General features: G+C 42.2%; 5 protein-coding genes, 2 long non-coding RNA genes and 2 other non-coding genes across 13 annotated transcripts in view; 3 read left to right on the top strand and 6 right to left on the bottom strand.

Annotated features, from left to right (window-relative positions):
* Positions 1 to 14,968, bottom strand: part of CDK7 (cyclin dependent kinase 7) — a 47,851-nt gene extending 32,883 nt beyond the window's left edge. For all 3 annotated transcript variants that reach the window (XM_031666200.1, XM_031666201.1, XM_031666202.1), the window contains exons 1-2: positions 13,945 to 14,968; positions 13,533 to 13,592 (exon numbers count right to left, since the gene is read on the bottom strand). In XM_031666200.1, coding sequence (XP_031522060.1) covers positions 13,533 to 13,592; positions 13,945 to 14,010 — 126 coding nt within the window. In that variant the 5' untranslated portion in view covers positions 14,011 to 14,968. The remainder of the gene's footprint in view (positions 1 to 13,532; positions 13,593 to 13,944) is intronic.
* Positions 14,969 to 19,209: 4,241 nt separating this feature from the next.
* On the bottom strand, positions 19,210 to 32,908 carry MRPS36 (mitochondrial ribosomal protein S36). Its single transcript, XM_003899762.5, has 4 exons — positions 32,776 to 32,908; positions 23,587 to 23,650; positions 21,587 to 21,774; positions 19,210 to 20,166 (listed from the first exon to the last, which is right to left on the bottom strand). The coding sequence occupies exons 1-4, from the start codon at positions 32,815 to 32,817 to the stop codon at positions 20,149 to 20,151; spliced, it is 312 nt and encodes a 103-aa protein (XP_003899811.2). The 5' UTR covers positions 32,818 to 32,908; the 3' UTR covers positions 19,210 to 20,148.
* A 7,273-nt stretch (positions 32,909 to 40,181) lies between these two features.
* On the bottom strand, positions 40,182 to 61,146 carry CENPH (centromere protein H). Its single transcript, XM_003899760.5, has 9 exons — positions 60,919 to 61,146; positions 58,512 to 58,567; positions 55,102 to 55,150; positions 54,023 to 54,097; positions 52,723 to 52,779; positions 47,639 to 47,702; positions 47,236 to 47,287; positions 41,946 to 42,109; positions 40,182 to 40,986 (listed from the first exon to the last, which is right to left on the bottom strand). Exons 1-9 carry the CDS (start codon positions 61,050 to 61,052, stop codon positions 40,894 to 40,896), a joined length of 744 nt encoding a protein of 247 aa, XP_003899809.2. The 5' UTR covers positions 61,053 to 61,146; the 3' UTR covers positions 40,182 to 40,893.
* A 7,001-nt stretch (positions 61,147 to 68,147) lies between these two features.
* Positions 68,148 to 78,878, bottom strand: CCNB1 (cyclin B1). The gene is made up of 9 exons (XM_003899759.4): positions 78,610 to 78,878; positions 77,813 to 77,983; positions 77,548 to 77,718; positions 74,482 to 74,664; positions 71,262 to 71,420; positions 70,549 to 70,785; positions 70,126 to 70,266; positions 68,549 to 68,659; positions 68,148 to 68,379 (listed from the first exon to the last, which is right to left on the bottom strand). The coding sequence occupies exons 1-9, from the start codon at positions 78,628 to 78,630 to the stop codon at positions 68,272 to 68,274; spliced, it is 1,302 nt and encodes a 433-aa protein (XP_003899808.1). The 5' UTR covers positions 78,631 to 78,878; the 3' UTR covers positions 68,148 to 68,271.
* LOC116275165 lies at positions 69,729 to 69,830 on the top strand. The gene has a single exon (XR_004184122.1). It is a non-coding gene; the product is annotated as a small nucleolar RNA U13 (small nucleolar RNA).
* Positions 78,879 to 112,913, top strand: LOC116274906. The gene is made up of 3 exons (XR_004183731.1): positions 78,879 to 79,963; positions 110,134 to 110,239; positions 112,779 to 112,913. It is a non-coding gene; the product is annotated as an uncharacterized LOC116274906 (long non-coding RNA).
* On the bottom strand, positions 84,101 to 84,231 carry LOC116275151. The gene has a single exon (XR_004184108.1). It is a non-coding gene; the product is annotated as a small nucleolar RNA SNORA76 (small nucleolar RNA).
* On the bottom strand, positions 104,246 to 136,747 carry SLC30A5 (solute carrier family 30 member 5). 3 transcript variants are annotated; one of them, XM_031666197.1, is made up of 13 exons: positions 135,165 to 135,239; positions 131,181 to 131,268; positions 125,801 to 125,888; positions 124,529 to 124,605; positions 123,643 to 123,813; positions 122,837 to 123,125; positions 122,448 to 122,656; positions 121,650 to 121,807; positions 120,420 to 120,549; positions 117,108 to 117,309; positions 114,674 to 114,900; positions 112,755 to 112,883; positions 104,246 to 104,624 (listed from the first exon to the last, which is right to left on the bottom strand). In XM_031666197.1, exons 1-13 carry the CDS (start codon positions 135,224 to 135,226, stop codon positions 104,352 to 104,354), a joined length of 2,103 nt encoding a protein of 700 aa, XP_031522057.1. In that variant the 5' UTR covers positions 135,227 to 135,239; the 3' UTR covers positions 104,246 to 104,351. The 3 variants fall into 3 exon arrangements, with proteins under 3 accessions (XP_031522057.1, XP_031522059.1, XP_031522058.1); XM_031666199.1 differs by lacking the exon at positions 135,165 to 135,239 and adding an exon at positions 136,728 to 136,747 and having other exon boundaries at positions 104,251 to 104,624; XM_031666198.1 differs by lacking the exon at positions 104,246 to 104,624 and adding an exon at positions 110,312 to 111,124.
* LOC108586316 lies at positions 123,729 to 125,916 on the top strand. The gene is made up of 2 exons (XR_002522582.1): positions 123,729 to 123,815; positions 125,747 to 125,916. It is a non-coding gene; the product is annotated as an uncharacterized LOC108586316 (long non-coding RNA).
* Positions 136,748 to 143,482: the final 6,735 nt, after the last annotated feature.

Raw genomic sequence — 143,482 nt, 5'->3', positions numbered from 1 at the left:
AAAAAAAATAAAAAAGAAATGAGGCATGCCTACAAGATCTAGAAGACAGGCTCAAAAGGGCAAATCTAAGCGTTTTTGGCCTTAAAAAGGAGGTAGAGAGGAGAGGCAAGGTAGAAAGTTAATTCAAAGGGATAACAGGAAACTTCCAAGACGCAGAAATAGGTACCAATATTCAAGTACAAGAAAGTTATGGAACATGGGGCTCGGGATGGTGGCTCACGCCAGTAATCCCAGCTACTCAGGAGGCTAAGGCAGGAGAATTGCTTGAACCTGGGAGACAGAGGTTGCAGTGAGCCAAGACTGTGCCACTGCATTCCAGCCTGGGCAAGAAAAATGAGACTCCATCTCCAAAAAAAAAAAAAAAGTTGCAGAATACCAAGCAGGTTTAACCCAAAGAAGACTACCTCAACACATTTAATAATCAAACTCTCAAAGTCAAGGAATAAGAAAGGATCCTAGGCCAGGCACTGTGGCTCACGCCTGTAATTGAGCACTTTGGGAGGCTGAGGAGGGTGGGTCACCTGAGGTCAAGAAGTCGAGACCAGCCTGACCAACATGGAGAAACCCTGTCTCTACCAAAAATACAAAATTAGCCGGGCATGGTGGCACATGCCTGTAATCCCAGCTACTCGAGAAGGCTGAGGCAGGACAATCGCTTGAACCCGGGAGGAGGAGGTTGTGGTGAGCCAAGATCGCACCATTGCACTCCAGCCTGGGCAACAAGAGCGAAACTCCGTCTCAAAAAAAAAGAAAAAGAAAGAATCCTAAAAGCAGCAAGAAGAGAAAAGAAACAAATAACATATAATGGAGCCCCCAATATGTCTGGCAGCAGACTTTTCAGTAGAAACTTTACAGGATAGGAGAGAGTGTCAGAATATATTTGAAGTGCTGAAAGAAAGTAACTTTCAACCTAGAATAGCATATTCAGCAAAAATATCCTTCAAACAGGAAGGAGAAATAAAGACTTTCCCAGACAAACAAAAGCTGAGGAATTTCATAAACACCAGACCTGTCCTACAAGAAATGCTAAAGGGAGTTCTTCAATCAGAAAGAAAAGATGTTAATGAGCAATATGAAATCATCTAAAGGTACAAAACTCACTGGTAATAGTAAGTATACAGAAAAACACATAATATTATAACACTGTAATTGTGGTATGTAAACTACTCATATCCAGCAGAAAGACAAAAACATGAAACAATCAAAAACAATAACAATTGTTCAAGACATAGTACAACAAAGTGGGGAGACAAAGTTAAAATGTAGAGTTTTTATTAGTTTTATTTTTGCTTGTTGGTTTGTTTATGTAATCAGTGTTGTCATCAGTTTAAAATAATGGGTTATATTATTTGCAAGCCTGATGTAACCTCGAATCTAAAAACATACAATAGATACACAAAAAATAAAAATTAAGAAATTAAAACGTGCCACCAGAGAAAATCACCTTTACTACTAGCAACACAGGAAGGAAGGAAAGAAGGAAGAAAAGACCATAAAACAACCAGAAAACAAATAACAAAATGGTAGGAATAAAAGTTCTTACTTATCAATAATATCACTGAATATAAATGGGCTAAACTCTTCAATCAAAAGGCACAGAGTGACTGGATTAAAAAAAAAAAAAAAAGAAGAAGAAGCCCCAATGATCTGCTGCCTACAAGAAACACTTTAACTATAAAGACACACACAGACTGAAAATAAAGAGATGGAAAAAGATATTCACTGCCAATGGAAACCAAAAAAGAACAGGAGTAGTTATATTAAATAAAACACATTTCAAGCAAAAACTATAAAATGAGACAAAGTCACTATATAATGATAAAGGTGTCAATTCAGTAAGAGGATATAAAAATTGAATATATGCATCCAACAATGCGGCACTCAGATATATAAAATATTTTTAGCATCAAAGAGAGAGGCAAACCCCATATAATAATAGCTGGAGGCTTCAACACCCCACTTTCACTACTGGACAGATCAATGCAGAAAATCAACAAAGACACACTGGACTTAATCCACACCACAGACCACATGGACCTAATAGATATAGAGAATGTCATCCAATGGTTGCAGATTAAACATTCTTCTCCTCAGCAAATGAATGATTCTCAAGGACAGACCATATGTTAGGCCACAAAACAAATCTTAAAACATTGCAAAAAACCGAAATCTGATTCAAGTATCTTTTCTGACCACACTGGGATAAAACCAGAAATCAATAACAAGAGGAATTTTAGAAACTATGTAGTACATGAAAATTAAGCAATACACTCCTGAATGACCAGTGGGTCAATGAATAGATGAAGAAGAAAATTGAAAAATTTCTTGAAAGAAATGATAATGGAAACACAACATACCAAAACCGTGGGATACAGGGAAAGCAGTACTCAGAGGAAAGTTTATAGTTATAACTGCCTACATGAAAAAAAAAAAAACTTTCAAATAAACAATGATGCATCTCAAAGAACTAAAAAAGCAAGAGCAAACCAATCCCAAAGTTAGAAGACAATAATAAAAATCAGAGCAGAAATAAATGAAATTGAAACAAAAAAAATATACAAAAGATCAACAAAATAACAAGTTGGTGTTTGGAAAAGACCATCAAAATTGGACACATGTTCTTCAAGTTGCCCACTTGGATCTCTCCCAAGTGCACTTTTGTTTCTTTCCTACTCTAAAGCTTTTTAATAAACTTCCTGCCCGCACAGTGGCTCACACCTGTAACCCCAGCACTTTGGGAGGCCGAGACGGGTGGATCACGAGGTCAGGAGATCGAGACCATCCTGGCTAACACGGTGAAACCCCGTCTCTACTAAAAAAATACAAAAAACTAGCCGGGCGATGTGGCGGACGCCTGTAATCCCAGCTACTCGGGAGGCTGAGGCAGGAGAATGGCATGAACCCGGGAGGCGGAGCTTGCAGTGAGCTGAGATCCGGCCACTGCATCCCAGCCTGGGTGACAGAGCGAGACTCCGTCTCAAAAAAAAAAAAAAAAAAAAAATACAAAAGTTAGCCAGGCCTGGTGGTGTGCGCCTGTAATCCCAGCTACTCAGGAGGCTGAGGCAGGAGACTCACTTGAACCTGGGAGGTGGAGTTTGCAGTGAGCCGAGATCACGCCAGTGCACTACACCCTAGCGTCAGAGTGAGACTCCATCTCAAAAAATAAATAAACAAACAAACTTCCACTCCTGCTCTAGGAAAAACAAAAATCTCTCCTGCCACCATAAGAAGAGGTGCCTTGCTTCCACCATGATTTGAGTATGGATTTTTGGTACATGCTAGGCAGAAAATGCCGGCATGACCAGTCCCAATAAAAATCCTGACCACTAAAAACCTTACCCAACCTTTAGACTAAAAGAAAAGGAGAGAAGATGCAAATAAATAAAATCAGATGTGAAAAAAGGGGACATTACAACCAATACCGCAGAAATCCAAAGGATCATTAGTGGCTACTATGAGTAACTATACACCAAGAAACTGGAAAACCTAGAAGAAATAGATACATTCCCAGACACATACAACTTACCAAGATCGAACCATGAAGAAACTGAAAACCTAAACAGGCCATTAACAAGTAATAAGATTGACGCCATAATAAAAAATCTCCCAGCAAAAAGCCCAAGACCTGATGGCTTCAATGCTAAATTTTACCGAACATTTGAAGAAGGGCTAGGCTGGACACAATGGTTATCCCAGCACTTTGGGAGGACAAGGCAGGCAGATCACTTGAGGTCAGGAGTTTGAGACCAGCCTGGGCAACATGGTGAAACCCCATCTCTACTAAAAATATAAAAAGCAGCCAGGCGTGGTGGTGCATGCCTGTAATCCCAGCAACTTGGGAGGCTGAGGCAGGAGAATCACTTGAACCCACGAGGTGGAGGTTGCAATGAGCTGAGATCACGCCACTGCACTCCAGGTCTGGGTGGGCAATAGAGAGAGACAAAAGAAAAAAAAAAGAGAAGAGGGGAGGGGAGGGGAGGGGAAGGAGAGGGGAAGGGAAAAGGGAAGAGGAGGGGGAGGAGGGGAGGTGGCTAATACCAATACTACTCAAACTATTCCAAAAAGCAGAAAAGAAGTAAATACTTCCAAACTCATTCTATGGGGCCAGTATTACCCTGATACCAAAATCAGACAAAGACACATCAAAATAAGAAAACTACAGGCCAATATCCCTGATGTACATTGATGTAAAAATCCTCAAAAAAATACTAGCAAACTGAATTCAACAATACATAAAAACATCATTCATCATGACCAAGTGGGATTTATCCTGGGGATGCAAGGATGGTTCAACATATGCTAATCAATCAAAGTGATATATCATATCAACAAATGAAGGACAGAAACTATATAATCATTTCAATTGATGCTGAAAAAGCATTTGATAAAATCCAACATCACTTCATGACAAAAACTCTTAAAAAACTGGGTATAGAAAGAACATACCTCAACATAATAAAAGCCGTATACTACAGACCCACAGCCAGTATACTGAATGGGGGAAAACTGATTTCCTTTAAGAGCTGAAGTACACCAAGGATGCCCACTTTCACCACTGTTATTCAATATAGCACTGGAAGTCCTAGCTAGAGCAAGCAGACAAGAGAAAGAAATAATGGGCATTCAAATTGGAAAGGAAGAAGTCAAATTCTTCTTGTTTGCAGACGATATGATCTCATATTTGGGAAAAACCTAAAGACTCCACCAAAAAATGACTAGAACTGATAATTCACAAAAGTTGCAGCATACAAAAATCAACACACAAAAATCAATAAGCCTGCTATATGCCCACAGTGAACAATCTGAAAAAGAAATCAAGAAAGTAATCCCCTTCACAACAGCTACAAATAAAATTAAATATCTAGGAATTAACCAAATTAAGTGAAAGTTCTCTAAAATAAAAACTATTGGCCAGGTGCGGTGGCTCTCACCTGTAATCCCAGCACTTTGGGAGGCCAAAGCGGGTGGATCATGAGGTCAGGAGTTTGAGACTAGTCTGGCCAACATAGTGAAACCCTGTCTCTACTAAAAATACAAAAAATTAGCTGGGTGTGGTGGAGGGTGCCTGTAATCCCATCTACTCAGGAGGCTGAAGCAGGAGAATGGCGTGAACCCGGGGGGCGGAGGTTGCAGTGAGCTGAGATCACACCATTGCACTATAGCCTAGGCAACAGTGTGAGACTCTGTCGTGGGAAAACAAAACAAAACAAAACAAAAAACCATCATTGGTGAAAGACACTGAAGATAACACACCAAAAAAATGGAGAGATAATTCATATTCATGGATTGGAAGAATCAATATTGTTAAAATGCCCATACAACCTAAAGCAATCTACAGATTCAATGTAATGTCTATCAATATACCAATGACATTCCTCATGGAAATAGGAAAAACAATCCTAAAATTTGTGTAGAACGACAAAGACCCAGAATAGCCAAAGTTATCCTAAGAAAAAAGAACAAAAGGGAGGAATCGCATTACCCAACTTCATACAACAAAGCTATAATAACCAAAACAGCATGATATTGGCATAAAAACACACACACAGACCAGTGGAACAGAATAGAGAACCCAGAAAAAAATCCATACATCTACAGCAAACTCATTTTCAACAATGGTGCCAACAACATACAATGAGGCAAAGACATTTTCTTCAATAAATGGTGCTGTGCCTTAAGCAGAGGTTAGGTTTGCTGTACAGATTTAAGTTGATGCCTTCTGCATTAATAGTCTCTAGAGATTTAGTCTTTCTTCTCTTCCTGGTGAAGAGGAGATGCCCTGTCAAAGAGATACTCCTTTATAAACGTACAATTCCCTTAAAAAAGGGCAGCTTTTCAGATCTACTCCTGTATCTGCAGTTTCTCAGGATAACCAGCTCACAATAATCAACATGCCAAAGAGGCATATTTTTGAAACCACCTTTGCAAAAATTACAACAGTGAGCAAAACCTGACATAGGTGACTCCATCTTTGCTTTTTTTTTTTTTTTGAGACAGAGTTTTTGCTCTTGTTGCCCAGGCTGGAGTGCAAAGGTGCAAGCTCAGCTTACCGCAACCTCCGCCTCCTGGGTTCAAGCAATTCTCCTGCCTCAGCCTCCCGGGTAGCTGGAATTACAGGCGTGGCCACCGCGCCAGGCTAATTTTGTATTTTTAGTAGAGATGGGGTTTCTCCATGTTGGTCAAGCTGGTCTGGAACTCCCGACCTCAGGTGATCCACCTGCCTCAGCCTCCCAAAGTGCTGGGATTACAGACGTGAGCCACTGCGCCTAGCCCTATCTTTGCTTTTAACCTCACAAGCTTTTTGCTCATTCCTGAGTGTTGGCAATGCTAACTATGGGAGAAATTCAGGGTAGAGTTTAACTGTGAAACAAAGATGATAACAGTCCTTTCCCAAAATTAACCCACTCCTTGCTCAGAGACTAAAAGCATCTTTGTAAAATTACACGAGGTTAAAATTATTGTTCAGGAGTTATGTAGCCAAAGGTAACAAGAATTTTGTAACCTCCACAATTGCTCCTATAGATAACATCACTACCGTAAAACATAAAACTGGTAGGTGGGGTATCTTTCAGACCTTGCATTTTGATGGACCAATTGGTGCCACTTGGACCAGGAGCCCGTATGAAGAAACTGACTCAACCGGTTCTGTGACCCCTACTCAGGAACTGAGTCAGCGCAAGAAGACAGGGCAACTCCCTACGATTTTATCCAAGACCCAACCAATCAGCATTCCCCATTCCCTAGCCCACTGCCTACCAAACTACCCTTGAAAAACCCTCACCTCCGAATTCTCAGGGAGGCAGATTTGAGAATTATCTACTGTCTTCCTCACTTGGTTGGCCCTGTGACAATTAAACTCTTTCTTTGCTGCAAACAAAATAAATAAGTGGTGCTGGGAAAACTGGATATCCATATGCAGAAGAATGAAACTAGACCCGTATCAATCATCATATACAAAAATCAAATCAAAATGGATTAAAGACTTAAATTGAAGACTTCAAACTATGAAATTACTAAAAGAAAACACTGGAAAGCCTCTCCAGGACATTGAACTGGACAGAGTTCTTGAGTAATACCCCACAAGCACAGGCAACCAACGCAAAAGTGGACAAATGGGATCACATCAAGTTAAGATGCTTCTGCAGAAAAAAGGAAACAACACAGTGAAGAGAAAACCCACAGAATGACAGAAAATATTTGCAAACTATCCATCTGATAAGGGATTAATATCCAGAATATATAAGGAGCTCAAACAACTCTATATGAAAAAAATCTGATAATCCAATTTAAAAATGGGCAAAAGATCTGAATAGATATTTCTCAAAAGAAGACATACAGATGGCAAACAGCATATGAAAAGGTGGTCAACATCACTGAGCATCAGAAAAACGCAAATGAAAACTACAATGAGGGCTGGGGCCGCTGGCTCATGTCTGTAATCCCGGCACTTTGGGAGGCTGAGGCGGGTGGATCACGTGGTCAGGAGTTCGAGACCAGCCTGGCCAACATGGTGAAACCACGTCTCCACTAAAAACACAAAAATTAGCTGGGTGTGGTGGTGTGGTGCGCACCTGTAACCCCAGCTACTCAGGAGGCTGAGGCAGGAGAATTGCTTGACCCCGGGAGGCGGAGGTTGCAGTAAGCCGAGATTGTGCCACTGAACTCCAGCCTGGGTGACAGAGTGAGACTGTCTCAAAAACAAAAACAACAAAACCTACAATGAGAGATCATCTCACCTAAGTTTAAATGGCTTTTATCCAAAAGATAAGGATGAATCCTGGTGAGGATGTGGAGAAAAGGGAACCCTAGGTACACTGTTGGTGGGAATGTAAATTAGTGTAACTGCTACGGAGGACAGTTTAGATGTTCCTCAAAAAACTAAAAATAGAGCTATCATATGATCCAGCAATTCCATTACTATGTATATATGCCAACAGATTCAGTATGTCCAAGAGATATCTTAACTCCCATGTTTATTGCAGCACTATTCACAATAGCCAAGATTTAGAGGCAATCTATGCGTCTGTCAAACAAATGAATGAATAAAGAAAATGTGGTACATGCACACAAGGAGTACTACTCAAAAATAAAAAAGAGGCCAGGCACTGTGGCTCACATCTGTAATCCAAGCACTCTGGGAGGCCAAGGTGGGCAGATCACTTGGGGTCAGGAGATACAGACCATCCTGGCCAACATGGTGAAACCCTGTCTCTACTAAAAATACAAAAAATTAGCTGGGCATGGTGGCACGTGTCTGTAATCCCAGCTACTTGGAAGGCTAAGGCAGGAGAATTGCTTGAACCTGGGAGGCAGAGGTTGCAGAGAGCCAAGATTGCACCATTGCACTCCAGCCTGGCAACAGAGGGCGACTCCGTCTCAAACAAAAAAAAAGAAAGAAAGAAAAGGAAGGAGCTAAGAACAGTTGATTTTAAAATTCTTACATTTTCCACACATAATAAAAAATAGAGTAATTTCATAAAACCCTCTACTCCATTACCTAGATTCAACAGTGACCAATATTTTGCCACACTTACTTCATTCATCCAACCTGTCCTTTTTGTTGGCTAAAGTATTTTAAAACCCCAGGCTTCATGTCATTTCACTCCAATATACTTAGGTAAGCATCTCTAAAATACGGACATTCTTACATAACTATGCCATTTTGACATCTAACAAAATTAACAATAATGCTACAGTAGCATCTAATATCTAGTTCCTATTCAAATTTTCCTGATTCAGATTTCCCAACTGTCTCATAGAGTAGCCAAAACAATTCTGAAGAAGAAAAACGAGGTGTATGGGAGTTAACAGATTTCAAGACTTATTAAAGACATTTCATTAAAGTATTTCATTAAAGTATTTCAGCAGCAATGGGAAAAACAAAGCAAAACAAAAAATAAACTCACTACTGGAACAGAATAGTGTGCCCAGAAATTGGACCCAAGTTCCAACACTGGAACTTGGTATGGCAAGGGTATGGGGAATTTGGCATAACAACTCATTGGGAAAATGACAGACTATTAATAGTACTGGGACAACTGGAGAAAAAATACTCAATCTTAGCCAGGCCCAGTGGCTCATGCCTGTAATCCAAGCACTTTGGGAGGCTAAGGCAGGAGGATGGCTTGAGGCCAGGAATTCAAGACCAGCCTGGCCAACACAGAAAGACCCTGTCTCTATTGAAAAAAAAAAAAAAAAGAGAAAAAATACTGGATCCTCATATCATACAACAAAGAAAAAACTTGTTGGTGAAATAAAGATCTAAGTATTAAAATCAATATTTTAAAAATTTTAGAAGAAAATACAGGAAAATTCTTTGTAATCCAGAAACAGGAAAGCACATAAAAAGGAAGCCTTTGAAGGTTTGAAAAAAGTTAACAAATTCAATCATATTAAAATTTTAACTTTCAGTACCTCAAAGATACCATAAATAAACTAAAAGTCTTGCCAAAGACTGGGAGATGATATATAAAGAATTCTGGCTGCTTGCTGTGGCTCACACCTGTAATCCCAGTTCTTTGGGAGGCTGATGCTGGAGGATTGGTTAAGGCCAGGAGTTTGACAAAAGCCTGGATAACAAAGTGAAACCTTGTCTTTATTAAAAAAAAAAAAACCAAAAAGTATGAATAAGAATAAGTCCAATAAATCAATAGGACAAAAAAAAAGTAAGTAATCCAACAGAAAAACAGGAGAAAATCTAAGAAGCCAGTAAGTGTAAGAAAAGATGATGAACTTTACCAGTAATCAGAAAAATGTTAATTGGAACATAAGTACATATCATTTTCAATCTATGTAATTGACAAATGTTTTAAAGTCTGACAATGCAAATGATGTTGAGAATGTGGTGGGACAGTGAACTGGTCCAATCATTCTGGAGAACAATTTGACCATATCTGGTGAAGATGATGGTTGTGATACTCTGAAGCAACAATTCATAATTTGTTTCAATTACAGATACATTCTCTAGAGAAACTCAAACCTGCATACAAGATGACTCACAGATGACTACCCAGAGAAGGAATGTATTAGAGGAAAACATTAAAAAGTAGCCTAAATGTTTATCAACGGGAGTTTGGATAGAAAATTTCAGTGTAGACATATAATGGAAACTAATACTCAATAAGCATGAATCAATTGGTCTACATGTATCATATGATACAGAGGATTTCGGAAATAATGTTGACTCAGAATAACAAGTTGCAGGCTGGGTGTGGTGGCTCACGCCTGTAATCCCAGAACTTTGGGAGGCCAAGGTGGGCGGATCACCTGAGGTCAGCAGTTGAGAGGCTGTGGCAGGAGATCTGCTTGAGCCTGGGAGGTGGAGGTTGCAGTGAGCCAAGATCACGCTACTGCATTCCAGCCTGTGTGACAGAGCAGGACCCCATCTCAAAAACTAAATAAATAAAAATAAAAATAAATAACAAAGTGCAGAAGAATATACCAAACATACATATATAGCTTAAAGTATGCAATACTGGCTGAGTACAGTGGCTCACACCTGTAATCTCAGCACTCTGGGAGACTAAGGTGGAAGGATCACTTGAGCCCAGGAGTTGAAGACCAGCCTAGTCAGCTTAGTGAGACCCTGTCTTTACAAAAAAAGGAAAAATTTAGTGGGGCATGGTGGCATGCACCTGTACTCCTAGCTGGTTGGGAAGCTGAGGCAGACAGAATGCTTGAGACCAGGAGGTCAAGGCTTCAGTGAGTTATGATTGTGCCACTACACTCCAGCCAGGGAAACACACAGCAAGTTGCTGTCTCAAAAATAAAAAAGAAAAAGGGGAAAAAAAGCATGCAATACTACATATTGTTTTGAGATACACAGATTTGAGACACACACTGAAAAATGAGATATAACCCCAAAGGCCATCAATAGGGGATTGGTTAAATAAATTAGGAAACAAATTCCACATAATCTTTTTAAAAGGGTGAGATAATCAGTATTTCTAAAGTCCAAGACACAACAGGTGAATGAGTACAGAGTAGCTTATTTAATGATTCCTTCCCTTTTTATAAAATTAAACACATGCTAGCAAATGAATGGGAGTAGAAATTATGAGTGTTGGAATAAGGTCTACAACACCAAATCCTCAATGTTCATAGTAGAAAGTATATACAACGTCTAAAACTGGGGGAAAGAAACACCTCAAGAAATAGGCCAGGTATAGTAACTCACAGGTGTAATCTCAGCAATTAGGGAGGCCTAGGCAGGACAATCACTTGAGGCCAGGAGACTAGCAGGGGTACCATGCCTGGCTAATTTTTGTATTTTAGTAGAGACAGGGGTTTCACCATGTTGACCAGGCTGGTCTCGAACTCCTGATCTCAGGTGGTCTGCCTGCCTTGAGCTCCCAAAGTGCTGGTATTACAAACATGAGCCACCGCGCCCAGCCGAAAGGCCAATACATTTTTAACAGTGTCTACAAATGCACTAGCCATAGCCCTAGGTACAGTGTGAATGGAATTAAACAGACAATAAACTCATAGATAGGAGGATTTCAAATTTCGACAAATGCCACATCGATGACAGAACTGTAGCAAAGCATAGGGAAGGAGAGAGGCATATCTGTTTTAGCTGGAATGAACAAAGAAGGCCTCTATGGAGGAGACATTTGAGTGAAACCTGGATAAGGAATCAGCCATGCCATGTTCTAGAGGGAAAATATACCAACCAAGAAGCCAGACCAAATGCAATGACCCTGTGATTCTGGGACTGGAATGAATTTAATTTGTACAGGGACAGAAAAGTCAGTGTGGCTATGATATAGTGAACCAGAGACAGAATTAAAAAGATGACTAAGCCAGGCTTGGTGACATGTGTCCTTAGTTCCAGCTACCTTGAAGGCTGGGGTGGGAGGGTTACTTTAGTCTACGAGTTCGTGGCTGCAGTGAGCTATGGCTGTGCCACTTCCAACACTTCCACCTGGGCGACAGAGAGAGCCCTCCCCCCGCCCCCACAAAAGAAAGAGGAGGAAAGATTCTTCTGAATTAAGGGTTTCACAAGGGAGAGGCTGTAGTGGTGGATCATAAAACATAAAGTAGGACATGACAAAAGTAAAAAAGTGGAAAAAAAAAAAATGGCCAGGCACGGTGGCTCACACCTGTAATCCCAGCACTTTGGGAGGCCGAGGTGGGTGGATCAACTGAGGTCAGGAGTTAGAGATCAGCCTGGCCGACATGGCGAAACCCTGTCTCTACTAAAAATATAAAAATTAGCCGGGCATAGTGGCAGGTGCCTGTAGTCCCAGCTACTCGAGAGGTTGAGACAGGAGAAGCGCTTGAACCCGGGAGGCAGAGGTTGCAGTGAGCTGAGATCGCACCGTTGCACTCCAGCCTGGGCGACAAGAGCGAAACTCTGTCTCAAAAATAATAACAACAACAGTAATAATGGCAAGAATAATTGAGAAGAAGAGTCAGTCAGGTTTTAAATGAATGCAAGAGGGTGCCTGGAGGCTGGAAGATGACCAAAAAAGGGGGCAATTAATGTTAAATATGAATGACTTCCAAGGAGTTAGGGTTTTTGAAGGAGGAGAAGCAGATTCAAAGTAGCAACGGTAACAAAAGCAACATCAGGACACCTGGATTTAAATCCTAGCTTCGGCAATTACTAGCTGTGTGATCTTGACAAATCACCTAATCTCTCAGCCTCAGGTACCTCAAGTATAAAATAGGATTACTTTTAACCACTTTACAGATTGTTTTGAAGGTTAAATGAAACAATGTAGGTGAACGTGAGTTACGTAATTATGACCCAAGTCTGTCTGTCTTTCTTTTTTTTTTTTTTAAATTTTTTAAGATGGAGTCTCGCTCCCTCACGAGGCTGTAACACAGTGGCGCCATCTCGGCACAATGCAACCTCCACCTCCCAGCTTCAAGCGATTCTCCTGCCTCAGCCTCCCGAGTAGCTGGGACTACAGGCGCGCGCCACCACGCCCAGCTAATTTTGGTATTTTTAGTGGAGACAGGGTTTCACCATGTTGGCCAGGATGGTCTCCATCTCTTGACCTCAAGTGATCCGCCCACCTCGGCCTTCCAAAGTGCTGGGATTTCAGGCGTGAGCCACCGCGGCTGGCCGACCCAAGTCTTTTGAATGAATATAAGAAGCTACTGAACTCATTTTAGACTTCACATCAATGTTGTTAATGCTAGCGAAAATCTTTCATGGTAAATCTGTACACAGAAAATACAGATACGACACACTGAGTGGATGCAGATGTGGCAGAAACAGTGACCTGGAAAGATCGCGGTATCAAATAGTTCTGAAGACCGAAAAGATGGCATACTTACCCCCAACATATGAGTTTATGCAGTGAAAATAACATACAGCTTCTTCATTTCAACAGAAATTAAAACGGGTTCAACCCTAGAGTTCCGTTTGGGAACACAAAGTACTAATTATTTTGTCTCTGAACATGACATGAGTAACTCATTATCAGAGTATGGTCAAGACTAATAAAATGGCTATCAGTCAATTCATAATACAGACATCTTCAAGGAAACTTGAAGAAACACGACACAAAAAGGTAACTCACTTTCTTAATGGCGACAATTTTGTTGGTATTCTTATCTCTGGCCTTGTAAACCGTGGCAAACTAGAAAGAAAAATAGGAATAACGTAAGTTTATGGGAGTTTCTGTGTTTGCCTTTTTGCATTTTTACATTTCGCGAAGCAGAGAGCCCAGAGTTCCTTAGCGGACTCGCGGCGGCTGGAAACGTGGCGGGTCAGTCTCCGTCCAGCTCCAGGCTACTCTTTAGCAAGGAGAGGCCGCTCAGGGATTCACCCCCAGGATGTAAAGAAGGGGCAGCAAGTGCGTCTGGGAGGTTTCCCCCAAAGAGAATGAGCAGCCAAGCCAGACCTCTGGCCTCCACGGGAAAACCGGCAAAGGTGGAGGCGGCGCGAGGCTGTCCGCTCGGGGCCTTCCCTGTCCCTCCAGAGAGCCTCACCTGTCCCTCTCCAAGGAAGTCCAGCTTCTCATAACGCTTTGCCCGAGACTTCACGTCCAGAGCCATCCGGCGCCGCAAAGCCCGACTCCAGGCGAAAGGGGCGAACTCCCAGGACAGCACGAATTTAAAGCTACCTTAAAGCCTCCAACAGCCACTTCCGTCCACCCGGGTCCGCCGCATTAGTATCCCCGCCCCACTTCCGTGGTGGGCGGAGGAAGCTGCGCTAGGCCCGGGCGGTGGGCGTTCCCCACCCGTCACGTGACGCCTGTCGGTGCCTTAAGTGGAGCATCTTCAATGGCTGCTGTGTCACTCTGTTACCGTTTTAACTTGGGTATTTTCTACATTACCAGGCACTAGTCAGCGTTCTAATTTGGTGTTCTATGCTCGGGATTTGGTAGGTGTCTGTGAATGTAGAAGGTTTGGCCTTGTACCTGTTCTCGCTTTTTGGCTCTCGCTTGAGCGCGTCCTGTCGCCATGGTTGCTATGGACGCCAAACCCTGCTATCTCAGATTACTGAGACGAGTGCCAAGTTCTTACGGGCTGGTCAAGAGTATTCTTAGTCCAGTCCCTTTATGAAGAGGCAGGCCCAGGGAAACAAAATCCAACTCAACTGAAACGTGCTGTGGGAATCGGCTTCTAGTCCTCAGTTTTCTACTCGGTAAAATGGAAAAAATAAGGAACTACATCACAGGTGGTTGTGGGTATTAAATGAAACATGCAGAAAGCTTAGACATTAACTCAATTAATTGAGACAATGCTCAATTAACTGTTAGCAGTGATGAGTACCCAACCCCTTGATTATCATAAATTGCCATAACACACTAATTCATTTATTCAAAAAAATATATTGAGTGCTTTTCCTTTTTCATTTTTCCCTCTCTTACGCTGCTGATACTGAGTGTTTTCTATGTGCCAAGCACCATTGTAGAATCTGAGGTAACAGCAGGGAACAAAGATGCCTGCCTTCCAATGGGAGCAGATAAAAAACAAGTCAAATATGTGTTATGATACGTAGGTGATAAGCGCTATGGAGATAATAAAGCAGATAAAGGATAACAAATAAGGGCAGGAGCAGGGATGGAGGTTTTTAATAGGGTGGTACAAGAAAGGCATCACTAAAAACCCACTGGAGGGATTGGAGCAGACAAGTGATATGGCCTGACTCACTTTTAAAAGGTACACTCTGATGGGAGACTATATTATAGATTTCGAGGGACAAGGAAAAGAAAGAAGGCCTATTAGAGAACTATTGCAGTAATCCAGATGGCTCTACTAATGGATAATTACAAGGTTCTGAGCCAGAGCAGCTGTCAACCTAGAAATGTTCCCCTGCACCACCAGCCCCCCTGCCTTTTTTTCTTTTTCTTTCCTTTTTTTTTTTTTTTTTTTTTTTGAGACGGAGTCTTGCTGTGTCCCCCAGGCTGGAGTGCAGTGGCGCGATCTCGGCTCACTGCAAGCTCCGCCTCCCGGATTCACGCCATTCTCCTGCCTCAGCCTCCTGAGTAGCTGGGACTACAGGCGCCCACTACCGCGCCCGGCTAATTTTTTGTATTTTTTTTTTTAGTAGAGACGGTGTTTCACCGTGGTCTCGATCTCCTGACCTTGTGATCCGCCCGCCTCGGCCTCCCAAAGTGCTAGGATTACAGGCGTGAGCCACCGCGCCCGGCCTCCTTTTTTTTTTTTTTGAGACAAAGTCTAGCTCTGTTGCTCAGGCTGGAGTACACTGGCACAATCTGAGCTTACTGCAACCTCTGCCTCCAGGGTTCAAGCGATTCTCCTGCCTCAGCTTCCCGATTTGCTGGGATTACTGGCCCACTCCACCACACCCAGCTAATTTTTGTTATTTTTTAGTAGAGACGGGGTTTCACCATGTTGGCCAGGCTGGTCTCAAACTCCTGATCTCAGGTGATCCTCCCTCCTTGTCCTCCCAAAGTGCTGGTATTACAAGCATAAGCCCTGCGCCCAGCCTACATTTGATATTTCTAAGAGTTGAAAATCCTAAGTTTCAGAGATGTTTAAGAAAGTAGCAAAATACCAAGGCCAATAATTTAGTCATTTTTTTTTTAACTCTGTAATCAGACTGCCTGCATTTGATGGTGGCCCTATCAGTATTCAGCCACTAGATACAACTAGAGTAAATTACTTTGTTTCCAGTTTCTTCTTCTGTCATAGGATCTACTCAGAGGACTGCTCCAAGGCTTAAATGACCTCACACCTGCAAAGCCCTTAGAATAGTGTTTGACAACTAAGTATTTACTATATGTTAGCCATTATCTTTCAGTCCCTTGTCATTACTTGGGTCTAGGCAAAACTCACACGTTGCAGAAAACACACCATCTCTCTTGAGGCAAGTCATACCTAGTGGTGCTGTTGTCACAGTTTCTTCTGATAGATATCACTGAAATAGTAATTTAACCTCACTTGTAGAAATAAGCTAGTGAGCAGCTGGGTGCAGTGGCTCATGCCTGTAATCCAGCACTTTGGGAGGCCAAGGCAGGTGGATCACCTGAAGTCAGGAGCTTGAAACCAGCCTGGCCAACATGGTGAAACCCCGTCTCTACTAAAAATACAAAAATTAGCTGGGTGTGGTGGTGGGCACCTGTAATCGCAGCTACTAGGGAGGCTGAGGCAGGAGAATTGCTTGAACCCGCGAGGCGGAGGTTGCAGTGAGCCAAGATCGCACCATTGGACTCCAGCCTGGGTGACAAGAGTGAAAACTCCGTCTCAAAAAAAAAAAAAAAAAAGGTAGTGAGCTAAATTTGATGAAACTTGTGAGAATTGAGGTCCCCAAGTGTGCCATGGCATATGAGTTGGTAATCAGTATATTACAGCATGCTGCTGACAAGTAAATTCCCATTTTGGGACACTTAGGATAATGAAGACAGCATTTAGATGATATTCTGGGACAGTGAGATACTGTATATATAAACTATCATTTGAGCACTTTGAACCAAAGGAAAAAAAAAAAAAAAGAAAGTAGCATTACACATTTGCAAAGCATTTTTCAGTTTAAAAGCACTTCCACACGTCTGTATTTGCCAGCTTGTAAGATGGCCATGATGATCCTTGCCTTCTGGTATTAATCTTGTTGCGTAGTCTTCTCCCACAATGAAACAGGCCGTTCTGTGTGACCAATAAAATATGGCTGAAGTGTGATTTATGAGGCTAGAACATAAAAGGATGCTGTTGACTTGCATGCTTGGATTATTTGCTCTGGTGAAAGCCAGTCATGTCATGAATTCACTCAGGCAACCATGTGGAGAGAAACTAAGGCCTCCTGCCAACAGCCAGCATCGGCTTGTCAGCTATGTGAGTGAGCCATCTTGGAGGTGGATCAGCCAGCTTCAGCCAAGCCTTCAGATGACTGTAGCCTCAAGTGATTTCTAATTGCAACCGCATTAGGCACTGAGTCAAAACTGCCCAGTGAAGCTGCTTCTGAATTCCTGACCCAGAGAAACCAGACAAATTAAGAGTTTAGCCACTTAATTTTGGGGTCATTTGTTACAAAGTAATAGATAATACACTAATTTGATCCTGCCTATCACACTGTGTAGTACTGGAAAGAAAAACAGAAACTCGGACAAATTAAGCAATTTGCTGATTACGTATATTTAAGTGCCTAACCTCTAAATGAAAACACAGGCTATTTGACTGTAAGCCTCACCAGAAGTCTGTAATACTCTCCTTGGGAGCTCATCCTGTGACAGCAATTCCCACGGCATACTTTTTGCCATACCTATACTCACAAATTCTGTAACGGTGACAGATATTTTTCATTCTGACTTTCATGGCAGCAGCTATAGTAAAGGTTGCCTTCAGATATACATCCACAGTTCGACATTAGGATTTCTAACTGTTGGCTCACAGTATTACTCATACCACTCATCACTACCTGAATCCAAATTTATTTCTGAAAGCAAAATAATGGCCCTGGGTTTTTTGTTTTTTTTTTTTGAGATGGAGTTTTTCTCTTGTTGCCCAGGCTGGAGAGGCTGGCGTGCAATGGCGTGATCTCGGCTCACTGCAACCTCCGCCTCCCAGGTTCAAGCAATTCTCCTGTCTCAGCCTCCTGAGTAGCTGGGATTACAGGGATTACAGTCGTCCGCCACCACGCCCAGCTAACTTTTTGTATTTTTAGTAGAGACAAGGTTTCACCATGTTGGCTAGGCTGGTCTTGAACTCCTGATCTCAGGTGATCTGCCCGCCTCGGCCTCCCAAAGTGCTGGGATTAGAGACATGAGCCACCATGCCTGACCCGGCCCTGGGCTTTCTTTTGCTGAAATAAGAAAACTAAGGGATGGCAGCAGCACAGGAGCAAAGAACAGTGGTTGTTCTAAAGTAATTTTCCCAAATAATTTTTTTTTTTTTTTTAAGACAGAATCTCGCTCTGTCGCCTAGGCTGGAGTGCAGTTGTGTGACCTCCACTCACTGCAACCTCCGCCTCCTGGGTTCAAGCAATTCTCCTGCCTCAGCCTCCTGAGTAGCTGGGATTACAGGCACCTGCCACCACGCCCAGCTAATTTTTGTATTTTTAGTAGAGACGGGGTTTCACCATGTTGGCTAGGCTCGTCTTGAACTCCTGACATCAGGTGATCCGCCTGCCTCAGCCTTCCAAAGTGCTGGAATTACAGGTGTGAGCCACCACACCCAGCAATAAATTTTTAAATAATAAAAAAAAGAAATGAATCATGTTTTTCTTTTTTTTTTTCATGGAGTCTCACTCTGTCGAACAGGCTGGAATGCAGTGGCGCAATGTCGGCTCACTGCAACCTCTGCCTCCCGGGTTCAAGTGATTCGCTGGCCTCAGCTTCCCTGTAGCTGAGATTACAGGTGCGTATCACCATGCCTGGCTAATTTTTATGTTTTTAGTAGAGATGGGGTTTCACCATGTCTCCCAGGCTGGTCTTGAACTCCTGACCTCAGGTGATCAACCTGCCTTGGCCCCCCAAAGTGCTGGTATTACAAAGCGTGAGCCACTGCACCTGGCCTGAATCATGTTTTTCAATGAGTCACCAGAACAGCTTATTGCTAGCATCAAACCCCAATCCCTATCTCATATTTGTGCTGAACAACATGTACACTAAGCTACAGCAAAAAATTTATAAGAGAAGTAGATCAACTCTGTGTAGTAGTAGAAATAAGTAAAAATTAACCCACAGGTAACTGAGTAAATACAGAAACATACTCAAAACCAATTCTATTTCTTGCTCATGAGTTACCGTTAACTCTCAGGGACCACTTCTTTAAAGCATATTCTGGAAATCATTAAAGGTATGGAAGAGAATTTATTTAGCTTTGTGAGGTTTTACTTCATAATACACATACCCTTGGCACAGGAGGGGCCCCATTCAAGTTTCATAAACTGCTTAATAAGTAAATATTTATGTTGATTTTATGAGGCTTTGAGACATTAAGTTTGAGAAAGTTAATGGTTATCAGGATTTGCATACAAGATCACAAAACAGTAAAATAAACCAAAGAACAAGACTTCCTTACAACCTCCGAAACATAATAAATTGCAATTTCTAGTGAAATCTTTATTCCTATGCTATATTCATTTTGGTCTCTTATTTTCCATTTTATACTCTTTGACTTTCTTGGAACCTTTTGTATAATCTCCTCTATCTTAATAGTATAGTCACCTATTTTAGCTTGACTATATTTTTATCATTCAGAGTAGGATACACTTACTAAGCCAGTTATACTCCAGTAAACTTGTGAATGAAAAAACATTAGAGAACAGAGAATTAAGAACAAGTAATAGAGTCATTATTTCACTGATCCTCACCTAATTTCAGGAAAATCATGTACCTAAAACAGCAGTTCTGACTGATAAATTTTTCCATGTCTAAACAGAAAGAAAAGTGAAATTATAAGAATCCTATGATAGTTTACTATACGTTATGTGCTTTTAATAGTTCAACACTGGTAATGTTTGAAAATCAAGAGTAAATTAATAGGCTAACATTTAAAAATGTATACTTTAATAAGTATAAAGTGTATAAATAATTAGGTAAGCTTGTGGAGAAGCTGACCAAGATACATAAATTAGGAAATACAAGTGTCCATCTAAATTTTCTATATTTCATTTTTTTCATAGTATTTATTAAAGGTGTTTAATATACAGTTTCTCATCTGTCATTTTGGAAGTCCTTTATTGTACAGACAATTCTATTGTCTGATGACAAACAGCAGCCACCATGGTTATTCAGGACCTCCACGCTGAAAAGGGAAAAATAAAGCAGTAAGATTAGATGTTAAATTGACCCAGGAAATGTTTTGATGGTAACTTTACAAATTTATACAATCTTCAGCAAGTAATCTTTGGTGGTTTTTTTTTGTTTGTTTTTTTTTTTTTTTTTTTTTTTTGAGACGGAGTCTCGCTACAGTCACCCAGGTTGGAGGCGTAGGAGCTGATCTCGCTCACACTGCAGTTCGGCCCCAGGTTCACGCCATTCTCCTGCCTCAGCCTCCGAGTAGCTGGGACTACAGTCGCCCGCCACCACGCCCGGCTAGTTTTTTGTATTTTTAGTAGAGACGGGGTTTCACCATGTTAGCCAGGATGGTCTCGATCTCCTGACCTCGTGATCCACCCGCCTCGGCCTCCCAAAGTGCTGGGATTACAGTGTTTGTTTGTTTTTGAGACGGACTCTCACTCTGTCGCCCAGGCTGGAGTGCAGTGGCCGGATCTCAGCTCACTGCAAGCTCCGCCTCCCGGGTTTACGCCATTCTCCTGCCTCAGCCTCCCAAGTAGCTGGGACTACAGGCGCCCGCCACCTCGCCCGGCTAGTTTTTTGTATTTTTTTAGTAGAGATGGGGTTTCACCATGTTAGCCAGGATGGTCTCGATCTCCTGACCTCGTGATCTGCCCATCTTGGCCTCTCAAAGTGCTGGGATTACAGGCTTGAGCCACCGCGCCCGGCCAATCTTTGGTTTTTAAAAAATAGTTTTGAATTAGTCAAAACTTTAGGGTACTCATATCAATTCTTTTTTTTTTTGAGACAGAGTTTCCAGAGTTTCACTCTTGCTGCCCAAGCTAGAGTGCAGTGGTGCCATTTTGGCTCACTGCAACCTCCGCCTCCTGGGTTCAAGAGATTCTCCTGCCTCAGCCTCCCAAGTAGCTGGGATTACAGGCACCCGCCACCACATCCAGCTAATTTTTGTATTTTTAGTAGAGACAGGGTTTCACCATATTGGCCAGGCTGGTCTCCAACTCCTGACCTCAGGTGATCCACCTGCTTTGGCCTCCCAAAGTGCTGGGATTACAGGCGTGAGCCACCATGCCCAGCCCTCTTATCAATTCTTATAAACATAATGTCAGACCTGGAAGGGACTCAAGGTTGACCTGTCCTTAAATTTCTTGGTATCAAGAGCTCTTTACACTCTGAAAAATTATTGAGGACCCCAAAGAACTGTTTTTTTATGTGATTATATCTATTGACATTGATATACCACGCATATTTACAGAGGGATTTGACTATGGTGTGTTTCTCGTAGTCTTGGCCTACCTGACCATCCTGTCTTAGCTCTGACCACACTCTGACATGACAATAGGAGTAGCATGTAAATCAGCAAATGAAATCCCCAAAGCCCAAATGTTATGGTGTTTTGCATAGCCTTGGGACAAAGAGCAACGACTTACTTGGATAAATTCAATTTCTTCTTGAGACACAAGTTTCCTTCTGTATTTCTGAGGTAATGTTTTTATTATTTCTGCAGTATCTGGTGGACCCTGATACATCAACAAATCTGGTGATTTACTTCCCTTAGAATGTTGTGAAATTACAGAAGAGTGAGATGGTAGCCCTGCTGATCTCAAAGCTTCCGATACTGAAATTAAAAAAAAAAAAAAAAAAGACCGTATTAGAGAAATTGTTCAGATGTCAAAATACTGAGTCTTAAAATACTATCAAATAATCAAGTCATTCTTGAAATGAAGTCATTCTTCAAATAAATCTTGAAGTACTATAATTCCAAAAGGTAAATATTGTAGGGTAACTCAGTTGGCTATACATATTTCATAAAGGTTTCTAAAAACAAATAAGGGGGTAGCTTTAAAATTTTTATATATTTATTGTTTAGAGATGGGGTCTTACTTTGTTGTCCAGGCTGATCTTGAACTCCTGGGCCCAAGCAAGCATCCTGCCTCAGCCTCCTGCTATCCCACCTCAGCCTGTGAGTAGTTAGGACTATAGGCATGTGCCATTGCACCCAGCAAAGGAGCAGTTTTAAGTAAATGAATTACAAAAATGTAAAATAATGAAATTTCTAGTTAGTGGAATTCGACCCTTTAGGGGAACCTACACTACTTAAGCTTATCTCACATAACCACTCATAGGCCAACACATGGTGGAGTTTACAGGTAATATCTTACAACAAGGAATAAGAAAGTCAGTAAATGTAAATGAGGGTAGTTTTCTCAGTATCTTCACACTTGTTTATCTTAATTCTTCAATAGTTATAATAAGTTAAAAATATACCTATAAAATGTGTTGAAATTGCCTGAATTAAAGCAAGAGAAGCACAGAGGATCTGGTTTAAAAAAAAAAAAGGGTGGGAATCAGAGAAAAACAGAACCCTTTCAGAATCTTCTCCCATTAATTTCAAATAAATGCTAAGGATTAAGGCAATCCAAAAAATATTTACTGACTAGATGAATAGATAAATGAATGAATGAAAGAAAAGATGGTTGATGAGGAAAGAAACATAGGAAGGGTTATTATTTTCACAGTCTCTGCAAATGGAAGCATGGGAGAATCTTCTAAAGGATAGGAGACAATAAAGGTAGGACAAAATTTAGCCCATATAAACTCACTAGAAATTCAGAGACATCTTCTGTTGAGTCACTACCCTTTAAAATAGGGGTAATAAAGGCCAGGTGTGTGGCTCATGCCTGTAATCCCAGCACTTTGGAAAGCCAAGGCAGGCAGATCACCTGAGATCAGGAGTTCCAGACCACCCTACGCAACATGGCGAAACCCTGTCTCTACTAAAAATACAAAAATGAGTCAGGCGTGCTGGTGTATGCCTGTAATCCCAGCTACTAAGGAGGTTGAAGCACAAGAATTGCTTGAACCTGGGAGGGGGAGGCTGCAGTGTGCCAAGATAGCACCACTGTACTCCAGCCTGGGAGACAGAGCAAGACCCTGTCTCAAAAAGTAAAATAAAATAGAGGTAATAATTTTTTTTTTTTTTGAAACAAAGTCTTGCCCTGTCACCCAGGCTGGAGTGCAGTGGCATGATCTCGGCTCACTGCAACCTCCGCCTCCTGGGTTCAAGCAGTTCTCCGCCTCAGCCTCCCGAGTAGCTGGGACTATAGGAGCCCACCACCATGCCTGGCTAATATTTTTGTATTTTTTAGTAGAGACAGGGTTTCACCATGTTGGCCTGGCTGGTCTCGAACTCCTGACCTCAGGTTATCCGCCTGCCTCCGCCTCCCAAAGTGCTGGGATTACAGGTGTGAGCCACTGCGCCTGGCCATAAGTTAATTTCTACTTGCATGCTACATAGGGCACTACTTTGATCGAAGGTCCAATAGTCTTAACTGATTTTTAAATGAGAAATATTGCCTATAATAAAATACTCATTTATAAATATTCACGTACACAATTTTAAAAGAAATCTAAATAAAATACAACTTACCATTGGGTTTAGGATTGTCTCTTCTGTCAGGAAACCTTATTAATGGAGTGTGTGGTTTGACTACCTAAAGGAAAAATAATATGCATGAAAAACAATCTCATTAACTAAAAGAAATGATCTACTAAACCTCATAAATAGATACTTTTGTTAAACTTACTATTTGACAGCAACTTTAAATTATACTCTTCCCCAACCAGGAAAGCTGGTCTATGAATTATTAACTTGTCTATCTGGTAAACACAACTTTGTACTTTATATATAATCACAAGACTTTCATTGTACTATCGAAGGTGTACTTCAAAGCAACCCAATGGAGGAGATGATGTGGATTTTATGTTGCATGACTTATAGATTGGTAAGAATTGAAAGCTGGCTGAGCACAGTGGCTTATGCCTGTAATCCCAACACTTTGAGAGGCCCAGGCGGGCAGACTGCATGAGGTCACGAATTCAAGACCAGCCTAGCCAAGATGGCGAAACCCCATCTCTACTAAAAAAATAAAAAAAATTAGCAGGGTGTGGTGGTGGGCGCCTGTAATCCCAGCTACTCAGGAGGCTGAAGCAGAGAATTGCTTGAACCCGGGAGGTGGAAGTTGCTGTGAGCCAAGATCGAGCCACTGCACTCCAGCCTGGGCGACAGAGTGAGGCTCTGTCTCAAAACAAACAAACAAACAAATACTTCTCTATTAGCTGTTTCTTCACTTTCATAGCCAAGCTTCTTAAGAGAATGTTCTATCTGTCCTATTGTCACTCCCCTATTTAAAAGTTTGAAAACTGGCTGGGATCGGTGGCTCATGCCTGTAATCCCAGCACTTTGGGAGGCTGAGGCAGGAGGATGGCTTGAGCCCAGGAGTTTGAGACCAGCCTGGGCAAGAAGGTGAGACTCCCTCTCCACAACTTAAAATAAAAAAAAAAGAAGTTTGAAAAATGTTCCACAGCTTTCACGATAAAGTTCAAACTCTTATTTGGCACTCACAACACCCATCGTGATCTGGCCTCTCCTTACTTTGCCAGCCTTTCTCCCCAACTCTCTTATGTACCTGTTGCTCCAGGTATTCTGAAGTACTTTTCCTTTCCCCAATTCATCCTGCTATTTATCCCCATTCCATCTAGAGCTTATGTCCTCTGCCATGAAATCTCCCTCCCTCCCATCCCATTCCACTTCCATGCCTATCCTTCTGACTGCTTATCCTTTACAACAGCTCACATGTCACTCTTCTCTAAGAACTTTTCCCAAATTCCAAAGTCTGAGTTAAAAACTCCTCCTTATATTTTCAGAGGACAGGTAAGTTAGCCAATGATTATAGGAGAGTGCTAAGCTCCAGGACAGTCAGAGACAGAAAATTAAGCACTTCTGCAGCAGCATTCCTGTTACATGGTAAATGTCCAAGAAACAGTTGCCAAATAAGTGAATAAACCTTTTGTAAGTTAGGTCTAACTGTATAGGCATGTAAATATGTATTATATACTTATACAAATGTACATACACTGCAGAGAAAGAATCATTTGCAACACTGCTTTTATATACTTAAAAACATGATTTAATATGGCCTTATAGGCCAGGCACGGTGTCTCACACCTGTAATCCTAGCACTTTGGAAGGCCGAAGCAGGCGGATCACTTGAGGTCAGGAGTTCAAGACCAACCTGGTCAACATGGTGAAACCCTGTCTCTACTAAAAATACAAAAATTAGCTGGGTTTGATGGTGCACGCTTGTAATCCCAGCTACTCAGGATGCTGGGGCATGAGAAATCACTTGAACCCAGGAGGTGGAGGTTGCAGTGAGCCAAGATTGTGCCACTGCACTCCAGCCTGGGCGACAGAGCAAGACTTCATCTCAAAGAAAAATAACAACAATAATAATAATATGGTCTTATAAATTAAATTCCCACTCTGTTTGGTATCTCTACTTTTTAACAACAAAAAAAAATTATTTTGAGATAGGGTCTTGCTCTGTCACCCAGGCTGGAGTGCAGTGGTGTGATCACAGCTCATTACAGCCTCAACCTCCCAGGCCCAAGTGATCCTCCCACCTCAGCCTCCAAAGTAACTGGGACTATAAGTGTGCCCCACCACGCCTGGCTAATTTTTAACATTTTTTGTGGAGATGGGGTCTCCCTATGTTCCTTACGTGGGTCTTGAACTCCTGGACTTAAGCGATCCTCCTGCCTTGGCCGCCTAAAGTATGGGGATTACAGGCATGAGCCACTGCACCCAGCCCTACAAAGTGTTTTAAATGCAAAAAAGTAGAATGGCATAAGATAAACCCTGATATATTTATCACACAACTTTAACAATAATATATTCAACCTTATTTCATCATCCCTTCCCTGATTAAACAAATCCTATACATTTAATCCCATCTCATCTGTTAATACCTTCCACACATTACTGACAAACAGAATTTTTGTTAAATCATAACCCCAATACTTTTTTTTTTTTTTCCAATTTGAAAGCAGTGAAGCCAGGCTCAGTGGCTCATGCATGTAATCCCAGCACTTTGAGAGGCTGAGGCAGGAGGATCACTTGAGCCCAGGAGTTCGAGACCAGCCTGGGCAATATAGTGAGACCCTGTCTCTACCAAAAATCTAAAAAGTTAGCTGGGCAGGTGGCGTGGGCCTGTCGTGCCAGTTACTTGGGAGGCTTAGTTGGGAAGATCACTTGAGCCCGAGAGGTTGAGATACAGTAAACCAGACAAGATCATGCTACTGCACTGCAGCCTGGGCAACAGCAAGATCCTGTCTCAAAAAAAAAAGTCACTCTTTATTAACTAACCAGATTACAAATATAATCATGGTAGACACCTTAGTTCACCCTAGTTTTTGTTCAAGTGGGCCCCAATACTTTTGCCACACTTAACAATAATTCCTAGGCCGGGCGCGGTGGCTCAAGCCTGTAATCCCAGCACTTTGGGAGGCCGAGGTGGGCGGATCACGAGGTCAGGAGATTGAGACCATCCTGGCTAACACGGTGAAAACCCGTCTCTACTAAAAATACAAAATAACTATCCGGGTGTGGCGGCCTGCATTCCCAGCTACTCAGGAGGCTGAGGCAGGAGATTGGCGGGAACCCGGGAGGCGGCGCTTGCAGTGAGCCGAGATCGCGCCACTGCACTCGAGCCTGGGCGACAGAGTCAGACTCCGTCTCAAAAAAAAAAAAAAACCAGTAATTCCTACTATCATCTGATATTCAGCTTATGCTCTCATTTCCCCTTCTTGATTGGGTGTGGTGACTCACATCTGTAATCTCAGCACTTTGGGAGTCTGAGGCAGGTGGATTTCTTGAGCTCAGGAGTTTGAAACCAGCCTGGGCAACATGGCGAAACCCTGTCTCTACAAAAAATACCAAAAAATTAGCTGCGAGTGGTGTTGCACACCTTTAGTCCCAGCTATTTCAGGGAATGAGGCAGGAGGATCCACTTGAACCTCGGGAGGTCAAGGCTGCAGTGAGCCATTATCGCGCCACTACACTCCAGCCTGTGTGACAAAGTGAGACTCTCTCAAACAAAACAAAACAAAAATTTCCTTCTCAATTGTCTTTTTACATTCTAAATACAAATATGACAAACAAAGAACTCCAACTGCATATTAGTTGGATAACTAAGAAGCCAATCTGAAAAGGCTCCCACTGCAACCATATGACATTCTAGAAAAGGTCAAACTATCCATCTAAGATTTTTTTCTTTTTTTTCTGAGACGGAGTCTCGCTCTGTCGCCCAGGCTGGAGTGCAATGGTGCGATCTCAGCTCAATGCAATCTCCACACAGGTTCAAGTGATTCTCCTGCCTCAGCCTCCTGAGTAGCTGGGACTACAGGTAAGTGCCGCCATGTCCAACTAATTTTTGTATTTTTAGTAGAGATGGAGATTCTCCATGTTGGCCAGGATGGTCTCAATCTCTTGACCTCGTGATCTGCCCACCTCGGCCTCCCAAAGTGTTGGGATTTCAGGCGTGAGCCACAGTGCTCGGCCCCATCTAAGATTTATTCATGCCTTTTCATGGCTTGATAGCTCATTTCTTTTTAGTGCTGAATAATATTTCAATATCTGGATGTACCACAGTTTATCAATTCACCTACTGAAGGATATCTTGTTTGCTTCTAAATTTTGGTAATTATGAATAAAGCTGCTATAAACATCTGTGTGAAGCTTTTATGTGGACATAAGTTTTCAACTCACTTGGGTAGATACTATGGAGTGTAATGGCTAGATCGTACGGTAAGATTATGTTTCCTTTTGTATGAAATTGCCAAACTGGGATCAGTGCCGTGGCTGACGCCTGTAATCCCAACACTTCAGGAGGTCAAGGCAGGTGGAGCTCTTGAGTCCACGAGTTCAAGACCAGCCTGGGCAACATAGTGAAACCCTGACTCTACAAAAAATACAAAAATTAGGCATAGTGGCATGTGCCTAAAAAAGAAAGAAATTGCCAAACCGTCTTCCAAAGTGGCTGTACCATTTTGCATTCCCACCAGCAATGAATGAGAGTTCCTGTTAGGTGGGACAGTAATAAGAATTCACATCTTTGTCAACATTAAGTGTTGTCAAGTGTTTCGGATTCTGGCCATTCTGATAGGTGTGTAATGGTTGTCTTAAATTGAAATTCTCTAATAACATATGATGTTGAGTATCTTCTCTTTTTTTGAGACAGAGTCTCACTCTGTCTCCCAGGCTGGAGTACAATGGCGCGATCTCGGCTCACTGCAACCTCCGCCTCCCAGGTTTAAGCAATTCTCCTGCCTCAGCCTCCCAAGTAGCTGGGATTACAGGTGCACACCACCACACCTGGCTAATTTTTGTACTTTTAGTAGAGATGGGGTTTTGCCATATTGGCCAGGCTGGTCTCAAACTCCTGACCTCAGGTGATCCATCCACCTAGGCCTCCCAAAGTGCTGGGATTATAGGCGTGAGCCACTGTGCCTGGCTGAGTATCTTTTCATTAGACCTATTTGTCATTTGTATATCTTTTTTTTTTTTCTTTTGAGACAGGGTTATGCTCTGTTGCCCAGGCTGGAGTACAGTGGTGTGATCTCAGCTCAGTGCAACCTCAACCTCCCGGGCTCAAGCAATCCTCCCACTTAAACTGATCCTCCCACTTCAGCCTCCCAAGTAGCTGGGACTACAGGTGTGCACCACCACACCCAGTTAACTTTTTTTTTTTTTTTTTTGAGACGGAGTCTCGCGCTGTCGCCCAGGCTGGAGTGCAGTGGCCGGATCTCAGCTCACTGCAAGCTCCGCCTCCCGGGTTCACGCCATTCTCCGGCCTCAGCCTCCCGAGTAGCTGGGATTATAGGCGCTGCCACCTCGCCCGGCTATTTTTTGTATTTCTTAGTAGAGACGGGGTTTCACCGTGTTAGCCAGGATGGTCTCGATCTCCTGACCTCGTGATCCGCCCATCTCGGCCTCCCAAAGTGCTGGGATTACAGGCTTGAGCCACCGCGCCCGGCCCCCAGTTAACTTTTGTATTTTTTGTAGAGACAGGCTTTCACCATGTTGGCCAGGCTGGTCTTGAACTCCAGGGCTCAAGCGATCCACCCAGTTCAGCCTCCCAAAGTGTGTATATTTTCTTTGATGAGGTGTCTGTTCAGCTGTTTTGCCCATTTTAAAATTCAGTCATTTATTTTTATTTATTTTCTTGTTGTTGAGTTCTTCTGTTTCCTTTTTTCTTTTTTTTCTGAGACGGAGTCTCGCTGCAACCTCCGTCTCCCAGGTTCAAGCAATTCTCCTGCCTCGGCCTCCTGAGTAGCTTGGATTACAGGCGCCCGCTACCACACCCAGATAATTTTTGTACTTTTAGTAGAGATGGGGTTTTGCCATGTTGGCCAGGCTGGTCTCAAACTCCTGAACTCAGGTGATCTGCCCGCCTTGGTCTCCCAAAGTGCTGGGATGACAGGCATGAGTCACCATGTCCGACCTTATGTTTTCTATAGTAGTCTTTTATCAGATATGCCTTTTGAAAGTATTTTCTCCCAATATGTGGCTTGCCTTTTTTTGACAGTGTCTCACAGAGCAGAAGTTTTTTAATGAAGTCCAGCTTATCAATTAATTTTTTTATGGGTCATGCCTTTGGTGTTATATCTAAAAAGTCATTGCTAAACCTAAGGTTAGTTTTATTTTCTCCTATAAGGATTGATTTTATAGATTTGCATTTTGCATTTAGGTCTAGGATCCATTTTGACTTAATTTTTGTGAAGGACATGAGGTCTGATGGATCTCCAATTTTTTCAGCACCATGTTGAAAGACTATTTTGTCTCCATTGTATTCCCTTTGCTTCTTTTGTCAAAGATCAGTTGACTATCTCTTTATTTTTACCTTTTCAAATCTCAGTTTTAGCTATGCCTCTTATAAATAGTATAGCACTGGATTTTCATTTGTTAGCCAGTCTGAAAATGTTTTACTTTATTATTTATTTTTTGAGACCAGCTCTTGCTTTGTTACACAGGCTGGGGTGCAGTGGAGTGATCGTGGTTCACTGCAGCGTCAAACTCCTGGGCTCAAGTGATCTTTCCACCTCAGCCTCCTGAGTAGCTAGGACTACAGGTACACATCACACACCACCCCTCCTGCCTGGCTAATTTTTATAGAGACAGGGTCTTGCTATGTTGCCTAGGCTAATCTTGAACTCCTGGCTTAAGCAGTCTTCCCACCTTGGCTTCCCAAAGTGTTGGGATTACAGGTGTGAGCCACCGTGCCCAGCCAGCTTTGTCTTTACTTAATGTTCTGAGACCATGCTACGTGACTTCCTATCAGTTTGTGCCAATCAGTCTTTTGGCACTCTTCTCTTCCTTCAAGATATGGATCAACAACCAAATTCTAAGCTCTACGTTTTTTTTTTTGAGTCAGGGTCTAGCTCTGTTGTCCAGACTGGAATGCAGAGGCATGATTATGGCTCACTGTAGCCTTGATCACCCGGGCTCAATCTTCCCACATCAGCCTCCTGAGTAGCTGGAACCACAGGTGCACGTCACCATGCTCAGCTAATTTTTTACAATTTTTATAGAGATGGGGTCTTGCTATGTTGCCCAGGCTGGTCTTGAACTCCTGGGCTCAAGCCATCCTCCTGCCTCAAACTGTTGGGATTACAGGCATACACCAGTGAGCCAAAGTGTTGGGATTACAGGCATACACCAGTGAGCCTGGCCTAAACTCTATCTCTTACTGGCACTGTAGTCCTAATAGGCTTGTCACAGAGATACTCAATACATTTTGCTAATGTTATATGTAATTATTACATAATATTAGCACATACTTTGTTATTTATTTTTTGAGACCAGGTCTTGCTCTGTTAGCCTGTTACACAGGCTGGGGTGCAGTGGGGTGATTGTGGTTCACTGCAGCATCAAACTCCTAGGCTTAAGTGATATTATGTTAGCATATTGGTAGTATTCTTTTCCTTTTTTTTTTTTTTTAAGAGTGCAGTCACGAACCTGGTATGAATTCTAAATATGTGAGTACAGGTCTTTGTTCCTATGTTAGAAGGGCACAGACCATTCCTTACTGTATATCTCACGGTTTCTTCATTTGTTTGCATGTATCAGCTGTTAGTATTGCTTTGGACTCTACCATTTTAACCAACTACCACAATTTGTTTATGCAAAAGACAGACATATAGATTGTTTCTGGTTTGGGGGCTAACAGAAACAGAGCCAGGGACCCCAAGGCAGCATGTACAGTACCTACCTGCTGAGATGCCACACTCCTGCTGCTAGGCTGGAATCCCTCAGCTCTGGACCCCAGTTCTTTGCTAGTAACTCTTTTTTCTCTATGAACATTTTGGTACAGAGACTATGTGCATTCACTTCTCTTGAGCAGTAAACTTATGAGTAGAATTGCTGGGTCATAGGGTAGATACATGCTTAACTATTAGAGACTGACAGCTTTCCAAAGTGGCTGTAACATTTTATATTCCCACCAGCACTACTGAGGGTTTCAGAGGCTTCACATTCTTATCAACACTGACATCTAAATTTTAGTCATTTTGGTGGATGTGTAGGACCTCATGGTTTTAATTTTTATTTTCCTGGCAAGTAATGATATTGAGCCCCTTTAAAAATGTTCATTGCTCATTTGGGTATCTTTTGTGCAACACCAAGTCTTTTACCCATTTTTAAATTGTTATATGTTATTGATACATATGGTTATATATTATGGATAACAGACCTTTGTCAGATAGTCTCTCAGTCCTTACAGAATCTTTAACTAGTTAATGCTCAATAACTACCCACTGAATAAGTGAGGATCATTCACTGCAATGGGACCAAAAACTGGGATCTAGGATTATCATTCAGACAACAACTTCAGGAATTTAGAAAAAGGTCTTTTAAGAGATGTACTTATATAAAGCGAAATATACTTCTCATATCAAAGATAAAAGTCAATCATAAAATAAAACACTTTCAGGGTTCAAAGACTATGTAAACCAACCACAAAAGCGGAGGTTGTGTCCCACTTATATAATAATTTTACCTAAGTTAGAACCGCAGCTGGAGAAACAAATAAAAAGGCTATCAGGAGTTAGTAGCTGATAGGTGGATTAACGAAGTTACTTTAGCTGTCTATCTAAACCAAGTGAAAACAGGCTTGTGAAACCAACGCTTATACACACACACACACTAATTAAGCTTAAATAACATTTTTCTATTCCCCTCATCTGGCGTGTAGCCAGACACTTGGAGAGGCTGGGGAGCACCCGCTCTGGCGAGGGCGCAGTACGCGGCGCCAGTTGCCCGACCATTCCCAAGACCTTGAAGGGACACTGGGTCAGATCCAGGGTTCACTTCCTTCCACGCCCCGCTACCGCCTTCCTTCCGATTGGCTGATCGGGGGGCACCACCGCCAATCCTAGACGGTGATTGGCCAGGCTACCGCCAGGGCCGCCTCACCCACAGACGCCTAAGACTAACAAGGTCCTGGCGGAGGAGCCGGGCACCCCGGCAGTAGGTACAGGACCTACCTGCGAAGATGCTGCACGCTTCGCCAGGCTGGAACCCTCGGCGCCGGACCCACCTCACTGCCCGGCCCTAGAGGCTCAAAGTCCCATCCTGACACACACACGCGGGCGCCGCCGCTGGCCCTCCGCAGAGGCGCGGTCACCGCGCAGATTCTGCCCACCGCCTTTCCTCCCCGACGCCGTCGCTATAGTCAGCACCGTCCTACCGGCCAAGGTGCGGAAACGCGACAAATTGCTTTACCTGAACGACCCTACTGGCAGACGCCATCTTGCTGCCCATCATGACCCCTAGAAGGGGCAGTTTCCGGGGCGCGAGCTAGCCGCGGCGATCACCGAAGTCCCGGGCGGCTGGGGGCGGTGCTTCTCGGGACGTCGCGGAGGCGGAGACCGGACTGGGCCCGCCTCCGCCGTGGGGCTGGCCCCGCCCCCTGTGCCTAACCACCCCCCCCACCACCACCCCACCCCCTTCTCCCTCCTAAGATCGACCCACGTGTGTTCTATTGTTTCGTTTTGAGGACAAAGTTTTGTTACGGTGGGTCTCTTTTGCTCATATGCCTATAAATTGTCTAGGACCATTTCCTTTCCAGAAAGCAAGTTTATAATTTCGAAACAGTTCAAAATTTTATCTGGAACCAAATAAATAATATAACCTTCTGATCTGCCAGTTCTTGCAAAGATTTAAAAAATTAAAGAAAAACAAAAACCCTGCGGTTTCCTAAAATGAATAATTTTGTTAAAACGGTAGTGGCAGGCTCACAAGAGTTTACTCTGGCTTAAAAAGGGTCATGTCACCGTCTTTTGCTGATTGGCATTGCTTGATTGTAATTTGGTTTCTGTTTTCTTTACCGTTTATTACTCCTGATATTGAATTGCTGGGCCTTTGCTTCAAGTTGAGATAACTCAAAAATTCACAAATATTTGAAACGTAAGCCACCCATATCTTTTCCCCAAAGTTACATTATGAGCGGGGCGCTATGACTCACGCCTGTAATCCCAGCACTTCGGGAGGCTGAGGCGGGCGGATCACTTGAGGTCAGGAGACTAGACTGGCCAACATAGTAAAACCTGTCTCTACTAAAAATACAAAAATTAGCCGGGCGTGGTGGCGGGCACCTGTAGTCCCAGCTACTCAGGAGGTGAGGCAGGAGAATTGCTTGAACCTAGAAGGCAGAGGTTGCAGTAAGCCGAGATTGCGCCACTGCACTCCAGCCTGAGCGACAGAGGGAGACTCTGTCTCACACACACACACAAAAGTTACATTACATTCTGTGATAAATAATGCTTAGGTTATATATAGTATTGTAAGCTTGACCAATGTGTTTGATGATATACATCAGTGATTCTAAGTCTTGGGATCTTTTTAGAAATATAAATTACTGAACCCAAATATGGTCTATTCGGATTCAGTGTCCCTAGAGAGGCCATTAACCCGTTTTTTTTGTTTTGTTTTGTTTTTTTTGAGATGGAGTCTTGCTCTGTTGCCCAGCCTGGACTGCTGTGGCGTGGCGTGATCTCGGCTCGCTGCAACTTTTGCCTACTGGACTCAAGCAATTCTCCAGCCTCAGCCTCCCGGCGCCCGCCACCACGCCTGGTTAATTTTTGTATTTTTAGTAGAGACAGAGTTTCACCATATTGGCCAGACTAATCTCCAACTCCTGGCCTCAAGTGACCCACCCATCTCGGCCTCCCTAAGTGCTGGTATTACAGGTGTGAGCCACTGCGCCTGGCCCCATTTTAATTATTTTCTTTTTTTCTTTTTTTTTTTTTTTTGAGACTGATTATCAGCTCAGGCTGGAGTGCAGTGGCGCCCATCTGCACTAGCTCAAGGAGACTCCGTCTCAAAAAAAAAAAAAAGCTTTAACCTTTTAACCCCGTCTCTACTAAAAATACAAAATTATTTTCAAATGTGCAGTTCAGTCACATTAAGTACATTCACATTGTTGGGCAATTGTTACCATCTTCAGAAACTGTACCCATTAAACAAAAACTTATTCCTCCTTTCCTCAAACTCTGAAAACTATCATTTTACTTTCTGTCTCTATGAATTTGACTACTGTAGGTACTTCATGTAAGTGGAAACATAACCGTATTTGTCCTTTTGTAATTAGCTTTTTTCACTTAGCATGTCTTCAAAGTTCATTCATGTTGTAGAATTTATCAGAATTTCCTTCTTTTTTAAGGCTGAAAAATATTCCATTATATGTGTATACCACATTTTGCTTATCCATTCATCTGTGAATTTTTTTTTTTTTTTTTTTTGAGACGGAGTCTTGCTCTGTCACCCAGGCTGGAGTGCAGTGGTACGATCTCGGCTCACTGCAAGCTCCGCCTCCCGGGTTAGCGGCAGGAGAATGGCGTGGCGGCAGGAGAATGGGCAGCCTCCCAAGTAGCTGGGACTACAGGTGCCGCCACCACGCCAGGCTAATTTTTTTGTATTTTTAGTAGAGACGGGGTTTCACCTTGTTAGCCAGGATGGTCTAGATCTCCTGACCTCGTGATCCACCCTCCTTGGCCTCCCAAAGTGCTGGGATTAAAGGCACGAGCCACCACACCCAGCAGATTCTTCTTTTTTTTTTTGGAGACAGAGTCTCACAGTGACACACCCAGGCTGGATGCCATGGCATGATCTCAGCTCACTGCAACCTCTGCCTCCTTGGTTCAAGTGATTCTCCTGCCTCATCCTCCCGAGTAGCTGGGATTACAGGTACCCACCACCACACCCAGCTAATTTCTGTATTTTTAGTAGAGATGGGGTTTCTCCATGTTGGCCAGGCTGATCTCGAACTCCCGACCTCAGGTGATCCGCCCGCCTTGGCCTCCCAAAGTGCTGGGATTACAAGTGTGAGCCACTGCACCTGGCCTGGTTCAATGCTTTTTAAAAAAATTTCATTTGAGACTCCTTTGACCTATGCCTCATTTAAAAGTATGTTCAGTTTCCAAGTGTTTGGAAATTTTCCTGTTATTCGACTGTTACTGATTCCTCATTTAATTCCATTGTAGTCAGAACACAGTCTATAATTTCAATTCTTTTATATTTGTGAAATTTATTTATTTATTCATTTATTTATTTTGAGATGGAGGCTTGCTCTGTCGCCCAGGCTGGAGTGCAGTGACACCATCTAGGCTTACTGCAAGCTCCGCCTCCCAGGTTATGCCATTCTCCCACCTCAGCCTTCTGAGTGGTTGGCACTACAGGCGCCCACCACCACACCCAGCTAATTTTTTGTATTTTTAGTAGAGACGGGGTTTCACCGTGTTAGTCAGGATGGTCTCGATTTCCTGACCTCATGATCCGCCCCCCTTGGCCTCCCAAAGTGTTGGGATTACCGGCATGAGCCACCCCATTATTTTGTCATCCAGGATATGGTCTGTTCTACAAGCACTTGAAAAGAAAGTGTTCTACTGTTGTTTGGTGGAGTATTCCATGAATGTTGATTAGCTCCTGTTACTCCATATGTGCTATTATGACAAAATACCTTAGTTTGGGTAATTTATAACAACAGAAATTTACTTCTCATGTTCAGGAGGCTCAAAAGTCTAAGATCAAAGTACCAGCAGTTTCAGTGTTTGGTGAGGGCTCAGTCTCTTCTTCCAAGATGGTACTTTGAATGCTACTTCATCTGAGGGGTTTAACACTGTATCCTCACATGGCAGAAGGGCAGAAGGAACCCACTCCCTCAAACCTGTTTTTTTTTTTTTGGGACAGAGTCTTATTCTGTCACCCAGGCTGGAGTGCAGTGGCACAATCTCGGCTCACTGCAACCTCTACCTCCTGGGTTCAAGCCATTCTCCCGTTTCAGCCTCCCAATTAGCTGGGATTACAGGCGCCCACCACCACGCCCAGCTAATTTTTGTATTTTTAGTAGAGACGAGGGTTTGCCATGTTGGCCAGGCTGGCTTCAAACTCCTGACCTCAGGTGATCGGCCCACTTTGGCCTCCCAAAGTGCTGGGATTACAGGCATGTGCCATTGTGCCTGGCCCTCAAACCTTTTTTAAGGGCCTTAATCTCATTCATGATGGCTCTGTACTCATGATTTAATCATTTCCTAGAGGCCCTACCTTTTAGTATTGTCACATTGGCAATTTTCAACAGATGAATTTTGAAGGACACAGTCAGACCATAGCTTACCGCCTTTGGCCCCCAAAATTTATGTCCTACTCTCATGCAAAATACATTTATCAGATGCAGTTGCTCACGCTTGTAATCCCAGCACTCTGGGAGGCTGAGGCAAATGGATCACTTGAGGTCACAAATTCCATGCCAGCCTGGCCAACACAGTGAAACCCTGTCTCTACTAAAAATAAAAAAATTAGCTGAGTGTGGTGGTGTATGCCTATAATCCCAGCTACTTGGAAGCTGAGGCACGAGAATTGCTTGAACCTGGGAGGTGGAAGTTGTTGACAGTGAGCCAAGATCGTACCACTGCACTTCAGCCTGGACAACAAAGGGAGGCACTGTATCAAAAGACAAAAAACAAAAATACATTTATCCATCCCAAAAGTCTCAACTCATTCCAGCACCAACCCAAAACTATAAAGCTCAGAGTCTCACCTAAATCAGATATGGATGAGACTCAAGGCATGACTCATCCTGAGGCAAATTCTCCTCCAACTGTGAGCCTGTGAAATCAAACAGATGTGCTTCCAAAACACGATGGGCCAGGAATAGGATTGACATTCTCATCCCAAGAGGGAGAAACAGGCAAGAAAAAAGGAGTAATAGGTCCCAAGTAAGTTAAAAACCCAACAAGGCAAACATTAACTCTTGAAGCTTGAGAATAATTCTTGACTCAGTATCTTGACTTCTGGATGCACTGGGATGGGGGTTGGACCCCAAATCCCCAGGGCAGCCCTACCCCATGGCTTTGCTGGGCACAGCCAACCCAGCAGCTCTCAGGAGTTGAAGAGAGGTACCTGGACTCTCTCAGGCAGGTATTGCATGCTGATGGTTCTACAGGTCTGAAGTCTCAGGGATGGCCCTGCCCATATAGCTCTGTAACAGCCTTTTATTGTTAGCCTTAGATAGCAGATAACTACCACTGAGGTTTTGTTTTTTGAGATGGAGTCTCGTTCTGTCACCCAGGCTAGAGTGCAGTGGCGCGATCTCGGCTCACTGCAAGCTGTGCCTCCTGGGTTCACGCCATTCTCCTGCCTCAGCCTCCCGAGTAGCTGGGACTACAGGCACCTGCCACCATGCCTGGCTAATTTTTTGTATTTTTAGTAAGAGACGGGGTTTCACCATATTAGCCTGGATGGTTTCGATCTCCTGACCTCCTGATCTGCCCACCTCAGCCTCCCAAAGTGCTGGGATTACAGGCGTGAGCCACGGCACCCAGTTTTCGTTTTTTTTTTTTTGAGACAGGGACTCACTCTGTCATCCAGGCTGGAGTGCACTTGGCACCATTATGGCTCATTACAGCCTCAAACTCCCTGGTTCAAGCAGTCTTTCTGCCCCAGCCTCCTGAGCAGCTGGGACTACAGGCATGTACCACCACACCCAGATCACTGAGTTGGTTAGTGATACGATGTCATCTTAGCAGGTTAGTTCTTCTGCCCTTTTTGTAGAACATAATCCATGGGTAGGTTTTCTGGCCTTAGAAAATATATCTACTCCATATAAAGAAAAAAAACCCAAATAGGTAATGTATCTACTGCAAGCCTGGGCACACTGGCTCATGCCTGTAATCTCAGCACGTTGGGAGGCCGAGGCAGGCAGATCACTTGAGATCAGGAGTTTGAGACCAGCCTGGCCAACACGCTAAAATCTCATTTCTACTAAAAATGCAAAACAATTGGCTGGGCGTGGTGGCTCACGCCTGTAATCCCAGCACTTTGGAAGGCCGAGGTGGGCGGATCACAAAGTCAGGAGATCGAGACCATGGTGAAACCCCGTCTCTACTAAAAATAGAAAAAATTAGCTGGGCGCAGTGGCGGGCGCCTGTAGTCCCAGCTACTCGGGAGGCTGAGGCAGGAGAATGGCGTGAACCCGGGAGGCGGAGCTTGCAGTGAGCCGAGATCACGCCACTGCACTCCAGCCTGGGCGACAGAGCGAGACTCCGTCTAAAAAAAAAAAAAAAAAAAAAAAAAGAACCTCATCAATGTCACTATCCCCTAGTAAGGGGAATCTCCTATCATTTGCCAAGTAATACTTAAGATTTTGGCTGGGTGTGCTGGCTTACACCTGTAATTCCAGCACCACAGGAGGCTGAGGTGGGTAGATGGCTTTAACCCAGGAGTTCAAGACCGGCCAGGGCAACAAAGTGAGACCCTGTCTCTACCACAAAAAATAAAAAAAAAAAAAAAAGGAAAAAATTGCTACAGACTGCAGACCTATTCCACTATTGCTTGCTGGATATGTGAGGTGATATAATTTGTCTTTTCAGTTCACAGGTCTCTAGATGAAGGGCCACATCTGGACCTGATAAAAAAGACCGAACTTTGAAAAAAGTGTAACAATTGGATGACACTATTAGCTTATCTCTTATCTTCCTTGGGAAGTGTCTTTTGCATGCAGAATGCAGAAAGGAAGTTAATATTTATGGTCAAGATAGCTGAGTTTAATAGATTGTATTCTTTCAGTAAAATACCCACTTTTTTTCTCCAACTCTGAAATCCACCACTCCCCTGCCATGGGAGAAGTATACTTTCCTGCCTCAATCATGTCGGGTTTCATCAATGTCAGCCCCTTTCAAACAGAAACTTTAATCATACTGGTATAATTGGACTTGACATCATAAGCTCCTGCCCTGTGCCATGAGAATGTTTCAGATTGTGGCTGTTCCCTCAGCCCGAGTCCTAGAATTATGAGCTGAAGGACAGACCCAAAAGAGAAATGTCTGTTATAAGCTACTGAGATTTGGGGTTATTATTCAGCATGATTTTAGGAAAAGCTAATATAATTTCTCTCTCAGAATTGATCCTTAAGAAGGAACTTGGCCAGGTGCGGTGGCTCACACCACCACTTTGGGAAGCCAAGATGGGTGGCCTTGAGCTCAGAAGTTCACTTTCCAGCAGTTTGGGAGGCCAAGATGGGTGGCCTTGAGCTCAGGAGTTTGAGACCAGCCTGGGCAACACGGCAAAATCCCATCTCTACCAAAAACACAAAATTAGCCAGGCGTGGTGGCACGTGCCTGTGGTCCCAGCTACTAGGGAGGCTGAGGCAGGATCACTGCTTTAACCCAGGAGGCAGAGGTTGCAGTGAGCTGAGATCGTGCCACACTGCCCTCTAAACTGGGCAAAAGAGGCAGACTCCGTCTCAAAAAAAAAAAAAAAGAAAAGAAAACAAATGCTAACATAATTTCAAGTTTCACGTCCTTCTAAAAAGAATGTGGAGGCCAGGTGCAGTGGCTCATGCCTGTAATCCCAGCAGTCTGGGAGGCCAAGGCAGGCAGATAATTTGAGGTCAGGAGCTCAAGACCAGCCTGACCAACATGGTGAAACCACTGTCTCAACTGAAAATACAAAAAATTAGCTGGGCATGGTGGCCCACACCTGTAATCTCAGCTACTCAGGAGGCTTAGGCATGAGAATTGCTTGAACCCAGGAGGCGTAGGTTGCAGTGAGCTGAAATCGCACTAGTGCATTCCAGCATGAGTGACAAAGCGAGCCTGTCTCAAGGAAAAACAAAAAACAAACAAACAAAAAAACAATGTTGAAAATACTACATTAGCTGTAAAAATGTTCAACAGCTCCAAATTAATAAAGTGCTCAAATTAAGAGTTTTTCAAAAATGGACTGCAATGCTATAAAAAGTGACAAGTCGATTTTGTAATTACTAAGATAGAGTACTATTAAAGGCCGCCAATTAAAAAAAATAAGATAGAGTAACATTAATTCCTTTTATTTCTTAACTTATAAAACTGATAGGAAAAAAATGCAAACTAGGCCAGGTTCAGGGGCTTACGCCTGTAATCCTAGCACTTTGGTAGGCCGAGGCGGCAGATTGCCTGAGCTCAGGAGTTCCGAGACCAGCCTGGGCAACACAGTGAAACCCCATCTCTGCTAAAATACAAAAAATTAGCCGGGCATGGCGGTGTGCACCTTTAGTCCCAGCTATTCAGGAGAACTGCTTAAACCCGGGAGGCAGAGGTTGCAATGAGCTGAGATCGCACCACTGCACTCCAGTCGGGGTGACAGAGTGAGACTCCGTCTCAAAAAAAAAAAGCAAACTAAATATAGAAATATAAAAAGAAAAAAATTACTTTCAATCCCACTAAAAATAACTAACCACAACTGTACAACTGTAAATGTTATGGATATGCTTTTCTAAAATTATGGTGGACAAACAAATGCACAGAAATATTCCAAGTAAGAGTTGGGATTGCCAAAAATGTAAAATATGTCAGAAATGAATTCTTATTACATCATGTCGACATTTTTCTCAAGCTGCAGAACAATTTCCTTAAGGGCAGGATCCTCTGCCCAGTTGACTTTACTCCCCAAAATAAGGTTCTGTAAAGAAAAAAAATTGTTTTAAATTAAAGTTACAAGTACTTTAAAAATTTAACAAGATTTTAGAATATCATTTTTCACTAATCTTACCAAATAATTAACATTTACTACATGTGTAGCTCTGTGATAAGAAAAAAATGATAATACATTCTTCCTTTTTTTTTGAGTCGGAGTCTTGTTCTGTCACCCAGGCTGGAGTGCAATGGTGTGAACTTTGGCTCACTGCAACCTCCACCTCCCGGGCAGAGGATCACCTGAGGTCGGAGTTTGAGACCAGCCTGGTCAACATGGCGAAACCCTATCTCTACCAAAAATATAAAAATTAGCCAGGTGTGGTGGCAGATGCCTATAATCCCAGCTACTCAGGAGGCTGAGGCAGGAGAATTGCTTGAACCCAGGAGGAGGTTGCAGTGGGCCGAGATCACGCCACTGCACTCCAGCCTGGGCTACAGAGTGAGACTCCGTCTGAAAAAAGAAAAAAGGAAAATCAAGACCTTAAGCATTAGGTATACACACATTCCAAATATATACAAACAGACCAATATTAAACATTGAATTATTTCATCAAGATCAAAAACTAGCTGAAAGTTAAGTCAATACTGTATAATAGCATCATCAAATAGTTGGCCAGGTGCAGTGGCTCATGCCTGTAATCCCAGCAATTTGGGAGGCTAAAGTAGATGGATCACCTAAAGGTGAGGGGTTTGAGACCAGCCTAGCCAACATAGTGAAAACCTGTCTCTACTAAAAATTAAAAAATTAGCCGGGTGTGGTGGTGGGCGCCTGTAATCCCAGCTACTCAGGAGGCTGAGACAAGGGAATTGCTTGAACCAGGAGGCACAGGTTGCAGTGAGCTGAGATTGAGTCATTTCACTCCACCTTGGGCAACAAGAGTGAAACTCCATCTCAAAAAACAAAAAAAGTACTTTACTTTTCTTGCTAGTTTATATAAATGTTACCTGGAACACATGTTGAATAACGGTAGTAATTTTTATCTCCATCTGTAGGTTTTGTCGTATGATCTTTATCCCGTCTGAGTTTTCCATACTGTCCAAATCAATCTTCTGTTTGTTCTTTTCAGTCTGTATTTCTAAAAGCTTACTTTCTGAAGCTTGTTTTAATTCTGTTAGGTTAAAAATAAAATAATATACCATATATAATACCTCTACAAAGTAGGATCTTGAAAAATTATGAAGTAGATCACTTCTTGGTTATTTTAGTCAAGAGAAAAATGTTAATGAGCAGCATTTTAGGTTGCAATTTTATTATGATCTGAAAATGACTTCCCTGGTGCAAAATAACAATATTTTAATTTTGTACTTAGCAATGCCCTTAGTGAAATGTTCCAGGTATTTCTGTATGACAATAACAGCTGTCTACAGATATTTCAAGTGGTATCATGTATCAAGGGCTTATTTTGGGTTGCCAAAACAGGTAGGAAATACATATATCTTTTTCTTCTTTAATTACAAAAATGAAACATAGAAACATTTATTTTATTATTATTATTTTTGAGATGAAGTCTTACTCTGTCACCTAGGCTGGAGTGCAGTGGTGCGATCTCGGCTCACTGCAGCCTCTGCCTCCCAGGAGTTCAAGTGATTCTCCTGCCTCAGTGTCCTGAGTAGCTGAGATTACAGGTACCCGCCACCACACCTGGCTAATGTTTGTGTTTTTAGTATAGATGGGGGTTTTGCCACGTTGGCTGGGCTGGTCTCCAACTTCTGATCTCAAGTGATCCACCCACCTTGGCCTCCCAAAGTGCTGGGATTATAGGCATGAGCCACCATGCCCAACAAAATAAGATTAATTTTAAATGAAAAGTAAGCTTCCTTGGCCGAGCTCACGCCTGTAATCCCAGCACTTTGGGAGGCTGAGGTGGGCGGATCACCTGAGGTCAGGAGTTTTGAGACCAGCCCAGCCAACATGATGAAACCCCATCTCCATGATAAATACAAAAATTAGCTGGGCATGGTGGCACGTGCCTATAATCCCAGCTACTCAGGAAGCTGAGGCAGGAGAATCACTTGAACCCAGAGGCAGAGGTTGCAGTAAGCCGAGATTGCACCACTGCACTCTAGCCTGGGCAACAAGAGTGAAACTCTGTCTCAGGAAAAATAAAGTAAGATTCCCCTCTCCAGGGATAAACATCATCAACCATTTTTTGTATTACTGGAAATAGTCTAAGAATTAAACTACTTGGAAATATAAATGGATGTATTTCAGGGGCCTGTTCTTCAACATTAATGTATTAAATGAGGTTGGAATACAGTGGAAAAAATGAATCATCAAAAGGGTATAGCCTGAGCATGGGTGGCTCATTCTTATAATCCCAACACTTTGGAAGGCAGAGGCAGGAGAATCGCTATAAGTTCGAGACCACCCTGGGCAACATAGGAAGACCAAGATTCTACTTAAAAAAACGTGGGGGGAATAAACAAGATGACCAATACTACTACTGACCCTGAGATTATCTGCTAACAGGCAAATCTATATAATGTTTACAAATGACAAATCTGAGCAGGCTGCAGTGACTCACACCTGTAATCAGCACTGTGGGAGGCTGAGGAGGGTGGATCACCGGAGGTCAAGAGTTGGAGACCAATCTGGCCAACATGGTGAAACCCGTCTCTACTAAAATAGAAATTAGCAGGGCATGGTGGCAGGTGCCTGTAATCCTCGCTACTCAGGAGGCTGAGGCAGAAGAACTGCTTGAACCCGGGAGGCGGGGGTTGCAGTGAGCCGAGATCGCACCATTGCACTCCAGCCTGGGTGGCAAGAGCGAAACTCCATCTCAAAACAAAACAAAACAAAACAAAAAAAACACCACCAGCTAGGCGCAGCGCTCATGCCTGTAATCTCAGCACTTTGGGAAGCTGAGGTGGGTGGATCACCTGAGGTAGGGAGTTCGAGACCAGCCTAACCAACATGGAGAAGCCCCATCTCTACTAAAAAGACAAAATCAGCTGGGAGTGATGGCGGGTGCCTGTAATCCCAGCTACTCAGGAGGCTGAGGCAGAATTGCTGGAACCTGGCAGGTAGAGGTTGCAGTGAGCCAAGATCATGCCATTGCACTCCAGCCTGGGCAACAAGAAATTCTGTATCCAAAAAAAAAAAAAAACAAAAACAACCAACAAATCTGGCTGGGCACAGTGGATCGATCGATCACGTCTGTAATTCCAGCACTCTGGGAGGCCAAGGTGGGCAGATTACTTGAGCCCAGGAGTTTTTTTTTTTTTTTTGAGACAGAGTCTCACTCTGTCACCCAGGCTGGAGTGCAGTGCAGTGGTACGATCTCACTTACTGCAAGCTCTGCCTCCTGGGTTCACGCCATTCTCCTGCCCCAGCCTCCCATGTAGCTGGGACTACAGGCGCCCGCCACCTCGCCCAGCCAATTTTTTTGTATTTTTAGTAGAGACGGGGTTTCACCATGTTAGCCAGGATGGTCTCGATCTCCTGACCTCGTGATCCATCCGTCTCGGCCTCCCAAAGTGCTGGGATTACAGGCGTGAGCCACCGCACCCGGCTGAGCCCAGGAGTTCTATGCCAGCCTGTGTAACATGGTGAACCCTGTCTCTAGAGAAAAATAAATTTAAGAAATCTACAGAAAAAAAAACCAATTAGCCAGGCATGGTGGCATGCACCTGTAGTCCTATCTATCAGGGATCCTGAGGTGAAAGCATAGCCTGAGTCCAGGAAGTCGAGGCTGTAGCGCGCCATGAGCATGCCTCCAGCCTGAGTAACAGAACAAGACCCTGTCTCAAAAAACAAAGAAAGAGGCCAGTCACAGTGGCTTACGCCTATAATCCCAGCACTGTGGGAGGTGGAGGCGGGCAGCACACCTGAGGTGAGGAGTTCTGCCGAGACCAGCCTGGACAACATGGTGAAACCCTGTCTCTACTAAAAATACAAAAATTAGCCAGGTGTGGTAGCATGCCTGTAATCCCAGCTACTTGGGAGGCTGAGGCAGAAGAATGGCTTGAATCCAGGAGACAGAGGTTGCAGTGAGCCAAGATCACGCCACTGCACTCCAGCTTGGACAGCAAAGCGAGACTATTTCAAAACAAAAACAAACAAAGGCTGGGTGTGGTGGCTCATGCCTGTAATCCCAACACTCTGGGAGGCAGAGGTGGGTGAATCACAAGATCAGGAGTTCAAGACCAGCCTGGCCAAGATGGTGAAACCCCGTCTCTACTAAAAATACAAAAAATTAGCCAGGCATGCTGGTTGGCGCCTGTAATCCCAGCTACTCGGGAAGCTGAGGCAGAGAATTTCTTGAATCCAGGAGGCAGAGGTTGCAGTGAGCCAAGACTGCACCACGGCACTCCAGCCTGGGTGACAGAGCGAGACAGCATCTCACAAAAAAAAAAAAGAAAAAAAAAAAAAGAAATACAGGCCAGGTGCAGTAGCTCATGCCTGTAATCCTAGCACTTTGGGAGGCCAAGGCATGAGCATCACTGAGAGCAGAAGTTCAAGAAAAACCTGGGTAACACAGCAAGATTCTATGTCAACAAAAGACAAAAAAGTTAGCTGGGCATGGTGGAGTACACTTGTATTCCCAGCTATTTGCGAGCTGAGGTGGGAGGACGGCTTGAGCCCAGGAGGTCAAAGCTGCAATGACCTGCAATGAACTATGATCACGCCACTGCACTCCAGCCTGGGTGACACAGCAAGACCCTTTCTCACCAAAAAAAGAAGAAAGAAAAGAAAAGAAAAAAAGCTTTGAAGGCTGATTATCTTTTGATGGAAAATTTAAAAATTTAACTTTTCCTTTGCATACCTTTGTTTCCAAATGTTCTACAGTGTGCATTGCCTTTGATATAAACATTTCAACAGTTTCAATGCAAAAAACCATCTCATGTCATGATAAATTAAGTGAAAAGGCTGTAGATCCATACATATCATCTTATTTAGAAATTATATATGTGTGTGTGTGTATATATATACATAAAATGTTTACATGGATATGGAAAAGTCTAGAATGATAAATACCAAACTGTGGTCACACAGAAAACAGGCATGACTTTTGTGTTATAATTTACCACATCATTTTATTTTTCCCCTTCTGAGAATGTACTAATTTTGTGATTTAAAGTTCTAAAATAATGAGGCACAGCACAGTGGCTCATGCCTGTAATCCCAGCACTTTGGGAGGCCGAGGCAGGTGGATCACGTGAGATCAGGAGTTCGAGACCAGCCTGACCAACATGGTGAAACCCTGTGCCTACTAAAAATACAAAAATTTGACCAGGTGCAGTGGCTCATGCCTGTAACCAGCACTTTGAGAGGCTGACGCAGGCGGATCATCTGAGGTTCGGAGTTCAAGACCAGCCTAGCCAACATGGTGAAATCCCATCTCTACTAAAAAAATACAAAAACTAGCCAGGTGTGGTGGGACACACCTGTAATCTCAGTTACTCTGGAGGCTGAGGCACAAGAATCACTTGAACCCAGGAGGCAGAGGATACAGTGAGCCGAGATTGTACCACTGCATTCCAGCATGGGTGACAGAGTGAGATTCTTTCTCCAAAAAAAAATACCATATTAAAGAATTAAAAAAATAAAAAAATAAAAAAAAAAGGGCCTGGCGCGGTGGCTCAAGCCTGTAATCCCAGCACGTTGGGAGGCCGAGACGGGCAGATCATGAGGTCAGGAGATCGAGACCATCCTGGCTAACATGGTGAAACCCCGTCTCTACTAAAAAAATACAAAAAACTAGCCGGGCGAGGTGGCGGGCGCTTGTAGTCCCAGCTACTCGGGAGGCTGAGGCAGGAGAATGGCGTAAACCTGGGAGGCGGAGCTTGCAGTGAGCCAAAATCGCGCCACTGCACTCCAGCCTGGGTGACAGAGTGAGACTCCGTCTCAAAAAAAAAAAAAAAAGCAAAAATTAGCTGGGCGTGGTGGTGGGTGCCTGTAGTCCCAGCTACACAGGAGGCTGAGGCAGGGGAATCACTTGAATTCGGGAAGCAGAGGTTACAGTGAGCCAAGATAGTTCATTGCACTCCACCTGGGTGATAGAGCAAGACTCTGTCTCAAAAAAAACCAACAACAAACGAAAATAAAGTTCTAAAACAATGAGAATAAATAGAACAAAATGTACTTTATATCACTTTTTAAGCTGCCATGTCAAAAATTTAAAGAAATTTTGAAAGTCAGAAATTATGAAATTTCTCGGTGGCTAAGAGATCTGGCCTTATCAATCTATAAAGTAAGAAAAATGTGTTCTGCCAAAAAAAGTGTTTTACATACGCAATCTCTTCTTTCTAATATCAAGCAGTTTTTCCTCTAAATCCCAAGATTCCTGTTATTAAAAATAAAAAAGTTAAAGCACATCACTGTAGGTAAGGACAAACCTGTAATACTTAAATCACTGAGTTTTATCTACTAGCCTTAGTTATCTAAAGTTTCAGTTTTCAGTTCCTCTATTTCCACACAACAAAAGGAAGACAGTAAATTAACTTTTAAGTAGATAATGTTCAACATTAGTCAGAAATAATAGAATTTTGAAAAAAAGACAGAACTTAAGGACAGCGAATTCCAATCATAGCATTCCCTTTGGACAATCCTATTTAATCATATACATTACAGTTACCAGCAAGAAGTTGAGAGTAAAATCATGAGAATGCATAATCAGCCTAATGTGTAAGTTTACCTGCTGTGATTTCATTATTAATTTATTTAGCTCTACTAGGTGTTTCATGTTATCCATGAGCACACTGAAAAGGAAACAAAAAGATGATTTATTAAGGTTATTTGTAACTTAATTAAAAATACCTGTCATTAATGAAGGAATCAATGACTGAAAACTTACTTTCATTAAATCTACCATACACTTGGATAAAAAGTCAGTTTAACAAAATAAATCGGCCGGGCGCGGTGGCTCAAGCCTGTAATCCCAGCACTTTGGGAGGCCGAGATGGGCGGATCACGAGGTCAGGAGATCGAGACCATCCTGGCTAACACGGTGAAACCCCGTCTCTACTAAGAAATACAAAAAATAGCCGGGCGAGGTGGCGGGCGCCTGTAGTCCCAGCTACTCGGGAGGCTGAGGCCGGAGAATGGCGTGAACCCGGGAGGCGGAGCTTGCAGTGAGCTGAGATCCGGCCACTGCACTCCAGCCTGGGCGACAGAGCGAGACTCCGTCTCAAAAACAAAAACAAAAACAAAAACAAAATAAATCTGGAAAAGTTTGATGTAATCCAAATTTCTGTTGAAACTAGAGATGCATTTCCCTAGAAAAATGTTTGGTCACAGATATTGAAGAATACCAAATTTTAAAATGTGGGAACATTTCTAAAAATTTCATATTTAGAGAGGAAACACCCTGATAACTTCCTAACAAGCTGCTTTTGCTTTGAATTTATTTTTTAGAGCAATTTTAGTTTTTGTTTTGAATTTATTTTTTAGAGTAATTTTAGTTTCACAGCAAAACTGAGTGGAAGGTACAGAGATTTCTCATATACACCCTGCCCCCAACACATGCACAGCCTCTCCCATTATCAACATCCCCTACCAAAGTGGCACATTTATTACAATCAACAAACCTATATCGACACATCATTTTTACCCAAAGTCCAGATTTTACATCAAGGTGCACTCTTGCTTGTGTATATTCTATGGGTTTGTTCTTGTGACAGGGTCTTGCTCTGCCACCCAGGCTGGAGTGCAGTGGCACAATCACAACCTCAACTTCCTGGGCTTAAGCGATCATCCTGCCTCAGCCTCTGAAGCAGCTGGGATTATAGGCATACACTACCATGTCCCACTAATTTTTTAATTTTTTGTAGACACGAGGTCTCCCTATATTGCCCAGACTGGTCTGGAACTCCAGGGTTGAAGCAATCCTCCCTCTTCAGCCTCCCAAAGTGGTAGGATTATAGACATAAGCTACTGAGGTCCCGCCCATTCTCTGGGTTTTGACATATGTATAATTACATGTATCCACCATTATTGCAGCATGTAGAATAGTTTCAAGGAATAAACTGCTTTTTACCTTTACTTTGACAAATATTTTTGAGTACTTACTACATGCTTTCAAGAACTACGCCAGGTGCCAGGAATGTAAAATAAAATAAAACACAGTATCTGTTTTCAAAGAGGAAAGAATCTAGTGGAGGAGAAAAATAAAACCACAATCATACTGTAGTGCAGTAACAAACATGAACCAAAGTTATGCACAAAGTGGAATAAGGACATAAAATAATTACCTAGATCAAGTAGTTTGGTATGGTGGGAGTAAAAGGGTGTGGAATAAGACTGGGCAAAGCAGTGGCTCTCATACTTCAGAGTGCCACAGTCACATGGGAGTCTTGTTAAGTGAGGATTCCTAGTCCCCAAACTTCAGATATGCTGATTCAAGGCCCGGTTCTATGGCTCATACCTGTAATCCCGGCACGTTGGGAGGCTGAGGCAGGAGGACTGCTTGAGTTCAGGAGTTTGAGACCTGGGCAATATAGCAAGACTACATCTCTATTTAAAAAAAAAAAAAAAAGCCAGGTACAGTGGATCCCTTGAAGTCAGGATTTGCCTGGCCAACATGGCAAAATCCCATCTCTACTAAAAATACAAAAATTAGCCAGGTGTGATGGTGTGTGCCTGTAATCCCATCTACTCAGGAGACCGAGGTAGGAGAATCGCTTGAACCCGGGAGGCAGAGGTTGCAGTAAGTCAAGATCATGCCACTGCACTCCAGCCTGGATGACAGAGCAAGATTCCGTCTAAAAAAAAAAAAAAAAAAGATATGCTGATTCAGAAAGTTTGGGATAGGACCAACAATGTGATCATTATAATAGACATTATTCTGATAATCAGCCAGGTGTGAAAAACACTATAGAAGCAACTAACTGAGAAGGCCAAAAGGGGGAATCTGCATAAACCTGGGAGAGCTGAACTCATTTTTTTCTACTATTTACAGCTATATTTGGTTGTCTTAAAAGATAAATTTAGGCATATTAAAATGTAACAACTTTATTTTACCAGACAATTCATGCATCTGGCAGCACAGGATTGTAAGCTGTTTAGTGCTCTACTGTGGGAGTTGAGTGAGGAAGCTTTTATAAGGTGTTCATAGAAGAAAGACAGAAAATATAATTGGTTGGTTTAAGTGGAACATCTCTAGGTAGAGATTAGTTGGCAGTTTCTCATTGGGTAAGCTTAAGCTCCATTTTACTGTTAATAACAGGCTTACATAGGAACCCCAAGGTGCTGGAGCTTAAGGCTAAAGATGGTTCAGCCTAATGGCATTCTAGTTGTATCCCAATTAATTTTTTTTCTTAACAGTTGTAAACTTTAAAATGTGCTAATAAAACACTGCCTTAGCCTATTTGACCTTTCTGGTTTTTTTTTTTTTTTCTTTTTTTTTTGAGACAGAGTCTCACTCTGTTGCCCAGGCAGGAGTGCAGTGGTGCAATCTCAGCTCACTGCAACCTCTGCCTCCTGGGTTCAAGAGATTTTCCTGCCTTAGCCTCCCAGGTAGCTGGGATTACAGGCACCTGCCACCACGCCCGGCTAATTTTTGCATTTTTAGTAGAGATGGGGTTTTACCATGTTGGCCAGGCTGGTCTCGAACTTCTGACCTCAGAAGATCCGCCTGCCTCAGCCTCCCAAAGTGCTGGGATTATAGGCGTGAGCCACCGTGCCAGGTCTGACCCTTCTGTTGTTTTTTGGTGTCAACAGTGAAACTGGCCCAATTGTCCCACAGAACTGATGTTTATGATTTCTTTTGAATAAAGAGAAACCGACCCTCCCTGTATTAAAATTGAGAAAGTTACAATTGTCTTATCTGAGTTCCTTTCTCAGGAAACCAACCATCAGGCCTCCCAGATAGTATCAAAGAACTGAAACTTACAAGATCACACCCTCTGGACAATAAGAATCAGACCCCTCACCCATCAGGACCGCCTAACCAATTACCTGCTTCCTATTGACTAACTCCTCTTCCTTACCCCTCCCTAATTCCTGTTTTCCCATACATGGTTACATATCTTCCCTGCTATAAAAACCCTTAATTTGGCAGAGTGTGGTGGTTCATGCCTGTAATCTCAGCACTTTGGAAGGCCAACGCAGGTGGATCACTTTGAGCTCAGGAGTTCGCGACCAGCCTGGGCAACAAGGCAAAACTCCATCTCTACAAAAAATACAAAAATTAGCCAGGCACGGTGGGGTGCACCTGTAGTCCCACCTACTTGGGAGGCTGAAGTGGATTGCTTGAACCTGGCAGGTCGAGGCTGCAGTGAGCCAGGATCACGCCACTGCACTCCAGCCTGAGCAACAGAGTGAGGCCCTGTCTCAACAAAACAAGACAAAACAAAACACCCTAGATGGATTTAATTTTAGTCCATCTAGGAGATGAGACTGATCTCCCCTCTCCTTGGCTATAGTACTCAAAGCCTTCTTCCTGACAATACTCATGTCAGTGATTACATTTCTGTGCAGCAAGCAACAGAACCTAGACCAAATCCCTGACATTTCAGTAACAATATGATGAATCTGTCCTGATGTCCTGCACCCCACACCTTAAGCTCAATAATGTTCTTTTTTTTTTTTTGTCCTGAGATGGGGTCTCACTATTGCCCAGGCTAAGGTGCTGTGGCAAGATCACAGCTTACTGCAGCCCGATGACCTCCTAGAATCAAGGCAGGAGGCTGATCCTCTCCCCTCAACCTCTGGAGTAGCTAGGACTACTGGTGGCTCCACCACGCCTGGCTAATTTTTAAAAATTTTTTGTTGAGCTGAGGCCTCCCTATGTTGCCCAGGCTGATCTCAAATGCCTGGGCTCAATCTATACTCCTGCCTCAGGCTCCCAAAGTGTTGGGATTATAGGCATAAGCCTCTGTACCCAGGCTAAACTCTCCTTTTATGGGAGAGAAAAAGTTATGAGTGTTCAAATTCAGATTTTTGGATTTATGTAATCCTGGATTTAGCTGGAATATGGGGAAAACGTGTATCAGTGTGGGCTAAGATACTCAAGATAAAAGTGCCTAGATCCAGACCAGCCTGGCCAACATAGTAAAACCCCGTCTCTACGAAAAATACAAAAATTACCCAGGTGTTGTGGCAGGTACCTGTAATCCCAGCTATTCAGGAGGCTGAGGCATGAGAATCGCTTGAACCCGAGAGGTGGAGGTTGGAGTGACCTGCACTCCAGCCTGAGTGACAGAGCAAGACTCCATCTCCAAAAAAAAAAAAAAAAAAAAAAGTGCTTAAACCCATCTTAGAATTTTTCTGGTGCTCAAGGGAAGAAGGGGCTATTTTATCACAAGAGCTTTGAGAGATAAGACCTCTGAGGCCAGATATCAGGATACAGAAGACCTGACCTGCTAGTCTTTACATTACATCCCTTGGGAAATTGTTTGATCCGAACACGCTCATTTCTACCAATAAAAAATGAGGAGTACATTTCCTATCTCATTGGGTTTTGGATGGATTAAATGAGATAGCCCTGTTCCTAATTTATAGTAAATACTGAAAAAAAATGAACTTTTAAAGCTTTCCTTTAAATTTTTCCAATCTTCTGGATAAACTCTTCTGCTTCTTACAGTTACGATCCATATAGAACAAAATATCATTAGAACTATAGAAGTTGCTGTAATTTTGGGGAGGGCCTACAAAAATTTCATCACTTTCCTTATTCCCCAGATAAAGGTAGTTCGCAGTAATAATTTTTTAAAATTCACAAAACTAAAGTCACTATGCAAATCCCATCCTTACTGAATCCAGAGAAAAAGAAAATCATACCTAGACTGGGTGCTAATTTTCTCCAGGTTTTTTTTAAGTGCAGCTGAAAGTCTCATCCTATGAGAGGGAAAAAGCTTGCATTATAAAACATGGATAACATTTGTGGTACATTAAAAAAATTCCAAACATGACAAAGATTGATTTCCCTTCAAATATACATAAAACAGAAGTAGGTTTTAAAATATTATTACATGAGAAATACTTTGAGAAATAAAACATAGAAATATGAAATAACACCAAGATGGATAGGGCTGTTGCATGTGGGTATACACTGCCAGAATGAGGGGCCAGGTAAATCTGAAACCTGGCCTGAGCTGAATGAGTTCTCTGAACCATCTACTTTCAGTGGAAGGATTAAGCCACTAAAAAGATCAGGATGGGCCTGAAATAAAGGACTTAGGGAATACAAAACCATATACGACTATAAACTTTAAAACATTTTTTTTTTTGAGAGGCAGTCTTGCTCTGTCGCCCAGGATGGAGTACATAGTGGCGTGATCTCGGCTCACTGCAATCTCTGCCTCCCAGGTTTAAGTGATTCTCCTGCCTCAGCCTCCCTAGCAGCTGGGATTATAGGCTATACGCCACCACACCCGGCTAATTTTTGTATTTTTAGTAGAGACAGGGTTTTGCCACGTTGGCCAGGCTGGTCTTGAACTCCTGACCTCAGGTGATCCACACGCCTTGGCCTCCCGAAGTGCTGGGATTACAGGCGTGTGCCACTGCACCCAGCCATGTTAGGTGTATTAAACGCATTTTTCACTTACCATATTTTCAATTTACAATGGGTTTATCAGGACCTAATCCCATTGCAAATTGAGAAGCATCTGTAATGCAAATTTTCTCCCAGGGCTCAAAATTTGTGTGACCAGGCTGGGTTTGTGTAATCCCAGCATTTTGGGAAGGCTGAGGCGAGAAGATTGCTTGAGCCTAGGAGTTCAAGACCAGCCTGGGCACAGTGAGACCCCCTCTCTATAAAAAATTTTAAAAATTAGCCAAGCGTGATTGTGCATGCCTGTAGTCCCAGCTGCTCCAGAGGCTGAGGCAGGAGGACTACTTGAGCCTGGGAGGTTAAGGCTACAGTGAGCAGTGATAATGTTGCTGTACTCCAGCGTGGGCAAGAGTGAGACCGTGTCAAATTAAAAAATAGTAATAATAATAAAATTTTCGTGTGACCATTATCTAATCATCACTGTGCTTGACTAATTCATCCAGCCCAGTTAAAAGATTCCCTCCACTTTGCCCTCATACCCATTTTGCATTCAGTTCACAATGCTTATATTTAAAATGTAATAATTACCTGTCTAATGCAAGCTTTTTTATCTCAAAAGAAATTTTCACCTCTTCAATTTCATTTTCCAGGTCTTCAATTTTACTATCAAAGAAACATGAGCAAAAGAGTATCAGCAATATCAGAAAAAGACATTATTGAAATAAATGTATGAAGTAAGCCCTTAAAAAAGTAAAACACCTCTATCTAAATAAAAGTGTTCTACAGGCTCAATATACCAATGTGTATTTACACATTTAGCAAACTAATGCCCCTGAGCTACTTCACTCAGTATCTTATAAAAAGGGAGGCCAGAAAGTTATAACGTGATCACTTGTGTACATATAAATCTCCATCCCAAATTAACAACTTCCCAATATATGCATCACAAGTTATCTGGAAAAATAAACGAAAGGAAAAAGAAAAACAATGTTATAGCATAAAAAATGAGATTATGACCAGGCTCAGTGGCTCTTGCCTACAATCCCAGAACTCTGGGAGGCCAAGGTGGAGGATTACTTGAGGCCAGGAATTTGAGAACAGCCTGGGCAACAAAGTGAGGCCCCATCTCTACAAAAATTTTTTTTTTTTGAGGTGGAGTTTCGCTCTTGTTGCCCAGGCTGGAGTGCAATGGTGTGATCTCGGCTCACCGCAAACTCTGCCTCCTGGATTCAAGCAATTCTCCTGCCTCAGCCTCCTGAGTAGCTGGGATTACAGGCATGTGCCACCACACCCAGTTAATTTTGTATTTCTAGTAGAGACGGGGTTTCTCCATGTTGGTCAGGCTGGTCTTGAATTCCCGACCTCAGGTGATCCACCCACCTAGGCCTCCCAAAGCGCTGGGATTACAGGCATGAGTCACCGTGCCCGGCCCCAAAATATTTTTTAAAAAGTCAGGTTTGGTACAATGAGCCTGTAGTTCCAGCTACTCAGGAGGCTGAGGCCAGTGGATCCCTTGAACCCAGGAGGTCGTGGCTTCAGTGAACTATGATCACATCACCATACTCCAGCCTGCGTGATAGTGAGACTCCATCTCTAACAACAAGATAATAGAAAATATGATTAAATCTTAGTAAAGACCATAAACAAAATTTTTAAATATAACATACGCTTCGATTTGCTTTTCTTGCATAATTTGTTCTGGAGTTTTTTCTTCATCTGCAAATAAACAATTTTTTGAAGTTACTAACATTTTAGAAAGGTGCTGTCCAAAAGGAATATAATATAAGCCACAAGGGCAAAATACATCATTTAAAATGTCATTTCCACATTACAGAAAAGAAACAGTGAAATTTAATTTTAATATACTTATTTAACCCAATAGATCAAAAATATTATTTCTTTTTTTTTTTTTTTTTTTTGACACGGAGTCTCGCTCTGTCGCCCAGGCTGGAGTGCAGTGGCCGGATCTCAGCTCACTGCAAGCTCCACCTCCTGGGTTCACGCCATTCTCCCGCCTCAGCCTCCCGAGTAGCTGGGACCACAGGCGCCCGCCACCTCGCCCGGCTAATTTTTTGTATTTTTTAGTAGAGACGGGGTTTCACCGTGTTAGCCAGCATGGTCTCGATCTCCTGACCTCGTGATCCACCCATCTCGGCCTCCCAAAGTGCTGGGATTACAGGCTTGAGCCACCGCGCCCGGCCCAAAAATATTATTTCAATGTGCAGTCAGTTTAACATTACTAATGACATATTTCACATTATTCTGTCTGTATTTTACATTTACAGCCCATCTCAATGATGACTAACCACATTGCTTGAGTCCAGGAGTTTGAGACCAGCCTGGGAGACATAGCGAAACTCTGTCTCTACTGAAAATTAGCCAGGCACGATAGTGCATGCCTGTAGTCCCAGCTACTCGGGAGGCTGAGGTGGGAGGATCGATTGAGCCCACGAGGTAGGGGTTGCAGTGAGCCAAAATCTTACTAGCTACACTCCAGCCTGGGTCGCTGAGCAAGATCATCTCACTATGATGATGGAAATGTTTCATATCTATGCTACCCCATAAGTTAGCCACTGGTCACATGTGGCAACTAAGCATTTGATATACACTTAATTTTAAATTTTATTTCATTTTAATTAGCTTTAAAAAGCCACATGTGTGGCCAGCAGTGGTGGCTCACACCTGTAATCCCAGTACTTTGGGAGGCCGAGGCAGGTGGATCACCTGAGGTCAGGAGTTAAGAGACCAGCCTGGCCACCATGGTGAAACCCCGTCTCTACTAAAAATACAAAAAATTAGCCAGGCGTGGTGGCAGGTGCCTGTTTTCCCAGCTACCTGGGAGGCTGAAGCAAGAGAATCCCTTGAACCCAGGAGGTGGAGGTTGCACAGAGCCGAGATCGAGTCATTGCACTCCAGCATGGGGGACAAGAGCAAGACTCCATCTCAAAAAAAAAAAAAAAAAAAAGTCACTTGTGGCTAGTGGTTACCCCATCAGACAATACAACTCTAGAAGACAATTCCATAGTAACAAAAATCAAATTGGTGGTTGCTGGAGGAAAGGGTGGGGACTGACTGTGAAGCGGCACGTGGGATTATTTTGGTATGAAAATGTTCTGGCTGGGCACAGTGGCTCACGCCTGTAATCCCAACACTTTGGGAGGCCGAGGTGGGTGAATCATGAGGTCAGGAGTTCAAGATCCGCCTGGCCAAGGTGGTGAAACCCTGTCTCTACTAAAAATACAAAAATTAGCTGGCCATGGTGGCAGGCGTCTGTAATCCCAGCTACTTGACAGGCTGAGGCGGTGAACCCGGGAGGCGGAGGTTGCAGTAAGCCGAGATCTTGCCACTGCACTCCAAGACTCCATCCAAAAAAAAGAAAAAAGAAAAAAAGAAAATGTTCTGTATCTTTTTTTTTTTTTTGGGAGACAGGGTCTCCTTCTTTTACTGAGGCTGGAATGCAGTGGTGTGATCTTGGCTCACTGCAGCCTTGATATTCCAGGCTCAAGCAATCCTCCTACCCCAGCTGGGTGGGACTACAGGCACATGGTACCACATCTGGCCAATTTGATTTTTTAGAGATGGGGTCTCACTATGTTTCCCAGGCTGGTTGTCCTGGGCTCAAGCAATCATCTCGTGTTGGACCCTCAAAGTGCTGGGATTACAGATTGATCCACCACGCTCAGCCGAAAATGTTCTGTATCTTGATTGTGGTAGTGATTATACAGATTTAGAAATTTGTCAAAACTCATCAAATTGTACCCTTAAAATAGATCCCTTTATTGTAAAAAACAATCCTTTAACCAATAAAGTCTCAGTTATATATATATATATATATATATTTTTTTTTTTTTTGAGACAGAGTTTTGCTCTTGTTGCCCAGGCCAGAGTGCAGTGGCGCAATCTCGGGTCACTGCAACCTCTGCCTCCCGGGTTCAAGCGATTCTCCTGCCTCAGTCTCCCAAGTAGCTGGGATTATAGGCATGCACCACCACGCCCGGCTAATTTTGTATCTTTAGTAGAGATGGGGTTTCTCCATGTTAGTGAGGCTGATCTCGAACTCCTGACCTCAGCTGATCCACCTGCCTCGGCCTCCCAAAGTGTTGGGATTACAGGCGTGAGCTACCATGCCTGGCCATATATATATTTTTTAAACAGTAAAAGAATCAATACTTATTTCTCTATTGATTGCTTGACAGTCTCACTCTATTGCCCAGTGGAGTGAAGTACAGTACAGTGATTCAATCACTTGAGCCCAGTGAGTCCCAGCTGGGACTACAGGTATGTATCACCATATCCGGTTAAGTTTTTTCATTTTTGTAGGGACGAAGTCTCACTTTGTTGCCCAGGCCAATCTCAAACTCTTAGCTTCAAGTGATCTTCCTATCTTGGCCTCTAAAAGATCAGATAGTCAATTTTAGATAAACATCTTCTTTCAAAGGCTACAACTAAACTTCCTGTGACCTGCCTTACATCTGTCTTCTCCTAGGTACAGAAATTCTACAATGTTAACTAAATCTAGGTTTTGGATGTCATAATCCCTTAAAAATGGTACTAGCTATACAGAGAACAAAAAGACTACTGGAATGTAAACTCTTCTCATTTGGATCTGAGCTCTAAAATTATCTTCTTAGAGAAGCCATCCCTATGAAAAGAAGCCCCTCCCTCTTATCATGCCTTGTTTCCTTCACCATACTTACCATACTTCATAAATATCTTGCATGTTTACCAGTTTTGCTACACTAGAACATATATAAACAATTTTTGGTAAAGTTAATTTTATTTTTCCTCGAGAACTGTTAATCATCAAATTCACAAAATCTTATTTGAGGCCAGGTGTGGTGGCAAAACCCTGTTTCTACAAAAAAATACAGAAAATTAGTCAGGCGTGGTAGCATGTGCCTGTGGTCCCAGTTACTTGGGAGGCTGAGGTGGGAGGACTGCTGGAGCCCAGGAGGCTGAGGCTGCAGTAAACCGGAGACTGCGCCACTGCATTCCAGCCTGGGTGACAGCAAGATCCTGTCTCAAAAAAACAAACAAACAAACAACAAAACCCTAATTTGAAAATGAAAATACTTACTTGCATCAATCATTGATTTATATTCTAAGAGCTGTTGTTTTGTCTGTGCTCTCAGCCTGAAAACAGATAAAGAGAATATAAAGTCACATATTTATTAAGGTTTTACTCATTACCGTATGACGAACCAACTCATTCTTTTTCGGAAGCTGATATCACAAAATACATACAAATAATTAAACTCATAATTACAAACTTCTAATTTGGCCCCATTTTATTTAAAATGGGTATAAAGAATTTCAAGGCCTCAGAGGAAGACACAAAATGGAATACACTGGGAAAACAGCATCTGTAAGGAAAAGTTAAAAAATTGGCATTTAAGATTATTTTTAATAGGCCAGACTGAACTAAGGATGCAATACAAAGAAGAGACCAAACTGATTAAACCCCAAACCACTGTAATTATTTACAAATACAGATGTTATCAGGAGATACAGAAAAATAACAAAGATACTAATCCTTGGATTCACTTAGTTTTTCAATTGTTCTATAAATCCAAAAATCATACATAAGTAGAAAAACAGGCCGGGCGCGGTGGCTCAAGCCTGTAATCCCAGCACTTTGGGAGGCTGAGACGGGCGGATCACGAGGTCAGGAGATCGAGACCATCCTGGCTAACACGGTGAAACCCCGTCTCTACTAAAAAAATACAAAAAACTAGCTGGGCGAGGTGGTGGGCGCCTGTACTCCCAGCTACTCGGGAGGCTGAGGCAGGAGAATGGCGTGAACCCGGGAGGCAGAGCTTGCAGTGAGCCGAGATCGCGCCACTGCACTCCAGCCTGGACGACAGAGCGAGACTCCGTCTCAAAAAAAAAAAAAAGAAAAAAGAAAAACAATGAGTAAATGGTAATTTAAGATGACAGCAAGGGTAAGGAGGAAAAAGCAATAAAAAAGAAATAGGTATGTTTTCATTATCCAAAACATTTAAAAAAGAAAAAAAGGTAATTAATTTTTTTTTTTTGAGTCAAGAGTCTTGCTCTGTTGCCCAGGCTGGAGTGCAATGGCACAATCTTCGGCTCACTGCAACCTCTGCCTCCCGGGTTCAACCAATTCTCTTGCCTCAGCCTCCTGAGTAGCTGGGATTACAGGAGCCTGCCACCACGCCCAGCTAATTGTTGTATTTTTAGTAGAGACGGGGTTTCACCATACTGGCCAGGCTGGTCTCGAACTCCCTACCTCGTGATCTGCCCACCTCAGCCTCCCAAATAAATTATATTTACAAAATAGTTCACACTTGCATGACAGTTTCATAATTCTGAAACTTTTGCCTTTATTTTCTTATTTATTTATATTTCCTGAGACAGAGTCTTGCTCTGTCACTCAGGCTGGAGTGCAGTGGCACGATCTCGGCTCAATGCAACCTCTGCCTCCTGGGTTCAAGTGATTCTCCTGCCTCAGTCTCTCAAGTAGTTAGGATTACAGGTGAGCGCCACCACACCCAGCTAATTTTTGTATTTTTAGTAGAGAGGGGGTTTCACCATGTTGGCCAGGCTGGTCTGAACTCCTGACTTCAGGTGATCCATCCGCCTGGGCCTCCCAAAGTGTTGAGATTACAGGCGTGACCCACCGCGCCCGACCCATAACGATTTTTTTAAAACTACCTTTATGATATAGAACAGAGGACCGCACATTTTTTTCTGTAAAGGACCTGATGGCAATTTTTTTAGGGTTTGTGAGTCACATGGTCTCTGTTTTAGCTACTCAATTCCACCCTTGTGCAGGAAAGTTGTATTCCAATAAAACTATTTATGGAAACTGAAATTTTAATTTCTGATAGAGTTCAAGTATTATGAAATATTTTTATTATCTTTTCCCTGCAACCACATAAACATAAAAACTACGCTTAGCTTGAGTGGTCACACAAAAATAGGCAGTTAGGCAGATTTGGCCCAGGACCTTCTCCTGCTCACTGGTTTGGAAGACGGATGTCCCTTCTCATCGAATCTTCCCCAGCAACCGCTTAGTGGAAAAGTATAAACATCATCCGCTTAGTAGAATATATAACATATAAAGCTTCTGGGTTACGAAGGGGTCGTAGTTCTAAAAGAAAAGGTAGGGACACCTTCCTTTCAATTTAGGTCTGGTATTCAACTTGCCTGTAAACCGGGGGCGCAGGGGGGAAACAGGAGGAGAAATTACAGCTTCTAAGGACTTTCCAAGGGCCCGGGACACTGTGCTCAACACTTTCCTAGACTGTCTCATTTAACCCTTATAACCTGTCTACCAGGGGGTCATTTTTCTCTCCTTTTCGCTGATGAAGAAAGAACTTCAAGAGTTTAAGTGAATGAGGCTGTCACGGAGACATGACGTGACCGAGCGTGAATTCGAACCCTAGCCCTTCTGAGCAAAGGGCGGAGTTCCGGGCCACAACACCCACTTGGCCCCGGCTGAGGCGGCCAAAGGGAACAACCTGAGGAGCAGGGTCATGCGGTCCTCGCTGGGCGCCGCCTGGGCGCCGGCGACCTGCGGCGGCCCGCCTGCCCCGCCTTCCTCTCCGGAGTCCGCGGGCTCGTCGGTGGCTTGCATCTGGGGCTGTTCCTCCATTGCTGGTTGAGGGGAAAGGCTACCACTCAGCAGGAAAACTCCGTTCAGAAGACGTCGCTTTTCCCGCCACTAAATTGACGCCGGGAAAAGGCCCGAGAGCCCCGCCTCTTCCGCCCAGGGCCCCACCCTTTCCGCCTGGGCTTTCGGTTGCCGCGGCTGCTTCTCGCTCCTTTTTCATCCGGGCTCTGCTGGTGAAAATAACTGCAGACCACTGGTAAAAAGTTGGAATAGCTTTCGTTAAGCGTCAGATGTGTAGAGTTTTGAGCTAGGGGCTGGACTAGAGACGTTGGGACACCTCCCGGGAACAGCAGCCTCGGGGGGAAAATCTCCTGACCTAAGTGGTCATTCGGCCTTGGTGCTGGGACACGTGAGTGCGGCCACAGCTGTGTGTCCACCCATCTTGGCACTTCTTTTCCGTCCGCTGCCTTTGAAGATGGGTGTGCCCGGCAGGCTGTGAAAGATAAACATTAGAGGGTTGCTTAGAAGACTTTTTTGACCTGAACCCATGAGGTGCATACCTTTCGTTTGGCGGGGAAACCAGTGGCTTCTGAAGTTCAGGGATATCCACGGGCCACAAGTGCGAGGCATTGCAGACATTTCGAACCCAGACTTCCAGCCTGGAGACATCCACACGCTTTAAATTTCTTGCACTGATACTTCATTCTGTCATTATGACTGGCACCACTCGTAACTGAGAGTTGGGTGCCCTCAAGTTTTCAGTGTCTGCAGGGTACCTTTGAGCTTTCTTAGCTGTGTAGTGAGTGGGGGGAATGGAGAAAATGAAGGACAAATGACTGATTTGTAGTTTTTCGTTAGAGTCGGCCGTGTAAGGGACACAGCCCTTCCCGCACAAGCACAGCAGCTTGAACCTCTTTGAACAAGAGAGTCGAGAGTTCTTTTACAGCTAATTACTCCCTAGTTAATCTTGATCATACTGTGCTGTTTTCTTCCTCTGCATTATTAATGTAATACGACTCCTGATAAAAGTTAAATTCGCCGGGCGTGGTGGCTCACCCCTGCAATCCCAGCACTTTGGGGGCTGAGGCGGGTGGATCACCTGAAGTCAGGAGTTCGAGACCAGCCAGGCTAACATGGTGAAACCCCATCTCTACTAAAAATGCAAAAAAGACTGTCTCAAAAATTTTTTTATAAAAATAATAATGCAGTGGTTATCCAACGTGAGAATTCGGAGGAGACCTTGTTAAAACACATTTCTGGGTGTCCCTAGGGTTCTGATTTGCATTTGTAGCAAGTTCCCAGGTAAAGTTGCTGTTGCTTATTGATGAGGACACTTTGAGAACCACCACCATAAAGGGTCATAAAACGCAATTAAAAAAAAAAAAAACCACAGTAAAACAAAAACGGTGGGTATAAGGCCTGGCACGGTGGCTCATGCCTATAATCTTAGCACTTTGGGAAGGCAAGGCAGGCAGATCACTTGAGGCCAGGAGTCTGAGACCAGCATGGCCAACATCGTGAAACCCCATCTGTACTAAAAACACAAAAATTAATCGGGCACAGGGGCACAAGCTTGTAATCCCAGATACTCCGGAGGCTGAGACAGAAAAATCGCTTGAACCAGGGAGGCTGAGGTTGCAGTGAGCCAAGATAGCACCATTGCACTCCAACCTGAGTGATAGAGTGAAACCCTGTCTGAGGCGGGGGGAGGGTGGGTGTGGGTAGCGAGCTATCCATTAGAAAGTCAATAGTAAAGGTAGAAGAGATGATAGAAAACTACCATATTACCAGGGAGATAAATGTCAGGAAAGTATAATTAATGAGTGCAAAAACTAGAGACCAGCACTTTATAGGAATGTTACAGCTAATGGTTACCACCTTAACCAGATGGTCAAAATTGGTATCAAAAATGGTGTAACAATCTGATGTCTGACCCTAATATAATGCGTGAGTTGTACAGATCACCTTTATTGCCATGTGTAACCTGAACTTTCCTGAAAACATGAGACAAGAAATCCAGAATGAGGAACATTCTACAAGACAATTCATGTCTATGTCCTGAAACACAGAAAGCAGGGCGGTTGTTGTTCTATATGGAAAAACAAACCATGATTGAATCTTGGATTGGAAAAGGAAAGAAAAAAAAGCCCTAATACATTTTTGGAACAATTGAGGAAATTTGAATGTGTTCTGCATATTAGATATTAAATTATCAGTTTTCTTAGTGTGATACGATTGTGGTAGGCTTTTGTTTTGTTTTGTTTTGTTTTGTTTTAGAGTCACTGTCTCACTCAGGTTGAGCCACAGGCCACCATGCCTGGCTAATTATTTTTCGTAGAGACGGTGTCTTGCTCTGTTGCCCAGGCTGGTCTTAAACTCCTGGCCTCAATCGATCCGCCTATCCTGGCCTCCCAAGACACTGGGATTATACCGCCGGTGCAGTGGCTCAGGCCAGTGATCCCAGCACTTTGGGAGGCTGAGGCAAGAGGATCTGTCGAGCCCAGGAGTTTGAGACCAGCCTGGCCAAGATTTAAAACAAAAACAATCATGGGATTACAGATGTGAGCCATCGTGTTAGCAGAAAGATGCCTTTTTAACATGCCACATCTTCAGTAACATTAAAAATCACCAGGCACACTTGGTTTCTCAACCAAGGAAAGCACATACCTTTCCTTCCTTTCTTTACTTTCCTTTTTTCCTTACTGTTCTAAAGCTTTTTAATAAACTTTCACTCCTGCTCTGAAACTTGCCTGGGTCTCTCCTGCATTACACCCCTCAGTCAAATCCTTTCTTCTGAGGAGGCAAGAATTGAAAATTCTAAAAACAAAAAAAGTCAAGCTGACAAAAAAAAAAAATCTCAAAAGATATTGACTGGCCAGGTGCGGTGGCTCACGCCTTTAATCCCAGCACTTTGCGAGGCCGCAGTGAGCGGATCACGAAGTCAGGAGTTCGAGACCAGCCTGACGACATGGTGAAACCCCATCTCTACTAAAATTACAAAAATTAGCCAGGCGTGGTGGCATACGCCTGTAACCCCAGCTACTCAGGAGGCTGAGGCAGGAGAATCTGGGAGACAGAGGTTGCAGTGAGCCAAGATCAGGCCACTGCACTCCAGCCTGAGCAACAGAGACTCTGTCTCAAAAAAAGAAAAAGAAAAAGAAAAAGATATTGACTGGCCAGGTGCGGTAGCTCGTGCCTGTAATGCCTGTAATCCCAACACTTTGGGAGGCCGAGGCTGGCGGACCACTTGAGGTCAGTAGTTCGAGACCAGCCTGGCCATGGTGAAACCCCATCTCCACTAAAAATACAAAAATCAGCTATACGTGGTGGTGAACGCCAGTAATCCCAGCTACTCCGGAGGCTGAGGCAGGAGAATCGCTTGAACCAGGGAGGCAGAGGTTGCAATGAGCCGAGATTGTGCTAGTGCACTACAGCCTGGGCAACAGAGGGAGACTGTTTAAAAAAAAAAAAAAGTACATACGGTGGTATAGGGACAGAGCCGGGTTACAGAATTTTCTGGGGTTTAAATACCCTCTAGAGATTTCCTATTGGCCACTTGGTATACAGCCCATGCAAATAGTGTCCCACAATTAGTCTGATTGGTTGCAGAAAGCAGCCAATCAGAGGTACTTTCAATTTTCCATCTGCCACACAGAAAAAGGGGTGGGGGGGTTTCCAAAGGGAGTACCCTCAGGTCCGTTTGTTATTTAAATGTGGAAAGTTGGGGTTTTCCTTTTGATTTAGTTGTAGAACGTCAGCGTGCATCTGCCTTAGGTTCCCTGCTTCCAGATCCTGTCCTATTGCCTCACTTTCATGACTAAAATATAGAAAATATTTAAACTAGAAAATAAAAGGGGATGGTGGGGAAAAAAAGCTAAAACCACGAAATAAAAATGGTAGAAATGGTAACACCAAAAACTAGTTCTTTCAAAAGGCCAATGAAATAACCCCATGGGCCAGTCTCATGAGAAAACAAAAGTACTCAACATCAGTACTGAGAAAGAAGATATAACTGCACATTCAGAAGAGATTAATTTTGTCATGGTCGTTTACAGCCGTAACTTTAAAAAATCTAGAACGGATTTTTTTTTCCTTTTTTTTTTTTTCTTTTTTTTTTTGTACGAGGCACGCTCTTGCTGTGTCATCTAGCTTGGAGTGCAGTAGCACGAGCATAACTTATTACAGCCTCAAACTCCTGGGTTCTAGTGATCCTCCTTCCTTAGCATTCTAAGTAGCTAGGTCTACAGGCACATACCACCATGACTGCTGGGCTAATTTTTAAAATTTTATAATTTTTTTTTCTAATAGAGACAGGGTCTCACCCGACTCAGCCTCCTAAAGTGCTAAGAGTCTATTTTTTATATTTTTTTAGAGACAGGGTCTCACTATGTTACCCAGGTCAGTCTTGAACTCCTGGCCTCAAGCAATCCTCCTGCCTCAGCATCCCAAAGTGCTAGGATTATAGGCGTGAGCCACCAAACATGGACATAATTTTCTATTAATGTAGGGGAGGAACATCTCTAAAAGAGCGATTGTATCATACAGAGAAAAATCTTTTTTTAAAAAATTTATTTATTATTATTATTATACTTTAAGTTCTAGGGTACATGTGCATAACGTGCAGGTTTGTTACATATGTATACTTGTGCCATGTTGCTGTGCTGCAAGAAAAATCTTTAGAAGAGACCAAAAATGCATGGAATATTTACCATTTTATTTTTTGAGACAGGGTCTGACTCCCACACCCAGGCTGGAGTGCAGTCGTGCGATCTTGGCTCACTATAGTTTTGACTTCCCTGACTCAGGTGATTCTCCCACCTCAGCCTCCTGGGTAGCTGGGACCACAGGTGCACTCCAGTACCCCTGGCTAATTTTTGTGCAGATGGGATTTCGCCATGTTTCCCTGGCTGGTCTCGAGCTTCTGGGCTCAAGCAACGCACCTGCCTCAGTCTTGCAAAGTGCTGGGATTACAGGTGTGAGCTACTGTGCCTGGCCTATTATATTTAATAGCTCCAGGACAAACGACTTCACTGTTTAATTTAGCTAGTTTCCAATGAATGAATGGGGACTTCAAATGATTGTAAGGCTTTAAAAAGATGAAACTGGCCGGGTGTGGTGGCTCACGCTTGTAGTCTCAGCACTTTGGGAGGCCTGATCACCTGAGGTCTGGAGTTCGAGACCAGCCTGACCAACATGAAGAAACCCCGTCTCTACTAAAAATACAAAAATAGCAGGGCATGGTGGTGCATGCCTGTAATCCCAGCTACTCGGGAGGCTGAGGCAGGAGAATCACTTGAACTGGGGAGGCGGAGGTTGCAGTGAGCCAAGATAGCGCCACTGCACTCCAGCCTGGGCAACAGAACGAGACTCCGTTTCAAAAAACAAACAACAACAACAACAAAAAAGGAACTTTTTGGTAAGTATACACAATTTTAAAGTTTTTATAGAAAAGTGTTTGGTAGTACCCCCATATATTTGGTAAGCCTTATCTTAACTGATAAACTGGTAAAACTGTATTATCACAGGAAAAAACAAGATCAGGGAAGAATAGATGGGCATTGAAGATATTTCAAGTTGGACAAGGAGGGTTTCAGTCATGGCACTGGCATAAATGGGTATCCATCTGGAAGAATTCTACTTCACACCACATATAAAAATTGCCTACTTAGGGCTGAGTGCAGTGGCTCATGCCTGTAATCCCAGCACTTTGGGAGGCAGAGGTGGGCGAATCACGAGGTCAGGAGATCGAGACCATCCTGGCTAACATGGTGAAACCCCATCTCTACTAAAATTACAAAAAATTAGCTGGCCATGGTGGCTCACGCCTGTAATCCCAGCACTTTGGGAGGCTGAGGCAGGCAGATCACCTGAGATCGGGAGTTCAAGACCAGCCTGACCAACATGGTGAAACCCCGTCTCTACTAAAAATACATAATAAGCTGGGCATGGTGGTGCATGCCTGTAATCTCAGCTACTCAGGAGGCTGAGGCAGGAGAATCGCTTGAACCCAGGAGGCGAAGGTTGCAGTGAGCCGAGATCGCACCATTGCACTCCAGCCTGGCGACAGAGCGAGACTGTCGCAAAAACAAAAAAAATTACTCATGTGTTGCTTAATGATTGGGATATGGTTTGAGAAATGTGTCATTAGGTGATTTTATTGTTCAAACACCAGAGTATACTCACACAAATCTAGATGGCATACCCTACTGCACTCCTAGGCTATATAGTGTAGCTTATAGCTCCTAGGCTACAAAACTATACACCATGTTATTGAATACTGCAGGCAATTATAACACGTCAGTATTTGTGTATCTAGGCACAAGGTACAGTAAAAGTATGGCATCATAATCTTATGGGACCACCAAGGTGTATGTAGTCTGTCTTTGACCAAAATGTTCATGGCGCACATGACTATCTGTACCATGTAATAAAATGCACAAATACAGGTAGGCTTATGTATGTTGACAATAATTGTTATGTATATAGAATAAACCACATTTTTAAAAAACCCATAAAAATTAATATGCACATCTATATACAAGACATGGAAGGATAAATCCGTAATTGTTGATTTCAGGTGGGTGGGATTTAGAAAGAGCCTAAGGAAGGGGTAAATTAACTTTTAAAAAAGATACCTTTTGTATTTGAATATTGTTTTATTAAACAAAACACAAAACCAAAATGAAAACTGGGCTTAGAATATAAAGTTCTCATTTTTCAAAGTGAAAGTTTGAAGATACTAGCTAAAGTTGATAACTTAAATAGTGGTAAAAGTAAATAACTTAGAATTATGGCAGCAATCACCAGAAGAAACAGAATTCTAACAGGGTGACTGGGATTTGGTGGTAGACTTTTACTTTAAAATAGAACTACGTAGCAGATTCTCCATGATGACTTGGCTTACATGCAGTATGTCCTATGGAAGTAAAATTTTCAAATACCTCCATCACCTTCAGTAATTCATATTAATAAAGTAAAAGCCAGGTACATAAAACAAGAACCAAGTATATAAACATATACATCGATTGGATCCCCAGGTAAACCAAAAGCAGTTTTTAAAAATATTCCCCACCATACATACCTTTTAAGACAACTTTTCCGCTACCCTACAGTAGCAAGTAACCACATTCAAATTAGTTAAGCTATAAAAAAGTAAAAGGGGCCATAAGCTTTATTAAAAGGAAATGCAACAGTAATATGTACAGATGGCACATGGTGCCAATTTTATTTGTAAATATATACTCCAACTCAAGTTTACAAGTTACACCTTTGCCACAGCCTTGGCTAAATCTTGAACTAGTGCAGAATTAAGCTGTGGTAGAGTGCTGATCTTAGCATGCTTCGACGTGGCATACTTGTTCTTGACAGTCTGGAAGACAAAAGGATAGCAATTAAAGAGGGGGAAAAAATCACAAGATCCAATGATACAGGTATTCATTTAAAACATTAACTCATTAAAAATAAACCAGGCATTTGCAGGCATTAAGTTTGAATTATTAGACTTTTTGACATCTTACAATGCCACTATATTGACTCACCATATGCTTTGTAAGTCCTTGATTTACCATGACTATATTCTTAGCCAGGTGCTGCATAACCAGAAGAAGAGATTCTTCAGTATATGACAGGTAATGCTGTAGAGTTGGTGTCTAAGACAACAAAAGTTAATGTTAAAAATGCTCAATCGATAATGATTTTCATAAAGTTTCTAGATGTTTGATGTTATTCAGGAGTGGGGAAGGGATGGGTACTGTATCATTAATTAATATAAGTGAAATGTAAGACAAAGCTAAAGACTCCTCCTTTCCTAGGTGCTCTCATGCTTCTATAGGAACCCCTGCTCAAACACAATTGCGCTATTGTAATTGTTGACTTGCCCACCCTAAAACTAGACTCCACTTCCTTGAGGCCAACTTTGTCATAGTTCTATTCTTTCTTTTCTTTTTTTTTTTTTTTTTTTTTTTTTGAGATGGAGTCTCACTCCAGGCTGGAGTGCATGGTGTGACCTTGGTTCACTGCAACCTCCGCCTCCCGGGTTCAAGTGATTCTCCTGCCTCAGCCTCCTGAGTAGCTGGGATTACAGGTTTGCACCACCATGCCTGGCTAATTTTTCTATTTTTAGTAGAGATAGGGTTTCACCACATTGGTCAGACTGGTCTTGAACTTTTGAGCTCGTGATCTGCCCACCTTGGCCTCCCAAAGTGCTGGGATTACAGGTGTTAGCCACCACACCCGGCGGCTGCATAGTTCTATTCTTAACACCTAGGGTAGTGCCTGCCACATAGGAGAGGCATTTGCTGAATCAATGAATATGAATGTACTATTTGTATGTCATTTGACCTTCAAGTTTCTCCTCTAAGGAGTAAAAGTTGCTCTACCTTTCTCAAAGGGAATACAGTTGAAATTAGGCAAAGAAATGGAAACACTTGACTGGTTGCAATGGCTCATGCCTGTAATTCCAACACTTTGGTAAGTGGAAGTGGGTGGATCGCTTGAGCCCAGCGTTTCAAGACCAGCCTGGGTAATATAGGGAGGCGCCATGTCTACAAAAAATATAAAGGTCAGCCTCCAGAGTAGCTGGGACTACAGACATGTGCCTATATATATGTATTTGTAAAGATGAGACAGTCATGTACATGGTCTCCTGCAACAACCTGAATATATATATATATATTTGTAAAGATGAGGATTTGCTACGTTGCCCAGGCCTGGTGGGCGACTCTTGTAGTTTATAAGTGTGATGATTGGGTGTTCATGTGAACGTGTGAAATGTGCCACCCTCAAACCTTGTTACAACGTGGGCATGTTACCCGTCTGGGGTGACATGAAAAAAATTTTAAAACTAGCCAGAAACCTTCAGTCCCAGCTACTCTGGAGGCTGAGGTTGCAGTGGGTCAAGACTGCATCACTGCACTCCAGCCCAGGCGACAGAGCGAGACCTTGTCTCAAAAACAAAACCATGTGGAAACATTCTAAGACATCTTTTTAAACTATTCCTTCAGTAGATCCCATATTTATGAATCACTTGAATTGCCCTTTAATAACAAAAGTTCTGTATTTAGTCAAACACTCTTTACAATTTAAAAGCTTAGGAGTTCTGTGGGACAGAGCTTACCCATTCACCATTATCCAGAATTTTCAGTGCTAAGCAAAAAGCTCCTGCTGCAATTTGAGAAGGAGGAAAGTGCACCATATCATAGTCCAACATAGTTAGTTCCATCAGGTATTTGGCCAAAGTATGTTGCTCAACATCAACCTGAAACAAAACCCGTGTCACTGAGTTTCTTTCAGAAAATTTTCATTTGGCACTAACCTGCATGCCCATATGTATCTTTTAACTACAAATGTTTGTCTACAAACTCTCAAATGCCCACGGAAAGCCCTAATATTAACATGCAACCTGACTAAAAATAAAGAACAACGTTATCTCTTCCCCATGTAGTTAGGTATAATACAGGTCAGTTGAATTTGACTTGCTTGGTCAGCAGCAGTGTTCCCTAATGTACCCATACCGAAAGGTTTCTTAAGAAACCTGTACCTCTCCAATCTTAGATGCTCTCCGAAGGAAGTGCAAAGGTAGAGGCCGACCCAGACCAAAGTTTAAAGCTCTTAGAATCTTCATTTCCATCTGTCTGATTTGGTGCTTAGTGTAAGTATTGTCAGTCACAAAAGCAAAGTCACCAATTTCTGGAGGGTACATTTCTTCATATTTGCTTGCAATGAACATAGCAGTGACACCAACCAGCTGCAGCATCTTCTTGGGCACACAATTATTCTGCAATGGGAATTTCAACACAATGAATAACATGTTTGAAAAGGAGACACAGAGCTATGATGGAGAGGTAGAAAGACATTCTCCCATTGCAAAATCTTAATTAATGATACCATATCCCCCAAGAAAGATTTTAGCTGAAAAAGTCAGTTTCTTTCTTTTTTTTTTTTTTTTGACATGGAGTCTCACTCTTTGTCGCCCAGGCTGGAGTGCAATGGCGCGATCTCAGCTCACTGCAACCTCCGCCTCCTGTAGCTGGGACAACAGACGCCCGCCACCACACCCAGCTAAATTTTTGTATTTTTAGTAGAGACGGGGTTTTACTGTGTTAGCCAAGATGGTCTTGATCTCCTAACCTCGTGATCCACCCGCCCGCTGGGATTGCAGGCATGAGCTGCCGCGCCCGGCCCAGCCCAAAAATGTCAGCTGCTTATGACTCGGCTAGAATCCTGGAAGGGAAAACTTACTGAAATGCTTACCTGCATGAACCGATCAATAATGGAGACAGTCATGTACATGGTCTCCTGCAACAACCTGAATTTCATTTGAACCTGTACTAGCCAGTCAATTAGAATGGCTCTCATGTTTCCAGTGACTTCCCGACCCAGTAGGTATTTTGGTCTGACTGCTTGCTCTTCCTGCAAAAGAAAATGCCAATTATTCTTAGAAACATGACTCCATGTGACACATTTATGTCCAGAAAGATCAGTTAGTTCCTACAGTAAGTAGCACTGGGGCATTTAGAATCTCTATCAGTTCCTTTTTTTTTGAGACGGAGTCTCGCTCTGTCGCCCAGGCTGGAGTGCAGTGGCGCAATCTTGGCTCACTGCAAGCTCCGCCTCCCGGGTTCATGCCATTCTCCTGCCTCAGCCTCCCGAGTAGCTGGAACTACAGGCATCCGCCACCACGCCCGGCTAATTTTTTTCTGTATTTTAGTAGAGACGGGGTTTCACTGTGTTAGCCAGGATGGTCTCGATCTCCTGACCTCGTGATCCACCTGTCTTGGCCTCCCAAAGTGCTGGGATTACAGGCGTGAGCCACTGTGCCCGGCCTTTGTATCAGTTCCTAATTCAATTATTCATATGGTCACCACAAACAACACCATCACCAAGAAAGAAAGCAAACATTAAGGCTGGCGTGGTGGCTCATGCCTGTAATCCCAGCACTTTGGGAGGCTGAGATGGGCAGATTGCTTGAGGCCAGGAGTTCGAGACCAGCCTGGCCAACATGGCAAAACCTCTCTTTACTAAAAATACAAAAATTAGCTGGGCATGGTTGCGCACACCTGTAGTCCCAGCTGCTCAGGAGGCTGAAGCAGGAGAATTGCTTGAACCCAGGAGGTGGAGGTTGCAGGTAGCCGAGATTGCACCACTGCTCTCCAGCCTGGGTGACAGAGAGAGACTGTCTTCCCCCTTCACCCCCCCAGCAAAAAAGGGCAAACATTAGATAGGACAGTGTGACAGCTTTTTTATATTGTCAGGTCTTACGATATTCAATTCACCACAACTCTTGCTAGTCCACTCCCTTCCAAATAAAGATACTATACTATCATCTCAGATCTTTTCACTTGAGCCTCTAAAGTTAGAACCTGAGCTTTATGTAGAGAAAATATCAAACTCCCAGGGCAGCTGGAACCCATGTACTACAACACTCCTGCCTGCTCCAAGGTTAAAGCCCAACAGCAACTGTGGGCTTTAAGAACTGTGGGGGACAAGAGTGACTTTATTTTAAATGCTAATCCAATGTGCCTTCTGCTTATTCACTTTAAGTTTGGCCTCTCCTCCAAAACAGCCCTTCATACTATTGTATACATTATAGGCTATGATGTCTGTAGCATTCTCTCAGCCACCCGCACATTCATTCTAGAGCACGTATACTTTCCCCAAGAAAATGTATACATACTCAAGCCGTGGGTATGAGGGGTTACAGTGCAGAGATCTACATCTTACAGCCATCAAAGACCAGACTTATGTCTGTAAATTCCCCCTCATCAGTCACCCAATACCAGCAAACTCCATTTATCTGCCTCATTCCTTGGTTTCTCAGCTCCTCTGACATTTGGGGGGTTGCTTTGCATATATGGCCGCCTTGCACAGAACAAGAATGAAGCACCAAGAAACAGCACATTTACAGGCTGGGCACGGTGGCTCATGCCTGTAATCCCAGCACTTTGGGAGGCCAAGGCGGGCGGATCATGACGTTAGGAGATCGAGACCATCCTGGCTAACATGGTGAAACCCTGTCTCTACTAAAAATACAAAAAATTAGCCAGGCATGGTGGCACGTGCCTGTAGTCCCAGCTACTCAGGAGGCTGAGGCAGGAGAATGGCGTGAACCTGGGAGGCGGAGCTTGCAGTGAGCCACGGCACACCCCCTGGGTGACACAGCGAGACTGTCTCAAAAAAAAAAAAGTATCCTCCAAAGTTAGAACACAACTTTAAAAAGCCCTAAAAAGATGGAAGAAGAAACTCAAAGCAGAAGGCTACTCCTGGCATAGAAGTCTTGCAGAAGAATCCTATAGAAAAAGGAGAGGCCCCAAAGGAGCAGGCAAGAGATGTCAGTGATGACATTAAGACGATGCATTAAAAACAACTGGGGGCTGGGCGCGACTGCTCATGCCTGTAATCCCAGCACTTTGGGAGGCCGGGTGGGTGGATCATCTAAGGAGTTTGAGACCAGCCTGGCCAATATGGTGACCTCATTTCTACTAAAAGTACAAAAATTAGCTGGGTGTTGTGGTGGGCACCTGTAATCCCAGCTGCTCAGGAGGCTGAGGCATGAGAATCACTTGACCAGAGAGGCAGAGGTTGCAGTGAGCCGAGATTGCACCACTGCACTCCTGCCTGGGCAACAGAGCAAGACCCTGTCTCAAAAAACCAAAACCAAATAAAAATACAAAAAATTAGCCAGGCATGGTGGTGTGTGCCTGCAATCCCAACTACTCGGGAGACTAAGGCAGGAGAATTGCTTGCTTGAACCCAGGAGGCAGATTGCAGTGAGCTGAGACGGCACCATTGCCCTCTAGCCTGAGCGACAGTGTGAGACTCCCTCTAAAAAAAAAAAAACACACACACACACACACACCAAAAAAGTAGGTAAATGTGATAACGGTATAGTTGATGCTACTATGTTTATGCTGCCATATAGAATGCTTGTGTTTGTAGGAAAAGGGCAAATGCCATTAAGAGAAAGTTTCAAAGTGGGATCAAATTGAAGTGAACTAAAAAGTAGCTTTTGAGTGTACTCCTTTTGGGCACAAATAATTTCACCAACAACTGGATGCACATCAGCCACACTAACAAAATGCCTTGTGTTAGGGGTGGCTGTAGTCTTTGAGTATATTCTACATCCTCATCCACTTGCTGACCCATTATTACCTAAAATGCAGAGTTTGGGACTTAACCATTCCAAATACGGTGGAGATTGCACATACACATATCAAATTCAATCTGTGGACTTTCCTTCAGAAAGACCGATAGTAGTATCCACCCTAACTTCGAACTTTCCTGCACAAAGTGGCAAATAGACTCCATTGATTTAGCGACTTTTTATTTTAGGTATTCCATGAAGGAGAATTTGAAAGTGCGATCTCTTAAGAAATGCTGCCCAAGTCCTGCTTGAATTATTATGAACTATTGATAGAAAAGACTTTCATAAAGTTAGATGCAGTTTAGAAAAAAAACTAATGATAATACTGACCTCAAGTTGTCTCAGATAAGCATAAATATCTTTCACGTATTCACTACAAAGGTTTGGATCGGCTCCATCTTCTGCATCCACATCATTTACTGCAAGAATTACATCAGAGAAAGCCTGACACAGGTCTTCTTCTGCAGGGGCACATCCAGATGTTTCCATTGGGCTTGGAGAGGGAGTATCAACCTTAAAACAAAGAGATCTCTTGAAACAAGAGCAAATAGGAGTAAGCACTATAGTTTGGGCTTGAAGGTCAGGTTATTGGTACCAACTCAAGATAGTATTCTCCTGAATCAACATACAATTCATTTCCTTAAAGGAAAAGTATCTTTTCAGACTTATTCCATTTCTTTTTAGGAAGTGATTAACATCCAAAGTGATCATTTGGGTTGGGCGCGGTGGCTCACGCCTTTAATCTCAGCACTTTGAGAGGCTGATGTTGAGGCCAGGAGATCAAGACAAGCCTTGGCAATATAGCAAGACCCTGTCTTTGTTAAAAAAGAAAGTGATCCTTTAATTACTCAATTAAAAAGAATGAGGTCGGGCATGGTGGCTCAAGCCTGTAATCGCAGTTCTTTGGGTGGCTGAGGTGGGAGGATCCTTTGAGACCATGAGTTCGAGACCAGCCTGGGCAATATAGCAATAACTCATCTCTACAAAAAATTAGCTGGGCATGAAGGCAACTGCCTATAATCCTAGCTACTCAGGAGGCCAAGGTAGGAGGATCACTTGAGCCCAGCAGTTTGAGGATACAGTGAGCTATGATTGTGCCATTCTACTCCAGCCTGGGCAAAAAAAAAGAGTGAAATGCCAACTCAGAGTGAGTCAGTTTAAAGTTGGAAGCAAATAAATTCACATTCTAGACTTTCCTGCAAAGGAAACTGAGAAGTAATTAATCTTTATCAGCAACATGTGAAGTTAATCCAAATAAAGGACAATTCAGTCTTTAGTCTTTATTTCAAAATATAAGCTGCTTCTCACTACTCAAAATAACATAAATTCTATCCTTACTACTAAGGATTAACTTCATTACCATTAACCACTTCCTTCAAGCTCCCTTTATCCCATTGTTCAAACATTTATTGAGCCCCTTCTTCAAGTCAAACTGTACAAGGCATTGAATTCATGGCATCCTCAAGGGACTCTGAATTTAGTAGACAAAGTAAAGAAATAAGGTCGGGCGCGGTGTCTCACACTTGTAATCCCAGCACTTTGGGAGGCCCAGGTTGGCGGATCATGAGGTCAGGAGTTTGAGACCAGCCTGGCCAACCTGGTGAAACTCCCTCTCTACTAAAAAAAGAAAAAAAAAAAAAAAAATTAGCTGGGTGTGGTGGCGGGTGCCTGTAATCCCAACTACTCAGGAGGCTGAGGCAAGAGAACTGCTTGAATCCGGGAGGCGGAGGTTGCAATGAGCCAAGATCACGCCACTGCACTCCAGCCTGGGTGACACAGCAAGACTCCGTCTCGGGAAAAAATAAATAAATAAAAATAAGACAGACTGGGCATGGTGGCTCATGTCTGTAATCCTAGCACTTTGGGAGACTGAGGCAGGTGGATCATGAGATCAGGAGTTCGAGACCAGCTTGGCCAACATAGTGAAACCCTGTCTCTACTAAAAATAGAAAAATTAGCCAGGCATGGTGGCATGTGCCTGTAGTCCCAGCTACTTGGGAGGCTGAAGCAGGAGAATCGCTTGAACTCAGGAGGCAGAGGTTGCGGTGAGCTGAGATGGCATCGCCTGGGCAACAGAATGAGACTGTCTCAAAACAAAAAGACTGATTCTAGGAACAGGGGTGGAGATGGGAGAAGTTCAGGAAAGCTTCAGGAGTTGATGCTTGAGCTGTTTTCAAGGATGAAAAGGTTATTAGCTAAATGAAAGGGTGGGGAAAGCATTCTTACTAAGTGGGAAAGCAAAGGTAAGAATCGGTATGGACCTTTCAAGAAAGCATCATGTAGTTTGATATGCCCAGAGACCATGCTGGCTACGTTTCATGTGTTATGCCCAGAAATTCAACACTAAAGCAATAGTTTTCAATGTCTTATCCTTAGATATAAGAAGCTTAACTGGCTGGGCACGGTGGCTCACGCCTGTAATCCCAGCACTTTGGGAGGCCAAGGTAGGCAGATCACGAGGTCAGGAGTTCAAGACCAGCCTGGCCAACATGGTGAAACCTCATCTATACTAAAAATATGAAAATTAGCTGGGTGTGGTGTTGTGCGCCTGTAATCCCAGCTATTAGGGAGGCTGAGGCAGGAAAATTGCTTGAACCTGGGAGGCAGAGGTTGCAATGAGCCGAGATCACACTACTGCACTCCAGCCTGGGCAACAGAGCCAGACTCTGTCTCAAAAAAATTTTTTTTCAGATAATTTTCCCAGCTGGTTTTAACTAAGTTTAAAAAACTGAGCTTCAGAATGCAGTTCATTGCAGTTTCATCAAAGCAGCCTCCTCTACATGACCTACCTTTCCTTCACAGGGAGGTCTATCATAGGATACTTTACATACCTTTTATTTAATAAAAAGTTACTGGTTTTGAGGCTAAGTGTTAATTCATCTTCTTAACCACTCCCTGAAAAGTTGCATTCTTCCTGTTTTACTCCTTTGCATTTTCCAGTGTTACAGGTTTATTATTTAGTAGCCATATTAGGCAGTAAAAAATTTCAAGAGAACATTCTGTTTACTCCGATAAATTCTGCAGAGGTGGCTTGTACTTGGACAACAAAGTCTTTGGCTCAGGCAGGTACTACTTAATATCATTAACAAAGGAATAAGACAGTTAACAATTAAAAGCATAGATTCTGAAGCCAGACAGCCTGAGCTTGAATCTCATATGGGCCACTACCTGTGTGACCCTGACATAACCTCTCTGAAGCCATGATTTAAATAGTAGAGGTGACAATACCTACCTCAGAGTACCTGTAAAGATTATGTGAGTTAATGCATGTAAAATGTTGGGCAGAGATTGCCTCATGCTAAGCACTCAATAAATGGTATTAATTTGAATGCTCTTGCAGTGAAATAAGGGACAAGAAATAATCAACAGACTCTACAATGGTAAGAATAAGTTTACCAAAATAGGCTCAGGCGAAAGTTTTTCTTCTTTAACAGGCTCAGGTTCTGGCTCAGGTTCTGGCTCCAGCACTGGCTCAGACACTGGCACTGGCACCAGCATAGGTACCTTTTCAAGAGGTTTTGGTAGTTTTTTATCAATAACTTTTCCAGTAGCTGAAGGTTTTACTTCCTGTAGATGAAACAGAGAGAATGAAATGTTTCTGCATCAAAGGCCACAGTTGGAAGGCCGGCTCTTACAGAAGTTAGCTCGGGAAGACAGTTACCTTCTTCACAGGCATTTTGGCCTGCAGTTGTTCACTGACTTTGTTACCAATGTCCCCAAGAGCTGTTCTTGGCCTCAATCCGGGCTTGGAGGTTGCAGCAGGGGCCGTAGGAACGCGCTTTGCGCCTGCCATGCTGATCTTCGCCTTATTTTCAGCATTAATTTTCGAGTTCTGAAAGAAGCAAGACCACTTTAAGAGCTGGTCCACGGAGGCTCGAGTAAGTCAAGGGTTAATTAAGGTGGGGCACAAGAGAAGTTCCCAGAAGGAAAGCCGAGTAAAAATGGGTTCCGAGGGAAAACGTGGGTCCCAGAGTCTACTCTGCGGCCGTGACAAGTCAGTTTCCGCCGACAACCTCTACATTTACCAATTGAGGGATTCCCTGATTAGTCCTGCCCAGCCCTAAAATACCGAGAATTTACGTTTGAAAGGAAACCGAAAAAGCCTCCAATTGCAGACACCTTCTCTCTGGGAAGGGGGTTACAGAGCTGCTGGCGGGCCCACTCAGGGACCCTCTATCACTTTTTCAAAAGGTTCCCAGTCGACTTTCCACCTCCCCCAAACATTTATCCAATATCGGTCCAGTTCTCTTTCTCACCTTCCTCCCTCCATCCATCGTCCCCCACACTCCCCCACCAGGCCTGGGCCCACCTCGACGCTCTCTTGGTGACTTCCCTCCCACCTTTCTCCCCAAATCGTTCCTGCGGCCCTCTCCCGCTCGGGGGGCTCCCGCAGGCGAGGCAGAGCGAGCAGGCTGCAGCGAAGAAGGCCGCGTCAGTTTGCAGTCCGTAGCGGCTCACCCTGGTGACTCGGAGCGCCATGGCTTCCTCTTCACCAGGCAGCAGCTCAGCGGGGAGAAGCAGAACACCGGGGCCCCGACCAGCCGAGGACCTGCACCCAGCAGAGACCAACAGCCGTTCCTCCGCAGCACGCCGGGAAGAGCAGGCCCAGCCTTAGGTTTAAACCCCGCACTGCTCCCTCCTTATTGGCCTGTTCGTGGCACTCACTCCCTTCCCATTGGCGGCTGCCTGTCCCGGAGAATGCGTTTCCAGGGCGATCCCGCGAAGGCGTTCGAGAGGGGCGGGGCCAGAGTGAGACTAGGTCGGAAGGCGTGGCCAGGCTCTCACGTGGTCGGCCTCCGCGCCTGCGCTCTCGGGCAGCTGCCGCGGTCACCTGGAGAGCCGAGCAGCGCGAGCACCGCCCACCTGGAAAGGTGAGCGGGGCAAGAGTGTGCGCTGCCAATGCCAGCTCAGGAAAGGCCTGGTGACCTTTGGAAGGTGACAGTGGCGCGGCCACAGTCTCAGAAGTGTCAAAAGTAGTTTTGGATCTAGTCCAAATTATTGTTGTACACTTTCCATTTCTACGGTAGCAGCAATAATATAGTTCATGAAAGGCTTTAATATACATTATTTCATTTGATCGTTGCAACAACTCTCTGGGGTGGAGGAACTGAAGCTCAGCGGCTTAGATGACTTTGCCAGGATCGCACATTAGCAATGGGGGAACAGAATTTAGGGTTTTTTTTGAGGGGGAGGGAGGGGGCGTATTCGTGTTTTCACAATACTGATTGTCCCTTAACAATATTACTTGATTACTTCAAGATTGGCCAGTTTCCCAAGGCCAATTGTTTTGTTTGTTTTAGCTTCCTATTTGGATATAATTTCATACTTGCACCAGTTGCCAACAAAAATCTTGTAAGGAACATTTCTGTACCCTTTACCCAGATTCAACTATCCTTAACATGTATTTGCCTCTCATGGGAAGATCGAGAAAAACTAAACAAAAAGACATTTTACACCATTTGCTTTGTTATTTGCTCAATCTCTCTCTGGATCCAAAGAAAAACAAGAGGGTTCTTTTTGCCTTCTACTCCTCAAAACACACCAGGAGCTCAGCAATTGGAGGGGAGGCTGAAGGACAAAAACATTGATACCTCATAGAGCAACGGTATAAGAGCCAATAGAGACTGCTGGCCTGGAAGTCAAGGATCCGAAAGAAGGCGCCCAATCATTTGGTTTCATTCGATCGTTATTCAGTCTTCTATCATCATAGTTCTACCCTCCTACTCGGATGCCTACCGTGGGATCCTTACCATTGCTCTCCTCTGCCTGGAATGCCTGCCTCTTCTTGCGCTCAAGCCCCTGTTCTATTCAGGTAATTCCCATTCATCCTTCAGTTCTGTGTTCAGCATCCATCCTCAGTCTTTCTGGGTTTGATCAATCCTGCCTCGCCCCATGCAAGGGCGAGAGGCAAGGGGTGAGGCAGGATTACTTATCCTCTGTGTTCCAGTTAAAAATTTTTTTTTTTTTACTTTTTTTTTTTTTTTTTTTTTTTTTGAGACGGAGCCTGTATCTGTCGCCCAGGCTGGAGTGCAGTGGTGCGATCTCGACTCACTGTAACCTCCGCCTCCCGGGTTCACTCCATTCTCCTGCCTAGTAGCTGGGACTACAGGCGCCTGCCACAACGCCCGGCTAATTTTTTGTGTTTTTGGTAGAGACGCGGTTTCACCGGGTTAGCCAGGATGGTCTCGATCTCCTGATCTCGTGATCCGCCTGCCTCGGCCTCCCAAAGTGCTGGGATTACAGGCGTGAGCCACTGCGCCCAGCCGAGTGGACATAAGTTTTAAACTCATTTGGGTGAATACCAAGGAGCAAGACTGTTGGATCATATAGTAAGAGTATGGTTACTTTTGTAAGAAACTGCCAAACTGTCTTCCAAAGCTGCTGTACCATTTTGCATTTCCATCAGCAATCCTCACCATCATTTGGTGTTGTCATTTTTTTAAAAAAATTGTAGCCATCCTAATAGGTATGTAGTGGTAACTCATTGTATTTTGATTTGCAATTCTCTAATGACATATGATGTTGAGTATCTTTTTCTGTGATTATCATCTGTATAACTTCTTTGGTGAGGTATCTGTTCAGGTATTTTGCCCAGTTTTTGTTTTGTTTTGTTTTCTGAGATAGGGTCTCACTCTGATACCCAGGCTGGAATGCACTGGTGTGATCATAGCTCACTGTAACCTCAAACTCCTGAGCTCAGGCAATTCTGCCTCAGCTTCCCAAGTAGCTAGGACTATAGGTGTGAGCCACCATGCCCAGATAACTTTTTTATTTTTTATTTTTTGTAGAGATGGGTTCTCACTATGTTTCCAAGGCTCATCTCAAACTCTTGGTCTCACAAAGCACTGGGAATATATATATAGACACATGTATATATGTGTCTATATATATATGTATATATATGTGTGTGTGTGCATGTGTGTGTATATGTATATATACACATTTTTTTTTTTTTTTTGAGACGCAGTCTCGCTCTGTTGCCCAGGCTAGAGTGCAGTGGCTCGATCTCGGCTCACTGCAACCTCTGCCTCCCAGGTTCAAGTGATTCTCCCAAGTAACTGGGACTATAGGTGCCTGCCACCACACCAGGCTAATTTTTATATTTTTAGTAGAGACGGGGTTTCACCATATTGGCCAGGCTGGTCTCGAACTCCTGACCTTGTGATCTACCCGCCTTGGCCTCCCAAAGTGCTGGGATTACAGGCGTGAGCCACCACGCCCGGCTGCACTGGGAATATTAAAGGCATAAGCCACCTCGCCCAGCCTTTGCCCAGTTTTATTTTTGTTTTGAGACAGGGTCTCTATTACCCAGCTAAGGTGCAGGGCACAAACATGGCTTACTGTAGTCTTAACCTCTGGGTTCACCAGAGCCACTGCACCTGGCCTCAGACTAATATTCTTCTTTTTATTTATTTTTTTTGTTGTTTTTTCTTTTTTTCTTCTTTTGTTGTTTTTATTTTTTTTTTGGTGGGGGGACTAATATTCTTAATGGTACATTTTGTCATGTTTATTTTTAATTTTTATGCATACATAATAGTTGTACATATTTATGGGGTACATGGTATATTTTGATATAAGCATGCAATGTGTAATGATCAAATCAGAGTAATTGGGATATTTATCTCCTCAAACATTTATCATTTATTTGTGTTGGAAACATTCCAACTCCACTCCTAGTTATTCTGAAATATACGGACTGGGTGCGGTGGTTCATGCCTGTAATCCCAGCACTTTGGGAGGCCAAAGCAGGAGTATCATTTGAGCCCAGGGGTCCAAGATCAGCCTGGGCAACCTGGCAAACCCCATCTCTACAAAAAATACAAAAATTAGCTGGGATTGGTGGTGTGTACCTGTAGTCCTAGTTAGGAGGCTGAGGTGGGAGGATTGCTTGAGTCTAGGAGGTTGAGGCTGCAGTAAGCTGAGATTGTACCACTGCACTCCAACCGGGGTGACAGAGCAAGACCTTGTCTCAAAAAAACATTAAAGAAAGGCCGAGCGTGGTGGCTTATGCCTGTAACCCCAGCACTTTGGGAGGCCAAGGTGGGAGGATTGCTTGAGCTCAGGAGTTTGAGACCAGCCTGGACAACATGGCGAAACCCCATCTCTACAAAATACACAAAAATTAGCCAGGCATGGTGGCACAAACCTGTAATTCCTGCTACTCGGGATGCTGAGGCAGGAGAATCGCTTGAACCTGGGAGGCGGAGGTTGCAGTGATTCGAGATTGCGCCATTGAACTCCAGCCTGGGTGACAGAGCAGACTCTGTCTCAAAAAAAAAGAAAAACAAAAAAGGAAATATATACAATAAATTATTTTAACTATAGCCACCCTAGGCCAGATCTAGGCTACCGAACTCTAGATCTTATTCCTTCTATCTAATTGTATTTTTGTACCTATTCACTGTGATCTTTTTTTAAAAGTTTAACATTTTTTTAATTATACTTTCAAGTTCTAGGGTACATGTGCATAATGTGTAGGTTTGTTACATAGGTATACATGTGCCATGTTGGTTTGCTGCACCCATCAACTCGTCATTTACATTAGGTATTTTTCCTAATGCTATCTTTCCTCCAGCCTGCTACCCCTCCGACAGGCCCCGGTGTGTGATGTTCCCCTCCCTGTGTCCATGTGTTCTCATTGTTCAGTTCCCACCTATGAGTGAGACTGTGCAGTGTTTGGTTTTCTGTCCTTATGATAGTTTGCTGAGAATGATGGTTTACAGCTTCATCCATGTCCCTGCAAAGGACCTGAACTCATCCTTTTTTATGACTGCGTAGTATTCCATGGTGAGTTTTGCTATTGCTGCCCAGACTGGAGTGTGATGGCAAGCGATTCTCCTCCCTCAGCCTCCCAACTAGCTGGGATTACAGCCATGCACCACCACGCCTGGCTAGTTTTGTATTTTTTTTAGAGATAGGGTTTCTCTATGTTGGTCAGGCTGGTCTCGAACTCCTGACCTCAGGTGATCTGCCCGCCTAGGCCTCCCAAAGTGCTGGGATTATAGGCGTGAGCCACCGCGCCCAGTGCCACATTTTCTTAATCCAGTCTGTCATTGGTGGACATTTGGGTTGGTTCCAAGTCTTTGCTATTGTGAATTCACTGTGATCTTTATTTCTGTTCTGACAAGTCTTTTTGATAGTCCTTTCCTCAAATTCAGGCTGTATATTTGGAATTATGAAATAATTAAGATGACTTTTACACCCTTTAAATGCCTTAGGGGTTTTCTGTGTTTCCATTGTATTTCAAGGAAACTACAAAGATTTACTACTTCATCTTATAAAAGAAGAGATAATAAAAATAATTAAATTTGCTTGGCATTTTCTAGATTTTAACTAATCCAAAACTTTTGTCAGAGCTATTTTATCTGCCAAACCTAGAATATTTTTTTAAATGGACAATTCAAAAGCTCTATTTTGCTTTTCTTTTTTATTTATTTATTTATTTATTTATTTTTTATAGAGATGGGGGTGCACTATATTGACCAGGCTGGTCTTGAACTCCTGGCCTCAAGTGATCCTCCCATTTTGGCTGACCAAAATGCTGGAGATTACGGGCATGAGCCACCGCACCCAGCTCTATTTTGCTATTTTTTTAGTGAAAATAAGTTTGAGAGACATATTTATATTCATTTATAAAAGTTGACACATTAACTATAGGTCAGGCGTGGTGCCTCAGGCCTGTAACCTCAGCACTTTGGGAGGCCGAGGTGGGCGGATCACCTGAGGTCAGGAGTTGGAAACCAGCCTGGCCAACATGGCAAGACCCTATCTACTAAAAATACAAAAAAATTAGCCTGGCGTTGTGGTGCACGCCTGTAGTTCCAGCTACTCAGGAGGCAGAGGTTGTCCAGTGAGTTGAGATTGCGCCACTGTACTCCAGCCTGGGTGACAAAGCCAGGATCAGTATCAAAAAAAAAAAAGCGGACACATTAACTATCAATTTTTTTTCCCATCTCCTTGTTAAAAGGACCATCCGTGGGGGACCAGGTGGCCCCAGTTATATGCAAGCACGTGTTCTGGCGCTGCTGCAGCCTGACCCCAGGCGCCACACAGAGGCGCGGTGGTGTACAAAGGCAGCGTGTTTTTGGTTTTTTTTTTTGAGACAGAGTTTCGCTCTGTCGCCCAGGCAGGAGTGCAGTGGCACGATCTCGGCTCACGGCAATCTCCACTTCCCGGGTTCAAGCGATTCTCCTGTCTCAGCCTCCAGAGTAGCTGGGATTACAGGCACACACACCACGCCCAGCTAATTTTTGTATTTTTAGTAGAGACGGGGTTTCACCATGTTGGCCAGGATGGTCTCGATCTCTTGACCTCGTGACCAACCTGCCTTGGCCTCCCAAAGTGCTGGGATTACAGGTGGGAGCCACTGTGCCCGGTCAGTAATGTTACTATTAATGTAGGTCTTGACGAGAAGAAGGAATGAGGCCTCTGGAAGTGGTTTATATGCCATTTTGGGAATTTAATAATGTTGCTAGTCTCTCAGATGACCTAATGTTCTGTCAACCCTATGCCTTTTGAAATACAAATCTTCAATTAGCAGTCAGACACAGTGGTTTCCATCCCTTCATGTATAAGTCTCAACCTTGCATTGGAGGTGCCTAGTTTAGAATGCTGTGTTAGAAAGTGCCCTTTCCAGTGGAACTGGCAAATGAAATTGTATAGACAAGATTGTCTGCTATACTTGCTGAACAAAAAAAACCTCTAACTCATTTGCTACAATCATGCTGGACAATAGAATCACTTTAGGTTATTTACTGACTAAACAAGGTGCTGCTTAATACCAACTACTAATAGCTGTTGCATTTGGAGAAGCGCTTCAGACTAAATCAAGAGATCTCAGTGTAAAATCCAAGAATAGGCTGGGCACGGTGCTTCATGCCTATAATCTCAGCACTTTGGTAGGCCGAGGTGGGAGGATTGCTTGAGCCCAGGAGTTCCAGACCAAGCTGGGCAATGTAGTGAGACCCTGTCTCTACAAAAAATAAAAATTAGCTGGGCATGGTGGTACAATGCCTGTAGTCCCAGCTACTCAGGAGGCTGCAGTGGGAAGATTAAATGAAATTAAAATCCAAGAACTAAGCCAATTCAAGTCAAGGTGGGGAAAACCAATCTGTGGAATCTTTTTTTCTTTTCTTTCTTTTTTCTTTTTTTGAGGCAGGGTCTCTCTCTGTCACCCAGGCTGGAGTGCAGTGGTGCAACCATGGCTCACTGCAGCCTGGACCTCCCAGGCTTAAGCAATCCTCCTGCCTCAGCCTCCCAAGTAGCCGGCACTGCAGGTGTGCAACACCATGCCCAGCTAATTTTTCAACTTTTTGTGGAGAGGGGTTCTCACCATGCTGCCCAGACTAATCTGTGGAATCTTTTAGCGGGATTTGGGCTTTTGCTGATTTAGGGTGTACCATAAACATTATTTAACTTGTTGCTAATGGTTGCTGTTGTCAAGTTATTGTTAGCAGGTTTTTTTTTTTTGAGATGGAGTCTTGCTCTGTCTCCCAGGCTGGAGTGCAGTGGGGTGATCTCGGCTCACTGCGAGCTCCGTCTCCCGGGTTCATGCCATTCTCCTGCCTCAGCCTCCCGGGTAGCTGGGACTGTAGGAGCATGCCACCATGCCTGGCTGATTTTTTTATTTTTCGTAGAAATTGGTTTTCACCATGTTGGCCAGGCTGGTCTCAAACTCCTGACCTCGTGATCCACCTGCCTCACCTCCCAAAGTGCTAGGATTACAGGTATGAGCCACTGCTCCTGGGCTCAATATTTTATTTTATATTATTATTTTATTTTATTTTATTTTTATTTTATTTTATTTTATTTTTGAGACAGAGTTTTGCTGTTATCTGGGCTGAAGTGCAGTGGCACGATCTCAGCTGACTACAACTTCTGCCTCCTGGGTTCAAGTGATTCTCCTGCCTCAGCTTCCTAAGTAGCTGGGATTGCAGGCATGCACCATCATGCTTGGCTAATTTTTGTATGTTTAGTAGAGACAGAGTTTTGCTTTGTTGGACAGACTGGTCTCACACGCCTGACCTCAGGTGATCCGCCTGCCTCAGCCTCCCAAAGTGTTGGGATTACAGGCGTGAGCCACCATGCCTGGCCCTAATCAATATTTTAATGCCTTGGGATAGGAGGAGGAACAAGATGGCTGAATAGAAGCCTCCACCTATTGTCCTCCCTGAAGGAACACCAAATTTGTCAACTGTCTACACAAAAGAACACCTTCATAAGAACCAAAAATCAGCTTAGGTACCAGCTTAGCCACAGTAGGGAAGAGCACTGAGTGGGCTTTTGGGGTACTTGATTCCAGGCCTTGGCTCTTGAACAGCATTTTTGGACCTATCCCGGGCCAGAGGGGAACCCACTACCCTAAAGTGTGAGTGCCAGGCCTGACAGCGTTCACCACAAGCTGATTGAAGAGTCCTTGGGCCTTAAGTGCACTTCGTCAGTGCCCTGGCAGTACTCTCTGTGGGCCTGTGGTGGTGGACATGGGGAGAGACTCCTCTGCCCTGGGAAAGGGAGGGAAGAGTGGGAAGAGCTTTGTTTTGTGGTTTCAGTGCCAGCCTAGCTGCAGTAGAATAAAGCACCAGGTAGATTTCGAAGGTTTCCAACTCCAGGCCCTGCTACCAGACAACATCTCTGGACCTGCCTGGGGCCTGGGGTAACTCATTGCCCTGAAGGGAAGGACACAAGCCTGGCTGGCTTCACCACCTGCTGATTGTAGAGCCCTCGGGCCTTGAGCAAACATGGGCGGAAATCAGGTAGTGGGCTGCAGGCAGGCTTTGGGCAAGACCCAGTATTGTGCTGGCTTCCGATGTGACCCAGAGCAGTCCTAGTGGTGGTGGCCACAGGGGTGCTTGTGCCACCTATTCCCCCAACTCCAGGTAGCTCAGCAGAGAGACAGACAGAGAGAGAGAGAGACCATTTATTTGGGAGAAAGTAAGGAAAGAGAACAAGAATCTGCTCCTGGTAATGCAGAGAATTCTTCTGGATTTTAACCAAGACCACCAAGGTGGTACCTTCATGAATCTGCAAGATCTGCAGCATTACTGGGCTTGGGGTGTCCTCTAATGCAGATATGGTTGCAGTAACCAAAAACTTAGATCACAACACCCAAGGCCCTTTGGGAAGCCTTTCCAAAGAGGATGGGTACAAACAAGCCCAGACTGTGAAGACTATAAAAAATACCTAAGTCTTCAATACACAGGCACTGACAAACATCCACAAGCTTCTAGACCATTTAGGAAAACATACCCTCACCAAATTAACTAAATAAGGCACCAGGGGCCAGTCCGAGAGAGACAGATAAGTGACCTTTCAGACAGAATGCAAAGTAGCTGTTTTGAGGAAATTGAAAGAAACTCAAGATAACACAGAGAAATAATTCATAATCCTATTAGATAAATTTATTTATTTTTATTTTTTGGAGACAGAGTCTCTCTCTCTATCCCCCAGGCTAGAGTGCAGTGGCGTGATCTCGGCTCACTGCAACCTCCTCCTCCTGGGTTAAAGTGATTCTCATGCCTCAGGCTCCCACCAAGCAGCTGGAATTGCAGGCACATGCCACCACGCCTGGCTAATTTTTGTATTTTTGGTAGAAACAGGGTTTTGCCATGTTGGCCAGGCTGGTCTTAAACTCCTGACCTCAGGTGATCTGCCGCCTGCCTCAGCCTCCCAAATTGCTGGGATTACAGGTGTGAACCACCGTGCCTGGCCCTATTGGATACGTTTAACAAAGAGATTGAAATAATTAAAAAGAACCAAGCAGAAATTCTGGAGTTGAAAAATGCAATTGACATACTTAAGAATGTGTCTGAGTTGCTTAGCAGCAGAATTGATCAAGCAGAAGAAAGAATTAGTGAGATTGAGGACAGGCTATTTGAAAATACACAGGCTGGGTGCAGTGGCTCCTGCCTGTAATCCCAGCACTTTGGGAGGCCAAAGTGGGTGGATTATGAGGTCAGGAGATCGAGACCTTCCTGGCTAACACAGTGAAGCCCCGCCTCTACTAAAAAAATACAAAAAAATTAGCCGGGCATAGTGGCGGGCACCTGTAGTCCCAGCTACTTGGGAGGCTGAGGCAGGAGAATGGCGTGAACCCGGGAGGTGGAGTTTGCAGTGAGCTGAGATCGCGCCACTGCACTCCAGCCTGGGTGACAGAGTGGGACTCCATTTCAAAAAAAAAAAGCAAGAAAGAAAGAAAGAAAGAAAAAAAAGACACAGTCAGAGGAGACAAAAGAGAAAGGAATTTTAAAAAGTAAAGCATGCCTACAAGATCTAGAAGACAGCCTCAAAAGGGCAAATCTAAGAGTTTTTGGCCTTAGGAGGGAGAGAGAGAGAGAGAGAGAGAGAGATAGGAGTGGAAAGGTTGTTCAAAGGGATAACAGAGAACTTCCCAAACCTAGAGAAAGATATCAGTATTCAAGTATAAGAAGATTGTAAGGCTGGGAGCGGTGGCTTACGCCTGTAATCCCAGGACTTTGGGAGGCTGAGGTGGGCAGATCACCTAAGGTCAGGAGTTCGAGACCAGCCTGGCCAACATGGTGAAACCCTGTCTCTACTAAAAATACAAAAATTAGCTGGGCCTGGTGGCAGGGGCCTGTAATCACAGCTATTCGGGAGGCTGAGGCAGGAGAATCACTTGAACCTGGGAGGCAGAGGTTGCAGTGAGCCGCGATCACGCCATTGCAGTCCAGCCTGGGGGACAAGAATAAGACTTTGTCTCAAAAAAAAAAAAAAAAAAAAAAAGAAAATTGTAGAAAAGAGAAAAAAAGAAAAGAAAAAAGAAAAAAACCCCAAAAACAAAACAAAGAGGAAGGTTGTAGAACACCAAGAATTTAACTCAAAGAGGAATACCTCAAGGCATTTAATAAACTCTCAAAGGTCAAGGATAAAGAAAGAATCCTAAAAGTAGCAAGAGAAAAGAAACAAATATTAATAACATACAATGGAGCTCCAATTCATCTGGCAGCAGAATTTTCAGTGGAAACTTCATAGGTCAGGAGAGAGTGGCATGACATATTTAAGTGCAGAAGGAAAAATCCTTTTACCCTAGAAATAGTATATCCAGCAAAATACATCCTTCAAACATGAAAGAGAAATAGCCTTTCCCAAATAAACAAAAGCTGAGGGATTTTGTCAACACCACACCTGTCCTACAAGAAATGCTAAAGGGAATTCTTCAGTCTAAAAGAAAAAGATGTTAATGAGCAACAAGATATCATCTGAAGGAACTGGGCACAGTGGCTCATGCCTGTAATCCCAGCACTGTGAGAGGCTGAAGAGGGAGAATCTCTCGAGCTCAAGAGTTTGAGACCAGCCTGGGCAACACAGTGAGATCTCGTCTGTACAAAAAAGTTAAAAGAGTTAGCTGAGCGTGGTGGCACATGCCTGTAGTCCCAGCTATTTGGGAGACTGAGATGGGAAGAATGCTTGAACCTGAGAGTTCAAGGCCGCAGTGAGCTAGGATCGTGCCACTGCTCTACAGCGTGGGCAACAAAGCAAGACCCTGTCTCAGCAATAGCAACAACAACAACAAAAATCATCTGAAGTTACAAAACTCACTGGTAATAGTAAGTACACAGAAAAATACAGAATAACATAACACTGCAATTGTGGTGTATAAACTACTCATTTCTAAAGTAGAAAGATGAAAAGATAGACTGATCAAAAATAATAACTGCAACTACTTTTCAAGACGTAGTACAGTAAGATATGCCTAGAAATAGCGAAAAGTTAAAAAGTGGGGAGACAGAGCTAAAGTATAGAGTTTTCATTAGTTTTCTTTTACTTTTTTTTTTTTTTGAGACGGAGTCTCACTCTGTTGCCTAGGCTGGAGTATAGTGGTGTGATCTTGGCTGACTGGAACCTCCACCTGTCGAGTTCACACCATTCTCCTGCCTCAGCCTCCTGAGTAGCTGAGACTACAGGTGCCTGCCACCATGCCCAGCTAATTTTTTATATTTTTAGTAGAGATGGGGTTTCTCTTTGTTAGCTAGGATGGTCTCAATCTCCTGACAGTGTGATCCACCTGCCTTGACCTCCCAAAGTGCTGGGATTACAGGCGTTAGCCACCGTGCCCGGCCCTAGTTTTCTTTTTGCTTGTTAGTTTGTTTATGTTCTGTGTTATAATCAGTTTAAAATAATGGGTTTTTAAGGTATTATTAACATGCCTCATGCTAACCTCAAATCTAAAAATATACAACACAAACACGAAAAGTAAAAAGCAAGAAAATCAACATATGACTAGAGAAAATCACCTTTACTAAAAGGAAGACAGGAAGGAAGAAGGAAGAAAAGACCACAAAAGATTCAGAAAACAAATAACAAAATGGAGGAATAAGTTCTTATGTACAAATAACATTGAATGCAAATGGACTAGACTCTCCAATCAAGACACAGAGTGGCTGAATGGATTAAAAAAAAAAAGACCCAAAGATCTGTTGCCTACAAGAAACACAATTCACCTATAAAGACACCCACAGACCAAAAATAAATGGAGGGAGAAAGATATTCCATGCCAATGGAAACCAAGAAAGAGTAGGGGTGGCTATACTAATATCAGACATAACAGATTTCAAGGCAAAAACTATGAAAAGACAAAGGGCCAGGCACGGTGGCTCACGCCTGTAATCCCAACACTTTTGGAGGCCAAGGTGGGTGGATCACCTGAGGTCAGGAGTTTGAGACCAGCCTGGGCAACATGGCAAAATCCCATCTCTATTAAAAAAAATGCAAAAATTAGCCAGACCTGGCGGTGCGTGCCTGTAATCCTAGCTACTCAGGAGGCTGAGGCAGGAGAATCACTTGAACCTGGGAGGCAGAGGTTTCAGTGAGCTGAGATTGCACCACTGGACTCCAGCCTGAACAACAGAGTGAGACTCTGTCTCAAAAAAAATAAAATAAATTAAAATAAAAATAATAAAAAGAGACAAAGAAGGTCATTATATAATGATAAAGGAGCCAATTTGACAAATGATATAATAATTGTAAATATATATGTACCGAACACTGGAGCATCCAGATATATATATAAAGCAAATGTTATTGGAACTGAAAAGAGAGATAGACCCCAATACAATAGTAGCTGGAAACATCAACACTCCACTTTCAGCATTAGACAGATCGTCCAGACAAAACACAACAAAGAAACTTTGGACTGAATCTACACCATAGACAGTGGACCTAATAATATTTACCTAACATTTCATCTAACAGCTGCAGAATATACATTCTTCTCCTCAGCACATGTATCTTTTCAAGGACAGACCATATACGTTAGGCCACGAAACAAATCTTGAAACATTCAAAAAATTCAAATAATATCAAGTATCTTCTCTGACCACGCTGGAGTAAAACTAGAAATCAATAATAAGGATTTTTGGAAACTATACAAATACATGAAAATTAAGCAATATTGCTGGGCGCGGTGGCTCATGCCTATAATCCCAGCAATTTGGGAGGTCAAGGCAGGTGGATCACCTGAGGTCAGGAGTTCGAGACCAGCCTGGCCAACATGGTGAAACCCTGTCTCTACCAAAAATACAAAAATTAGCCTGGCATGGTGGCGGGCACCTGTAATCCCAGCTGCTTGGGAGGCTGAGGTATAAGAATTGCTTGAACCCAGGAGGCGGAGGTTGCACTGAGCTGAGACTGCACCATTGTACTCCAGCCTGGGCAACAAGAGCAAAACTCTGTCTCAAAAAAATAAAAAATAAAAATAAAGTTAAGCAATATGCTCCTAAATGACCAGTGGGTCAATGAAGATATTAAGAAAGAAATTGAGAAATTTCTTGAAAGAAATGATAGTGGAAACACAACATACCAAAACCAATTGGATACAGCAAAAGCAGTACTAAGAGGAATGTTTGCAGCTGTAAGTACCTGTATCAAAAAAGAAGAAAAGGCCGGGTGCAGTGGCTCACGCCTGTAATCCCAGCACTTTGGGAGGCTGAGGAGGGCGGATCATGAGGTCAGGAGATTGAGACCATCCTGGCCAACATGATGAAACCCTGTCTCCACTAAAAATACAAAAATTAACTGGATGTGGCAGTGCGTGCTTGTAATCCCAGCTACTTGGGAGACTGAGGCAGGAGAATCACTTGAACCCAGGGGGTGGAGGTTGCACTGAGATGAGATTGCACCACTGTATTCCAACCTGGCAACAGAGTTAGACTCTGTCCCAGAAAACAAAAACAAAAACAAAAAACAAGAAAAGAAGAAAAACTTCAAATAAATGACCTAATAATGAAGCTTAAAGAACTAGAAAAGCAAGAGGAAACCAAACCCAAAGTTAGTAGAAGAAAAGAACCAATAAAGATCAGAGCAGAAATAAATGAAGTTGAAACCAAGAAAATACAAAAGATCAATGAAGCAAAAGTTGTTTTTTTAACAGATAAAGAAAAACGAAAAACCATTAGCCAGCCTACGAAAAAAAGACGGAAGACCCAAATAAATAAAATCAGAGATGAAAAAGGAGACATTACAACCAATACTGCAGAAATTCAAAGGACCATTAGAGCAACTATATACCAGTAAATTGGAAAATCTAGAAGAAATGGATAAATTCCTAGATACTCATGCAACCTACCAAAATTGAACCATGAAGAAATTCAAAACCTGAAGAGACTAATAAGAAGTAACGAGGCCGGGCGGGGTGGCTCAAGCCTGTAATCCCAGCACTTTGGGAGGCCGAGACGGGCAGATCACAAGGTCAGGAGATCAAGACCATCCTGGCTAACACGGTGAAACCCCGTCTCTACTGAAAAATACAAAAAACTAGCCGGGCGAGGTGGCGGGCGCCTATAGTCCCAGCTACTCGGGAGGCTGAGGCAGGAGAATGGCAGGAACCCAGGAGGCGGAGCTTGCAGTGAGCTGAGATCCGGCCACAGCACTCCAGCCTGGGCGACAGAGCGAGACTCCGTCTCAAAAAAAAAAAAAAAAAAAGGCCGGGCGCGGTGGCTCAAGCCTGTAATCCCAGCACTTTGGGAGGCCGAGGCGGGTAGGTTGAGGCAGGAGAACTGCTTGAACCCAGGAGGCCAAGGTTGCAGTGAGCTGAGAGCGTGCCATTGCACTCCAGCTTAGGCAACAAGTGCGAAACTCCATCTCAAAAAAAAAAAAAAAAAAGCTATATATGACAGACGCACAGCTGGTATCATACTGAATGGGGAAAAACTGAAAGCCTTTCCTTAGATCTGGAACACACCAAGGATTTCCACTTTCACCACTGTTATTCAACATAGTACTGAAAGTCCTAGGCACAACAATCAGACAAGAGAGAGAAATAAAAAGCATTCAAATTGGAAAGGGAGAAGTTGAATTATTGTTGTTTGTAGATGATATGATCTTATATTTGGAAAAACCTAAAGACTCCACCAAAAAACTATTGAACTGATCAATAAATTCAGTAAAGCTGCAGGATACAAAAATATCGTATGAGGCCAGGCATGGTAGCTCACACTGTAATCCTAGCAATTTGGGGAGGCTAAGACTGGAGGATTGCATGAGTCCAGGAGTTTGAGACCAGCCTGGCCAACATGGAGAAACTCCTGTCTTTTATAAAAATTAAAAAAAAATATATCATACAAAAATCGGTAGGTTTTTTTTTGGTTTTTTTGTTTTTTTTTTTGAGACAGCGTCTCACTGTATCATTCAGGGTGGAGTGCAGTGGCATAATCTTGGCTCATTACAACCTCTGTCTCCTGGGTTAAACTGATTCTTGTGCCTCAGCCTCCTGAATAGCTGGGGTTACAGGTGTGTGCCACCACACCTGGCTAATTGTTGTATTTTTAGTAGAGGCTGGGTTTGACCATGTTGGCCAGGTTGGTCTCAAACTCCTGACCTCAGGTGATTCTCCCACCTTGGCCTCCCAAAGTGCTGGAATTATAGGCGTGAGCCACTGAGCCCAGCCTTTTTTTTTTTTTTTTTTTTTTTTTTTTTTTTTGAGACTGAGTCTGGCTCTGTCCCCCAGGCTGGAGTGCGGTGGCCGGATCTCAGCTCACTGCAAGCTCCGCCTCCCGGGTTCACGCCATTCTCCTGCCTCAGCCTCCCGAGTAGCTGGGACCACAGGCGCCCGCCACTTCGCCCAGCTATTTTTTTTTTGTATTTTTTAGTAGAGACGGGGTTTCACGGTGTTCGCCAGGATGGTCTCGATCTCCTGACCTCGTGATCCGCCCGTCTCGGCCTCCCAAAGTGCTGGGATTACAGGCTTGAGCCACCGCGCCCGGCCTTTTTTTTTTTTTTTTTTTGAGACAGAGTCTTGCTTTGTTCCCCAGGCTGAAGTGCAGTTTCCCAATCTCAGCTCATGGCAGCTTCTGCCTCCTGGGTTCAAAAAATTCTCCTGCCTCAGTCTCCCAAGTACCTGGGACTACAGATAAGCATGGCCAGCTAATTGTTGTATTTTTAGTAGAGACAAGGTTTCACCATGTTGGCTAGTCTGGTCTCGAACTCCTGGCCTCATGTGATCTGCTTGCCTTGGCCTCCCAAAGTGCTAGAAGTACAGGTATGAGCCTCTGAACCCAGCTGAAAATCAGTAGTATTTTTATATGCCAACAGCAAACTATCTGAAAAAGAAATTGAGAACATAATTCCATTCACATTAGCTACAAATGAAATTCAAAACCTAGAAATTAACCAAAGAAGTGAAAGATCTCTACAACGAAAACTATAATCATTGGTGAAAGAAATTGAAGAAGACACAAAAAAATGGAAAAATATTTCATGTTCATGGATTGGAAGAATCAATATTGTTAAAATGCCCATACAACCTAAAACAATCTACAGATTCAGTGCAATCCCTATCAATATACCAATGACATTCTTCACAGAATAGAAAAAAATGAATCCTAAAATTTATGTGGAATCACAAAACACTCAGAATAGCCAAAGCTATTGTGAGCAAAAAGAACAAAAGTGGAAGAATCACACTACCTGACTTCAAATTATACTACAGAGCTACAATAACCAAAACAGCATGGCATGGGCATAAAACAGACACATAGACCAATGAACAGAATAGAGAACCCAGAAACAAATCCATACATGTACAGTGAACTTATATTCAACAGAGGTGCCAATAACATACAATGGGGAAAGACAGTCTCTGCAATAAATGGTGCTAGGAAAGCTGGATATCCATATGCATAAGAATGAAACTAGATCCTTATCTCTTGCCATCTATGAAAATCAAATAAAAATGTATTAAGCATTTAAATCCAAGACTTCTAAACTATGAAACTACTAAAAGAACACACTGGGGAAACTCTCTAGGATCATTGGACTGGGCAGAGCTCTTGAGTAACATACCATAAACACAGGCAGCCAAAGCCAAAATGTACAAGTAGGATTATATCAAGTTAAAAAGCTTCTGCCGAGCAAAGGAAACAATGTTGTAGAGAAACCCACAGAATGGGAGAAGATATTTGCAAACTATCCATTTGACAAACGATTAATAACCAGAATATGTAAGGAGCTCAAACAACTCTATAGTAAAAAATCTAATAATCTGATTTAAAAATGGGCAAAAGAGCTGAATAGACATTTCTCAAAAGACATACAAATGGCAAACACATTTATGAAAGGAGTTCAACAGCATTGAGCATCAGAGAAATGCAAATCAAAACTGCAATGAGATATCATCTCACTTCAGTTAAAATGACTTATATTGGCCAGGTTCATGCCTGTAATCCCAGCACTTGGGGAGGCTGAGGCAGGCGGATCACTTGAGTTCAGGAGATCGAGACCAGCCTGGCCAACATGTCAAAACCTTGTCTCTACTAATAATACAAAAATTAGCCAGGCATGGTTGCACGCCCCTGTAATCCCAGCTACTTGAGAGGCTGAGGCAGGAGAATTGCTGGAACCCAGGAGTCGGTGACTGCAGTGAGCTGAGATCATGCCACTGCACTCCAGCTTAGGTGACAGAGTGAGACTCTGTCTCAAAAAAATAAATAAATAAATAAAATAAAAAGGCTTATAGCCAGAAGACAGGCAATAACAAACACTGGCGAGGATGTGGAGAAAAGGGAACCCTTGTCCACTGTAGATGTGAATGTAAATTAGCACAACCACTATGGAGAACAATTTGGAGGTTCATCAAAAAACTAAAAATAGAGCTCCCATATAATCCAGCAATTCCCCTGCTAGGTATATACCCAAAAGAAAGACTGTTAGTATGTTGAAGAAATATCTGCACTCTCATGTTTATTGTAGTACTATTTACAATAACCAAGATTTGGAAGCAACATAAGTGTCCATCAACAGACCCAGAGAGCAATCAGTGAAGCCTGAAGTAGAATGACAAGGACAGTAGGCTCTAAGAGGGACATCTCCAAGCAAAAAAATAAATAAATAAAATTGGTAGCTGATGTATTGGAACAGACTGAGAAGAAATTTATAAAACTAGTCAAATGATAAAAAACAAGGCCATGGCTGGGTGCTGTGGCTCATGCCTGTAATCCTAGCACTTTGGGAGGCCCAGGCGGGTGGATCACGAGGTCAGGAGATCGAGACCATCCTGGCTAACACGGTGAAAACCCGTCTCTACTAAAAATACAAAAATTAGCTGGATGTGGTGGCACATGATTGTATTCCTAGCTACTCGGGAGGCTGAGGCAGGATAATCGCTTGAACCCAGGAGACTGAGGTTGCAGTGAGCTGGGATCACGCCACTGCACTCCAGCCTGGCAACAGAGTGAGACTCTGTTTCAAAGAAAAAAACAAAAAAACCAAACCCGAAAACAAACAAACAAACAAAAAAGGCCATATTAAACCTGGAGCAAACTAGAAGTTAATATGGTAAATGGAAATATAATCATAATATGGTACACAGGGCATTGTGGCAATTTATAGTCATAATATTGGAAACACTGAATATTGGTTTAACAAAAGGTTATGATTTACATAAGAGACATGCAAATTAAAACCAAATGGAGATACTGTCTCACACTAGTCAGAATGGCTACTATTAAAAAGTCAAAAAATAATAGCTGTTGGCAAGGATGCAGAGAAAATCGAATGCTTACACACTGTTGATAGGAATGTAAATTTGTTAAATCCTGTGGAAAACAGTATGGAGATTTCTCAAATAACTAAAAATAAAACTATCATTCTACCCTGGAATCCTACTACTGGGTTTCTACCCAAAGGAACAGAAGTTGTTTTATCAAAAAGATGCCTGGCTTGGCTGGGCGAGGTGGCTCACTCCTATAGTCCCAGCACTTCGGGAGGCTGAGGTGGGTGGATCACTTGAGGTCAGGAGTTCGAGACTAGCCTGGCCAACATGGTGAAACCTCGTCTCTACTAAAAATAAAAAAATTAGCTGGATGTGGTGGCTCACGCCCGTAATCCCAGCTCTTTGGGAGGCTGAGGCAGGAGAATCGCTTGAACCTGGGAGGTGGAGTTTGCAGTGAGCTGAGATTACGCCATAGCATTCCAGCCTGGGCAACAGAGCGAGACTCTGTCTCCAAAAAAAAAAAAAAAAAAAAAAAAGACACCTGGTTCATGCCTGTAATTGCAGCCCTTTGGGAGGGCGAGGTGAGCAGATCATTTGAGGTCAGGAGTTGGAGACCAGCCTGACCAACATGGTGAAACCCCGTCTCTACTAAAAATACCAAAAAAAAAAAAAAAAAATTAGCCAGGCATGGTGGTGCATGCCTGTAATTCCAGCTGCTTAGGAAGCTGAGGCAGGAGAATCTCTTTAACCTGAGAGGCAGAGGTTGCTGTGAGCCGAGATCACGCCACTGCATTACAGCCTGCATGACAGAGTGAGACTCTGTCTCAAAAAAAACCAACAAACAAAAAACTTAAAAAAAGAAGACACCTGAACTCATATGTTTATCACAGTACTGTTTACTATAGCAAAGTCATGGAATCAATCTAGGTGCCCATCAATGGTGGATTGAATAAAGAAAATGTGGTACATATATACCATTAAATACCATGCAGCCATAAAGAAGAAGAATAATATCCTTTGCAGCAACATGGATGGAGTTGAAGGCCATTATCCTAAGTGATCTAATGCAAGAATAGAAAACAAAATACTGCATGTCCTCACTTCTAAGTGGGAGCTAAACAATGAATACATGTAAATGTAAAGAAAAACAGACACTGGGGATCATTAGATGGGGAGGGAGTGGGATGTGGGCTGAAGAACCACCTGTTGGGCACTATCCTTACTGCCTGAGTGATGGGATAGTTGGGACCCCAAGCCTCAGCATCACACAATTTACCCATGTAACCAACCTGCACATGTACTCTTTCATCTATTATAAAAGTTGAAAGTTTTAAAAATTCAGGTTTTAGATGCTGTCTGTAATGATCAGGGAGGTTATACAATAAAAAGTCCTCCCCCACAAAGGAAAACATATTAAAAGTTACAGTGGCTTATGCCTATAATCCCACACTTTAGGAGGCTGAGGTAGGAGGATGGCTTGAGGCCAGGAGTTCCAGACCAGCCTGGGCAACATAGTGAGACCCTGTCTCTGTTTTAATCAAAAAAAGAAAAAAATTTCTCGAGTATCATTTAAGAATATTCTGTGGGCTGGAAGCAGTGGCCCATGCCTGTAATCCTAGCACTTTGGGAGGCCAAGGTAGGGGGATCACTCGAGCTCAGGAGTTCAAGACCAGCCTGGGCAACACAGTGAAACCCGGTCTGTACTAAAAATACAAAAAATTAGCTGAGTGTGGTGGCGGGTACCTGTAATCCCAGCTACTTGGGAGGCTGAGGCAGGAGAATTGCTTGAACCTGGGAGGCAGAGGTTGCAGTGAGCCAAGATCGTGCCACTACACTCCAGCCTGGGTGACAGAGCAAGACTCTGTCTTTTTTTTTTTTTTTTTTTAATAGAGTTGGAGATCTCAGTATGTTGCCTAGGCTGGTCTTGAACTCCTAGAAACAAGGGATCCTCCTTTCTCAGTCTTCCAAAATGTTGGGATTAAAGGCATGAGCCACCAAGTTTGGCCAAGAATCTCTAAATCTTTAAAGAAAAAAACAAGTAACAGAATATCGTATTGAGGCATGAAGTTTCAAGACACATAAGACCCTACTCCCATCCCAGTGTACGCATGTGTGTGGGCATGGAGAATGTGCAAATTGGCTTAGAGGTAAGAGTGTTTTGGAATCAGCACTTGAGAAGGTAGTGAAAACGGTTTTTGTTATATTTAGAATGTGGTCTGTAGGTATTTAAATTTTTCTTGAATTGATTCTTACGCAAAAAAGCCTCCTTTGCATGGAGGCTCTGTTTATTGTGATTAATTATAGTACTCCAGCAAGGGGAACTTGTTTCTCTTTCTACAGAGACTGCTCTGGGACATAAGTTATGTCCCTTGGGGTGAAGTATTTCACAAGTAAATATCTTACATATTTGAGAAATCTTCCATTACAAGGCTTAAGTTTAATCCTCGTAGGGCCTTCAATTTTCTTAGTTAAGTGATGGCAAGAAGATAGAGGCAGCTAAAAGGAAATGAAGAGAGAAGGCAAATAATAAAAGAGAAGGTCTGAAAGAAAAGTGGCAGAGATTGAGGGCCTTCTACTGGACCTGGAAATTGAAGTAAGGGTTCTCTTCCACAGTCAGCTCCTAGTGTATCTGATGCTACTCTGTTTGCACAGTGAGTTGTCTTCCTGGAAGGCACGGTAGCCTGAGGTTCCAAGGCTGGGGCTGAGTAACCTGGGATTCAGTAACAGAGGAGACTTGCAAGCACAATTTATTTATTTATTTATTTATTTTTGAGATGGAGTCTGGCTCTGTCTCCCAGGCTGGAGTGCAGTGGCCGGATCTCGGCTCACTGCAAGCTCCGCCTCCCGGGTTTACGCCATTCTCCTGCCTCAGCCTCCCGAGTAGCTGGGACTACAGGCGCCCGCCACCTCGCCCGGCTAGTTTTTTGTATTTTTTAGTAGAGACGGGGTTTCACCGTGTTCGCCAGGATGGTCTCGATCTCCTGACCTCGTGATCCGCCCGTCTCGGCCTCCCAAAGTGCTGAGATTACAGGCGTGAGCCACCGCGCCCGGCCGCAAGCACAATTTAATAGCCTTACACTGGTGCTCACCTGTGCTTTACAATCTGCTATTTGGTGGGGTCAAGGGTGGGAAGAGGTGAATGGCACCACTGATCCAAAAACTAGTGTGCATAGTTGAGGAATTTGAAGCTCTGAGTTTAAGTTGAATTGCTATGGAGCTAGGATATGGTTGAGCCAATCTTCATAATCATAGCTTAATCCATTGTTTTTTTTCTGATTATCAACAGTATATGCCGTCTCCTCCATAAAGGTTTTTCTAATCTCCCAGGGAAAGGGGTTCTTGTCCTCTTCTGAACTCAAAACAATATTACTTTTGCCTTTCTTCCAGCATGCATCTCTTCATGCCCTCTATTTTTACATATTTGTATATGCTCAATAAACGGTGCTTTCCTGTGAGGGTAGAAACCATATCATACCTCTTTTGCATCATACACACTACTTTACATATATTAGGTCTTTAACACATCTGTTGACTAAATAGATACCTTTAACAAAATAGTTCCCATAGATTAATTTGGGACTATTCCTTTGATTTCATAGGACTACAAGGGATCTACCTTATATTTACTGAATCCAAACCCCATGACTTAAAATGCGGGAATAAGACACTGGCAGTTAGATCACTACTATGGCGGGGAGTCTTTTTCCTAGGCCAGCCCATCCCACTGTATCAATTTGCAGTCTTTCATATTAGGCAAGCCTATCCTGTTCTTAAGGAAAATCGAGGCAAACAACGATAGGAAAGTCTGCTTGAAGTCAGGCATTTGTAAAGTGTAAGTTAGTATAATTTACCTGATGCTTTTTTACAGGGTTAGACAACTAACCCCCTTATGGTTACCTAACATGTGTATGGTAAAGTTAACTCGTAACAAACAATAAAGAGAGGAAGAGTAATAGATCTATTTTATTATTTTATTTTATTTTATTTTTTGAGATGGAGTTTTGCTCTTTGCCCAGGCTAGAGTACAGTGGCACAATCTTGGCTTACAGCAACCTCTGTGAGAATAATAGTTTTTTTTTTTTTTGAGACGGAGTCTTGCTCTGTCGCCCAGGCTGGAGTACAGTGGCCGGACCTCAGCTCACTGCAAGCTCCGCCTCCCGGGCTCACGCCATTCTCCTGGCTCAGCCTCCCAAGTAGCTGGGACTACAGGCGCCTGCCACCTCGCCCAGCTAGTTTTTTTTTGTATTTTTTAGTAGAGACGGGGTTTCACCGGGTTAGCCAGGATGGTCTCGATCTCCTGACCTTGTGATCCGCCCGTCTCCGCCTCCCAAAGAGCTGGGATTACAGGCTTGAGCCACCGCGCCCGGCCATTGTTTCTTTTTTTTTGAGACAGAAGTCTCTCTTCTCGGCTCACTGCAACCTCTGCCTCCCGTGTTCAAGCGATTCTCCTGCCTCAGTCTGCCGCCCCTCTTCCCCCAACCCATCCCGAGTAGCTATCCCCTAGATCCTGTAATCCTGCCACTATATCTGGCTAATTTTTGTAGTTTTAGTAGAGACAGGGTTTCACCATGTTGGCCAGACTGCTCTCGAACTCCTCACCTCAGGTGATTCGCACGCCTTAGCCTTCCATAGTGACGGGATTACAGGCGTGAGCTGCCGTGCTGGGCCAGAGAGTAACAGATCGTTAACCTGGTATTCAAATACCCACAAATCCCTGCTCCTAAACTTCCTAACTGTAAACCTATTTATCCCATGTCTGTAGGCCAAGATTATGTAAAACTGAACTGCCGATGGGTTTACATGGTTCACTCCAGGTGGACTGAATCCCTTTACCATCATACTTCCAAAGCTTACCAGTCCCTTAGGTCTATCAAATGCCACTTCCTCTTTCTAGCCTTGCCCTCTTCCCTTCAGCTAAAAGTAACCTCTGCCTGACTTAATGGCTCATTCCTGTAATCCCAGCTTTTTGGGAGGCTGAGGTGGGAGGATCACTGGAGCCCGGAAGTTTGAGACCAACCTGGACCATATAGAATCTGTTTCAACAAAAAATAAAAAATTAGCTGGGCGTGGTAGCACGCACCTGTAGTCCCAGCTACTATAAGGAGGCTGAGGTGGGAGGATCACTTGAGCCCAAGAGTTCAAGGCTGCAGTGAGCCATAATCACGCCACTGCACTCCATTCTGGCAACAAAGCAACACTCAACTCATAAAATCAAAGTAACTTCCACATTCTGAAGTTTGCTATTTACTTAGGGCATCAAATCTCTCTAATGTTTGAGTTACTTATGTCTTCTCTTCCCTGCTGTAACAAGCATATTGAAGGCAGGGTTTGTGTCTGATTCGTCTTTTTATCTTAAAGAGCAAGCTTACAAATAAGGGGCCATGAATATGTTACTTTATTCAAGTCACCATCCTCTCTCCCTTCAGCTTCAGCAAAAGCCTTCCAACTGTACCCGAGATTCTACTCTTGCTCTCCTACCCTGATACTTTCGAAACACATTGGCTCAAGTCAGTACCTTATTTGGAGCCATCCACAGACTTTCCAAGTTCTCAACATGCCGTCTAAGTTTGCTGCTATCACTGGTCTCTTGCTTTTTTTCCTTTCTTTCTTTTTTTTTTAAATCATGCTAAGCACCTCCTGTCTCAAATGTCCTTGCATTTCATTTGATGTTCTCTCAGTCTAGAATAGTAGTTGTTAGTAGAAGATGGTTTAGAATCCTGGAGACTGTCTGCCTCCTGACTTCACTGCAGTGCTGAAGTCTTCTTCCATAGAAATCCTCTTCAGCCACTCTCTGGCACCTCTATAAGTCTGTCCTTGAACCCTGCTTTAGTTAAGTCTCAACCCTGAATCCAGAGTGCCTAGTTTAGAAAGCTGGCTTTCCCACTTACAACGTGTATGATTTGGGGCAGGTTAATTAACCTTTTCCTGCTTCAGTTTCCGCATCAGTAAAATGGAAATAATAATTACACATATTTATTGTTTAGAACAGTGTCCATCTGGAACATGGCAAAAATTCAGTAAGTTATTGCTTTTCTTCATAGTATTTACTACATTTTATTACATACTGGTCTTGTCTTCTACATTAGAAGTAAGCTCCATTAGGGCAGGACTTTGTATTACTGATGACTTTATCCCTAGCTCCTAGTGCAGTGTATTTAGTGTAAAGGCCTTCAGTATTTGTTATGAGTTAATTTATTGAATGTTTAAAAAGCCATAAATTGCGATAACAGAAGAAAAGAATTATAATGAAAAATAAAACGCAGTCCGGGCACGGTGGCTTATGCTTGTAATCCCAGCACTTCGGGAGGCCGAGGTGGGTGGATGGATCACAAGGTCGAGATCGAGACCATCCTGGCCAACATGGTGAAACTCCGTCTCTACTAAAAAAAAAAAAATACAAAAATTAGCTGGGCGTGGTGGTGTGCACCTGTAGTCCCAGCTACGTGGGAGGCTGAGGCAGGAGAATCATTTGAACCCAGGAAGTGGAGATTATAGTGAGCACAGATTGCACCACTGCTCTCCAGCCTGGCAACTGAGTGAGACTCTAAAAATAAATAAATAAAAACATAAATAAAACACAAAAAGCCATAAATGATTGTATTATTTTCTTAAACAGGCTTGCTGTAACTGTGTGAATATTAACACATCTATTTATTAAAGTTTGTTGCAGGGAGAAACCTTGGGTTTTAAATTCAAATAGCAAATAACCATAAAGTGGAATAATATGTACCTGAATGAGTCTAGTTGACCTTACTGCATTATCAAACTTGACTAACTAAAGGAAACTTTTTTTTTTTTGTTTTTGAGACAGAGTCTGGCTCTGTCACCCAGGCTGGAGTGCAGTGGAGTGATCTCGGCTCACTGCAACCTCCACCTCCTGGGCTCAAGCAATCCTCCCGCCTCAGCCTCTCAAGTAGCTGGGACTGCAGGCGTGAACCACCATAACTGGCCACTTTTTGTATTTTTTATAGAGACAGGGTTTTGCCATGTTGGGCAGGCTGGTCTCTAACTCCTGGCCTCAAGTGATTGGCCCGCCTTGGCCTCCCACAGTGCTGAGATTACAGGCATGAGCCACAGTGCCCGGCCTAAAGCAAACTTAATATGTGATAATATCAGTGTACTAGAAGTAAAAAAAAAAAAGTACAAGATGATTACATAAAGTGCTTAATATAGTGCCGAGCACAAAGTAGCTTCTAAATAATTAAAGCAAAATAAAAAATACTCGAAAAAGAAAATGCCATAATGTAGAAATTATAATTTAAGACTTGACAACTGTATACACATGTGTAACCACCACCCTGATCAAGATACAGAACATTTCCATCACTCCAAAGAGATCCTTCCTGCCCCTTTCCAACAAATCTCTTATTTTCCCAAGATGACCAGAATAAGGACCTTCCAAAGATGTCCATGCCCTAATGCCTGGAACCTGTGAATATGTTACCTTACCTGGCAAATGGAACTTTGAAGACTTTGAGATGGGGAGGATATCCTGGATTACCTGGGTGGGCCCAGTGCAATCGCATGAGTCCTTAGAAGTAGAAGAGGAAAGGAGAACAGGTCAGAGAGGTGCAGTGGTGAAAGAAGAGGGAGGAGAGATCTGAAGCATGAGAACTATGTGACCCACTCTTGCTGGTTGTGAAGATGGAGGAAGGGGACCACAAGCAAGGAATGCAGGTGGCCTCTAGAAGTTGGGAACACCAGTGAAGAGACAGGGACCACGGCTTTATGTCTATAAGGACTAAATTCAGCCAAAAGCCTTAATGACCAAGGAAACAGATTCTCCTGTAGATCCTCCAGGAAGAAACACAGCCCAGCTGACACCCTGAACTTGGCCCAATGAGCCTCATCCTGGACTTGTGACCCACAGAACTAAGGCAATGAATTGGTGTTTTTTAAAAAAATCTTTTACTAATCAGCCTTCTCAGGTTGAAAATGCATGTTAAGCCACTAAGTTTGTGGTAATTTGTTACAACAGCAATAGAAAACTAATACAAACCCACTTTCTGTGCTCTATCAGTATGTATTAGTCTTATCTGTTCTTGGACTTCATATACATGAATTTGAAAAAAAGTTTTTGAGACAGGATCTCACTCTGCCTCCCAGGCTGGAGTGCAGTGGTACAATCACAGCTTACTATAGCCTCAACCTGGGCTCAAGAGTGATCCTCCTATCTCAGCTTCCCAAATGATGGGACCACAGGTGCATGCCACCGTGACTGGGTAATTTTTGTATTTTTTTAGAGATGGGGTCTTGCCACATGGCCCAGACTGATCTTGAACTCCTGAGCTCAAGCAATCTGCCCACCTTGGCCTCCCAAATTGCTGGGATTACAGGTGTGAGCCGCCGTGCCCTCTGGACTTCTTATAAATGAAATGAATACAGTATGAACTCTCTTATGTCTGCCTTCTTTCGCTTAATATGTTTTTGAGATTCTTCTAAATGTAATGGTAATTTTATTTTTTACTGCTTATTATTCCATTATGAATACACGACAATTGACTTATCCATTCTCTTATTGATGGACATTTGGGTTGTTTCTAGTTTTTTTTGCTATTACGAATACATATTCTTGTACAAGTCTTTTTGTAAACACATGCTTCATATTGTGAAATATGAATACCTAGGAGTGAAATACCTGGGAGTGAAAATGCTGGGTCACAGGATGCATGTATTACTTAATTTTAGCAGTGAGTTCCAGTTGCTCCATATCCTCACCACTTCACTGAACTGAGCACTTACGATCCCTGTAGTTTATTCTATGATTTTTGTTTGTCTGTCTTTTGAGACAGAGTATTGCTCTCTTGCCAGGCTGGAGTGCAGTGGCGCCACCTTGGCTCACTGCAACCCCTGACTCCCTGGTTCAAGTGATTCTCCTGCCCTCAGCCTCCTGAGTAGCTGGGATTATAGGCACACACCACCACGCCCAGCTAATTTTTTTCTTTTTGAGATGGAGTGTCACTCTGTTGCCCAGGCTGGAGTGCAATGGCATGATCTCGGCTCCTGCAACCTCCACCTCCCGCGTTCAAGCGGTTCTCCTGTCTCAGCCTCCTGAGTAGCTGGGATTACAGGCGCAAGCCACCAGGCCTGGCTGTTTTGTATTTTTTTTTTTTTAAGTAGAGACGGGGTTTCATCATGTTGGTCAGGATGGTCTCGAACTCCTGACCTCATGATCCACCCACCTTGGCCTCTCAAAGTGCTGGGATTGTAGGCGTGAGCCACCGCACCCAGCCCAGCTAATTTTTTTGTATTTTTTGTAGAGACAGGGTTTCACCATGTTGGCCAGGATGGTCTCAATCTCCTGACATCGTGATCTGCCCACCTCAGCCTCCCAAAGTGCTGGGATTACAGGCGTGAGCCACCACGCCCAGGCAATTTATTCTATGTTAAAAACACCTTAATAAAAATATCAGGAAAGAAAATATGTAACAGAACAGTGTTTCTATATGCACTGCATATAACCATCTTTGAACACCTGTGTCAGAAATGTGCTATGGATACAAGGAATAAGACAGAAAAAGGGCCGGGTATGGTGGCTCATGCCTGTAATCCCAACATTTTGGGAGGCTGAGGCAGGCCGATTGCCTGAGGATAGGAGTTCCAGACCAGCCTGGCCAACATGGTGTCTCTAAAACTACAAAATTAGCTGGGCATGGTGAGCACGTGCCTGTAGTCCCAGCTACTCGGGAGACTGAGGCAGGAAAATCAGTTCAACCTGGGAGGTGGAGGTTGCAGTGAGCAGAGATCGCACCACTACACTCCAGCCTGTGTGACAGAGCAAGACTGTCAAAAAAAAAAAAAAAATTGGTAATTTACCGTTTTAATTAAATTAAATAATTAATTTACCAGAACATTTTCCTTCTGGAAAATCACTCTAAAATGAAATGAACTTTAGTGGCTTTATAACTGAGCTCAGCCATCTAAATATAATCTCCCTATATATTTAATTTGCTACTAATTTAGGCCATAAGAAATGTTTCTCTATTTCCATTTTAAGACATCTAACATTGCTGGCGGGAGGGTAAGCTGTTACAATCTCAATGGAGTAAAATTTAGTAATATTTTTCAAATTTATAAACGTTCCAAACCCTTTGACTCTGAAATTCCACTTGTAGGAATTCCACATATTTATTTGCACACATGCAAAATGTCTGTATAAGGCTATTCATATTAGTATTGTCTAGAATAGCAAAAGATTAGATCCAATCTTAAAAAAAAAAATCCATTAATGGAGTTATTAGGCAGCTAAAAAAAGAATGCTTTTTACTGTTTTAATTATGGAATAATTTCTAAGTGAAAAATAATATACACTTTTTTCTTGTGTATGCATATAATATCTGGAAAGATAGTCTAGAAACTGACAAGAATGGTCGTTTCTAGACAAGAGAGCTGTGTATATGAGTGAAAGAAGTGGAAGTCTTTATGCCATTTACTCTTCTGAACTTTGGACCATGTGACTATTAACTAGTAAAAACACACACCTCTGCATTACTATAGTAGACATTTTAGGGGAGAATCATAATCTGAAGTAAAACCAGGATCCTTTGGTTAGAGATATCGAATTATGTAGCTTAATTTTCTGATGAAATTAGAAAAGTTTAAAGTTTGATCAGTTATTTCTGTTTTTTTTTTTTTAGAGATGCTCAGGCTGGTCTCGAACTCCTGGGCTTAGGTGATCCTCCTGTCTCAGCTTCCCAAAGTGCTGGGATTATAGGTGTAAGCCACTGTGCTGGGCCTTGATCAGTTATCACGTTAAAGAAACAATAAATTTGGCCAGGCGCGGTGGCTCAAGCCTGTAATTCCAGCACTTTGGGAGGCCGAGACGGGCAGATCACGAGGTCAGGAGATCGGGACCATCCTGGCTAACCCGGTGAAATCCCGTCTCTACTAAAAAATACAAAAAACTAGCCGGGCGAGGTGGCGGGCGCCTGTAGTCCCAGCTAGTCGGGAGGCTGAGGCAGGAGAATGGCGTAAACCCGGGAGGCGGAGCTTGCAGTGAGCCGAGATCTGGCCACTGCACTCCAGCCTGGGCGACACAGCGAGACTCTGTCTCAAAAAAAAAAAAAAAAAAAAAAGAAACAATAAATTTATATTATAAAAGATGTAAAATTTATTCTAAGTCTACATCATGAGCTCCCAAATTGGTAATAATAGAAAACAATGGTTGGAGAGAAAGGGAAGGAAGATAATTTAATAGGTGTGGTATACAACCATCATCACCTTTCTTGGGGCAAATGAACTATTAGACAGGCTTCTGGGCCAGGTGCAGTGGCTCACGCCTACAATCCTAATACTTTGGGAAAAAGAGGTGGGAGGATCACTTGAGCCGAGGAGTTCCGAGACTTGCAAGGGCAACATGTTGCAACCCTGTCTCTACAAACAAATAATAAATTAGCTGGGCATAGTAGTGTGCACCTGCAGTCCTACCTACTGGAGAGGCTGAGGTGGGAGGATTGCTTGAGCCCAGGAGTTCAAGGCTGCAGTGAGCTATGATCATGTCATTGAACTCCAGCCTGGGCAACAGAGTGAGACCTTGTCTCTGAAAAAAAAAAAAATCCACACTCCCCTCCCTCAAAACAGGCTTCTATTTTGGATATTATTTTTAACTTATTTATACATTAAACATCTAATTAATCTCTTGAGATGCTGATTTATAGAAAAAAAGAGACAAGTTAATGATGGCTACCTTTGAAGTCAGGCTTAAAATAGTAACAATTCTTTGACTTTAGCCTTTTTCAACTTCCATTGCATTTCCATACACATTATACTTTTTGCTCCCAAATCCTGTGCAGTAGATTTGAGCAGGTTTTATTTAGTTTATGTATGAGGAAAAAAAATAAAAAGATACCTCAGAGAGGCTGATTTGCCTAAAGTTGCATGAATTTTTTTTTTTTTGAGGTAAGATCTTGCTGTGTCACCCAGGTTAGAGAGCAGTGGTGCCATCATGACTCATTGCAGCCTTGGCCTCCTAGGCTCAAGCAATCCTCCTGCCTCAGCCTCCCAAGAGGTGTGTGCCACCATGTCTCAGCTAATTTTTAAAAATTTTTGTAGAGATGGAATCTTGCTATGTTGCTCAGGCTGTTCTCAAACTCCTGGGCTCAAGCTATCCTTTCACTTTAGCCTCCCAAAGTGCCATGATTTCAGGCATGAGACACTGCACCTGGCCTAGTTGCATGATTTGCATGAGCTGAAACACAGTACCCTGGTGCTTTCAGTATTAGAGTTTTCATACTTTCTAATTGTACCTCCCTAACCTTCAGCCCCCGCTCTCTCTCTTACTCTAATATCTCACAATCAATTATTTTTTTGCTGTTTATATGTCTTCTAAGGGAAATGACAATTTTAACTTTGGTGTAATATTTATTGCACCTATCTACTTAAATTTTTTTTAATGTACAAAAATTGCATTAAAACATCAATATGCAATTATTTTCCCACCACTCAAAAATTTTAATATGTATTGAAGATTTTGGCAAAAAAATATGCAAAAGACAAGAAATATAAAAATAACTTACAACAAATTTCTAAAATCCCTCATATATTAAAATTGGTAAGACAAAAATATGATTTATAATACATGTTTGCCATTGTGTTATATATAAGAAAATAGTACTCATACTAAATTCAACCTACTTATCAAAATTCTTAATATAAGAATGAAAATATTCAAATGGTTATAAATAGACAGGTATTAAAAAGTTTCTTTTGGACAACATTCTTTGGTGCTGATAAAACTGCATGTTATTATCTATCGTAAAGTCTTTTGAGACTTTACTACATATCTAGTTACAACTGGAAATAAAAAAATATAAATTGGATATGACTATAGAAGGTAGTTATAGGGTATTTTGATTTCATGGTGCTCAAATGTTTATGGACAAGTTTTACTTATTAAATTTTGAAATAACTACCTATTATTTGGTATTTCTTATGTATGTTCCAGAAATTAGAAAAAAGTTACCTCCATAGGCAGAGAATTCAACTGTGAGTTGACAATTATTTACGATTGTCTTAACTGGCTGTTTCACAACATTATGCAGCTAAGAAAGGATGAAAGCTTACCACTGCTTGGATACCAGCTTGATAAGCAGCTTGGAATGTCAAATATATAACAAGAAATGAAATATTCTACTTTAAAGGAACATGGTAAGTAAATGAATAACATGGACACAACTTAGTATAAGTTCTTTAACCTAATAAATTATTCATTTGCAAATATTACCAAAAGTAAAAAAAATTTATTTTATAGAGTGGTTGATTTTTGTAATACATCAAAAACCGTGATGTTATACACTTCCCTATTCTCACTGCTTATATCAGTGGTTGAAGTTTCTCCCAAATAATTTAGTTTACATTTAAAGTGGCAATACAGGTTTTACTTAATGGACTTAAGTTATAATTAGAAACCAGTTTTATATACAGAAAATCCATAAATATAGAACTTTTATTCCTATTTTATCCTTAGGCTATGCAAAAAATGGACTAAAAATTTTTCATTTGGGTCTTTGTAATAAACATGTAAATACATATTTACAATGGAGATGCTTCCTGATAGAAAGTAAACAGAAGTAATTTTGGTCTTCACTAGAATCCATCATATCTATTTTTGAAGATGATGTAATACATCATGTTTACTCAAAATTTGATTCCTTTTATACACATAATTTAAATAATTACTCCACTTGTACCATAATGCTTCATTCTGTATTTAAATTTCCTTTAAGAAAGATTCCTTGATCCAGTAGTAGGGAACTCTGTTTCTGTACAGTTAATGTGAAATTTTATCCTTCTGGCAATGTCACAAATACTGAGTCATTTAATCTTCATTGTTCATACTCCAGAGGTAATTCTTGAGTTATCTCACATGATGTAAGTACCATCTTTGCAGTATTTCATGGACTCCATTTGTTTTGTCATAGCAAGAACATCATGAAATCCAGTACTTAGGCCAGACATATGTTGAAAGTATGCCTCCTTTTCCACTTGAATTGTTAAATTGTTTACTCCAGCATCTTTAAGTATTCCTGTAACCTGTTATAAAAATCCATACATTTTGAAGCATTTAGAGTAATGCATTTAGTACATATGTCTTAATATGCTGTACATTGTTGATATGGGTTGAGTATCTTTAATCTGAAAATATGAAATCTGAGATGCTCTAAAATCTGAAACTTTTTGAGTGCCAAGATAGTGCTAAAAGGAAATGCTCATTGGAGCATTTTGGATTTGGATTTTCAGATTAGGGATGCTCAACTGGTAAGTGTAAGGCGAGTATTAAAAAAAAAAAAATCCCAAATCGAAAACACTTCTGGTCCAAGCATTTTAGATAAGGAATATTAAACCTGTGTCACTTTTTTTTTTTTTTTTTTTTGAGACGGAGTCTCGCTGTGTCACCCAGGCTGGAGTGCAGTGGCACGATCTCGGCTCACTGCAAGCTCCGCCTCCCGGGTTCACGCCATTCTCCCGCCTCAGCCTCTGAGTAGCTGGGACTACAGGCGCCCGCCACCACCCTGGCTAGTTTTTTGTATTTTTAGTAGAGACGGGGTTTCACCATGTAAGCCAGGATGGTCTTGATCTCCTGACCTCGTGATCCACCCGCCTCGGCCTCCCAAAGTGCTGGGATTACAGGCTTGAGCCACCGTGCCTGGCCAAACCTGTGTCACATTTTTAAAATAGTTACAGGCCGGGCACAGTGGCCCAGGAAGGCTGAGGCAGGAGGATCGCTTGAACCCAGGAGTTTGAGACCAGCCTGGGCAACACAGTGAGATCTTGTCTCTAAAATGAATGAGTAAACAAACAAACAAACAGTTACAGTAGTCCAAGATAAATCTTCAAAGTAATGTTCATCATTTAGTTAGTTAAAATATTAGACTCTTTTAGGTCAGTAAATTACTGATTTGACATTCACAGTAGAAAAAGAAAACAGCCATTGTTTCCAATTTGGCACATTTAGAATAGGGCTTTTAGTAACTATTCTGATCGCTATCTCCAAACATAGCATATACCCTGCCAAGTTGATTATTACTAATTTAGGAGTATATTTATAATAACTTATTTTTTGATAATCTACTGGGAACCAAGATGAACCAAATTCATAAATGAATTTTTTTACATTAACTAAAGCTTATCCTCTAAACACAAAACTTCATTAATTTTAGCAATTTTTAGATATAAAACAAATCTAGACATAAAAAGTAAGTGATATTATCATTACAGAGTTGGAAGATTAGGCTGGGAACGATGGCTCGCCTGTGAACCATCGTTCTTTGGGAGGTCGAGGTGGGTAGATCACCTGAGGTCAGGAGTTTGAGACTAGACTGGCCAACATAGCAAAACCCCGTCTCTACCAAAAATACAAAAAAAAAAAAAAAAAAAATAGGCGGGCATGGTGACGGGTGCCTATAATCCTAGTGACTTGGGAGGCTGAGTTAGGGAGAACTGCTTGAACCCAGGAGGCGGAGGTTGCAGTGGGCCGAGATCATGCCACTGCACTCCAGCCTGGGCAACAGAGTGAGACCCTGTCTCAAAAAAAAAAAAAAAAGAGTTGGAAGATTGATATTTTTGAATAGTAAATGACTACTGAGCCATATAACTTATGAGGTATACAATTTGGGGTATGAATTACCTCAACTGAAATTACTTTAAAAACAAAATATTTTACCTGCTGTACTATTCTTTGTTCTAGCACATCAGATGTCACCTGTATATGAATCGTTCCTGCCACAATACTAGCAGAATGACGCCAAAAATGGGGGTCTCGGTATGATATTAATCCTTCAATTTTCTGTATCTGTCAAATAAAAGAGGTGATATAAACGGTCATACAGGCTCCTTTACACAACACAATGGAGATACTTTCTGACAGAAAGTAAACACACAGGTTCCTTGGTCCAGGATCACTATTAAGCTTATTAAAAAAACAAAACAAACCAAACAAAAAACCAGCCATAATGAGGAGAAGCCAGAAGCAGGAAGCAATAGAAGATGGGAAATTAGCTTAAAGTAAAGGTGCCTAAAATATTCTGATCTATTTCTGGAAGCTACAGATGTGTGGGGGAAAAAAGATATCTCATTTAGGAATGATGCTCGTATGGCAGTTCGGAGTTGGAAGGCAAATGGGTCTTACAGGTATCTTTATTTTGTTTGTTTTTGTTTTTTTTTGAGACGGAGTCTTGCTCTGTCACCAGGCTGGAGTGCAGTGGCACCATCTCGGCTCACTGCAACCTCTGCCTCCTGGGTTCAAGCAATTCTCCTGCCTCAGCCTCCCAAGTAGCTGGGACTATAGGCGCCTGCCACCACGTCTGGCTTCTGGTTTCAAGTATATTAAAAAGGCTTTCCCTATCTTCGTGATTATAAACATATTTTTCTGGCCAGGCGTGGTGGCTCACACCTCTAATCCCAGCACTTTGGGAGGCCGAGGTGGGTGGATAGCTTGAGATCAGGAGTTCAAGTCCAGCCTCGCCAACATGGCGAAACCCCGTCTGTACTAAAATATAAAAATTAGCTGGGTGTAGTAGGCCTGTAATCCCAGCAACTTGGGAGGCTGAGGCAGGAGAATCGCTTGAACGTGGGAGGCGGAGGTTGCAGTGAGTTGGGATCGTGCCCCTCCACTCCAGCCTGACAACAGAGCAAGACTCCGTCTCAAAAAACAAACAAAAATATTTTTCTGTTTAGTAGTTTCATAATTTTTTTGTCATTTACATATTTAATCCACTGGAAATGTATTTTTATGTAATATGGCATAGAGATAATAGCTTTTTTTCCCCCACCAAGTAGAGAATTAACCGAAAGTGGGTTGTTTATGTCAACTATTTCTCCCCAGTGATCTAAAATACCATCATTGCTATATACTGAATTCTATAAACTCCTGTGTCTGTTTCTGGACAACCTATTATTTTTATTTCTTCTTTTATGCTATATACCATAATTCTTCATTTATTTTCATTTTTTATTATTTCTTCTTTTACAGACGACCTATTATTATTATTGTTACTTTTTTTTTTTTTTTTTTTTTTGCACTGCCCAGGAACCAATCCCAGGTCACAAGAATGGGAACTTATTATTTTTTTAAAAGTTGATTTATGTCTTTATTCTTACGCAAGGACCAAACTATTAGTTTTGTCACTTAATTCTGTTACTTTATAATTACAAAGTAGGATCCTATTAATTAATTCTGTATGTTTTCTTATTCTCAAGCACTAACTCTTCCAAGTAAGTTCCAAATAATTTTAGAACATCACAAACCATAAACAAAAATATCCAATGAAGGCAACTAAATTGAAATCTAAATAAAATAAAATCAACATCATTATAATAAAGAGTCTTCTCATCCAAGAAAATCTCATCCATCTACTCAGTCACTGTTTTATGTCCTTTAAATAAAACTGTATTTTTCTCATTTATACCTTGCATATTTCTTGTTAGGTCAACTTATTAAATTTTAAATGCTACTTTATATTTCTTTTTTGGCCTCTTTTTGTTTTGTTTTATTATTTATTTGGGTGTTTATTTTATTTCCAGCAAAGACTTCAAAAATGTGATTTTCAAGGAAGAAAGTAGTGAAGAAATTACATACAGTACCTTTTCTAAAGCAATATGTAGTTCTTTTTCATATTCTGGTGGCAATCTCAGGAGTAGAACCTGGCAGGCATCTTTAATTAGTGGAACAACACTGAGAAATATTAATACAGCAATAAAAAGAGAACAGAGCGGGTCAGCGATGAACCATCCAAACTGCTCTATAAGAATTGTGGATACAATCACACCAATGCTGCCAAGTGTATCTGCCAAAACATGTAGAAATACACCTACAAATAAAATATATAAGGACATTAAAAATTAAGGCACATCTAATTTAGTTTTTAAATACATTCTACCAATATTACTGGACACCTACAGTGTACCACATACTTTGCTACTGGCTACTACTTCAAAATGCCTAAAACATGATCACTGCCCTCAAGGAATTCAGAATACAGTGGTAAAAATATAAGGACATGGGCATTCATGACACAGCGTGCTGAATTTTATGGTGTACTTTGTCTGGAAAGGCTTCCCAAAAATCATACTTGAGGCAAGTTTTGACATTACCCAAATTATTTATATTAAGCAATCAGAATAAACAATTCATCATAATAAATGATTAGTACTTCCTCCATTTTTTTTATAGTGCAGTAAAAGTTTCTAAAAAAGGAGTAAGAATTTCCTTTTTGTAATGAGGGTTCATAATGGCACACTGTATTTACCTTGCAACTAATATCTATTCAGCTGTTACTATGAAAAGGACTCTATAATTATAATCATTTAAACACTAACATTTAAGAACAAATATATTTTCATTTTCTTTTTTTTTTTTTTGATACAGAGTCTCACTCTGTTGCCCAGGCTGGAGTAAAGTGGTGTAATCTTGGCTCACTGCAACCTCCACCTCTCAGGTTCAAGGGATTTTCGTGCCTCAGCCTCCTGAGTAGCTGAGACTGACTACAGGCGCCTGCCACCACACCCAGCTGTTTTGTATTTTTAGTAGAGACAGGGTTTCGCCATGTTGGAGGGACAGATCTTGAACTCCCGACCTCAGGTGATCTGCCTACCTCGGCCTCCCAAAGTGCTAGGATTACAGATGTGAGCCACTGTGCCTGGCCTCATTTTCTTTTTAAAAAATTTTCTGTGACGGCCGGGCATGGTGGCTCACACCTGTAATCCCAGCACTTTGGGAGGCTGAGATGGGCGGATCACCTGAGGTCAGGAGTTTGAGACCAGCTTGATCAACATGGAGAAAACCCATCTCTATTAAAAAACAAAACAAAACAAAAAAACCCAACAAAATTAGCCGGGTGTGGTAGTGCATGCCTGTAATCTCAGCTACTCAGGAGGCTAAGGCAGGAGAATCACTTGAACCCAGGAGGTGGAGGTTGTGGTGAGCCGTGATTGTGCCATTGCACTCCAGCTTTGCAACAAGAGCAAAACTCCATCTCAAAAGAAAAAAAAAAAAAAATTTCTGTGACATCAGAATTCCTGCTATATTTTTATTTTCATTTTATTTTTTTTTCTGTGTTCTACAGCAAGATTCATTTTCATTAAAATTTTTAAAATTTTATTGTGGTAAGAACAATTAACAAGAAAATTTTAAGTGCACAAAACATTATCAATGACTTTAGGTACAATGTTGTACAGCAGATCTCTAGAACTTGTTCGTCTTGCCATTAATACTTTACACCTGTGGGTTAGTGACCTCCATTTCCCCCTCATCCTAGTCACCATCAATCTATCCTTTGGTTCTATGAATTTCATCCCATGTAAGTGGAAGCATGCAGTATCTATCTTTCCATGACTGGCTTATTTCACTTGGCATAATGTCCTTAAAGTTCATCTATGTTGTCACATATTATAGAACTTATTTATTTTTTTAAATTAGATGCCATGCTAATCTTTGCTGTACTCTTCTAATTTTAGTATATGTGTTGCCAAAAAAAGTATAAAATGTTCCTTTTTAATTTTTTTTTTTAAATTTTTTGAGATGGAGTCTCGCTGTGTCTCCCAGGCTGGAGTGCAGTAGTGCGATCTTGGATCACTGCAACCTCTGCCTCCTGGGTTCAAGGGATTCTCCGGCCTCGGCCTCCTGCGTAGCTGGGATTACAGGCACCCGCCACCATGCCCGGCTAATTTTTGAATTTTTAGTAGAGATAGGGTTTCACCATATTGGCCAGGCTGGTCTCAAACTCCTGTCCTCAGGTGGTATTCCCGCCTCAGCTTCCCAAATTGCTGGGATTAACAGGCGTGAACCACCACACCCCCAACCAGAATATCCCTTTTTATAAAGGCTGAAAAATATTTAATTTTATGTGTGTTCACGTAAGAGTATTTTCTATAGCGATAGCTTCAGACCTTTCTTTTACTCACAGATTGCTTTTTAAAAATCTTATCATACCAGAAGCCCAAAACTTAATACAAATAAACACAGAGGGTCAATTTAGAACACAGTCGAAAAGTAGGATAATATTTTGCAAGGACTCACCCCTCATGTTAGCATTCATGCCTCCGCCTGCAGATCCGTGGCTGTGACCATGCCCATGGTCACTGTGTCCATGCATATGATGTGAATGGCTGTGATCAGATGAGTGACAGCTTCCTTGAGAAGCTCCATGGGCATGGCTATGGGCATGGCTAAAGGCACAGATACCAATAAGGTTTACTATCAGCCCTCCAACTGAGACTGGCTAGCAAAAGGGAGAAAAAAAACCCTTTAAATTAGTAATTTAAAAATAAACTTGTTATTTAAAAGTTATTATATAGCTATATATGTTTTTCTGTTTACAGTTTTGAAAGTATTTACAGTAAAACCTTACTAGGTTTCAGTAAGTCCAAATTTTAAAAATATGAATTTTAGAACATTTTAGAAGAAACATTTTAACTTTCAAATATCAAGCAAAATTGGTAAGTAGAGGAATTTGGACTTATTTCAATTAAGAATGGTATGTACTTGGTTTATGGTTTATATATAAATAAATGATGCCAAGTTTTGTTTATTTAAGAGTTTGAAAGTACTGTTTACTAGGGCAAGCATACACTGTACCTGAAATCTTGTTTATATTACTAGGTAAATTTGAACAGTTTATATGCAAATAATTATAATTTACTAATGAGCAGATTCCAAATATGGTCTTATTATGTCTTAAACACAGTAAAATTTTCCAAAGTAAAACAAGTATAATGAAAAAGCAAACATACAATAGTAATCGCTCATTTATTTAAACTAAAAACAAACTTTTTTCTTTGGTAGAGACAGGGTCTATGTTGCCCAGGCTGTCCTCAAACTCCTGGGCTCAAGTGATCCTCCCGCCTTGGCCTCCAAAAGTGTTGGGATTATGGGATTACAGGCATGAGCCACTATGCCTGGTCTCTCATTTTTTTCTTAACAAAGTGAATGAAATTACTTTAATTTAATGGTGCCACAATAGTACTCCAAAGGATAAACAAAGTTACTTATCCTTGATTATCTGCTCTTACAAAATGATCTTGAATAGTAGTAGCTCAGGGTGTTAATTTGTCTACATCTACAATTTAAAGCAATCCGTTTGTTTTATAAAAGGAAAATATAAAGTGAGAAGGACAAATACTTTTAATTACTTTTCAAAAGTAGTAATTATTTACTTCTTCCTGTGATTGGGACCATTTGACTCCAGATTTTAATATGTCATTAGGCTTTATAAGCTTGTAGATGGTTAATGACTTTGAATGAAACCAAGTACTGCTTACAGAGACTCCATCATCTCATAAGTACTCCTTCTCCCCTACTGAAAAATACATCATCATTATGTATTTTATCAGGAAAATAAAAATGTAGAAGATGAAAGTCTCCTATAATTCTACCACCAAGGGTTAGTCATGCTTAAAATGGTGTATTTTCCATCTATGTACTAACATACATACACATAACACCCTTTAAAACCAACAATGTAATCATAATACTCTTTTACAATTTTTTTCTTATTTTGAGACAGAGATTCGCTCTGTCGCCCAGGCTGAAGTGCAGTGGTACGATCTCAGCTTATTGCAACCTCTACCTCCCAGGTTCAAGCAATTCTCCTGCCTCAGCCACCCAAGCAGCTAGGATTACAGGCGCCCGCCACCACGCCTGGCCTGCAGTTTGTTTTTCACTAGTACATCTTGTAAATATTTTCATGCCAGTATATACAGATATATCTCATTCTTTTCAGTAGCTCCATAGTATTCTATTATATAGATAACAATTTTATTTAATTACTTTTTTCACTGGTAGACAGTGAATTGTTTCCATTTTTTCACTATTATAAATAAGGGTACAATGAATCATGTACTACTTTTTTTTTTTTTTTTTTTTGACAGAGTCTCTCTGTCACCCAGGCTGGAGTACAGTGGCGCAACCTGGACTCACTGAAGCCTCTGCCACCTGGCTCAAGTGATTCTCCTGCCTCAGCCTCCCAACTAGCTGGGATTACAGGTGTGTGCCACCACGTCCGGCTAATTTTTGTATTTTTAGTAGAGATGGGGTTTCACTATGTGGACCAGACTGGTCTCAAATTCCTGACCTCAGGTGATCCAACCACCTCAGCCTCCCAAAGTGCTGGGATTACAGGCGTGAGTCACCACACCCGGCCTGAATCATGTACTTCTATATGTTTGTGTGAATGTTTATGTATGATAAATATTAAATGTCAAAGGATACAAGCTCTTAAAAACTCAAAAAAGTCTATTTTTCCAAACTTATTCTAGAAACATTTTACTCATGTATGCTTCCACCAGCAAGACTCAGAGCTGCTTTTAGTCATTTAACAACTGAGTTCCTATGACAAGCCAGGTGCTAGAACTTACGAGTTGATAATACATAATTCAGGTCCTGAAGATACTTATATAATCTTAATTGTGGAAGAATGACAAATTAAATAACTGCAACTCAATGTTGCTAAAAGAAGAATGCACAAAACATAATGAGAATACTGAGAAAAGGAATCTAACAAACTTTGCGGAGATAAGAGGGGGATTAAAAGAAAGTATTTACAAAAATTAGCGGGGCGTGGCGGTGGGCACCTATAGTCCCAGCTACTCAGGAGGATGAGACAGGAGAATCGCTTGAACCCGGGAGGCGGAGGTTACAGTGAGCCGAGATTGTGCTACTGCACTCCAGCCTGGGTGACAGAGCAAGACCCTGTCTCAAAAAAAAAAAAAAAAAAGAAAAAAAGTATTTCACTAGAGGAGACACACAAGCAAAATCTTGATGGAGGCTGAAGGGCAGAAGTAAGGAAAGGACATGCCAACTACAAGAAACAGCACATGTAAAGCTTTGGTGGTAGAGCGAGAACATTAAAAGTTGCTACAGCTGGCCAGGCACAGTGGCTCACGCCTGTAATCCCAGCACTTTGGGATGCCAAGGCGGGAGGGCTTGAGGTCAGTAGTTCGAGACCAGCCTGGTCAACATGGCGAAACCCTGTCTCTACAAAATATACAAAAACTAGCTGGGTGTGGTGGCACATGCCTGTAATCCCAGCTACTTGGGAGGCTGAGGCATGAGAATCCCTTGAGCCTGGGAGGTGGAGGTTGCAGTGAGCTGAGATTGTGCCACTGCACTCCAGCCTGGAAAACAGAGACTCTGCCTCAAAAAAAAAAAAAAAAGAGAATTTCTAAGAGGAAGCAGTATAAATGTAAACAGCCAGATAGGAAGTCATGTTGATATAAATAAAAAATAAAATAAAATCTTCTTAGAGCAATAACTACAAACAGTTAAACTTTAGGATAGAAAAAACTATGTAAGTATGACTAGAAATTCAAATAGGAAAATAAAAAGACTTACTGTTAACATGTGAGTGTCTAATTCTGGAGGATCAATCAATCTAGCCACTGACTCCATAAACACAAAAAACGCTATTACTATTAGAAAAAGTCCATTAATAAATCCAGACAGAATTTCTATTCGGCCGTACCTAAAAACATAGAACATTTTTCAGAAAAGAAAAATGGCAAATATTTTTAAAGTACAAACTTTATAAATGAGGAAACAAGTCCAAATTTTCATACTACTAAGTAATTAATAATATTAGAAAGTTAGCAATATTTTAAATATCATATTAATGCCTGGAAGGTCCTTCATATATCTAGATATATTTTTTATATCTAGAGATATATATATATATCTGTTTGTTAAAATCTTACATATTCATCAAAGTCCTTCTTTACAGTCTCTTTTTTTTTTTTTTTTTGAGACGGAGTCTCGCTCTATTGCCCAGGCTGGAATGCAGTGGCACAATCTTGGCTCACTGCAAGCTCCACCTCCCAGGTTCACACCATTCTCCTGCCTCAGCCTCCCAAGTAGCTGGGACTACAGGTACCCAGCACCATGCCCGGCTAATTTTTTTGTATTTTTAGTAGAGACGGGGTTTCACCATGTTAGCCAGGATGGTCTCATCTCCTGACCTCATGATCCGCCCACCTTGGCCTCCCAAAGTGCTAGGATTACAGGCGTTAGCCACTGCACCCGGCCCTCTCTCTCTTTTTTTTTTTTTTTTTTGAGACATTTGCCCCCTCTGTTGCCCAGGCTGGAGTGCAGTGGTGCGATCTTGGCTCACTGCAACCTCCGCCTTCTGGGTTCAAGCGATTCTCCTGCCTCAGCTTCCCGAGTAGCTGGGGCTACAGGTGCGTGCCACCTGTATAAATAAAAATTAGCCGGGCATAAATAAAAAAATACCCGGCTAATTTTTATATTTTTAGTACAGATGAGGTTTCACCATGTTGGCCAGGCTGGTCTCGAACTCCTGACCTCAGGTGATCTGCCTGCCTTAGCCTCCCAAAGTGCTAGGATTACAGGCATGAGTCACTGTGCTCGGCCAAGGGAGCATAACCTTTGAGCTTAATTCCATTCAGTATTTATCAAATGCCCAATTAATATCCCCTTATTTACTTCACATTTTTTAAAAATGAAGATTTGGAAATTATTTGTACTAAAAGTAATATAAGTAACATAATTCTGTTCCTTAACATGGAATTTGCACTTAAGATATACCACCTCAATAGTCAATGTACCTACCCATAGGAGAAAATCCGAGTGGCTTTCCACCTACTCATCAGGGCAGCAAAAAGTCCCATGACCAAAGCAGAGCAGTCAAAGAGCATGTGAAATCCATCTGAGATCAGGCCCAGACTGTTTGTCAACACGCCGTAGAATAATTCCACAAAGGTAAAAAGCTAAAAATATCACACACACACAAAAAAGGGAGGAGTATGTTGGGAACTATGTTTCAATTAGGAGGATTTTAACCCTTAATTATCCAAATTTACTTGAAGATCTGCTATAATTGTTTAGTTAACTGCCACTTATATTAGAAACCCTATTTCACACAAATTGTAAAAAACCAAGATAAATCCATTTTACAAACTATTAAATTGTAAAAAACTAAGATAAATCCATTTTATAAACTATTTAAAAATGGTTTTGTTTATATGTCTATAAAAAATAATAAACTAGGTTATAAAATGTTAGCAATAGGTGATTTGTAACACTGATTGCTAATAGTGAGATCCTGTAAGTTATTAGAATTCTTTAAATGCTACTATATTTACTGATTTGAAGGAACATACTAAATCAATGCTTCTAAAATGCCTCACAAATTGTTTGCTTAAATGGCTGGGCATGGTGGCACACGACTTAAGAATTGCCTAAGTAGTCTGAATATGATCTCGTAATCTTGCTATTATACTTAGAAGAAATTTAAATTTTAGCCCATCTTATTATCAGAAATTTGGGAAGTACTAAACTTATACAAGAACTGTCATAATTAAAATATTATGCTTTTAGGATATGCCAATTAACATTTAAAAATCTTACCAGATTCAAGCACAAGAAGTAAAAGATCTGCCTAGAGTCACTCTCCTCAAGAATTTGTTTTAGTGATTCCTTAATAAACCTAGGGATTGACTGAGAGCTATGCTGAAAAGCGTCACCCATGAAGTTATAAAGAGGTGTTCCTTCAGGAGAATATCCAATAAGGGTACCTTTTTGTCCTCTCTTAGAGGGAGATGATAAGATATTGGCAGCTACAAAGACAAAAAAAGAATATTGTTTAAATTTTAGAAGTTTAAGCTACCAAAACCAACACAGTAACTGTCAGCACTAAATGCAAGCACTGAAGAATTTCCCAAATTAAGTAATGATTTGACCATCAAAATCCATAAATAGAAATTTGTTAAAATAAAAACAAGGGGGAAAATGCTTACACAAAATGAAGAATATAGCACTCACTACCACTCCTCCAGACAGGACGTGTTCAGTGCTCTCCTGGTGTGCTGCTTTGTTCATAGCCCGAAGCTGGTCTGTTATTGGATGTGTCCAAAAATTTCCAAAAAGGAGAGCACTAATAAAAATGGGAAAGGATCCATAACGAGCACATTTGGAAACTTCCATTTTGACTGAACAAATGGAATCCACATAGAAATCCAGGATCATGACAAAAAAGATAACCGTTGCAAAAGGCATAATGAGAGAAAACCAAGACTCGACTTTACTCTAGAAATTAAAAAAAAGAATTGTCAAGACTATACATGTATAAAGTTCACATCTTACAAGATGTTTCTGTTAATCTTTTAATATATAAATAATCGCATGATTCAATATGATTCATAATATGCCAACTTATAAAAGCTGTAAGATATTGGTACATTTTCTCAGTATTCTCCAAAGTTTTAAAAAACAAAAGCACTATTGTGTAATCATTCGATAAACACTAGGCGACACACAATCCTTAAGCCTAACACATGGTTAATTGCTGCTTCTTCAAATGATTCTTTTGGGCTATAGGAATGTGAGCGATATATAAATGTAATAGCCTTTGATTTGTATTTTCTATAAACAATAAAATTAACTCCAATTAAAAAAAAAAAACTACAAAGAAAAAGCAAAGACAATTTAAACCACTTTCAACCTCAAATTAAAATACAATTTATTGAATATAGTGAACTAAAAATTTAATAGCAATTCATTTTACTAGCAATTTAATAGCAATAAATCCTTGCTCCTATCTTACCTCAGTTGTCACAGAAAGAACAATGACCCATGGGCACAAGAGAAGCACAGAAACAAGATGAGATAAAGCCTGAAGACGTTTAGCTCCACCAACGTCGATAGAGAGCTTTCTGGAAGCTGTATGAAAACCAACTTTACAACACAAAGCCAGTACTAGCAATAATACTCCACCCTGTGAGTAAAATTAGATAAGTCTCATTAGAAACACATACAGTTCAATAGTCAATCCTTAAATACATGAGGTTTTTTTTTTTCCCCAGAGACGGGGTCTTGCTCTGTCACCCAGGCTGAAGTATAGTGGCCTGATCACAGCTCACTGCAGCCTCAAACTCCTGTGATCAAAGAGATCCTCCTGTCTCAGCCTCCCAAGTAGCTGGGACTACTGGCACACACCACCACACCAGGCTAACATAATATTTAAAGAAATGGAACTAGTATATTTTTCCCATATACTGAATTACTTAACTACTTAAATGGCAGGCAATGTTATAAATTAATGGTAATTCTTTTTTTTTTTGAGACAAAGTTTCACTTTTGTTGCCCAGGCTGAAGTGCAATGGCGTAACTTTGGCTCACTGCAACCTTGGCCTCCTGAGTTCAAGTGATTCTCCTGCCTCAGCCTCCTGAGGAGCTGGGATTATAGGCATGTGCCACCACACCTGGCTAATTTTGTATTTTTAGTAGAGACAGAGTTTTTCTATGTTGGTCAGGCTGGTCTTGAACTCCCGACCTCAGGTGATCCACCTGCCTCAGCCTCCCAAAGTGCTGGGATTTCAGGCGTAAGCCACTGGGCCCAGGTGATAATTTATTTTAAATGTACCTTTAAAGTTATAGTTGCTACAACTTTTCAGAATCTTTTGATTTTGTTAGGAACAAATAAATCATACCTTGTGATCTGCCACACCTAAGAAGGCAATGGCTGTGTAAAGCATATGAGTTAGAGCACTGTCATGATGTCCCTCAGCTAAGTGAGTTGAAGTAAAGGAAAAAAATTCCAAAAAGTCACTCTTTGACACCTGAAGTTCTCCTGAAATTTTAGTTACACTATTTTGGATTGCATATAGACTGATCTGGGGCCCCCAAACCTAATTACTTTCAATAATGTGTTTCACTTAAAAACAAAACAAAATAAAACAATCTAACATTTAATTCCAGGACCTCATTTATAAATTGGAATGCCTGTATTTATTTTGTTGTCTCCAAAACAATTATAATAGTGCTTAAGATAAACTTGCCAGATTTTAGTAGTTAACCTCTAAAAGACATATTGCATACATACTTGAAGTACAACAAAGGTACAAGAGCAAGGAATCTCCCTGGACCACTCCTGTCCAGTAGAATTAAGGTTGCCCTTTAAAACTGACTTGTAAAAGGAGTCCTAAATCTGTCTTCTAAGTCACTGACCACATAAATCTTAGCAGAGTAAGTGGCCAGCAAAAGAGGGTGGGCAATAGAGGTTGTATCACAAGCAACCTGGAGCTTTTCCAAAGTCATACTCTTCTCCCTCATTGTAACAAAGAAAATTATTATTAGTTTACTAATAAGTTTTAGAGCAGTGAGTATCAGTAATAGAATAAAAACTGGTGCTTAGAGTTCTGCTGGATGGAGTGGGTAAGGATGTATGAATAGAAAATAGAAAAAAGGCATGTCTGTAGAGTAAAATGAGTAGATATATTTGACTAGAGAGTTGGGTTTCTACAAGAGAAGAGTTGGGGCTGAGCTAGAGATGATAATTTAGAGCAAGACAATGAATACTAGGTAAGGGAATTTGAACTTTTTCTTTCAGGCAAGAAGATACCAAAGGTTTTTCATTTATGAGCATTTAAATTGTTAAATGATAAGGGAGCAAACATTATGTTGAGTGGCAAATCACCTTTTTTTTTTTCCCCCAACACCAGGACATTCCAAAATATTCTTTCAATGTCCCTACCTTTCTGAAAATTTAGGGTACTGTAGGTGATACAGAGACGCTATAAAATATTTAACTTATAATGAGTTTGTTCATTATTTGAATAGTGATTTAGAATATCTACATTAATCTATGAAAGTTTCATTCATCATTGATCAGTTTAATTCACTCATCCTTTCTTTTTCCATTGTTCCAGCCTTCTAGTTTTCTGCAAGACTTTAAACAACTCTGATCTATTCCAAAAGGATACGGTGTTCAGCCATTTTAGCCATGAGATCATCATTGTCGAAAAGCAATAAACAGATCACAGCAATAATGAAAAAAGCAGCTCCCCTTGTCTGAAAATAAAGAAAATAACATCAAGGATGACTTTTTCAAGGGTTGATTTTTAAGACCATAGAAAAACATTTTCTCAAGTAAGCATTTACAAAAATGCATTAAAAAACTGAAAAAACATCTGACATTAAAGCTCTTAGATAAGCTTACAGTATTAGCAGTAAGACATCAAAGAGATATAAACTTATGATAACGTTGATTATCTCTTTGCTAACATGGCTAGACATATTACTGCGCTCAAATTGTTACTGTTTACAGAATCAATCTTCCTAAATGCTACTTTACTTTTGGTTGAAAAGCCCAAGTAGCTAAAGAATAACTAGTAGGAACTTGTTTTACTCTACAATATGCAAGGAATAAAGAATATTCTAGATACTACTCCTCTACAGAAGAATAATCCAGAGGGCATGGTAAAACCAGCAAAGTCATTTCTAAGATCTAGTAAAGTATAAAGTACTTACAAAGCTGATAAACTTAAAATTTATGTTCTCATTCCAGGGAAAAGTTTTTTTTTTTTTTCCCAGACAAGTCTTGCGTCGCCCAGGCTGGAGTACAGTGGCGTGAACACAGCTCACTGCAGCCTACAATTCCTGGGCTCCAGTGATCCTCTTGCCTCAGCCTACCAAATAGCTGGGACCACAGGCATGTGCTACCATGCCTAGTTAATTTTTTATTTGTAGACACCAGGTCTAGCCATGTTGTCCAGGTTGAGGAAAAAGGTTTTCATAAAAGAAAATTATTAGCTTAGTTTATGTAAATATTTCAGAAAGGTAGCTTCAAGAGCAATCTAAATAGCATTACTATACATTCCTTTTTTTTTGAGAAGAGTCTCACTCTGTTGCCTAGGCTGGAGTGCAGTGGCGCGATCTCAGCTCACTGCAACCTCCATCTCCCGGGTTCAAGTGATTCTCTTGCCTCAGCCTCCTTAGTAGCTGGGATTACAGGTGCACATCACCATGCTTGGCTAATTTTTGCATTTTTAGTACAGACGGGGTTTCACCATGTTGGCCAGGCTGGTCTCGATCTCTTGACCTTGTGATCCGCCCGCCTTGGTCTCCCAAAGTCCTGGGGTTACAGGCATGAGCCACTGTGCCTGGCTAAATAGCATTACTATACATTCTATATTTACAAATTTACAGGTATAACATGTCTTGTATGATACATATACTTGTAGAATACCTATTATATATGGATACATAAGTGTATTATATATAACTACATGGAAGTATAATACAATACTTCTTTTTTTTTTTTTGAGACGGAGTCTCGCTCTGTCGCCCAGGCTGAAGTGCAGTGGCGCGATCTCGGCTCACTGCAAGCTCCGCCTCCCGGGCTTACGCCATTCTCCTGCCTCAGCCTCCCGAGTAGCTGGGACCACAGGCGCCCGCCACCTCGCCCGGCTAGTTTTTTGTATTTTTTAGTAGAGACGGGGTTTCACCGTGTTCGCCAGGATGGTCTCGATCTCCTGACCTCGTGATCCACCCGTCTCGGCCTCCCAAAGTGCTGGGATTACAGGCTTGAGCCACCGCGCCCGGCCCAATACAATACTTCTATTAAAGTTTACAATGCAAAGTGAGGATACTCTTCTATTCATTATATGATTACCACTATAATGGATACATTCTCTGTTAGTGTGGTATTACAACAAAATTCAGTATTCTACACATAAGAAAAACCGTGTAATTTTAAATTTCTTAAGTTTTCACTGAGTTAGGATATGGCAACATCAACAACAATCAAATACAGAGAACATAACTTAATCTTTTGTTAACAAAGAAGGCAACTGAGAATTTTGTAATGCTTCAGTCTCATAATCAAGAAAAAAAAGGCCGGGCACGGTGGCTCACGCCTGTAATCCCAGCACTTTGGGAGGCTGAGGTGGGTGGATCACGAGGTCAGGAGTTCAAGACCAGCCTGACCGATATGGTGAAACCCCGTCTCTACTAAAAGTACAAAAATTAGCCAGGTGCGGTGGCAGGTACCTGTAATTCCAGCTACTCAGGAGGCTGAGGCAGGAGAATTGCTTGAACCTGGGCAGTAGAGGTTGCAGTGAGCCGAGATCGTGCCACTGCACTCCAGCCTGGGTGACAGAGTGAAACTCTGTCTCAAAAAAAAAGGCCGGGCGTGGTGGTTCACGCCTGTAATCCCAGAACTTTGGAAGGCCAAGGCGGGCAGATCACAAGGTCAGGAGTTCAAGACCAGCCTGGCCAACACAGTAAAACCTTATCTCTACTAAAAATACAAAAATTAGCCGGGTATAGTGGCATGTGTCTGTAATCTCAGCTACTAGGGAGGCTGAGGCAGAAGAATTGCTTGAACCTGGGAGGTGGAGGTTGCAGTGAGCCAAGAGGGCACCACTGCACTCCAGCCTGGGCAATCCAGTGAGACTCCATCTCAAAAAAAAAAAAAAGAAAAAGAAAAAACAATCATCAAATCCTGGACTGATGCCCTGATCCATTTCTCACACTAATGAGAACACTCTCATTTCTAGTTACTTAAGGAGGAAAACTTTTTTTTTTTTAATGTTTGCAAGTCATTTTTATTTCTTTTGTGAGTTGTCATTCCCAGTTTTTTGCTGATTTCCTGCCAAGGATCTTAAACATTTTTTAAACTGAAATGGGTGATTTATACTTTGAAAGAAACGTAAAACTTATTTGTGGCAATTTTTGTTGTTGTTAGTTTTTTGTTTACATACTGATTTCTGTTATACGTTAAGTTTATAATCATTATGAAGCCAAATATAGTCAGTTTTCCCTTTGTGATTTTTTCCACTGCTTTTATGCTCAGAATTTTCTCCATCTATATATTTTATTCTATGTTTTTACAAATGTCTATTTTGTAAACTCACAAAGCCCTTCAATCCGTGAAATTTATTTTGGAGTACTCTATTAGTGAGGGGAAAGGATTAAACAGTGGCCCATGCTTTAATACTAATGACCCAGTTTGAAATCTGCAGGCAGAGTATTCTTTTACTCTGCTCTACTTGGCATATTACTTTGTTCACTTCATTACTTCATTTATCTCTCTCCACTACTTTGCTTGAAAGTCCCTTTCAGAATAGGCACTATTACACCGTATTGGTCTTTATGTATCCTTTCCTCTATGTCTAGGAAAATGCACCATGCACAGGAAGTGTGGCAGATCGGTCTCGGTAGTGGGAGAAATTACAGGAATAGAAGCAAACCTTCTTGGAAGGCCAGGGGGTTTTGCAAGTTTTGAGATACTCTGACTGAAGGCAGCCAGATTCTCTTATCAGAAGCCTAAAAGCTTAAGGCTTAGATACAAGGGAATGTACAGGAGTTTATCTAAATAGCTTGTTTACTCATGTTGTCCTAAAACCGACCTTTGATCATCTGCGCTCGAGACTGCTCTCTACGTAGGGGGTCAGCAATGTTATTTACCCACAAAGCATGTTGATTCAAAGCCTTTGTCATTAAATCTATACTGAATAAATGCCCACAGCGCCAGCTTGTCAGAGCCGCAGCTGCTGACTCTTTATACCACCCTCCTTGGGGTCTGTAAGTGGCCTGGTCCCCTAGCCCACTCCTTCACTAAATACCTGTGTCTGAGTGCATTTGTCGTTCAGTCAGGGTCTGCCAGTCAGACCCAGCAAGGAAGTGTTTAATTTGGTAAAACAGAAACACTGTATAGTTCTAACAGTTTGGAACTGTAGATTGGTAGCTCATTTAACAAAAAGATAATACTTGAATCACTTAGGATGAATAGGAATACTTAGGTGGCAAAATGTTAGATAAATGTTCATCATAATTTAAATTTAACAAGTTTTTAGTTATTTTTCAAAAATGATTTACGGGTTTAAGAATGAGTAGGGGGTTTGGGGGAAAGGTGCATGAGTACAACATGAAAGGGATCATTGTGGTGATGCATCAGTTGTCTATCTTGCTTATAACGGTTACATAAATCTACACACGACAAAATTTCATAGAACTACATGCATACATACATACATACACACACACGATTGTATGTAAAATTGGTAAAATCTGCGTAAGGTCTATGGATTGCACCAATTTTAATTTCCTGTTTTTTTTTTTTAATTTTTGTGGGTACATAGTAGGTATACGTATTTACGGGGTACATGAGATGTTTTGATATAGGCATGCAATGTGTATAATCACATCATGTAAAACGGGGTATCCATCCCCTTGAGCATTTAGCTTTTGTGTTACAAATAATTCAATTATACTCTTATAGTTATTTTAAATGTGCAATTAAATTATTATTGATTATGGTCACCCTATTGTGATATGAAATACTAGGTCTAATTGCCCGGTTTTGATAGTGTACTTGAGTTGGTTAAGAAGTTACCTTTCGGGGAAACTAAATGAAGGGTGAGGGTCCTCTATGTACTATTTTAGCAACTTCCTGGGAATCTATAATCATTTCAAGATCATTTTCCATTGTTTTCATGTTCAGAAATTTCTTCAACTATAGATTATTTTATATTTTTACAAACATCTATTTTTGTAAACTTACAGAATTCTTCAAAACCAAAAAATATTTGTAAGAAAATGTAAAACTAGCAGAAAAAGCCCGTTTTTGTTTTTTGGTTTTGTTTTGTTTTGTTTTGGTTTTTGTTTTTTTTTTGAGACGGAGTCTCGCTCTGTCGCCCAGGCTGGAGTGCAGTGGCCAGATCTCGGCTCACTACAAGCTCCGCCTCCCGGGTTTACGCCATTCTCCTGCCTCAGCCTCCAGAGTAGCTGGGACTACAGGCGCCCGCCACCTCGCCCGGCTAGTTTTTTTGTATTTTTTAGTAGAGACGGGGTTTCACCGTGTTCGCCAGGATGGTCTCGATCTCCTGACCTCGTGATCCGCCCGTCTCGGCCTCCCAAAGTGCTGGGATTACAGGCTTGAGCCACTGCGCCCGGCCACGTTTTTTTTTTTTTTGAGGCTGAGTCTCTCTCTATCGCCCAGGTTGGAGCACAGTGGCGTGATCTCAGCTCACTGTAACCTCCACCTCCCGGGTTCAAACAATTCTTGTGCCTCAGCCTCCAGAGTAGCTGGGATTATAGGTGCCCGTCATCAGGCCCAGCTAATTTCTGCATTTTTAGTAGAGACGGGATTTCACCATGTTGGCTAGGCTAGTTTCAAGCTCCTGACCTCATGTAATTCGCTCACCTCAACCTCCCACGGTGTTGAGATTACAGGCGTGAGCCATCGTGCTCAGCCTCCCTGCATTCTTTTAAATGGTGAAAGATAAGATTTTATTCCTTTGGATAATATATGACATACATACTTTCCATTTCCAAGTAACTGATAACGGAAAATTCTACCTTTGCTGGTCCTCCTCCAGAACTGGTGAACAAAACACTGAGTAGTGAAATGACAACAATATCACTGTGTTCAAATAGCAGCAAAGTCCTACAAAAATAAAACATTATCATTCATGAAGTGTAATTTATCTTTATCAAGACGCATGAATTCAACTAGAGTTAGAGAAAGAAAAACATTTCCCCCTTGATTTCACAAAACATAAGAAAAATAAATAGGTACAACCGCTTTAGAAAATAGTTTGGCATTATCTACCTTAGAAAGACTGAAGCTACAAATACCCAATCATACCCCTCATAGAATTACGTCATACAGATTTCTTATTCTTGTATAGATATGTATCAAGTAACACTTACAAGGTTGCTCATACCAGCACTGTCTGCAGTAAGCCAAAAAATACAGGCAATGTGGCTGGGTGCAGTGGCTGACACCTATAATCCCAGCACTTTGGGAGGCCAAGGCAGGTGGATCACGAGGTCAAGAGATCGAGACCACTCTGGCCAACATGGTGAAGCCCTGTCTCTACTAAATATACAAAAATTAGCTGGGCATGGTGGCATGCGCCTGTAATCCCAGCTACTCGGGAGGCTGAGGCAGGAGAATCACTTGAACTCGGGAGGTGGAGGTTGCAGTAAGCCAAGATCGGGCCGCTGCACTCCAGCCTGGTGACAGAGCAAGACTTTATCTCAAAAAAAAAAAAGAAAAAAAAAAAAGAAAAAAAAAAATTTACAGGCAACGTATAGCCATGTGCTGTATAACATCATTTTTGTCAATGACAGACCACATATATACGATGGTGGTCCCATAAGATTATAATTGAGCTGAAAAATTCCAATCACCTAGCGTTAATGCATTACTCGCGTGTTTCTGGTGATGCTGGTGTAAACAAGCCTACTGCACTGCCAGTCATATAATACAGTACATACAATTATTTACAGAACATAAGCCTGTATAATGATAATAAATGACTATGCTACTGGTTTAGGTGTTTATTATACTATACTTTTAATTACTTTAGAATGTACTTTTGCTTGTTAAAAACAAAGGTAACTATATCCTTTGACTTCAAATAGTGGTTTCAAAAAAAAAAGAGTTAACTGTAAAAGAGCTTCAGGCAGGTCCTTCAGGAGGTATCCCAGAAGAAAGCATTGTTATCATAGGAAATGACAATTCTTTGCATGTTACTGACCCTGAAAACTTTCTAGTGGGACAAGATGTGGAGGTGGAAGACAGTAATATTGATAATCCTGACCCTGTGTAGGTATAGGCTAATGCGTGCATGTCTTAGTTTTTAACAAAAAAGTGCCAGGAGCAGTGGCTCATGCCTGTAATCCCAGCACTTTGGGAGAGCGAGAAGGGTGGATCCTTGAGCCCAGGAGTTTGAGACCAGCCTAGGCAACCTGGGGAAACCTGCTCTCTATCAAAAAAGATACAAAAGTTAGCCAGGTGTGGTGGTAGGTGCCTGTAGTCCCAGCTACTGCTGAGGTTGAGGTGGGAGGATCCCTTGAGCCAAGGAGATGGAGGTTGCAGTGAGCCAATATTGTGCCATATATTCTAGCCTGAACAACAGAGCAAGATCCTGTCTCCAAAAAAACAAAAAAAGTTGAAAAAAATTAAAATCAGAAAAAAGTTATAGAATAAGGATGTAAAGAAAGAAAATATTTTTGTACAGTTGTACAATGTGTTTATGTTTTAAGCTGTTTTTCCAAAAGAGTAAAGTATGCTAAGGTTAAGCTTCTACCTCCCAAGGTCAGGTGATCTCTTCCACCTCAGCCTTCTGGGTAGCTGGGATTACATGCACGCAGCACCATGCCTGGCTAATTTTTTGTATTTTTTGTAGAGATGGGATTTTGCCATGTTGTCCAGGCTGGTCTTGAACTTCTGGGCTCAAGTAATCTGCCCACTTCGGCCTCCCAATATGCTGGGATTAAAGATTTTGCAATTGAGAAACTGTATGACAGTTTTAGTAGAAGAATGAGAGGGCAGTGTTGGTAGTGATAAGGTTAGGAGCTAGATGACTAAATAGGGAGCCAAGTAAAAATGTAAGTACTTCCTCTTTCCCTCCTTATTGTAACACAAAAGGACAGTAATATAGTAACACAAGAACCAAAACATAACTTCATGAATAACAAATTTAAAATATTGCAGATGATAAGCAATAGCAGCACTCAATCATATTCAATTATATTCAAGCATAAGGTGAAAAACCTCTTCTCACGCTAGGAAATTCAGCTAGCTTTCTCACCCCTCCAAGCTGCAGCTGCGGCTAGAGATATGACATTTCCAATTATACCTACTCTGCATCTGACAAAGTACATAGCAAACGAGTCAAAGGGATCCCAATCCAGAAGCTATTCTATTGGCCATGATAGGGGAAAGGACTTTTCTTTTTTTTTTTTTTGAGGCGGAGTCTCAAGCCTGTCGCCCAGGCTGGAGTGTAGTGGCTGCATCAATCTCGCTCACTGTAAGCTCACCTGGCAGCCATTCTCCTGCCTCAGCTCCCTAAGTAGCTGGGACTACAGGCTACCACCACGCCTGCCAATTTTTTGTATTTTTAGTAGAGACAGGGGGTTTCACTGTGTTAGCTACAGGATGGGGAAAGGACCTTTCACAAGGCATTTCCACATTTCTCACCTTTCACTTTCCACTCTGCCCACCCCACTATTCTGAGTGAGATCCTTTTAGAACAGTGGTCTCCAAATCTTTTTGGCAATTGTGGTTCAGTTTCCTGAGGATAATTTTTCCAGACAGCAGTGGTGGGGGATGTTTCTGTGATGAAACTGTTCCACCTCAGATCATCAGACATTAGATTCTCATATGGCATACAACAGAGATCCCTCTCCCATGCACAGTTCACAATAGGGTCTGTGTCTCCTATGAGAATCTATACCACGTTGATCACCCTGACAGGAAAGGGTGAGCTCATGCAGTAATGCTTGCTCCCCTATGGCTCACTTCCTGCTCTGGGCGGCCTGCCTCACACACGGCTTCCTTACTGGTCTGTAGCCAGGAGTGGGGGATCCCTGCTTTAGGACATTCTCTTTTTTTGAGATGGAGTCTCGCCTGTTGCCTAGGCTGCAGTGCAGTATGATCTTGGCTCACTGCAACCTTTGCCTCCTGAGTTCAAGTGATTTCTGGCTAATTTTTATATTTTTAAATAAAGGCGGCTTTCTCGCTATGTTGGCTAGGTGGTGTCCAATCTCTAACTTCAAATGATCCACCCCTTGGCCTCCCAAAGTGCTAGCTGCTATATGAGCCACAGTGCTGGCCAAGAACATCTTCATTTCACTCCTTACCTCTCACTCTCATGGCAAGGCATTTTTTCTTACACTTATTCACTCAGCAAAACTTCACAGATGTGGGGAAATAAAAGCTAAAAGAATGATCATACACAGCTGCATGATACAACTCCCTATCAAGTGGTTAAGCAAGCATTTCTCCTTAAACCAGTCCACTTGCAGAAAAGACTAATCTATATAGATCTAGGGAAATATGAAATGGGAGTAGTTTACTTTATCCACCACGCATTTAATCTGATAACTGATATACTACTTGGAGACGCTTTTATTTATGAGAGTACTTGCAAAATTGTACAAAAATGAGTGCTTTTTAGAGATTTTATTCTTCTTATTGGCTGATTTGGCTTTACCAATTTCAGACCTTTTTATTATAGCTTCTAAGCTGTTAACAGGGATCACGACAAATGATTAAAAAAGCCATATACGCTAAAAAATTTTCTGAAACTTGGAATTCTAACTAGTATTCACATTCATGACAAATCATGAATAAATTTATTAATGGTATTCACCAAAGAACTAGTCCAGAAACTCAAACAGGTTTCTTCTATTTGTTGAATTCTCTCTGATGCTATAAAAAGTGCCAGACAGTTTGCACAGATAAATATTTGACATAAACACAGTGGAATGAAAACAATATTCAAAATGAAGAAATACAAACACACATTCAAAATAATGATTTTTATTTACCTTAGTGGTCCAAAGAGTGAGGCCAAACCACAAGAGGAAATAATACACTCCAGCAACTGCATGTTTAAATATTTTGATCCACTATAAATGGAAAACAAAAAAATTAAAAATTTCAGTCAACATATATTTTGCTGTATATTCCAATTTTAAATAAAAATACAGAAAGATAATAATAACAAATATTTCCAAAGGCAAAACACACGATTTTGAAATTAAGTAGAACACATAAGATCCCTGACTAAGCCTAGATTTCCAAGACAGTAATTTGGCTGGGTGCGGTGACTCAATGCCTCTGTATCCTAGCACTTTGTGAGGCTGAGGCAGGTGGATCACCTGAGGTCAGGAGTTCAAGACCAGGCTGGCCAATATAGTGAAACCCCATCTGTACTAAAAATACAAAAAATGAGCTGGGTGTGGTGGCAGATGCCTGTAATCCCAGCTACTCAGGAGGCTGAGGCAGGAGAATCGCTGAACCTGAAGGTGGAGATTGCAGTGAGCCAAGATTGCCCACCAAGACTGCAGCCTGGGCGAAGGAGCAAGACTCTTTCTCAAAAAAAAAAAAAAAAAAAAAAAAAAAAAAGACAGTATTCTGTTTTCCATTGTCTATATTCTTGTTCAAGGGTAGGATTTTGAAATCTTTTTCTTCAGAGTACAATTTTATGATTTCTCAGTTTCTCACTAGTTTCCTAGGATCATTTAACTTTTGTCTGGGAATTCTTTCTACCAGAATTTTAGCATCCAATTATCTGAAAGGAGAGAAAAGTTGCATGGACTTAGACTGTTAATCCTATTTTAAAAAATGTTCTTGGTCTCTGAAAAACAGAAGTACTTAAATTCTAATCTTTCTATCAAAAAAAATTATGACACAGGGCCTGAAGTCATGGTATAAAGCAAACATGTAGTATGGTATAACTGCTGCCCAAAGAAGGGATGATGTGAGATGATTATGCAAATGTAGGACAGTTCTAGTTTGAACCACAGCTGCCTAAAGAGAATAGTGACAATGATCGAGGGTAAGTCACACTGTCACAAATGATGAGGCATCATTCCAAAACTTCATAAGTATTAATTCATTTTTTCCCTTCACAGTTCCCATTAGGAAGTTACTATTATCTCCATTTTACAGGTGAGCAAAATTAAGTAGAGAGAGAAATCAAGTAATCCTGCTCCAAAGTAAAGGTCGTGCAAGGAGACAGACAGAACATGCCTTTGACTCCAGAAAACCTCAATTTTAACCCCTATGCTTTGTCAGTCATGACATTTGTACTAGGTCTTTTGGGCATGCCATGTCCAATTTGTAAATCTTCAGAATAAGAAGTGTGTACTGAAGAAAACAATTACATGAATGCTTTATAATTTTTTTAGCCTCTAAAACATTTCATGATCTGAGTACTTTATGGTTTAAAGTCTCCATTCAGAAAAGACAAGAGTGCTAACCTAAAATTGTTCTTGGCGGCATATCTTAAATACCATAAGTACCCATTATCAAAACATAAGCACTGCATCCTGGCCCACTAAACGGTAGAAGCTGCTAGGAATAAAAAGATTCTGCAAAGATCTTACCTGGTGTTTGGTAATAGTTTTCCTTATAGAAAATGGCTTTCTGAAACAAAAACCATAAAAAATGCAGTCCTGTAGTCATTGAAACATATGTATTAATATTAATCAATATTAGACACAAAGATAAGTAGTTTTAAGACAATTTATTTTAAACAAACATGCCAGAACTTGAAGTGTTATCCTCTGAATAAATCATACTTTGAGAATATACTCATTTTAGTAAACTCCTTTCAACATTTAGAGAATTTTTTTTTTTTTGAGATAGAGTCTTGCTTTGTTGCCAGGTTGGAGCGGTATATCTTGGCTTACTTCGCAACCTCCACTCCTGTTCAGCAATTTCTCCTGCCTCAGCCTCCTGAGTAGCAGGGATTGCAGGCACGCTTCACCATGCCCAGCCAATTTTTGTATTTTTAGTAGAGACGGGTTTCAACATGTTGGCTGTGCTGGTCTCAACTCCCTGACCTCGCTGATCTGCCTCCTGCCTCCCAAACTGCTGGGAGGCCAGGCATGAGCAACCACGCTTGGTCGAGAACTCTCATTTTCTGTCTTCAGAACAGCTAACAAGCCACAAAAAAAAGCAAAGGAGTCAAATTTTTTTATATCTTAAAATACCAAAGAAAAATAATTCCTATTTTCTCTAAAATTCAGTAATAAATCTTGAAATAGTATAATGAAAAATGAAGAAATTACTAATTATACGGCCCTACCTTTCATATTGCCAAAACAGTTGTATAAAAATGCACCCAATTTGGTCAGGCATGGTGGCTCAAGCCTGTAACCCTGTGCACTTTGGGCGGCTGAGGTGGGCAGATCACCTGAGGTCAGGAGTTGAGACCAGCCTGGCCAACATGGGAAAACCGTGGTCTACTAAAAAATACAAAAATTAGCCAGCCATGGTGGGACACACCTGTAATCCTAGCTACTCAGGAGGAAATGGTGCAGAATTGCTTGAACCCAGGAGGCAGAGGCTGCAAGTGAGTTGAGATTGAGCCACTGCACTCCATCCTGGGCACGGTGCCAGACTGTCTCAAAATAAATAAATAAATAAAAACAAAAGCACATGCAACCGCAATTTAATATTTTAATCAATAATCTATTTCCCAAATTACCAAAATACCATACTCCCAAGAGTGCTTTTTTAAATGGAGTTCTGCCTCTATTGCCCAGGCTGGAGTGCAATGGCACAATCTCAGCTCACTGTGCAACCTCCCAGCCTCCCAGGTTCAAGCGCATCCTCCTGTCTCTGTGACCCCCTAGTAGCGCTGGGACTCATACAGGCATGTGCCACCATGCTTGGCTAATTTTTGTATTTTTAGTAGAGATGGGGTTTTGCCAATGCTGGCAAGGCTGGAGTCAACTCCTGACCTCAGGTGATCAACCCTCGCCGCCTCCCAAAGTGCTACAAGGCTGGGATTATGGTGCGTGAGCCATTGCACTCCAGATGACTCCTAAGAGTCTTTAATTGGTTTTCCTATTAACAGAGAGGGTGGTCACTATCAATCCAAGATCCAAGAAATCTTTATTCAGAATTTCTTATATGTAGGCTAAGGCAGTGGCTCATGCCTGTAATCCTGCAGCACTTTGGGAGCTTATAGCGGCGATCACAAGGTCAAGAGATTGAGACCATCCTGGCCAACATGAAACCCTGTTCTGTTAAAAATACAAAACAGTTGGGCATGGTGGTGAGCAATTGTAGTTCCAGCCACTCGAGGCTGAGGCAGGAGAACTCCTGCCGAAACCCCGAGGCGGACCAAGTAGCCAAGATCACGCCACTGTACCAGCCTGGTGACAGAGTGAGACTGTGTCTCCCAAAAAAGAAAAAAAAAAAAAAGCATTTCTTATAAGTAGGATAATTTAATAATGTACATACTGTATGGAGACTGTACTAAGAAAGGATTATGTAGTGAACACAGCCCCAACCATAGTTTAACTTAGAAAATAAGGACATTTGTTCCAAGACAGGCCTCAGATAACACCCTGTGCCTGTTTGAAGATTAGGTTGTGTCAGTCAAATAGTGTAGGAATCCTAGTGTCCTGAGACCCTTTCAGGAAGCCAGCAAGGTTAAAATGATTTTCAAAAATACCAAGACATTATCTGCCCTTTCACTCTTATTCCTCCCAGGAGTGTGGTAGAGCTTAAAATTGCTAATACTGCAACAGGTTCAATACTGAGGTGACTTATGAGAATCTGGCTATCCTCTATTAAGCCAGATATTAAAATCAATTTGCAAAAATCTCATCAAAGTCTGTGTTTAGGCAAGTGATTAGAGCACAACAATCCCTTTCTTTCCAGTCTCTTTGTACCCTCTAATCTATGTACTCCCAGTTAAAAAATTTATCAAATACTTGTCAGGAGGAACAAATATTGCATGTAAAGTTTTTAAAGATACTCTGTTAAAACAGGATTTCTAAAGAAATAAAAATCAAGAAAAAAAATCCACACACTCACCCAAGTTTTTAATATAAAAATGAATTGAACAATGTGAACAGCTTTAGAGATCATATGATCTCAAAAGTCCTGGACAGCCTTCAAAAATTTAGTGAAACATAATAACACAATGTATTTTATATTAATCTGAAAATAAAGCAGAAAAACAATTTTTGTACTGAACATGGAACCCATCAATCTGGTTTTTTAAACAAGAGAAACCTTATAGAAACCATAGAAATATACATATAAACAAAATGAAACAACAAAACAAAGTCCCCAAACAACTCACCACCCACATGATAATTACTGTTGACTTTTTTTTCAAATCATAGAGACGGGGTCTCAATGTAAGCACCTCAGGCTGGTTCCGGAATTTTGGTCACAATCCTCCAGCTTTGGTCTCCAAAGTGCGCTGATTATGGTGTGAGCCAATCGCTTCAACCTGCTGTGCCAACATTTTGAGGCCAGGTGCGTAGCTTGAGACCAGCCTGGCAAAAGCCTATCTCTACAAAAATACTCAAGAATTAGCCAGGCATTATGAGCGGCTGCGGCAGCAGTCTCAGCTCCTTGGGAGGATCACCTCGAGCCTGGAAGGCTGAGGTTGCAGTGAGCTGTGATAGTGTCACTGCACTCCAGCCTGGGCAACAGAGTGAGACCCTGTCTCAAAGGCACAAACAAGCAGGCTGGGTGCTCATGCCTGTAATCCCAGCACTTTGGGAGGCCTAAGGAGTGGATCACTGCAGCCCAAACTCAAGACCAGCCTGGCCACAGAAAACTCACCCCTACTAAAAATACAAAATTAGCTGAGTGTGTGGTGGTGCCTGTCCCAGCCATTTGGGAGGCTGAGGCAAGAGAAACGCTTGGATCCCGGGGAGGCAGAGGTTGCAGTGAGTCAAAACTGCACCACTGCACTTCAGCCTGGGGATAACAGGAGTATTCTGTCTCAAAACAAAAACCAACCAACCACAACATTTGGGTTTCTTTCAATGTATATGAATGATTATGTACAGCTACAGTCTACTTTAACAAAATGCCCAACAAAAAAAATGAAAATTTTCATCAAGTTGTTGACTATTTGTTATCTGCTTTCAACTAATAACTCCTCCAAACAAATAAGGAGAACTAAATAAAACTAAATTTGCTATGAAATGAAAAGACCACAATAAAGGGAAGAAACGGAAGAATGGTAAATGCCTTTGGTTCAAGGCCTCTTCTGCCTTGTTAAGTGACTATAGTGAGAGTTGTGGTTGAAAGGTCAATTGACTGGACCTAGAGTCCTAAAAAGGCTCAGGAATTGGAAACACCTCAGGAGGGTAATGGAGAAGCTGAAAAAGAAGAGGATCTCTAGGAAGCTCCTCTGCAATCAGATTCTAGGTTCCTGCCCAGCCGCAGGCAACTCTCTCTCCTCAACCACTATTAGGAGTCACGAGTCATAGCCTCTGGCAAGGTCACTTAAATTTCCTGAAGTAGACAACTCTTGCTGGCTTTATAAGAGAATGTCCTGGCCGGGCGCTGTGGCTCAAGCCTGTAATCCTAGTACTTTGGGAGGGCCAGGACGGGCGGATCACGAGGTCAGAAGATCGACCATCCTGGCTAACATCGGTGAAACCCTCGCTCCCTACTAAAATACAAAACTAGCCGGGCGGGCGGCTTCTGTAGTCCCAGCTACTGGAGCTGAGGCAGGAGAATGCATGAAACCCGGGAGGCGGAGCGCCAGTGAGCTGAGATCCGCCACTGCACTCCAGCCTGGGCGACAGAGCCAGGACCTGGGCCTCAAAAAAAAAAAAAAAAAAAAAAAAAAGAGAATGTCCTGGCTGGGCGCTGCAAGGCTCAAGCCTGTAATCCCAGCACTTTGGGAGGCCGAGACGGGTGGGATCACCAGGTCAGAGTTTGAGACCAGCCTGGCTAACACCGTGAAACCCCGGCTCTACTAAAAATACAAAAACTAGGCCGGGCGAGGCATGGGCTTCGTAGTCCCAGCTACTGGGAGGCTGAGGCAGGAGAATGGCGGAACCTCGGGAGGCGGAGCTTGGTGAGCGGAGATCCGCCACTGCACTCCAGCCTGGCGACAGAGCGCAGACTCCGCCCTCAAAAAAAAGAGAATGTCCATGTTTTTAAGAAAAACAAGTATTTAAGGATAAAGAAGCATGAAGTATGTAACTTACTTTCAAATAGTCCAGGGGAAAAAAAATACCTGTGTGTGTGCATTTAGAGAGAGAGAGAGAGAATAAATCACACGGGACGATACATTAACAATTATAGAGTCCAGGCAAAGAATATACTACTCTTGTGACTTTTACATAAACTGGAAATTATTTTTACATGAGTAGTTTAAAAGTGTTACTTATTCAAGGGTGTATTGTCTCAGGTAGGGAAATGTGGTAAACAATCCTTTGCTATTTTATTTGTACTATTTACTTACCAGAGTTACCCTTCTATTATAGTTTATTGCAGAATCAATCAAATTCAACTCAGGACTGGTTGAATTTTGATGGATTCCAGGTTGCAAGAGTTTTACTTTATATAGACCAAAAATCAAATACTAGTTATAATCTGCAACAAAAACTAGTTGACAAGTCCTTTAATTGTGGGTATTTTTATGCCCAAATTTACAAATATGTATTATTTTAAACAAAGGTTTATTTTGCTTTAAGTCCTCTTTGTGGGGAAGGGCACAGGGTCACAGCTAACATTTGTTGGGCACCTGCTATGTTCCAAGTGCTTTGAATACATCATTTCATTTAATTCTTACAACAGTCCTACAAACCAAGAAGTGGTATCCCTGTTTCACAAAACTGAATTGTAGAAAAGTAAGTTGCCCAAGGTTACACAAGTAATAAATGAGCTGGTAGTCTGAGTTGTTTAAAACCCCATATATAGTGCCTTCTACATAGTAGATACTTGAGTATTTATTGAATGAATTGAACTTGAATTACACACTGATTTTTTATTTTTTAGCCAGAGAACTGTTGAGCTACTGCAGTAGGCAAAGCCCAAGAGGCAGGTTTGAACCTAAATCCAAACTTCAGTAATTTCAGGTTTAGAAAACCAGGGAATTATCTTCGATCTCAGCTCACTGCAACTTCTGCCGCTGGGTTCAAGTGATTCTCCTGCCTCAGCCTCCTGAGCAGCTGGGATTACAGGTGCCTGCCACTATGTCAGGCTAATTTTTGTATTTTTTAGTAGAGACAGGTTTTTGCCATGTTGGTTGGCCAGGCTGGTCTCGTACTTCTGACCTCAGGTGATCCACCTGCCTTGGCCTCCCAAAGTGCTAGGATTACAGGCGTGAGCCCACCACGTTTAGAACCAGGGAATTTTCTTTCTTTTCTTTTTTTTTTTTTTTTTTTTGAGATGGAGTCTGGCTCTGTAGCCCAGGCTGGAGTGCAGTGGATCTCAGCTCACTGTGAGCTCCGCCTCCCGGGTTTACGCCGTTCTCCTGCCTCAGCCTCCCAAGTAGCTGGGACTACAGGCGCCCGCCACCTTGCCCGGCTAGTTTTTTTGCATTTTTTAGTAGAGACGGGGTTTCACCATGTTCGCCAGGATGGTCTCCATCTCCTGACCTAGTGATCCGCCCGTCTCGGCCTCCCAAAGTGCTGGGATTACAGGCTTGAGCTACCGCACCCGGCCAGAACCAGGGAATTTTCTAAACCTTCACAGAAAAGTCCACTGATAACTTTTGACAAGACTAGTTAATGGGAAATGATGGTTTATAAATTGGGGGGTGGGGAGGATGGGCCAGGCATGGTGGCTCATGCCTGGGAAGCCTAGGCAGAAGGATCACTTGAGTCCAGGAGTTCAAGACCAACCTGGGCAATATAGCAAGACCCCGTCTCTCCAAAAAGTTTTTAAAAATTAGCCTCCCTTTCCTCTCCTCTCCCATCTTCACTTCCTGATAAATCAATGCCATTGTTTTTCCCTCATAACATGAACTAGGAATGTCTCCTTATTAATAATTTTGCTTATCAATATAGGTTACTTAGCCTGGTTTTTCATCTTTAGCCCAATAGTTCATTAACTGGAACTTTAAAAATCAAAGAATCCAGGCCAGGTATGGTAGCTCACGCCTGTAATTCCAGCACTTTGGGAGGCTGAGGTGGGAGGATTGCTTGAGCCTAGGAGCTCGAGACCAACCTGGGCAAAATAGCAAGACCTCATCTCTACTAAAAATTAAAGAATGAACTGGGCATGATGGTGCACACCTGCAATCTCACATACTGGGAAGGCTGAGATGGAAGGATTGCTTAAGCCCAGGAGTTTGAGATTGCAGTGAGTCATGATTATTTTACTGCACTCCATCCTGGGCAACAGAGGAACTGACCTTGTCAGA

The sequence above is a fragment of the Papio anubis genome, chromosome 5 (genome assembly GCF_008728515.1).
Source record: "Papio anubis isolate 15944 chromosome 5, Panubis1.0, whole genome shotgun sequence".
Lineage (NCBI taxonomy): Eukaryota > Metazoa > Chordata > Mammalia > Primates > Cercopithecidae > Papio > Papio anubis.
This window is presented reverse-complemented; position numbering and strand designations above follow the sequence as displayed.

Bases quoted from the DNA above. Each gene is read 5' to 3' on its own strand.
- MRPS36 (XM_003899762.5), bottom strand. From the start codon at position 32,817: ATGATGGGCAGCAAGATGGCGTCTGCCAGTAGGGTCGTTCAG. The intron at 23,651-32,775 runs GTAAAGCAATTT...TTTTTCCTTTAG, and splicing joins CTGCCAGTAGGGTCGTTCAG to GTAGTCAAACCACACACTCC. The intron at 21,775-23,586 runs GTAAGTTGTATT...TTTTAATTTCAG, and splicing joins AGACAATCCTAAACCCAATG to TATCGGAAGCTTTGAGATCA.
- CENPH (XM_003899760.5), bottom strand. From the start codon at position 61,052: ATGGAGGAACAGCCCCAGATGCAAGCCACCGACGAGCCCGCGGACTCC. The intron at 52,780-54,022 runs GTAATTATTACA...TCCCTCTCATAG, and splicing joins AAAAAGCTTGCATTAGACAG to GATGAGACTTTCAGCTGCAC. The intron at 47,703-52,722 runs GTATGATTTTCT...TTTCCTTTTCAG, and splicing joins AAAATTAGCACCCAGTCTAG to TGTGCTCATGGATAACATGA.
- CCNB1 (XM_003899759.4), bottom strand. From the start codon at position 78,630: ATGGCGCTCCGAGTCACCAGG. The intron at 77,719-77,812 runs GTAACTGTCTTC...TTTCATCTACAG, and splicing joins CCAAAATGCCTGTGAAGAAG to GAAGTAAAACCTTCAGCTAC. The intron at 71,421-74,481 runs GTCAGTATTATC...TTTCTTTTGCAG, and splicing joins CTTATCTGAGACAACTTGAG to GAAGAGCAAGCAGTCAGACC.
- SLC30A5 (XM_031666197.1), bottom strand. From the start codon at position 135,226: ATGCAGTTGCTGGAGTGTATTATTTCCTCTTGTGGTTTGGCCTCACTC. The intron at 123,126-123,642 runs GTAAGATAGGAG...TTTAATTTCTAG, and splicing joins TTCTTTCTGTGACAACTGAG to AGTAAAGTCGAGTCTTGGTT. The intron at 120,550-121,649 runs GTAGGTACATTG...CTATGTTTTTAG, and splicing joins ACTCGGATTTTCTCCTATGG to GTACGGCCGAATAGAAATTC.